The sequence below is a fragment of the Salvia hispanica genome, chromosome 1, assembly GCF_029641045.1.
Source record: "Salvia hispanica isolate PSC_SH4W2 chromosome 1, Shi_PSC_v1, whole genome shotgun sequence".
Lineage (NCBI taxonomy): Eukaryota > Viridiplantae > Streptophyta > Magnoliopsida > Lamiales > Lamiaceae > Salvia > Salvia hispanica.
The window spans coordinates 30,317,531-30,461,709 of NC_142692.1; the positions used below are offsets into that span (position 1 = coordinate 30,317,531).

At 39.5% G+C, this 144,179-nt stretch overlaps 2 protein-coding genes and 6 long non-coding RNA genes across 8 annotated transcripts; 3 read left to right on the forward strand and 5 right to left on the reverse strand.

Moving 5' to 3' along the window:
* Nucleotides 1–37,086: 37,086 nt before the first annotated feature.
* LOC148933593 (uncharacterized) lies at nt 37,087–38,711 on the reverse strand. The gene is made up of 2 exons (XR_016134357.1): nt 38,104–38,711; nt 37,087–37,315 (listed from the first exon to the last, which is right to left on the reverse strand). It is a non-coding gene; the product is annotated as an uncharacterized LOC148933593 (long non-coding RNA).
* Nucleotides 38,712–51,034: 12,323 nt separating this feature from the next.
* Nucleotides 51,035–57,863, forward strand: LOC148933594 (uncharacterized). The gene is made up of 3 exons (XR_016134722.1): nt 51,035–51,287; nt 53,975–54,035; nt 56,734–57,863. It is a non-coding gene; the product is annotated as an uncharacterized LOC148933594 (long non-coding RNA).
* On the reverse strand, nt 51,353–52,072 carry LOC125185696 (uncharacterized). Its single transcript, XR_007170212.2, has 2 exons — nt 51,718–52,072; nt 51,353–51,623 (listed from the first exon to the last, which is right to left on the reverse strand). It is a non-coding gene; the product is annotated as an uncharacterized LOC125185696 (long non-coding RNA).
* LOC125219752 (11-hydroxysugiol 20-monooxygenase-like) lies at nt 56,393–58,206 on the reverse strand. Its single transcript, XM_048121801.2, has 2 exons — nt 57,288–58,206; nt 56,393–57,197 (listed from the first exon to the last, which is right to left on the reverse strand). The coding sequence occupies exons 1-2, from the start codon at nt 58,173–58,175 to the stop codon at nt 56,592–56,594; spliced, it is 1,494 nt and encodes a 497-aa protein (XP_047977758.1). The 5' UTR covers nt 58,176–58,206; the 3' UTR covers nt 56,393–56,591.
* Nucleotides 58,207–72,690: 14,484 nt separating this feature from the next.
* LOC148933595 (uncharacterized) lies at nt 72,691–74,213 on the forward strand. The gene is made up of 2 exons (XR_016130200.1): nt 72,691–73,883; nt 73,952–74,213. It is a non-coding gene; the product is annotated as an uncharacterized LOC148933595 (long non-coding RNA).
* Nucleotides 74,214–74,494: 281 nt separating this feature from the next.
* LOC148933596 (uncharacterized) lies at nt 74,495–75,601 on the reverse strand. Its single transcript, XM_089060707.1, has one exon. It carries the CDS (start codon nt 75,599–75,601, stop codon nt 74,495–74,497), a length of 1,107 nt encoding a protein of 368 aa, XP_088916833.1.
* A 2,080-nt stretch (nt 75,602–77,681) lies between these two features.
* On the forward strand, nt 77,682–79,204 carry LOC148933597 (uncharacterized). The gene is made up of 2 exons (XR_016130214.1): nt 77,682–78,874; nt 78,943–79,204. It is a non-coding gene; the product is annotated as an uncharacterized LOC148933597 (long non-coding RNA).
* Nucleotides 79,205–130,687: 51,483 nt separating this feature from the next.
* Nucleotides 130,688–140,412, reverse strand: LOC148933598 (uncharacterized). Its single transcript, XR_016134348.1, has 5 exons — nt 139,227–140,412; nt 138,777–138,842; nt 138,267–138,305; nt 133,325–135,508; nt 130,688–133,148 (listed from the first exon to the last, which is right to left on the reverse strand). It is a non-coding gene; the product is annotated as an uncharacterized LOC148933598 (long non-coding RNA).
* Nucleotides 140,413–144,179: the final 3,767 nt, after the last annotated feature.

A 144,179-nucleotide genomic window follows, 5' to 3' on the forward strand; every position in this document is an offset into this window, starting at 1 on the left:
AGCATTCTTGAAGGAACTGGAGGAGAAGTTCGGAAGTAAAGAGGAGGCCGAGAGACTTTTCTCCCGTTTCTCAATGTTTCGTCAGCAACCACAGGCAATCCCTGAGGAATCAAAGGCGCAACCACCGATTTCAAACCTAGGGGATTCCAAAACCCTAGAACAGACGCATGCAGAAACTGGGCCGAGCTCAGACATTGTAGAACAGGGAAAAGGCGGCAGCGGACTCGAGGAGGAAAGCGTCAGCTGATTTGCAGACGATATTGACAGGATGGCGGTGGATTACTCTTTGGATGGAGTCGCGAGGGAAGGTAACGCATCTGCTTTACAATTGGTGGAGGGGGAAACCCCTGTTTCTAAGAATGTGGAGGGGGAAACCCCGAATTTGTATGAGGGAGAAATCCCTAACAAACCTGAGGAGGAGACTCCGAATAAATCTACGGGGAAAATCTCAATTATGTGTGCTAAGGGAGAAATCCCTATGAATTCTGGAGGGGACGAGGTCCCCGTTGATGTTACAGAACAGAGGCCCGAAGATGACGGGCCGTTGGAGGTAGTAGACCTGGAGGAGGTACCTGAAGACTCACCGGTTGATCTGCGTGAGTCAAGGAGGATAGCACGAAGAAGCGTGCTAGATGAAATCGATGAAGGCACCCAGTCGAGGGGATCAGGATTCCTGGCCCCAGGAGCCACGAGTATGCAGGAGGAAGAAACTCCTGAGTCTGAGGAGGAAGTGGACGCCGCAGAAGAGCGTCGAATGGCCAAGGAGCGCAAGAGTAAATGAAGGACAACCCTTACTCATCGGCCTAGGAAGTCACAGAGGCTCCTCTCAGTCAGGGAATCTCCTCGTGCGTTGCCTAAAGATCCTGGACCTGGTAAAGCTGACAGTGAGACAGAGAGAGATTCTGAAGAAGAGGAGGTCCCTAACTATTAGCGAGAGGAGATCTGGATCACGAAGAAGATCTTGGGAGCTATGTCTAAGTTCAATGACTCAAAGAGGACACAAACGTATAAGGATCGAAGTGCAGTTGGGAAACTGGCCAAATCAGGGAAGAGATACGATAGGGACTCGCTGAGGGAGATAGAGTGCGAGGAAGAATTCCCTGGCCACATCAAGGGAATAGGCTTTGAGTGGCTCCTGAACCATAGCGAACAAGAGGTGCCAGTGGAAGCGGCCCGGGAATTTTTCTCCACCTTCAGATTCAAGGCAACTACCGATCCGGATGTGAACTCTATCTCCTTCCGTCTTTTCACCATCGAGCATACAATGAGTGTAAAGGAGTGATCTCTGAAGATGGGGCTATTTACAAATGCAGAGGATGACGAGGGAATTTGGGATGATAGAGTATACGGCCCACCGAGAGACACCCCTGGATTCTCATCACAAACTGCCTGGGAATATTTGACACACGCTAGGAGTGCGATTTTCAAACCATCATATCAAAAGGGATCCACATCACCGACCATCTCCTCTGGTTCGCCCAAGAATTCATCGGGTATAATCTGATGGGCACGGCCAGCTCCAGCATCACCACCACCGAGCTCTACTTTACATGGTGCATGTCTAAACGCATCAAGGTTCATCTTGGGTATTGGTTAGCCCAGTCCTGCCATCAGATGACTGCCAACCCTTCCCGCCACATGTATACCTGCCACCTTCTAGGCGCTTACATAGAGCGCAACTTCATAATGAAGATTGGGAAGGCAGAGCCGAGTGTTGAGTGTTACAATGTGTGAGCCCCTGGAGCTATTCAGCATGGAGTACTTTTTCAACAAAGGGCTCTTACGCATGGAAGGGAAGGAGTTGTGCTTCTACAACATAGGGGCCAACGTGGACAAAATGAAGCGCGAACCGGAGCTGGTGGAAGATGTGATGACTGTTGACGTGGCCGAGCTACAGAAGGAGATAGCTGAGGTGAGAGAAGAAATTGGGGGAGTCAAGAAGGCGCTACAGGAGATTAAGGGGAGTCTGGATACCCTGGCCAGATGATCATCTGCCCAGAATGAGAGGATGACCGATGCGGTCAAGCTTATGAAGAGAATGGTAGAATGGTTGGGAGAGATGTTTCCCCAGATCAAGCAAAAGTGGCAGACCGGTCCGGGAAGCTCTTCCCAGCAGCAGCTTCCACCCCCCCTCCAAGCCTTCGGTAGCCCCGCTTGTATCTCCAGCCCTGGCGTCTGTTTCTGTGAGAAAACCCTTGTCGAAACCCCCCGTAATATCTGAAGAGGAAGTGCCGGTGTCGCCGGCGAAGAAGAAAGTGAAGGTGAACCGCCCCAACGTACCACCCAAGTCTGGCTCCCAAGAGCCAGACCCAGAATTGAATTCCCCCAGTTGACCAAGTAAATTTTATATTTCAGTCATTTCATTTTATTTTGTTTTTATATGTATATCCATGTTGTTTGTGCTGAGTATATTTAATTGTTTTCTTGTGTGTTCTCCCACTTAGCCCAATCTTTGGTCTAAGTGTGAGAAGTTTATATGTTTCTTCAGCATGTTTTTCTTGTGATTAGGTGGTTATCTCTCACTTAGCCCAATTCTTGGTCTAAGTGCGAGAAGTTTTTGTTTATATTCAGTATGCTATTTCCTGTTTTATGTCTTTATTTTCTCCCACTTAGCTTGTTGTTTGGTCTAAGTGTGAGAAGTTTTATGGTGTTTTATTTTGATTGTCTGCACCAACTCCCTCATTTCTCCCCTTCACTAGGATAGCTTGGGAACAAGCTGGAGTGAAGTGGGAGGGGGTGGGAGAGTTAGTGCAGTTTGTGCTCAGCATGTGTTAGAGTCTCTTAAGTCTAGGAATTAGTTTTTTTTTAGGATCTATGTGTCAGCATGAACTACTGATAATAATAAGGCAAGATTCCCTTAGTAAAAGTAATTGAGTATAGGATGCACGCAACTTTGAGGCCTCTTCCTTTTTAAAAGATTGAAATCGGTTTGGAGGAGGCAAGAGCGATAGAAGGTGCCTTAACTGACCTAATTGTGAAGCCCCACTACTAATGTGAGTTAAAAGCCTTAACATTGAGTACTAACATGATAGAAGGGGTTGCCACCTGATGCTTAGGGAGAAGAATTTAGAAAGGAGATATTTAAAAAAAAAAAAAAAAAAGAGAAGGAATTTTTAACCTGGAGGTATAAGCTGGACAAATTCCAGAGGAGAAAAAAAAAAGAGAGGAAAAAAATAAAAATAATCTGGAGGAATAAGCTGGACGAAGTCCAGGGGAAAAGGGAGAAAAATTAGGAAAGGAGGATAGAAGGAGAAATTCTCATAACCCAAAGCATCAGTAGTAGGAACTAACTATGAGCGATCGGTCCTAACATCCCTGGTGAGGAATGAGTGATCGAGCGAATCTAACAATTAGCAAGCTATAGGCCATCTGGACAAGCTGACAAACCGACTAGGTAGATAAAGGGAAGGGGAGGAATTGGAGTGTGTAGACTATTTGATCGACCTTAAGCTTGTGGGGACGACTGCTTAAAAAATTGAACTAGTTCATGCCTATGTGTTTTATTTTCCTTAAGTGTTATTGTCTTTTCTTTTTTTCTTTCGCATGTTAGTGTCTAGGTCTAGGAGTTCTCTTTGGTCAGGGAATAACCATGCATTGAAATTCGCCTTATTTTTCTTTTCTTGTCTTTATACTTGAGGACAAGTATGTTTTAAGTGTGAGCAGTTTGATAAGGCTAATTTCATGCATTGGTTATGGGGTAAAATTATGTGATTTCATGGGTCTAACAAGGTTTTATAAGCAAGGTGTGTAGAGAAACCGCTAGCCCCAGGACGAAAATGAAGATTTTCGGGGAGAAGAAGCTAGCGGGAAAATTAAGCAGAAAAAGGAAGAGCCAATAGACTGAGGAGCATCAAATCAGAGGGCAAAATGGAGATTGCAGGAACAGTCTAGAAGCTCTGTCCGCTATAAATAAGAGCATCGCTTGACATGAGGATCATCACTTTTTCAGCTCTTAGCTTACTCTTCACTTCTCTACACACACGGGGAATTTGGTGCGGGGGTTCACATTTCAGTTCGATAGTGTCGCAACACCTTCTCTACGGAGGCGAAGAAACAACCATGTTTTGCTTTTCTGTTTACTTCTCGTACTCGCCGAGTCCTCTCTGTTCGAGGCTCGGCTCTGTTTCGTTATCATCGTTGAATACTTCATATTTTGCAATGGATGTCGCTACTTTTGTTTCGTTTGTTTTATTGTAGTGTTGTTGATTTGATTTACCGATTATTGTTGGTTGATTGGAGTTTGGACCTAGTTTGTAAGAAATGTTTTGTTGATCGGTTGAATCTACGTAAACTTGTGAGGATCGGAGATGGAAATGATGTTTGGTTGTTGTGGATGGCTTGGATCCGGAGTGGATTAAGCGTCCCTTGGATAGATCTGCTTGTTTTCACTTGATTTTGTTGTTTAAGTTCTGTATCCTTGTTTGCCTCGTCTAGTAGTAGTAGATCTGCTTTAGTTTTACCTGTTCTTCATTTCTATCGGTTTAATTTCGTTTACTTTGCTTCGATCTTTGTTTTGCTCTGTTTTTAACTGGTTGTTTCGTGATAAATATTGGAGAAGATGATGTCGTTGTTAGTTAGTCCTTTAGTTAGTTATTTTGCAGCTTTTCAGTCGTACTATGCTGTTTTGATGAATGGTCCTCACATTTAGCTTTTCCCAAGTTTAGGTTAGTTTAGGAAATTGTCTGCTTAGTCCAGTAACTGTCTCGCTCTATTTCGGTTAATATGCATGCTTTTATGTCTCTGCCTAGATCTAGCTGTTAGAATAGAATATTTCATTTACCAAGTCTAGGAATTAAAGCTCAACCCCAAAAATTGTGTGGCAGCAGCCAAAAATAGTTTCTAAGTCTTTGAACATGTTTACTTGCGCATTCATCTCTGTGGATTCGATCCCTACTTCCCTGTACTAGTTTTCTTAGCTAAAGTGGGTCGAGGGTTTTGAAGGGGGAGTTAAGGTAGTGATTGTGTGCCCAACGACAGACAGCTCAAGGTTCTCTAAGTTCCTACACCCAGTGTCTAGCGGATTTCCTGGACCGAGGGTTTTCTTTATTAATTTTTGAACACTCTTTCACTGACCATTAAACTCTTATAGACTCTTCAGGGGATGAAGTGGTGGACCGTGAGTTTAGGTTTTTGTTTTAGGGTGTTTTCTTTTTAAAGTTTTTGCTTTTGTTTTTCAAAACCCCGTAGGAGAATTTTGTGTTCTAAGAATGTTTTCTTGAATCCATGTCGTGAACTTAACATGAAGAACTTAGAAACACGCATGCTTAAGGACACACTTTAGACCGAGTTGCCAATGATATTACATTCCATCTATGTTTAGGAATGGTTTAACGTCTTTATTTGATGGTTTGGTGAAAAGGTGCATAATTAGTGAATTGCTTGTTCGCCTTGAATCATGCTTTATACCTTGTGAGGATTTGAGCCTTTATTTCATTCTTGTGTGATTTATCTGCATTCATGTATATGTTTCTAGAACTTGCTCCTAGTCTTGCCTAAGTCTACATAGTGTTTAAGTTGATTTAAGAGGATGATTGACCATCTTTTCTTAGCGTACTCTTATCCAAAATTTTGACCTTCTCAAAATTTAAAGTTTTTTTTCCCTTTGGAGCCAATTTTGAGCCTTTAAGCCTTTTCTTTGGAAGCCAACATAATGGGGACAATTCCTTGGGTTAGCTAGTTTTTACTATCTTATTTTGCAAAGGAATTGGAGAGATAAGGTGAAAGTATGAAAGTAGTGTGCTTAATGTAAAGAAAGTACAAGTTGTGAAATTGAGAAAAATTCCAAATATGTGCTTGATTTTAGAAAAGAAAAGAAAGGATGTGTAAGAAAGAAAAAAAAAGAAAAAAGAAAAAAAAAAGTGTGAAAGGTTGTGAAAAGAAGAAAAGAAAATAATCAAAGGATTGGAAAGTGAGTTGAAGGAGAAAATAAAGTGTTAGAAGTGTCTTGGGTTATACAGAAAAGTGGAGTCATTTTTAACTCTACTTGGGATATTTTATTTTTAGTCACTTTTTAGCCAAATATTCCTCACCTACCAAAGAGCCTACAGTACAACCAAAGATGAAGACCTTTCGGACTTTTGATGCTTAATCACATCTAGTAGAGGAGGGATTAGACTTGGAGCAAGCCTATGGTAAACTTTGCATGATGCATGATTTGAGTGCTATATATATACACATTACCTTCATACACTTCAAGAGTGAGAGAACACTTCCCATCTTTGGAAGTTTGCCACATGTGAGGGCTTGAACTCAAGGTGTTCCACAAGTTAGTAATGAAAGTGCACTAATAAGCCTTGCTTGATTTGATTACGTTAATACATGCTTAATCTGTTCTTTCATCTTTTGAGGCAATTATGACGTCTAGTCCTTGTGCAATTGATACGCTCGGATTTTGCACTGTTTTAAGGCCATTATTTGGTCCGTTTTTGATGTCAAAGTCACTCTACACGTCCATTATTTGCATATTTTGTCTATTTTGGTATTTTGACGTGTTTTGTGAGAAACGTGCATAAATGAGCCGAAAAAGGGAGCCAAAACGCCAAGTTTGGGAATCTGGAGTCAGACGGCGGCGGACGTGTGCGGCGACCGCCGGCGCCCGGCGGGCAAATCAATGCAGCGGCCCGCCTCGGAAAAATGTGCTTGGAAGAGAAGTCTCAATCCGGTGACCGCCGGAAGATGTGCGGCGGTCCGCCGCCGAGAGAACAGACTCTCTGGACTCCAACGCGGCAACCGTCGGCCAAGGTGCGGCGGCCCGCCGGAGAAAGGCGGCGAATCCGAGAAGCCCTAGATTTGCGCCCAGATTTACCATATTTTGGAGATCTTTTCCTTTTACAACAAGGAGTGGCTTTCCCCTATAAATAAGACCTCAAGCTTCATCGTAAAGAGAGAACTTGTACTTGCAAAATACTTCATAGAGATCAAGACCTAGAGTACTTCATTGGTGCAAGGAGTTGAAGAAGGATTTCAAGAACATCAAGAACGACAAGGATTCAACCCACGGTTTTTATTTGCTTTAGTTTTATGTTCAAATTGTCTTCCCTTCAATCTATGTTTTTAGCTTATTCAATTATGTGTAACTAAACTCATAGGATTCTAGGGATGTGTTAGTAACGACTTTGGTTATACAAATTCCTTTTTTCTATCTAATATCCGTTTTGTTTTTACGTTGTTTCTTCCCTAAGTAGTTCCGATGCTGCATGATTGAGTGACAAAATCTTGTATGATTTAATATAACTTGCTTCATAACTGTGACAGAGTTCTAGCGAGTTAGATTCACTTAGTAGACACTACAGTTAGCTTCCCTTAAAACGACACTGTTAATTGAGAGTGAGGACTTTTCAAGGGTCTTAGGAGCTTTTTGGAGTTACGTGTTAGGATTGACAACCCTAATTTTGTAAACAACGTTTGTATCGCATGAGCATAAGCTAGGTGACTCGTCCTTTCAAAGTATAAACTGTGCTAGGGTATTGTAGTTGGAATTTTGTATAACCATAGCTGTGAACACACATCCCTGGGATTCCCTTATCTCTATCGTCTTTCTATGTGTTTTATTCTCTTTTTAGTTGGTCTATGCTTTCTATTGTTTTTAGTTTTTCAAAAGTTTTGAAAACCCAATTGCTTTTCCAGATAGTAATTGAGTCTTAGTAGAGGATAGACACTTTGTGTTCGTCTTCCCTGTGTTCGATACCCGGTACTAACCTTTAGCTATACTATATATACTCTGTATACTTGCAGGTTTATTTAGTGCTAATAAAAAGTGCATCAGCAATCCGTGCGCCTATTCCTTTGTCTTTATTGTTTTGTTCGAGGACAAACAAAAATGTAAGTTTGGGGGAGTTGACACGCTCGGTTTTTGCACTATTTTAAGGCCATTATTTGGTCCGTTTTTTATGTCAAAGTCACTTGAAGGTCTCAGGTTTTTCCCTTTGGTCAACGTATGTAATTTGGAATGTATCCAACTGATCAGGAAGAGATTCCCGACCCAGCTGAGTCGTTGGTACGACAACCGGGACCTGGTTTCAAACAAGTTTCCTCAACCCACTTCTACTGATTAGTATAGTGGAGGTAAGGGTCGAATCCCACAAGGATGGACACGTTCGGATAACTGCGGTGACTTTCCTGGGTGTTTTTGGTTAGCTACCACGCTTGGGTTGAGATTTTACCTAGGTAAGAAGTAAAGGTGGTATTCTACTGACTAGCAGGCGTGAAAATAACAGGCATGTGGTGGTGTTCGTTAAAATAGGGGACAAGGTGTCTCAGAGGCATATGAAAAGTAGACAGTTACTAAAAGAGGAAATTTAGGCAACAAGGTATATCTGGTGGCTGGGTGGCTCTCTGACAGGTCTGGACAGTACAACTGAAAAGTAGGGAACAAAAGCAAAAGTAACTTAAAAGTAAAGTGGTCCAAACTAAAGTTGATTTTGACATTTTCTTCTTCACCAAGCATTAACAAAAATCAGATGAACACAAACACCATAACTAAACTCAGATTCATAACCTCAAACTTAAGATCCGTTGATTAAAATGCTCAAACATAAAAGAAACGGTGAAACTGCAATTTTACTTCTACTGACTGACATGCAAGATGGTGATTATAATGCAGAACGAAGACTCATGCACGAAAATTAGACTAAAACATAACTACAACCTCAGATCAACAACTCCAGACAAGAAAACACTTAGAAGTTAAAAGCAACAACTAGATCTAACTTTCCTAGGCAGAATGAAGCAAACTCGAACCAAAGCAACATACGAAATAGAAACTTCATAATTTAAAACGTTGGAACTTCACAAAGTACTTCAAAAGGCAACAACGATGAGTGTTTGCAACAAAACCAACGATGAAAACAGGTAAAGATTAAACTAGAAAGCAAAATAACGATTGTTTTGCCACTTCGGGCGATGATACTGCTACGGCAACTGGCTAGAACGGTGGATTGATGACTTCTCCGGCAGACTCTTGGACGTCAAGTGACCATAGCTGTGGTGAGGAACGAGAGATTGAACAATGCTGAAGGATTGATCTTCTAGAGAGAATTCTACTAAGTGTGTTTGAGAACCGAGAACTTAGAACTCCTAACCGAACTCTAAGGAACCAACTCCTTCTCTCTCTCCAAGTGGTTTCTTTTATAGGGAAGCTTGCCCTTGCTTTTAGGGTAGTATTCCTTCACGTTTTGACCTTTCTGCCCTTTTTAATGATCATCCCAGCTATCCTTCTTCTCCATCTCGAGCCTTTTCTCTGGCATGCATCCTGGTCAGTATTGCACCCTTTTTGCTTGCATCACCTGAATCGTCTCCTACTGACTTGGATCCTTTAATCCTGCACACTTGAGCAACTGTTTTGCAGATAATACATGCATTTCACGACATACTGACCAGTAACCAAGGCTTAGAATACGACTTATCAAACTGCTCACACTTACCACATGCTAGTCCTCTAGTGTGAAGACAAACAAAAAGAAATAAGTCGAATTCGAGCCTGGTTACTCCCCCTAACCGACTCTACCTAACTAGACTCAAGACTCTGACGCAAAGGAAAAGAAAACAAATAACGACACAAACACATAACACATATAGTTAACTTAAACACATAGAACAGGCTATATTTTCAACCACCCTTCCCCTCGAGATCAGGTGCAATCCGGCCTTAGGCAGCCTTGAACTTCCGCCGCCCCTTTTTTCTCCCCAATCAGTATATCTGCTTGTCAGGATCACCCAATCCTAGGCCAAACACTGGGTTCACTTAGTCACTCATTCCTCACAGGGCATGTTAGGACTGTTTTCTCTCAATGCTAAACCACAGATGTTTCGGACTCAGATCTCACATGCAGCTCCTGAAGGTCTTTAAGGCTTGCAATGGGGCTATTGGTTTGTAATGTTTGGGGTAGTTGTCCCTAAGGCTCTAAGGTTCAAAAACTTAACTATTTATTTTGATGAGGGAGAACTGTGTGCATTCGGGCTTCTGGCTAGGTCTTCTTCTTCGGCTGGACAATTTCTGACATTGGCTTCCAACTGGTCAGTAGCTTCCTTGTGGCTTCGCCACCCTTATTCCTTCTTCCTCCTTTCTCTTTTTGTGGTCAAGTATCTGCGACCATTTTCTTCGGTTTTCTTTTCTGTGGCTTTGCCACCCTTATACCTTCTTCTATTTTTTTGGATCTGGAAATTTTTTTCTAGATCGATATTCTCCTTCTTTCTTTGCTACTCTTTCTTCAGCTGGTTCCTTTTGTATGTCCTCCTGGGTAGTTGCATCCTTGTCTTATGCCATGCACACACACAGTTCCAGTGGCTGATGGGTTATTTCAGGGTATAGATCAGGTTAGAAAATGGGGTTCTAAGGGTAGGGTTTTTTTTTTTTTTTTTGGGGGAGGGGGGGGTTCCTACTACCTTCAGGGTTTGCTACACGCGGTCACCTTGCCCTAGACATCATGTGGTAGCCACTCTTCTTTTTTCAGTGTTTAGTGGAAAGTAGTTCCACTTTGGGGCTTCTAACTCACCTTTTAAGAGGGCTTTCGTGTCTGACCTAAGGGATGGGTTTTTCTTTCATACTTGCATCATCTACACTGACTAGGGGTTACTGGAGGGGGTGGTTTCTGTTTTCCGGCATGCCTTATCTCCTTCAATTCCCCTCACCGTCAGTTCGAGGCAGTTGAGTTTTAAGCCCATTCATAAAAAAAAACATAACACATAATTCCTAGACCTAAACAAACCATAAAAAAAACATGCACTGACACAAATAACACATATATACATGTCATACTGGCCATTTGCTCCCCCCTCTCACTTCACAAGTGTCTGCCCCAGATACGGGCTGTGAAGTGAAAATTGGGAATGGCTAGTATGACAGACACACATTTATAACAAACACATATTATATCTAAAAACTTCTCACACTTAGACTATGCAATAGGCTAAGTGGGAGAGCTTCAGATATATACCTAGATTTACAAAATAAAGCAGAATATTTTACAAACATGATATATAAACATATAAACTCCTCACACTTAGACTACGCAGTAGGCTAAGTGTGAGTTAACATGCTTATGACAGAACACAAAAAACATAATAAAACACATGCACCGAAGTAGCAAACCCTTTACTTCTCACACTTAGACTATTAAATAGGCTAAGTGTTATGAATGGGGTTTGCTCACATTTAATACACATAATTCTACCTATAAAAGTAAGAAAACAAAAATAAAAGAAAACTAAAAAATAAAAAGAAAACTAACTGGTCAGTTTGGGGGGGGGGTCGATCAGACGTTCCTCCTGCTCCTCCTTGGCGCAGGGGTCTGTGCAGGTGGTTCCTTTGGTTCCTCCTCAGTGGATTCCGGTTGGTTGTCATTTGCCTCCTCTTGTTCATCATCCTCTTCGTCCTCAGGTCCGGTGGTTTCCTCTTTCTTTCCTCCATGTCCACTTGTTCCAGCTCCAGTACTTTCTTTTCTTCTTGCCAATTCCTTTAGGATGCTCTCCATCAGGCTCGTCAGCTTTGCCATCTCTGCCCGTGATTGTCTATTCTCCTCCGCTAGCTCAGTGACTGCCCTCTCCAGATTATCTTGCCTCAGCCTTTGCGGTTGGTTGATTTGCCCAGCTTGCCTCCAGGAGCGTCGACCATGTACATCGGAGATAGGTCTTCTGCCTCTGTGATGATGATGTTGTTGCGCACGAAACCTCGTATGTGGTAGAGGGACAAGTTCCTAGCTGGGTGGGTGGCTATCAGGTGGCATTGGTAGGCTGTCCAAAATCCCAAATGCAGCCTCCTACCGCGATTAGCGTACCATACCATGTACAATTCAGTCATGGACGTTCTGGCAGCTGAATTACTCTGCCCTAGTGATACGCCCGGATTTTGCACTGTTTTAAGGCCATTATTTGGTCCGTTTTTGTTATCAAAATCACTCTACATGTCCATTATTTGCATATTCTATACATCTTGGTATTTTGACGTGTTTTGTGAGAAATGTGCATATTTGAGCCGAAAAGGGGAGTAAAAACGCATAGTCTGGAAATCTGGAGTCAGACGGCGACCAGCGACCGCCGCGAAGTTGTACGGCGACCGCCGGCGCCCGGCGGTCAGATCTATGTGGCGGCCCGCCTCGGAAATTTACGCTAGGAGAAGAGTCTCGCCCGGCGACCGCCGGAGGACATGTGGCGGTCCGCCACCGAAGGGTCAGAATCTCTGGACTCCAACGCGGCGACCGCTGGCCAAGGTGCGGCGGCCCGCCGGAGAAAGACGGCGAATCCGACCAGCCCTAGATTTGCTCCAAGATTTACCAAATTTTGAAGATCTTTTCCTTCTATGATGAGGAATAATCTTCCCCTATAAATAGGATCTCAAGCTTCATCAAAAAAGGAGTTTTTTTTCCGACACACAACAAGAACACATTCATAGAGATCAAAAGCTAGAGTACTTCAATTGTGCAAGGAGTTGAAGAAGGATTTCAAGAACATCAAGAACGACAAGGATTCAACCTACGGGTTTTATTTGCTTTAGTTTTATGTTCAGATTGCTTTCCCTTCAATCTATGTTTTTAGTTTATTCAGTCATGTGTAACTAAACTCATAGGATTCTAGGGATGTGTTAGTAGCAACTTTGGTTATACAATTTCGTTTTCTATTTAATACCCGTTTTGTTTTTACTTTGTTTCTTCCCTAAGTTAATCATGATGCTTCATAATTGAGTGACACAATTATGTATGATTCAATACAACTTGCTTCATAACTGTGACAGAGTTCTAGCGAGTTAGATCCACTTAGTAGACACTACAGTTAGCTTCCTTTAATACGGCACTGTTAATTGAGAGTGAGGACTTTTTAAGGGTCTTAGGAGCTTTTTGGAGTTACGTGTTAGGATTGACAACCCTAATTTTAGTAATCAACGTTTGTATCGCATGAGCATAAGCTAGGTAACTCGTCCTTTCAAAGTATTAACTGTGCTAGGGTATTGTAGTTTGGAATTTGTATAACCATAAAGCGAAAGCACATCCCTGGAATTCCCCTTATCTCTATACTTTTCTCTCCGTGATTTGCTTGTTTTTAGTTGTTTACTGTTTTTAATATTTACTGTTTTCAAAAAGTTACAAAAAATTCTTGTTTCTCCAGATAGTAATTGAGTTCTAGTAGAAGATAGACACTTTGTGTACATCTTCCCCGTGTTCGATACCCGGTACTAACCTTTTGCTATACTATACCTACTCTCTATACTTGCAGGTATTTATAGTGCAAATAAAAAGTGCATCAAGTTTTTGGCGCCGTTGCCGGGGAAGACGATTCACTTTGGAGTGATATCTTCAAACGGATAATTTTACTACTTTGGATTTTACTGCTTTCAATTTTTATTTTATTTTTTTTTATTTTCGTTTTTATTTATTTATTTATTTTTATTTTTATTTTATTTTTTTATTTATTTTTTTTTTTTTTTTTTTTTATTTTTTTTTTTAGTTTTTGCAGGTTGTGCAGATTTACGTATCTTGTGGAGAAAATAAGATGGCGGAGCCTACAAACCACGATCTTATCATCGCCCTCCGAAAGGAGGTGGAAGAGATGCGAGCAGAGAGAGCTCGGGCAAAAGCTGAAAAAGAAAAACGAGCAGGGGAGGTAGTTCCAGTCTTGAATATGTTTAGTCATGGTAACATTGTGGACATTCTTGCAGGTCCGCGGATAGAGGCCAATAACTTCAAGTTGGGGATACCCTTAATCAATAGGGTTGAACAAAATGCCTTCGCAGGAAGAGATAATGAGGACGCGAATCGACATCTCACCAAGTTTGTGGAAATAGCTAATACAATCAAGATCAATGGTGTTGATGATGATATTGTGAGGGTAAGACTTTTTCCCTTTTCCTTAACTGATGCTGCTAAAGAATGGTATGATTGTCTGTCTACAGATAAAACCACCAATTGGAAGGATCTAGTGGTACTCTTTCTCGACAAGTACTACCCGCCTGGCACCATCCTTAAGCTTAAGTGTGAGATTTTTCAATTCATGCAAGGATCCGATGAGCTTCAGAAGCTCTCGCACGTTTCAAAACTCTCCTCAGCAAATGCCCGAACCATGGTTTTGGAATAGACCATCAGGTAGGAATCCTTTATAATGGGTTTAACGAAAAAATCTCTAGTTTATTAGATTCAGGGGCGAATGGGGGATTCTCGAGGAAAGGAGGAGTTGCTGCTATGGAGGTGATAGAGGAATTAGCTACCAACAGTCGGGGTTGGTCCAAAGAGAAGCACAAAGCTGAAAGGCTAGATGCAGTGAAGAGACCATGTGGGAATGAGACATCTCAAGAATTGGCATCCATCAGAGCAAGACTTGAAAAATTAGAAGCTACAGGCAAAGAGGGGAATGTCATCAAAGATGTTAAATATGTCCAAAATGGGGGGTTCAATGTGAGCAAAGAAAAAGGAGTGGAGCCACCTACCAATGGAGAAAAATATGAGATGGGCATCCAAAAGATCTTGGAGGTGATGCTTGAGGATAGAAGAAACAATGAGGCCAGGATTGGATTTATAGAGGAGAGAGTGAACAACCTCGAGCAAGGAATAAGTACAATTACCACTGCCGTCATGAACATTCAAACTCTAATGGACCAAGTCCACAAGAAACTTGAAGAAGACAAGGGAAAGGCAGCAGCACGAGTGGCGGACATAAACAAGAAGTGGGTCGCAAAGCAGAAGAAGGACGAAGGCAGAACCTCCGGAACGAAATTTGAGGACTGCCCGACACCCAGCGGACCGCCGCACACCCCGCGGCGGGCCGCCACTGAGCCAGTAGAATCGTCCACTAAGCAGGAGCTCGTGCGGCACAACGGGATTGTACTCCCTTTTCAGCCAAAGAGGAAGTTCAAGCTTGAAGAGCAGTTCAAGCAATTCCTTAACATGTTTTGCAAGGTCCATACTAACGTTCCACTTGTTGAATCGTTGCAGGAGATACTAAAGTATGCAAAGCTACTAAGGGAGGCGGTAATGAGGAAGAAAAAGCCGACTAAAGCCGACCTTAAGCTACCGCATCATTGCAGCGAGATCATCCAAAAGGAAAGGGCAGTGAAGCAAAGAGATCCGGGCCAGTTCATCATTAGGTGCCGAATTGGAGAAGGAAAAGTTGATAAGGCTCTCTGTGATTTGGGAGCAAGCATCAACATCATGCCGCTGAAGTACTATGAAAAGCTCAACATCGGGTCACTCAAGACCTCGGATGTGACCATAAGGTTGGCCGATAACACGGCCATCAAAACGGTGGGTATGATTGAGGATGTCTTGGTGAAGGTAGACGATTTCATCTTTCCTGCCGACTTCATTATTCTTGATATGAAAGTAGACAAGAATGTACCTCTAATCTTAGGCAGAGATTTTCTAGCCACATGCAAAGCTCTTATTGATGTAGGTAGAGGAGAAATCACAATAAGTGACCATGGAGGAAAGTCGACCTACAACATCGAAAGCGCGATGCTTAAGTATGAAGAGGCGAAACAAGCTAAGATGGAGCATGATTGCAGGGAGGTCATGGTGACCGATTTGTCGAAGCCTTATGATCCATTTGGAGGGGAAGATCCTTCTAACCCTACTATTTTCATCGTTAACACTTTACCTCAAGCTCCTAAAAAGGGCGAGCCTAATCCTACTAAGCCTATCTTGCAGGAAAAGCCCAAGAAAAAGAAGAGGAAGAAGACTCCACCTCAAAATGACCCTGAAATCTACGTGATCAAAACCTCGAATGGAAACTTCAAATGGTGGAAGAAAGTTCTCAACAAGTTGGTTCCATTCGCGGTGGCAGAGACTAAGATTGTTGGTACAAAGGCATCCCAAAGGAATCCTCACGATGGGGATAACTCATGAGCTTCAAAGAACGTCAAGCTAAAGACGAAAAATAAGCGCTTCTTGGGAGGCAACCCAACCATTTTTGAAAATTTTTGTTTAAGTTTTTAATATCTTTTTGGTTTTGGTTTATTTTGTGCTTTGCAAAAATTTTCGCAGGTTCTGACTTCTCCGTGGCGACCGCCGCAAGCTCTGCGGCGGTCCGCCACCTGAACGCTGGAAATCATCTTTGACGTGCGGCGACCGCCGAACAGCTGCGGCGGACCGCCACCTGGGCACAATTTTCCAGCGCGATTTTTCCTCTACGCGAAATTTTTCAGGGTATGTTTTTGTTTTCAGTAGTATACTCACGTCCTTACCGACTCTACAAACTTATTTTACACTTTGTTGTAAATAAGTTTGGGGGGATGAAGTGGTGGACCGTGAGTTTAGGGTTTTCTTTTTATTTTTTGTTTGTTTTTGCTTTAATTTTCCAAAAACCCGTAGGAGATTTTTGTGTTCTAAAAATGTTTTCTTGAATCCATGTCATGAACATAACATGAAGAACTTAGAAACACGCATGCTTAGGGACACATTTAGACCGAGTTGCCAATGATATTATATTCCATCTATGTTTAAGTGTGGCTTAACGTTTTGATATGATGGTTGGGTGAAAAGGTGCATAATTAGTGAATTGCTTGTTCGCCTTGAATCGTGCTTCTACCTTGTGAGATTTGAGCCTTAAATTCTTTCTTGTGTGATTTATCTGTATGCATGTATATGTTTCTAGAACTTGCTCTTAGTCTGCCTAAGTTTACATAGTGTTTAAGCTGATTTAGGAGGATGTTAGGCCGTCTTTTCTTAGCTACTTTTATATCCAAAATTTTCGACCCTCTCAATTTTTTCCTTTGGAGCCAATTTTGAGCCTTTAAGCCTTTTCTTTGGAAGCCAAAATAAATGGGGGGACAATTCCTTGGGTTAGTATAGTTTTTGTTATCTTCTTTTGTAAAGGAATTGGAGAGATAAGGAGGAAAGTATAAAAAGTAGTGTGCTTAATATTAAGAAAGTACAAGTTGTGAAATTGAGAAAAATTCCAAATATGTGCTTGATCTTAGAAAAAAGAAAAGATGTAAAAAAAAAAAAGAGAAAAAGAAGGAAAAAAAAAAGAAAGAAGAAAAAATGTGTGAAAGGTTGTGAAAAAAAAAAACGAAGGATTGAAAGTAAGTTGAAGGAGAAAAATAAAGTGTTAGAAGTGCCTTAAGTTTTAGAAAAGTGGAGTCATCCTAACTCTACTTGGGATATTTTTATATTTGAGTCACTTTTTAGCCAAATATTCCTCACCTACCAAAGAGTCTACGTTACAACCGAAAAGAAAGACCTTTCGGACTTTTGATGCTTAATCACATTGAGTAGAGGAGGGATTAGACTTTGAGCAAGCCTATGGTAAACTTTGCATGATGCATGATTTGAGCGATTTACACTTTACCTTTATACACTTTGAGAGTGAGAGAAAGAACACTTCCCATCTTTGGAAGTTTGCCACATGTGAGTGCTTGAATTCAAGGTGTTCCACGAGTTAGTAATGAAAGTGCACTATTAAGCCTTGCTTGATTTGATTGTGTTAATACATGCTTAATCTATTCTTTCATCTTTTGAGGTAATTATGACGTCTAGTCTTTGTGCATTACGTGCGTCTATTCTTGTGTCTTTAGTGTTTTGTTCGAGGACAAACAAAAATGTAAGTTTGGGGGAGTTGATACGCCCGGATTTTGCACTGTTTTAAGGCCATTATTTGGTCCGTTTTTGTTATCAAAATCACTCTACATGTCCATTATTTGCATATTCTATACATTTTGGTATTTTGACGTGTTTTGTGAGAAATGTGCATATTTGAGCCGAAAAGGGGAGTAAAAACGCATAGTCTGGAAATCTGGAGTCAGACGGCGACCAGCAACCGCCGCGAAGTTGTACGGCGACCGCCGGCGCCCGGCGGTTAGAGCTATGTGGCGGCCTGCCTCAGAAATTTACGCTAGGAGAAGAGTCTCGCCCGGCGACCGCCGGAGGACATGTGGCGGTCTGCCACCGAAGGGTCAGAATCTCTGGACTCCAACGCGGCGACCGCCGGCCAAAGTGCGGCAGCCCGCCGGAGAAAGGCGGCGAATCCGACCAACCCTAGATTTGCTCCAAGATTTACCAAATTTTGAAGATCTTTTCTTTCTATGATGAGGAATAATCTTCCCCTATAAATAGGACCTCAAGCTTCATCAAAAAAGGAGTTTTTTTTCCGACACACAACAAGAACACATTCATAGAGATCAAAAGCTAGAGTACTTCAATTGTGCAAGGAGTTGAAGAAGGATTTCAAGAACATCAAGAACGACAAGGATTCAACCTACAGGTTTTATTTGCTTTAGTTTTATGTTCAGATTGCTTTCCCTTCAATCTATGTTTTTAGTTTATTCAGTCATGTGTAACTAAACTCATAGGATTCTAGGGATGTGTTAGTAGCAACTTTGGTTATACAATTCCGTTTTCTATTTAATACCCGTTTTGTTTTTTACTTTGTTTCTTCCCTAAGTTAATCATGATGCTTCATAATTGAGTGACACAATTATGTATGATTCAATACAACTTGCTTCATAACTGTGACAGTGTTCTAGCGAGTTAGATCCACTTAGTAGACACTACAGTTAGCTTCCTTTAATACGGTACTGTTAATTGAGAGTGAGGACTTTTCAAGGGTCTTAGGAGCTTTTTGGAGTTACGTGTTAGGATTGACAACCCTAATTTTAGTAATCAACGTTTGTATCGCATGAGCATAAGCTAGGTGACTCGTCCTTTCAAAGTATTAACTGTGCTAGGGTATTGTAGTTTGGAATTTGTATAACCATAAAGCGAAAGCACATCCCTGGAATTCCCCTTATCTCTATACTTTTCTCTCCGTGATTTGCTTGTTTTTAGTTGTTTACTGTTTTTAATATTTACTGTTTTCAAAAAGTTACAAAAAATTCTTGTTTCTCCAGATAGTAATTGAGTTCTAGTAGAAGATAGACACTTTGTGTACATCTTCCCCGTGTTCGATACCCGGTACTAACCTTTTGCTATACTATATCTACTCTGTATACTTGCAGGTATTTATAGTGCAAATAAAAAGTGCATCACCTAGTAAGTTATAGCCCAAGTAGAGTTGCACCAATCTGAGCATGGAATTGTTGAATTGGGTGGATCTGGATGTAGTGGAAGCGAACTGACCAGCATCGGGGTGGGTTAGCTCCTCCCAGGCTTCCTGGGGCTCAAAGTCTATGTGTCTCCTCGGTACCCCCCTCTCACGGCTTCTCCATTCTGGTCCTATAGCCTCCTCCAGGCTACACATACCCAGTCGCACAGTCCACTCTATAAGACTCATGGACAGCTCTCCACCGAATATCCTGAAGGAAATTGACACCTCGTCAAGGTCTGTTGTGACTTGGAACCTAAACGTGGTGAAGAACTCCTTCGCCAATCTCACAGATATCTCCGGGTCCCTATTCTCTAACAGCCATTCAAAACCCAATGCTTCCATACTGGCCAGGAAGGAATCACGAACAAATAACTCATCCAAAGAGGGTATGTGGAGTACCTTTCCGCATTTGACCTGTTTGCTGCTATCTTCCTTGTCGTCAAATGCGTCTTGAAGCTTTTTGGTGTCGTAGTGCTTCATGTCCTCCATAAGCTCATCAGTGAGCTCTACCCTCCACCGTCTGTACACAATCCTCTCTACCGGAGGGTGGACTAGTTCTAGGTGGTTGTCGGGGAGCTGCTGCTCATGATACTCTTCCCCTTCTAGAGAGATATCGCTCTCTGTGTCTGACTCCTCGCTGGAAGTGTAGTCGCTGTCACTCAACCTCCTTCTTTCTTCCCTCTCTCTGATCACTATGCTGGCATTGGCTGTGCGCTGTTTCTTTACGACTTGCTTTGTCTTGACAGGGGCTTTCACTTTTCTCTTTCTTTCCTGGACGTACTTGTCTTCGGTTTCCATTGCCTCTGCTTCTTCGGCGGCTTGTGTTGAAACGTCCTCCTGGGTGGTAGGCTTGGTCACCACACGGGTACTAGTATCACTTCTTGTCACCTCCTCCCGACCTACTGACTCTGATGCGAGGTCCAGACCCTCAGCCACCTTGTCAGCCTTCTCCTTCTGGTCAGTCGGCGTTGATGATTCTGTCCTTGTTGCCATTTGGGTGTCCTTCTGGCTAGCTTTCGAAGTCTCCTCCCCAGGTTTTGTAGGAGTAGTCTTCTCGTCTTCGCTAGAGACATCCACTGCATTTGCTGTTGTGTTTGCTCCTGCCTTGTTGGACTTCCACTTTCCTAAGCATCTCTGTGACACTCTTGGGGTTTCTGCCTTTCTGCCATGGGGTAGTTCTTCAACACTAGCCTCCTCTTTACTGTCTTTGGTTTAGTTACCACTGAGGCTTCCTCTTGATGTGTTTCTGTTTCTTGCCTCTCATCCTCAAGTTGCTCAGCATTCTCCGGTTGTTCTTTTGTCGTCTCCTCCACGGATTGTTGGACTACCCTCTCCGACTCATCCGCTTCCATGGCTGTTGTCCCCCTTTCTACTGCCTGAGATGCGAGGTCCAGTACCTCAGCCACCCCTTCAGGGTTTACCACGATCCTATCTCCCTTGCTCAAAACCGCTTGGAACTCATCATCCGTCATTAACCCTTGCTTCTTGGCCATTTCGTTCAGGTCTATCTCCTCCTTCTCTGCTTCATCCTTCTCGCCCTCACTTACTCCCTCTCCGCTCTCCTTTTCCTCTGTTTCTCCCCAGTTGGGATCTTGATAGGCGGAAAGAGGGCTTACGTCGAGCGGCTCTGTTTGTTGGTGTATGGGAGAAGGGTGAGAGGGTTCTGATTGTGCAGTTGCCATTGGGGAGGTCTTTTCGGATGTCGGATTTGAGGTTTTTGGGGTGGTGGTGGGTGGGTTTACTTTGGTTGCAGTTGGGGTAGGGTTTGGTGTCGCCGGCATTCCTCCGGTCAAGCTAAATCCGGCCAGGGTTACTGTCCAATCTTTGTTCGGGTCTTGTTGCCTTAGATACACTGCCAGTGCGTCTAAAGGAATCATTGCTGGAATTTGTGTCGTCAGCGTTGGCTGTGATCGTTGTGAACTTGGCGGCTGCGATTCGACTGTCGCTCGGGCTTCTGGCGGGTCTTCGCCGGTGGTAGATGCTGGGTTATCGGTTGCTCTTCTCTTTGCCATGGCTTGTATCGGTGGTGGTTCTCTTTTTCCGGTAGTGATTCACGGTGGTTTTTGTAGTGGGGTGGTAGTTTTCAGAGTGGGGTGGTGGTTGTGGGTGAGAGAATGCAGGTAAGGGTTTGTAAAGTGAAGGGAGGGGTAGGCGGTGGGTTATTTAATAGTGGGGTGGGTAGTTGAGGGTTTTGATCGGTTGTAGGCGGTCGCCAGGTTGCGACGCTTCGGATGGGAGGCGGTTGGGCGTTCTCGCAGCTGATTGGACATCCCCTGTCACGTCTCTGCTCCACGCGCCCTCCCAGTCTCTACACTCGCCTGCAAAGCTGCAACACCCTAAAATTCAAACTTCAATCTATACCTCCCTCTAAACTAGCTAAAAATAGAAATAAAGCAAATAAATGGCTCTTTAATATAATTCAGAGTTTCACCCATGTGGTATCCTCGTGGTCAGTACGGACTCCAAATTATAGAAACAAAGCAAATAAATGGCTCTTTAATATAATTCAGAGTTTCACCCATGTGGTATCCTCGTGGTCAGTACGGACTCCAAATTAATATTTAAGATCCGAAAATCTTTTTGGTATTTTTCCTAAATATTCACAATATTTACATCATTACTAATGGTGTTTAAAGTTTTACCTGGTCAATAAGCACAAATCATATTACGTTGACCAGGTGAAACTCCAAAACCCCTTTTCTACTGGTCATTTAGACGCTATTAAAGTGTAGTGGAATTTCTTCCACTACACACATCTCTTCATTTTCCCTATATATTTTTAATCCATGCCCATTAACGACAAAAGGTTCAGAGTTAGGGATACTCCCTGAAATCTCGACCGCTCCATTAGCACGTAGTGCAGTGATAATGTAAGGTCCTGCCCATTTTGACTTGAGTTTCCTAGGCATTAGCTTCAATCTTGACTGGAAGAGTAGTACTTTCTGACCAACTTGGAGATCCTTGGTTCTCAGATTTTTGTCGTGCCACATCTTTGTTTTCTCCTTGTACCACATGGCTGAGTCGAACGACTCCAATCTGAGTTCTTCCAGCTCTTGTAGTTGTAGCTTCCTTTCCTCTTCACAAGCCTTAGTATCCACGTTAACCTGCTGAACTGCCCAGTATGCTCGGTGTTCAATTCCTACTGGCAAGTGACACATCTTCCCAAAGATGATGCGATAGGGGGACATCCCGATAGGAGTTTTGTAGGTTGTGCGATATGCCCACAGAGCATCTTTCAACCTTGTGCTCCAATCTTTTATGGAAGGGTTGACTGTCTTCTCTAAAATGCTCTTTATTTCCCTGTTTGAGATCTCTGCTTGCCCGTTGGCTTGAGGGTGGTAAGGACTAGATAGGCGGTGATGAACTCCGTACTTCTTCATCAATGCTTCGACCGTTCGGTTGTAGAAGTGAGTCCCTTGATCGGAGATGATTGCCCTTGGTATCCCAAATCGGCTGAATATATGACTCTTGAGGAACTTGGTGACTTCTTTAGATTCACAAGTGCTTGTGGCCTTGGCTTCTATCCACTTTGATACATAGTCAACTGCCACCAGGATGTAGGAGTTCCCATAAGATGAGGGAAAAGGACCCATGAAGTCCATGCCCCAGATGTCGAACACCTCACAAACAATTACTGGAACTTGCGGCATTTCATCCCTCGTGGAGATCCCACCGGTCACAGCCCTTGCAGAACTCGTATGCATCTCTATTCAGGGTTGGCCAGTAGAATCCGCTATCTAGCACCTTTCTGGCAGTCTTCCTTGGCCCGAAATGTCCTCCACATGCCAAGGAGTGGCAGTGCGTTAGTACATCCTGTTGCTCCCAGTCAGGAACACATCTCCTAATGACCTGGTCGGTTCCTGCCTTCCCTAAGTATGGGTCGTCCCAGAAATAATACTTTGCTTCGCTCTTGATCTTCATCCTCTGAGCATTTGTCACGTTTGGCACCATTGGTAGCTCTCCCGTCACTAGGTAGTTGGCCAAGTCCGCATACCAGGGTTCCTGTCCTACTTTCTCCCTGCCCTTGGTCGTTACATCCCGCCCAGTAAGTCTCATCACTTCTTCCCAATCGATCTTTCTTGCGGAGAAAATCACTTCACATAATGCTCTTCCGGGAATCGATCTCTCACATCCTCACTGTTCCCTTCTTGTATTATTCTGCTCAAGTGGTCCGCTACTTTGTTTTCAACCCCCTTTTTGTCTTCTACCTCCCAATCGAATTCTTGTAAAAGCAGCAGCATCTGATCAGTCGGGGTTTTGACTCCTTCTTCGCAATGAGATACTCCATCGTCGCATGATCAGTATAGACGATGACTCTGGATCCCAGTAGGTATTGCCTGAACTTTTCGAATGAATAGACAACCGCCAACATCTCATTCTCGGTGGTGTCATAATTCCGTTGGGCTTGAATCAAGGTCTTAGATGCATAGAATATCACGTACCTTTTCCCATCGATCTTCTGACCCAATACGGCCCCCACGGCATAGTCACTAGCATCACACATCACCTCGAAGGGGTGATCCCAGTTAGGAGCCTGAATAATCGGTGCAGAAATCAATTTTTCCTTAAGGAGGTTGAAAGCAGCCTTGCAATGCTCGTCGAAAATGAACTCCACCTTGTTCTGGAGAAGTCTGGTAAGGGTTCGGGCAATTTTGGCGAAATCCTTGATAAATCTTCGATAAAATCCAGCATGGCCCAGAAAACCTCTTATTCCTTTCTGATCAGTAGGGAAGGGTAGTTTGGATATGACATCCACCTTAGCTTGATCCACCTGGATTCCCTTTTTTGACACCACGTGTCCTAAGACAATTCCTTCTGTAACCATAAAGTGACATTTCTCAAAATTTAAAACCAGACTCTTTGCTTGGCACCTTTCTAGTACCACATCCAAATGTTGCAAGCACGAGTCGAAAGAGTCTCCATAGTCAGTGAAATCATCCATAAAGATCTCTATTCAATCTTCAATCAAATCCTAGAATATGCTCATCATGCACCGTTGGAAGGTACCGGGGGCGTTGCATAGGCCAAATGGCATACGCCTATACGCATAGGTTCCAAACGGACAGGTGAACGTGGTCTTATCCTGGTCCTCCGGGTTCACGTAGATTTGAATGTAACCACTGTACCCATCCAAAAAGCAGAAGTACTTCCTCCCAGCCAGTCGTTCTAGCATTTGATCGATGAATGGCAGGGGGAAATGGTCCTTCCTGGTTGCAGTGTTCAGCTTTCGGTAATCTATACCCATTCACCATCCAGTGACTAGTCTGGTGGGCACTAGCTCATTCCTCTCATTCTTAACCACCTAGATCCCTGATTTCTTGGGGACCATATGGATTGGGCTGACCCATTCACTATCTGGTACCGAGTATATAATGTCCAGTGAGAGTAACTTCAAGATTTCCTTCAGTATCTCTTCCCGCATGTTTGGGTTCACCTTTCTTTGAGAATCTCTATGTGCCTTGGCTCCATCCTCCAGCCTAATGTGGTGCATGCGGACGTCCGGGCTTATACCTACCAGGTCCGTAAGGCTCCATCCAATAGCCTTCTTGTTTTTTCTTAGCACAGTTAGTAGTCTTGCCTCTTGCTCTTCAGTCAGCCCGCTATTGATGATTATAGGGAACGAGTCTTCCTCCCCGAGGTAGGCATACTTAAGGTTCGCTGGCAACTTTTTCAACTCCACTTGCGGGGGTAGTGTGTCTGTAGGTAGAGGGTTCTTCTTTGAATTCTCCTCTTGCTCTTGTTCAGCATTTGATTTTTCCTCCATACTGGCCGGTAGTAAGGCCCCTACGGATCCCGCTAGTCAATCCTCGGCTACTGATCAGATCACACCATGCAGCTGCTTCCACATCAGCCTGGGCATACACATCCAAGGCTTGGAGCTTTTCCTGCAATAATTCGGTCTCAAGAAATTCTTGGACTAAGGGGTCAATTAAATCAACATAACATAGATTTTCAGAATATATTGGTTTTTTCATGGCTTCATTGATGCCAAAAACAAATTTCTCACCATTAAAGTCAATGCAGATTGTCCCCTCAGCCATATCCACAATTGTCTTAGCCGTTCTTAAAAATGGTCTTCCTAACAATATCCCGCTAGACTCCCTAGCTTCTGGCTCACTCATTTTAATGACATAAAAATCAGCGGGATAAGTAAAGTTTTGTATCCTGACCAACACATTTTTTAACACACCCTCAGGATTTATACATGACCTATCAGCCAGCTGGATCAACACCCTAGTATTTGACAACTTTACCCCCTTTAACCGATTATAAATGGATAACGGCATAACATTGATAGATTCTCCTAAATCACACATTGCATGCTCGATTTTTACATCTACAATTGTTATGGGTAAAGTAAACATACCTGGGTCGGCTCTCTTGGGTGGTAGTTTCTCCTGTACAATAGCTGACGCTATCCCTTCCACCATGATTTCCTCACAAACCGATATGGAAACGGTTTCTCTCCTTTAGCCTCTCCAGTTAGTCCTTGTGGACTTTCTCTTGGTGCCTCCTGGGTTTGAGGTTCCGATGTGGGCATTGCTCCTTCCGGTTGCTCATTTCCAGGTTGTGTTTTCCCCTCCTTTCCTTCCGCAGTAGGCTTCTCGTTTAGAAAAAACGGATCCTCCATCTGAGGCAGAGGCCTCTTGAGCTCTTCCGCTGAGATGGTGTCGCTCAACACCCTTTCTCTACTAGACTCCCCAATAGGGTTCTTGAGTTGAGGTCCATTATAGGCTGTTCCGGACCGCAGTGTAATCTTACTCACATTTGCCTTTTCAGGTACATGGACTGTAGATGGGAGTTTCCCAGAGTTCCCTTTCATTTCGCCCACCGAGTTAGCGAGCTGGGCCAACTGCCTGTTCATCATATCCATATTTGCCCTATGCTCCTTCTGGGCACTTTGCATTCCTTGCATTGTTTCATTACTGGACTGCAAGTCGCTTTTAATGCTCTGCTGCGAAGCAAGCATCTCCCCCATCATGTCCTCTATAGACCTCCTCGACCTGTTTGGGTGATGGAATTGGTTCGAGCCCTGGTGTTGGTTATACTGGGGTGGTGGGTTTGACTGGTAGCCCGAGAAATTTTGTTGGTTTTGGTTTTGTGGGTACTGGTTATACTGGGCAGGAGGGTTGTACTGGTCGTGGTTGTGCTGGTACTGATTTTGGTTTTGGTTGTGGGTGTTATGTGGAGGCCCTGGGTTAAATTGATTCTGGTTTTGGTTCTAGTTGTTTCGCTGATGGGGTGGCACATAGGCAGGGTTCGGGTTCTGGTTTTGAGGGTTTTGGTTCTGAGGATGCTGGTTTCTTCCTACCCAGTTAGACTGGTAGTCAAGGTTTGTTGGGCCACGGTTGGAATTTTGGTTCGGGTGGGGGTTGGGTTGATTTGGAGCCTGATTTTGGTTCTGATTCTGATTTCCATCTCCCCATCGGAAGTTTTGGTGGTCCCTCCACGGTGCATCCCTCTGCCTTCCCGGAATCCAATTGCCGTTGGAATTGTAGTATCCTGCGGCATTTGCTTGCTCCACATCTGGCGAGTTGTTCGGCTGATCATATGTTAGTTCTGGGGCCTCTTTGCCTCCAGTCGGAGAAGGTGGTGGAGTGTTCTGCTTGATTGCAGTCAGCAACTCCTTCTTTAATTCCTCCATCTTCAAATCCATTCGTTCCTCCTGGTCAGTAGCCGAAGCACTTGCAACCCTTTCTCTGTTGTACCCATCCCTTGCGTTGTCGTACGTCTTCTTCGCATTCAACAGCTTGCGTAACACCTTTTTGGCTTCACTGACTCTCAACTGGGTGAAATCGCCTCCGGACGATGAATTCGCCAGATCCTTGGTCTCCTTGTTCATCCCCTCATAGAAGGTGTGGTGCACCTCTATCTCCTTCATGCGATGGTTAGGGCATGACTCCAGAAGACTCATGTACTTCTCCCAGTACTCGCTCAGGGTTTCATCATATTTTTGCCTAATGCACGATATTTTCCTCTTCAATGCACTTGTCTTTGAAGACGGGAAGAACTCAGCTAGGAAAACTGACTTGAAATCGGCCCATGTATTGATGGAGTCGGCTGGCAGGCGCATGAACCAAGTGTTGGCCTCTCTCTTTAGGACAAAAGGTAGGGCCTTCAGTCTGTAATCGTCCTCGCTTGCTCCTGCTGGCCGCCTCTGCACCTTACAGATCTTGCAGAACTCATTTAAGAATTCGTAGGGTCCCTCGTAACTCTTCCCACAGTACGTTGGTAGGATTGCAATCACGTGGGGTTTCACATCACAGGCGGTCTGGCCTGGGGTGACCACTATGGCTTGTGGGGGATCTCCGTCGACGTGTGCAGTAAGTGTTGCGAGCTCGGGATCGTCCTCACCTGGGTCAGCCATTCTCACTAGTGTTCTTACTGGTTGGGGTGGAAGCTCCGGGAGTTGGTACTCTAGATCTTCTTTCTCCTCGTCGCTGCTCGTGCCTAGGTCGGACAGTGCTATCGACAGGCCAGAACGAGTGGTAACGAGTATTGTTCCTCGGGGAAGTATCCTTGGTCTCCACTGGCCAGGAGCCGAGCCACTTCTCATAAACTGAAAACAAAAAGAAAAGGAAAATTATAAACAGTATGTACACCAAAAAGATCACACACAATAACAGGTATGAACACCATCCATCCCCGACAACGGCGCCATTTTGAAGGTCTTGGGTTTTTCCCTTTGGTCAACGTATGTAATTTGGAATGTATCCAACTGATCAGGAAGAGATTCCCGACCCAGCTGAGTCGTTGGTACGACAACCGGGACCTGGTTTCAAACAAGTTTCCTCAACCCACTTCTACTGATTAGTACAGTGTAGGTAAGAGTCGAATCCCACAAGGAAGGACACGTTTGGATAACTGCGGTGACTTTCCTGGGTGTTTTTGGTTAGCTACCACGCTTGGGTTGAGATTTTACCTAGGCAAGAAGTAAAGATGGTATTCTACTAACTAGCAGGCGTGAAAATAACAGGCATGTGGTGGTTTTCGTGAAAATAGGGGACAAGGTGTCTTAGAGGCATATGAAAAGTAGACAGTTACTATAAGAGGAAATTTAGGCAACAAGGTATATCTGGTTGCTGGGTGGCTCTCTGACAGGTCTGGACAGTACAACTGAAAAGTAGGGAACAAAAGCAAAAGTAACTTAAAATTAAAGTGGTCCAAACTAAAGTTGATTTTGACGTTTTCTTCTTCACCAAGCATTAACAAAAATCAGATGAACACAAACACCATAACTAAACTCAGATTCATAACCTCAAACTAAAGATCCATTGATTAAAATGCTCAAACTTAAAAGAAACGGTGAAACTGCAATTTTACTTCTACTGACTGACATGCAAGATGGTGATTATAATGCAGAACGAAGACTCATGCACGAAAATTAGACTAAAACATAACTACAACCTCAGATCAACAACTCCAGACAAGAAAACACTTAGAAGTTAAAAGCAACAACTAGATCTAACTTTCCTAGGCAAAATGAAGCAAACTCGAACCAAAGCGACATACGAAATAGAAACTTCATAATTTAAAACGTTGGAACTTCACAAAGTACTTCAAAAGGCAACAACGATGAGTGTTTGCAACAAAACCAACGACGAAAACAGGTAAAGATTAAACTAGAAAGCAAAATAACGATTGTTTTGCCACTTCGGGCGATGATACTGCTATACTGCTACGGCAACTGGCTGGAACGGTGGATTGATGACTTCTCCGGCAGACTCTTGGACGTCAAGTGACCATAGCTGAAGGATTGATCTTCTAGAGAGAATTCTACTAAGTGTGTTTGAGAACCGAGAACTTAGAACTTCTAACCGAACTCTAAGGAACCAACTCCTTCTCTCTCTCCAAGTGGTTTCTTTTATAGGGAGGCTTGCCCTTGCTTTTAGGGTAGACTTCCTTCACGTTTTGACCTTTCTGCCCTTGATAATGATCATCCCAGCTATCCTTCTTCTCCATCTCGAGCCTTTTCTCTGGCATGCATCCTGGTCAGTATTGCACCCTTTTTGCTTGCGTCACCTGAATCGTCTCCTACTGACTTGGATCCTTTAATCCTGCACACTTGAGCAACTGTTTTGCAGATAATACATGCATTTCACGACATACTGACCAGTAACCAAGGCTTAGAATACGACTTATCATCACTCTACACGTCCATTATTTGCATATTTTGTCTATTTTGGTATTTTGACGTATTTTGTGAGAAACGTGCATAATTGAGCTGAAAAAGGGAGCCAAAACGCAAAGTCTGAAAATATGGAGTCAGACGGCGACCGGCGACTGCCGGCGCCCGGCGGGCAGATCAATGCAGCGGTCCGCCTCGGAAAAATACGCTTGGAAGAGAAGTCTCGTCCGGCGACCGCTGGAAGTCGTGCGGCGGGTCCGCCGCCGAGGGAACAGACTCTCTGGAGTCCAACGCAGCGACCGCCGGCCAAGGTGCGGCGGCCCGCCGGAGAAAGGCGGCAAATCCGAGAAGCCCTAGATTTGCGCCCAGATTTACCATATTTTGGAGATCTTTTCCTTCTACAACAAGGATTGGCTTTTCCCTATAAATAAGACCTCAAGCTTCATCAAAAAAGAGAACTTCTACTTGCAAAATACTTCATAGAGATTAAGAGCTAGAGTACTTCATTTGTGCAAGGAGTTGGAGAAGGATTTCAAGAACATCAAGAACGACAAGGATTCAACCTACGGGTTTTATTTGCTTTAGTTTTATGTTCAAATTGTCTTCCCTTCAATCTATGTTTTTAGCTTATTCAACAATGTGTAACTTACCTTGGTTATACAAATTTCTTTTTCTATTTAATATCCGTTTTGTTTTTACTTTGTTTCTTCCCTAAGTAGTTCTGATGCTACATGATTGAGTGACACAATCTTGTATGATTTAATATAACTTGCTTCATAACAGTGACAGAGTTCTAGCGAGTTGGATTCACTTAATAGACACTACAGTTAGCTTCCCTTAAAACTGCACTGTTAATTGAGAGTGAGGACTTTTCAAGGGTCTTAGGAGCTTTTTGGAGTTACGTGTTAGGATTGACAACCCTAATTTTGTAATCAACGTTTGTATCGCATGAGCATAAGCTAGGTGACTCGTCCTTTCAAAGTATAAACTATGTTAGGGTATTGTAGTTGGAATTTGTATAACCATAACTGTGAACTCACAACCTGGGATTCCCTTATCTCTATCGTCTTTCTCCGTGTTTTATTCGCTTTTTAGTTGGTCTATGCTTTCTATTGTTTTTAGCTTTTCAAAAGTTTTCAAAACCGAATTGCTTTTCCAGATAGTAATTGAGTCTTAGTAGAGGATAAACATTTTGTGTTTGTCTTCCCCGTGTTCGATATCTGGTACTGACCTTTAACTATACTATATATACTCTGTATACTTGCAGGTTTATTTAGTGCTAATAAAAAGTGCATCAGTCGGTCGTTGTAACTAAACTAAGTACAAAAATTAATGAACTAGAATATCGAAATACTCTATATTAACAATAAAAAACAACCTCCAATTCAATGTGATTAGTGTTTTCTTTTGAAAACTATTCTGATTGAATTAAATTTGGTAGGTCACACGAAGAAAAAAGGATACATGTATATATAAATAGAGAGTCGAATGAATATTTTCTTATTAGAAAATTTTAAAACTATATTTATCCATTAGAACTTAGACATCAAGTTTGTTAGAGACTTAGACATCAATAATATTTTATCTGTTTAATTTGGCCACTTATTCAACACAACAATATGGCGTTGGCAAACTTATTCAAATCTTAATTAATAACCAAGTATACTATTGAAATTGAAAAAAGATAGTACTAAATATTGTAAACTATTGAAATTGAAAAAAAAAAGTACTTCCTACGTCTCATCACAAGTGATTCACATTCCTTTTGGAATTTCTATTAGGGTCCGTTTGGTACACGGTATTGGAATTCTATGGAATTAAATTGGAAGGAATTGAATTACAAATCCTTTCTTTGGCAAAATAAAATTATTGATATGTAATTGAATTTTAAAATTTGAATATGTGCACGGTGTGTGTGAGCGTGCATTGTATGTGAGAATGTGTGCATTGTGTATATGTAAGAATGTGTGCAGTGTGTGCGCGCGCGCTATGTGTGTGTTCTCCATTAGACTACACATACATATTAGCTTTCAAGAACATTAAATGTCATAATAGTCATTTATTGTCACTATTTCATATATTAAATTATGGCCGGATTTTGGAGATTTTAGGAAGCAATACTATACTCCGATTATAATTTATTTTTACATCGAAAATAAAAGAATTTTGTTCTGACAACCTTATAATTTAGATTCATAAGAATTTATTGGTTAATATAAAGTTATACTCCCTCTATCCCACGTTATTTGAGTCATTTCTTTTTTGCACTCGTTTTGAAAAAATAATAATAAATTGTTAAAGTGGAGAGAAAAAAATGTAAGAAAGAATAATGTAGAGAAGAGTCTTAACTATATTATTCTCTTTCTTACTTTCTTTTCTCTCCCCTTAAACTATTTATTATTATTTTTTCAACACGGGTGCAAAAAAGAAGAGACTCAAGTAACGTGGGACGGAGAGGGTAGTATATTGTATTCATTCTACGCTGATTCTAATTGATAGAAAGAGATATAGAGAGGAAAATCACGTATAATAAGGAGGGCTAAGAGAGATGATATACTATAGTGGAGAGTTTATAGGCAACCCCAAAAATAAAAATAGTATTTTATTTGTAAGTAGATCAATCAATTTTATATTTTCACAACAAAAGTATTTTATCGTTGCAAAACTAAAAGATTTGGTAAACATTTACTCTATTTTAAATCGAGTCAAAATTTATTTATATTAAAAATATTTCATTTACTTATTTTATTTAAGTGTAGGGTGATTTGATGACTTTTTCATGATAGATTTTCAAGAAGGACCATTCTTTCTATGAAATTATTAATGAACTTGGATATATGTCGTTATAACTAAATTAAGCTTAATTAATAATTTCATAGAAAGAATGCTCCTTTTTGAAGATCTATAGTGCAAAAGTTATCAAATCACTTTACACTTAGATAAAATAAGTAAATGGAATAATTCTGATATAAATAAATTTTGACTCAATCTAAAAACTGAGTATATGTTTACCAAATCTTTTAGTTTTGCAACGACAAAATACTTTTGTTGTGAAAATATAAAATTGAGTGATCTACTTACAAATAAAATACCATTTTTATTTTTGGGGTTGCCTATAACTCTCCACTATCGTGTATCATCTCTCATATCCCTCCTTATTCTACGTGATTTTCATCTCTCATATCATCTCTCAACTCTCCACTATCGTGTATCATCTCTCATCTCTCATATCCCTCCTTATCATCTCTCATATCCCTATCAATTAGAATCGGCGTAGCATGAATACAGTATACTACTCCCTCCGTCCGAAAGAAGATGACACCCTTGGGAGATGGCACGGGATTTTAGGAGATGTTGTTTTGTGTGTTAAGTGCTGAGAGAAAATATAATTTTATAATGGATGTGAGAGGAAACTTTTTAACCAATAAATTCCTATGAATCTATATTATAAAGTTGTTAGAACAAAATTCTTTTTTTTTTCAATGTGGAAATAAATTGTAATCGGAGTATAGTATTGCTTCCTAAAATCTCCAGCCATAATTTAACATACTCCCACCGTCCCATTGAAGATGACCTACTTTCTTTTTAGTTTGTCCCAACTAAGATGACTCATTACTTAAAATGGAAACACATTTATCTCTACTTTATTCTCTCTCTTACTTTACTCTCTCTTCTCAACAAACAAAATAAAGTTGCATAAAATCCCGTGCCGCCCAAGAAAGGGGTCATCTTCCTTGGGACGGAGGGAGTATGAAATAGTGACAATAAATGACTATTATGACAATTAATGTTCTTGAAAGCTATTATGTATGTTTGGTCCAATGGAGCGCGCACACACACACATACTACACATACTCATTCACACACACAGTGCACATATTCAAATTTTTAAATTCAATTCCGTAACAATTATTTCATTTTTCCAAACAAAGGATATTCAATTCAATTCCCTCCAATTCCAATACCGCGTACCAAACAAACCCTTAGTTTTTTTTTAATATAAATTCCAAAAGGAATGTGAATCACTTGTGATGCGATGAAGGAAGTACTTTTTTTTTAATATCAGTAGTTTACAATATTTAGTACTATTTTTTTTTAATTTCAATAGTTTACTTGGTTATTAATTAAGTTTTGAATAAGTTTGCCAGCATCCCATTGCTGTGTTGAATAAGTGGACAAATTAAACAGATAGATATATTATTGATGTCTAAGTCTCTAACAAACTTTATTTCTAAGTTCTAATGGATAAATATAGTTTGAAATTTTTTTAATAAGAAAATATTTATTCGAACCTCTCTATTTACATATACATGTATCCTTTTTTCTTCTTGTGACCTACCAAATTTAACTCAATCAGAATCATTTTCAAAAGAAAACACTAATCACATTGAATTGGAGGTTGCACATAAATTGACAGTTTTTTTTTATTGTTAGTATAGATTACTTCGATATTTAAGTTCATTAATTTTTGTACTTAATTTAGTTATAACGAACAACATATATCCAAGTTCATTAATAATTTCGTAGAAAGAATGGTCTGTTTAAAATAACTATCGAGCAAAATTCATCAAATCACCCTACAATTAGATAAAATAAGTAAATGGAATAATTCTGATATAAATAAATTTTGAGTCAAAAACTGAGTAAATGCTTTCCAAATCTTTTAGTTTTGGCATATCAATTCCAAATCCCTTAGTTTTGGTAAGCATTTACTTTGTTTTAAAATTGAGTCAAAATTTATTTATATCAGAATTATTCCATTTACTTATTTTTCCTAAGTGTAGGGTGATATGATGACTTTTGCACGATAGATCTTAAAAAAGGACCATTCTTTTTATGAAATTATTAATGAACTTGGAGATATGTCGTTGTAACTAAATTTAGTACAAAAATTAATGAACTTGAATATTGAAGTACTCTATATTAACAATAAAAATAAACATGTCAATTTATGTGCAAACTCCAATTCAATGTGATTAGTGTTTTCTCGTAAACATATTTGAAACAAAACTCATTTTTTATCTGTCAAAGCCGAACACAATATCGATAAAGGCTAACAGTTCATAAGCACTCGTTAAGTAACCCATCTCGACCCGCTACCCGCCGGGTATTGGGTACCCGCTACTCGACGATAACGGAAAATGGGGCGGATTGGGTTGTGTGTTTTAATGTTTTGCGGGTAGCGGGTATACCCACTACCCACGCAGGTATACCCATTATTATTAGTATTAGCCATATTCCATCTTTTAATCCTCCCTCCGTATTAATAGAGGTGTTTCAAATAGTTAAAGTGGAGAAGAAAAAAGTAAATAGTTATATAATAATAGTCATATACACACTTATTTTGAAAGATTAAAAATAAATAGTTAGAACTAAGAAAAAAAAAGTAAGCAAGCTAATAATGTACAGAATAGTATTAATATTATTATATTTCCAAATTGAATGAAGAAAATGAAATGCCTCTATTAATGCGGAACAGTGAGAGTACTTTATATAATCTAAGAATTCTTTTAAAACATTTTTATATTACAACGAACATACAATTGAAAACTCACCGGAACTACATATAGAGTGTCCCCTCACTTTTATTCTCAATCTATTCAACGTTTACCATCGATATTAATAAAGTAAATTAGGGAACATTGATGATTATTATGGTTTTCAAATTTTTTATCAGGATCTCGGGTCGGGTACAGGTACACGCAATGTCGGATACGGGATACCCGACACGGGTATCGGATAATCCCGGTATGTCGCAGGGTGGGTATTCGGACAACAAATTTGGTTAAAATCGGCTACGGGTACCCGCGAGTAACCCGTTTCGCCAGCTAGGGGTCCCTAGCTGTAGATTAGGTTGTGAATTAATTATGAGAAAAAAGTATTGCAATAAAGCATTAAATTTCAATTTTAACCTAAATAGAGGACAAACTAAATTCTCTAGCACAATTCCCATTTTAATCCAAATAAAAGGTAAATTAAATATATATTAATTTAATAGCGTAACTAAAAAAAATTAATCTAAAAAATATATATGGAATATTAAGCATGTCCACATTAAATATATGAATAATTTAAATCATAAAAAATTAAAACTTATTTGAAAAGTCAAGTTCGAAAAATTTGTATTATCCGATAATCACATTTTAGTTGACTAATTATTTATTCCGTTTAATTTAAGACCGTAGCATAACTTGATATATATGGGAAGACTAAATGAGTTTTTAATATTGGAAAAAATAATTTTCGTACTTCCCACCATATACACATATAAAAAGTAAATTGTCACTTAAAATAACGATAATATTTTATGCATCTTATTTGTTTTGAATAATATGAAATTTACACTACTCATATATTTAGAAGTTATACAAACTTTATAAGTTATATTTAATTTTGAATATATATATATAATTTCATCTTATTTCGTAATTTTTACTACTTTTTAGTAGTATTGTTTAATTAATTAGGTACTATAAAATATAAAAATTAAAAACTTTAATTGATTAATTATAGGATATAAATTGTAAACACTATATATTTGTGTTATCGTTTAGCTTGTGAATTAATTAAAATAAAGTATTGCAATAAAGGATTATATTTCAATTTTAACCTAAATAAATGGAAGGAAAACTAAACTCTATAGCACAATTCCAATTTTAATCCAAATATAAGGCTAATTAACATATAGGAGTACTACTTTTATAACTTAATTCTAAAAGAAATTACTTTGAAAAATATGTATGAAGTATATACTAAATCCAATAAATTATTAATAGTCCTAATTAAATTACTTGGTTATTTATATTATGTGTTACTTAACTAGTGCTTATGAACTGTTAGCCTTTGTCGATATTGTGTTCGGCTTTTACAGATGAAAAAATGAGTTTTGTTTCAAATATGTTTACGAGAAAACACTAATCACATTGAATTGGAGTTTGCACATAAATTGACAGGTTTTTTTTATTGTTAATATAGAGTACTTCAAAATTCAAGTTCATTATTTTTTGTACTTTATTTAGTTACAACGACATATATCCAAGTTCATTAATAATTTCATAAAAAGAAGTCCTTTTTGAAGATCTATTGTGCAAAAGTCATCAAATCACCCTACACTTAAGTAAAATAAGTGAATGGAATAATTCTGATATAAATATTTTTTGACTCAATTTTAAAACAGAGTAAATGCTTACCAAAACTAAGGGATTTGGAATTGATATGCCAAAACTAAAAGATTTGGTAAGCATTTACTCAGTTTTAAAATTGAGTCAAAATTTATTTATATCAGAATTATTCCATTTACTTATTTTATCTAAGTGTAGGGTGATTTGATGACTTTTGCACGATAGATCATCAAAACGAACCATTCTTTCTTTGAAATTATTAATGAACTTGGATATATGTCGTTCGTTGTAACGAAATTAAGTACAAAAATTAATGAACTTAAATATCGAAGTAATCTATACTAACAATAAAAAATGTCAATTTATGTGCAATCTCCAATTCAAAGTGATCAGTGTCTTCTTTTGAAAATTATTCTGACTGGATTAAATGGCGTGGGTCATAGGAAGAAAAAGGATACATGTATATGCAAATAGAGAGGTTCAAATAAATATTTTCTTATTATAAAAATTTAAAACTATATTTATCTATTAGAACTTAGACATCAAGTTTGTTAGAGACTTAGACATCAATAATATATCTATCTGTTTAATTTGGCCACTTATTCAACACAACAATGGGGCGCTGGCAAACTTATTCAAAGCTTAATTAATAACCAATTAAACTATTGAAAATGAAAAAAAAATAGTACTAAATACTGTAAACTACTGAAATTGAAAAAAAAATTACTTTCTTCGTCCCATCACAAGTGATTTGTCACACCCAACCCCCTCTGACGTGACTACTTATAATAAATAAATTTAAATGGTAAAATAAGTAATCCACGTGTCAAGTAAATAAAACACACATATTATATAATTTCAAAAAAACAACATTTACCAAGTACATATTTCAAAACATTCTGAAAAGCAGTGGACCTTCTCACCACTCTATATACTATACATTTATCTAAATGCAAAAATGACGAGGAGGAGAAGTTACCAAAATGCGTCAGCCGCCGAACCTGATAACATGTGGAGTTTCTAAAACTCATATCAAACAAAACATCAGCGATATCTTTGTCTGAAAAATATTAGTGGTTTATATGAGCCACAACTCAGTGTATATAAATCTCACCTTTAATTTCACATCACAGAAATATCAAGCATATTCTTTAAATATGATTTATATATATAACTAGAAACAATAAATATCATAAACAATTTCACATCCATGTGCCTATGCCTCTATGATCCTTTTTAATATTTTGTGACTGATCAAGCCTGGTATCTGTCCGGGATTTCCATTATATACGACCCGTAGGTCCCTTATATTTATTTGACCTTTCCACGAAGGCCCCTCTTTGTATTGACCTTTCCATGAAGGCTCCTCTTTGATTTGATCTTTCCACGAAGGCCCTTCTTTGCATTTTGACCTTTCCACGAAGGCCCCTCTTTGCATTGACCTTTCCACGAAGGCCCCTCTTTGTATTGACATTTCCACGAAGGCCCCTCTTTGCTCTTTTGTTTTGACCCGTAGGTCTATTATCATTGTATATGACCCGTAGGTCTATTGCCATTGTATATAAGATCCAGAGCAATACAGTCACATATCCTCTTTAATCCCATTACTCAAATGATTCCATATCCATTGCACTAATTACATATCCATATATTCCATCAATTAACTCCAATACTATAGATAAACATATTCATTGTACAAATCACATATCCACATCATATTACACCATCAATATCAAATAACACAACCATTTCAGGCTCACATCATATAATTCAAATATTCACTCCAATTTAATACATAACAATCAATCACATAAAATATGTAAAATTAAAAGTGTGATTTATACACACCTGATTCTGATGGATAATCTAGCTAATCTCCTGATTCTGCTTTGGAAATTACATTCCTCAATCCTAGCAGAGTGGATGTATGTGCATGAGTTATGCGCCTTCTGAAAACTACTCCACTCATTTTCTACAACTCTCGATTCTACGAAAAGATAGGATGATTTTTTCTTTCCCTTTTTCTCTCTAAAATTATACCGTCCTCCCTCTTTTTTTATTACTATTCCCCTCCTTTTCTACTTGAGGAAAATGAAGTATGCATATATTTTACGACGGTTTTTTTTGCCGACAGAATAAACGATATGTATATTGTTTTACAAACCTTCTAAATTATAAACACTCCAATTCCTTGCTCCGAGAGTGGAAGTTTTATAATTAGCCACATGTATTACATAACCTTCTTTTTACTTAAAATAGTACAAATGGCACTCCCAAATATATAGTTGTACATGCAAACCTAAAAGTTTGCCACGTATATACCTTATCCTCTAACGTATAACTTCAATATGTTCTTTATTTAATTATTAGTATAACTCACATCCTTATTACTAATATATAGATACCATAATTAATTAATTTCATTTAAGGTACACATATACTAGCTACTCCCATGCACAGACGCTCACAATTTCTATAGACTTTCATGCATACAAATTAAATTTCAATATTAAACATTTATGAGTCTATATACGACCCATATATTATATCGATAATATATAGATTTAATAAATATTTCTCTATCCTATACTCACTAATAGTTTAAATTCAATTGTTAATAAAATATACAAAAATATTAAATAATGCTATTGCAGGTCATGGATGTTACATGATTCACCTTCCTTTTCGACTATTAGGGTCTGTTTGGTTCACGGTATTGAAATGGAAGGAATTGAATTTCAAATCCTTTGTTTAGAAAAATAAAATAATTAATATGGAATTGGATTTAAAAATTTGGATATGTGCACTGTGTGTGTGCAGTGTGTGTGAATGTGTGTGTGCAGTGTGTGTGAGATTGTGTGCATTGTGTTTTTGTGTGTGTGTATTCTCCATTTGACCACACATACATAATAACTTTCAAGAACATTAAATACCATAATAGTCATTTATTGTCACTATTTCATATGTTAAATTATGACAAAATTTTGGGGATTACAGGAAACAATTTATAATTTATTTCCACATCGAAAAAAAAAGAATTTTGTTCTGACAATTTTATAATTTAGATTCATAGGAATTTATTGGTTAAAAGAAAGTTATAGTATCTTGTATTCAAAGCAAATCTCAGCCCTTGGATCCTTAGATTGGATGGTTGTGATCAAAATATCCGAGCTACATTATTACACTAAAAGCGTTACATTATTAATTGGGATACATTATTAGACCGCACAATCTACATTATTAGACTAAATCGCGTTACATTATTAGCCGAGTTATATTATTAGACTACACAATCTACATTATTAGATGACACGTGACATTAATCTAACGGTTACATCACAGGATCCAATAGCTGAGATTTGCTTTGATTTTTGACAGAATTTCACTTATGGACATGATCACATCCCTATAATATATATATATATATATATATATATATATATATAGGGGTGCGTTAAAATGACAACACTCTTAAAATGACACTGTGACACCACGCTAGACTGCAATCTATAGATTGCAGTCTAGCGTATTGGATATTGCAGTCCGTGAAAATTTACCCTTGAGTAATTTTTATGATTGCCACATGGCAGCTTATTATTCGTCCACATGTACAAATGATTGGCTAGGAATGGTGGTATGGTGTTACTTTAAGAGGTGTTGTCATTTTAACACAATCCTATATATATATATATATATATATATATATATATATAAATAGGTATATATATAAATAGGGGTGCACTAGGGTGCCACCATAGATAGGATAACACCATACCACCAATATAGTCCGTTAGATCTCGTTTATGGACGCCTAGGATTAAATTTCGTGAAAAAACACGGGTTTGCAGTCTACTGTATTAGATATTGCAGTCGTGGTAAACTGCAATATTGTTGTGGTAAGACTGCAATATTCAATGAACAGCACTGCAATCTGGTAACGTAAAATTAGAAATTTCCTATTTTACCCCTCCGTGTTTTTACACGTGGCAGCATGACAAGCACACGATTTTCAGATCCAATGACCTAAAATGGTGGTATGATGTAACAATAAAGAGGGTTGTTATCTTAACACATCCCTATATAAATATATATATATATATCAAGAAATGCAGCCCAAATCATGGCCCTAGGATTAGATGATCTAATGGTCAATAATTAACCTAAAATACGGAAGGTCATAATTAAACAGTTTTTAGGTCATATTATAAAATTCGGGTTTATGTCATGTTAAGATCATTTTAGTGTTAGGTTTGGTATACTGAAAAGCATGTTTCGAGCAAGTTTCGCTCGAATAGAATCTTGCTTGTATACGTAAAACTCTATAATCCACTTTTAACCTGATTCAGTATTATTCGAGCAGTTCCGCACGAATAGAATCACTATTATTATTACATTGTGTTTGCTTGTGCATTTATAAGATGTTTTATAAACATTTAAATGCATAAGAAGTAAACAAAGTCTAAGTCTTTTGCTTAGTAGACCGGTTGTGGGCGTCGTCCACTTTAAGGTAACACGGTCAGATCTATGCAATGCTTTGCAAAAGAAAAAGAAGAATTTCACAACCTAGATAGGCTTAGACTACCTATCGTGAAAGGTTGCAATGTCAGTCCGCATATTTCTAAGCCTTACTGAAATAAGATGACATTGGTGTGGTATAGCACTGAACGGATCTAACAGCAAGACGTGTCTTTATGCTATCTACTGAAAGACTAGGTCTTGATAAAATGTTATTTCTTAATCTACATATGTTAGCATTGAGCATACGGTATTGATTATGCACTACTTTGACTTATCAAATGGTGCGGATTTTTCGCAATCCAATAATCCTGATATATTGGGTAGTGGTGATTAATATCTAGCGGTGCTAGGATTGCTATTATGTTGAATCGTGCACGAGGTGAGTCTCGTTTGATAATGTCCTCAAGAGGAGCTCGAACAAGGTTTTATTATTCGAAAAACTGGCCAGTTGGAGTTTTATTACTCTATGAATAATAAATAAATGTTTCTTGCTAAGTCCACTCTTGGAATTAATAAGATATTAATTAATTAAGTCCATAGCAGACATTGATTAATTAATGGACATTTATATCTTAAGCGCGGGAAATAAATAATAAAAGTGGAAACCCGGATTACTTATAATTTCGGATTTGGATGGGGAGAGTTCAATATTACTTCTGTAGTGGCTGCTCGTAATATTCCAATATAAGCTTGTATTAAATTGTGGGTTCAATTTAATTAGTAAAAAGCTAATTGGGCGAGCCCATATCCAAAACCTTCCATAGATCCCTGTCTGGGCCCAAAAGGAACTTAATATAAATAGGAGAATAAAGGAGACAGAATTATCACAATTTCATTATTTGTAATTTTCGAAAATTTCAGCTTCCCAGCTGTAGGAATTTTCGATTTCTACTCCTTTTCCCAAAAGGATTTCTTCTGTCTTCTTTATTCGAGTCCTAGTATTTTGATAAGATCAGCCCACCCTGATATCGAGATACAGTTCGGGAACCAGAGAGAAGATCCGTGGTCTAGTATTGAAGATCATCACGTGGAGAAGGCGCGAGCAATCGACGATTCTTTGGAGAATCAAATCGGTAACCCTAAACCGTAGAATTCATGTTTTAGGATTTACTTTCTTAGAGCATGAATTATTTGCGTTCTAGCATGCAATTATCTGTTTAACATGTGAATTGATTAATCGCATAATCAGTCAAATAGATCCGTATCTGATTTATTTGTTTTGTACAAGTCTTCCGCTGTGCAAGGGGCACCAAACCCCATCAATTGGTATCAGAGCCAATTTTTGGCTCTGATTATGTGGATTAATTTCATGTTATGTGAATTGCTTGAATGCATGTTTTTATTCGCCATGTCGCTGTGTTTTTGTGAATTAATTGAAGTATGACTAATTGCGTTTTTGTCCGCTGCGCCGGCGAGAATCAATTATAAGCTTTGACCTTCTTTATCAATTAATTCATAATACGTGATCATTTATTTGCATGTAATGATTACATGAGTTTAATTTGTGATTACCTGGAGTGCAATTTTCATGCAAATCGTGTGAAAGGATTTATTCATGGCGTGAACATGGTGATGGCTTCTTTATTTTTATTGTTGCCTTCCGTGTTATTCTCTTGAATTGGAAATATGAATTGATGAATCAATTCGAGTCGTGTGGCCGAGGACGGTGGTTTGCACATGTGCATCGCCGGCGGCTGCAGATACGACAGGAATGGAAGCGGAGACCACCGGTGATCCGGCTCGGAGGCGATGACGCAGCAGCATTGTCAACACAGAGACGACGCAGCGTCAGGTGCGTCCTCGCGAGCAGACGGACAGCAACGCAGCAGCGAGGCGGCGGCGAAGTCGACGTCGCAGCAGCGACGACGACTCAGCGCAGCAGGGCCAGAGATGCAGCTGCACGTTGATGACGGTGACCGGATGCTGGCAGCAGCGATGGCGGGCTGTTGAGACAGCAGCTGCGGTGAACATGCAGCGCCTGCGGAGCAGTGGGAGCTCCGCGCGCAGCGAGTTGCAGCACTGCGAAGGCGACGTCGCAGTAGCGAGTCGACGCAGCAGCAGCAGGCTGTCTGAGGTGACGCGGAGCAGCGTCGGAAACGAAGCAGCAGCGTCCCTCCGTGAGCAGCCGCGTGACGTCGCGATGTCTAGTCCCGTGACTTCGGTTTCCAAATTTGATTAGGATTTCAAATCCTTGGATTCAATTTTGGAAATAATTAAAGATTAATTTGAAAATAAGATTTGAATATATCTTTTGTGGATTTTATATATTATATGAGATTTAATTATGAATTAAATCATGGATTAATTAGATTTTATCCTTACTTTATGGATTTGTAGGGATTTAATTCCTAGACGAAAGTCCTAGTTAAATTTGGATAATGACAATCTAATATTATCTATATCCTATGGATTAATGTGGATTTATCCTTAGACAAATCCTAGTTGGATTTAGATAATAATAATATTATTATTTTATTCTTGTCCTATGAATTTATATGAATTTATTCATAGATAAATTCTAGATGGATTTGGATAGTGATAATATAATATTTTATTCTTATCTTATAGATTTATATGGATTTGTTCCTAGATAGATCTTGGATAGATTTGAATAATTATAATATAATATTATCTTATTCTATGGATTTATATAGATTTATTCTAAGATAAATCCTAGATGTATTAGGATAAATATTTATATTAATTTATTTTATCCTATAGATTTGAATAGATTTAATTCTATTAAGACAATCTTAGATGGATTAAAATAAGTATTAATCCAAGTTATCCTCACCTTTTGGATTTATATCCTAGATAGATTAGGATAAAGATGATATATAAGAAAATCCTTATTTAATTGGATTTAAATGAATTTATTTATCTAAGAAATCCTAAGAAATGTTTGATATATTCTAGATGTCTATTCTAAATAGAATTAAGATTTGTATAAATCTTGGTTGATAGGATTTTATTTTTATCTTATGGATGATGGTGGAATTGTTTCTATCTAGTAATATCCTAGTACGATTTAAATAATGATAATCCTAGATCAACGTTATCTTGAATTGTAGGATTTGATTTTATCGAAATAAAATCTAGAATAATCCTAAATGGATTTAGATAGTTAACTCTATCTTGATAAATCGTATCAGTAATTGGATAATTATGATCCAATATAAAACTTAATTATTTAATTAATTCTCCCTTGACTAGATTAAATAATTGTCGATAATTATCCTGTGTTTAAATGCCATGCATTAGATGGATTTATCTGTTTATTTGGTGTTTATCTATTTTAAGTGGATTATCTGCTTTATCTGCTTATGTGATAATTATGCAAAAACCATATAAAAATATCTAAGTGATGATTACAACAAGTGCGTTGTATATGGTCTCCATCGGTTGGACTGTAAAATTTTGTGAAGCTGATTTTCTAATATTATCGCCACCTACAGAGTAGGGACAATAATCCTACGAAAACAGTAAGTTCATAAGGGCAGACTTCTCACATAATAAATAGAATGAACTAGAAAGTGGTTCCCAATATTATTGCCACCTGCAGAGTGGGGACAATAATCCTAAGGAACTGCGAGTTTCAGGGTTCAATCAGAATTTATGAGATAGCTTGATTTTGTTATCAACACATGAACATTGTTATGGGAGTGTGTTGTAGAAATAAAATTCTGTAATGCTAAATCTGATGGTCGCGCTTAGGCAGCATTAGGCGTGTCAACCTCCAGAGGAGGAAGCTATTGATGCGTTGGTGTTGTGACCAGTAAAATTGTCAAAATTTTAATGCGTATTAACCTCCAGAGGAGGATACAATTTATTAATTTTGCAGTTGTAAGATACATAATTGTTTTGTGGTTATTTGTGATTATGTATTGAGCATGAGTATGTGATAATAAGTTTATTTGCCAAATCTTCATTATGTCTTTTAATATTTGTCTGCGATCCTTATAGAAAGTAAACTCGAATGCCTAAATTATGTAGACCGAAAACGAAAGTGGATAAGATTCTCATAGCTGAAAGCTTGAAGTTTATACTCAAATGATTCATGTCCTCCATTTCCTCGACATAATTCCACGAAGAATGTTCAAGAATGCATTATGCATGTACTTGACAAACTCTTTGAGGAATAAGGTCAAGCTATTTTCCTTTAAGTAGCTCGACAAGTCTTGGTTAATGACAATGAAAGATGGATATCAATAGAATCTGTCAAGATGATTCGATTGGAATATCCTAAAGTGACAGAATGTTTTGAGGATCTTTTGATCACTTAAATAGTTTCTGACACAAGTCATCGCCTAAAGTAACAAGAAATGACTATAAGAAGGTTTAACTGAAAAGTAGAAAATCTTCAGAATAATAGTCTTTGTGTTACTATTAGAGGAAAGTAACATGATAGATGACGAATTCATAAAGGCTGCATTTTTCTTAAGTCCTAGTTCATTTGAACAAAAGACTAGATATGGAAATGGGAGAGCCTGGATTGTCATCAATGTTTGTTTAAAGCGAGAAAAGATGCTTTGTGAGTTGGATTGACCTATTTTATAGAAGGACAATGACTTACATGACAATGCAACTTCTAAATAAGAGATCTTGATCCAGTTAGGTTTTTGTTGCAGTGGGAGCTATTAATGCTCAACTATTGTTTTATGGTTGATGCTTAAGGCATCATAGTATTAAAATAATATAATTGCGACAAGGTTGAGTATTCAACAACACATCAACTTCTTAATCATTGAATGATAAAGTATTTATTGCTCTTAGTCTTAAGGCCAAGAAAATACTTAGAAATTGTTCGAACTGATCTAGACTATCAAGATTTTAACATTTCGTTAAATAGCTTGACAGTTGAGAAAGTCTGTTTAATGCACTTTGAGTTAGAATCATTTGATTTTTCAAGAGATTCAGAATACTTATAGAAGTGCAACATAGAAAGACTAGCAAGTCTTAATGGTTTACACCATAAGGAGACGAGCAAAGGGTTATGATCAGTAGTGGGAGTCTAATCTCCATTAACGAATCCAAGCATTCATCTAATGAATGGGATAGTTATGTAAGAAGGAATCAAAGTCTTTCTAAGACAAGTTTGATTAAGTGATGAGTTGTACTCATTAAAATCTTATCATTGATGGGATAAACATTAAAGAAACTACCAACATCAGTACCTTCTACAAAACACGAGTTGTGGACTAGAGCGTCTCTAGTCTAGCACATCTCAAGGTGGAATGTTGTTCCAACACGTGTTGGAAAAGTGTCCAAGAAATTGGAGTTGAGTACTGAGGCATGTTTTAAGGTTTGTCCCAAATGATGTAAGGTTATAAGTTCTGTAATCTTCAAAGATATAATTCTTGTATGAAGATCAAGAGATGAACTACAAGCCTAACAGCGTGATAACTCTCAAAATAAAGAGAGAGATATCGGATTTTCCACATTACCAAGAAGTCATACCATTAGAAACTTTTGCACTAATAAAATCAACTTCAGTACCTAAGATTGTAAGAACCATATCGTAGTGGGAGCGTTCCACTGGAACACAACAAGTTCATGGGTCTAAGAGTGTCGTAAGACTCAGTCTTAGATCAACTTGAACATAATCCCTTTAACTACAATGTAGTATTGGTTCATTTGGATATTCATCTTTGAAAAGGTGATAGATTTCAAACTACAATCTAAGATAGACAACATGTTTTACAAGACTTGCAAAACTACCTATAGGCTGTGTCAGTCAGTGGGAGCTAGTATATTTGCAAGTGTAAATATGGATCTTAAATGGCTAGACAATGACAATGGGTTATGCCCAAAGAGAATTATCTTCTCGCTATCGTTGTGCCAGGATTTATTCGATCCTATTGTCTATTAGAACTTACATAAATTAGAATATATGTATTATGATTGTCTAGACAGCCTTCTATAAATAGAAGTCTTGAGGAAATCATCTACTAGAACATTCTAATAGATATGTAATTAAGGGCAAGAAACGCATGATTGGAAGCTCATATAGACCTTCGTGGTCTTAGGCAAGCATCTAAATCATAGTATATGCATTTTATCAAAATTGTCAAATATTTGGAATTTGACTTGTGTCCTTAACAGTGCTGTAAGCACAAGGAAGTTGAAAGTGCATTACATATGGAATTATTGGTACTCTACAATGATGAATCTACAAAAGTTGCAAACAACTAAGATTGGCATCTAGCGTAGGAAACTGGTTGTCTACCCAGTTAAAGATAAATGATTTAAGAGAAACTAATTACATTCTTAGCATCTAAGTCCTTTTAAGATTGCTAGAAAGAATGTTGAGATTCTCTTAGGAATCCTATATCTACACATTGCTTGGAACATTTAAGCATTAGAAATTCCATGAAAAGGTTTATACCTTTCAAGGTGGAATTGTCTTGTCTCTAGTCAAGTGTCATTTGACGCTTAGTGAGATCAAGAATTATGAGACTAGTTTCGGAGATAGTTGTCTCATGTATGCTATAGTGTGTACTAAGTTTGATATTAGTTGTGCTTTTGCATAGCAAGTATATATCATAATAACCATGGCAAAGGATTTTGATTGAGGTAATGAATATACCCTAGTGCTTGAGAAAGACTAGTAACTATATTCTAGTTTACCAGTCATTCATGTAATGTCCTTGAGGTTACACTGTCTTAGTTTTATTACTAATCAGTGATCGAGTAAGTTATCCTTTGATTATGTGTTTACCTTAGGAATATCTTCCTAATAGCTTTAATCGTAAGTTTGAGTATGCCTATGAGTATTATATTTAATTACTCTAGTGAAGGCTAACTCAAAGGACACACGAGTTTATTAAGCTAAGCAATCACATATGGGGATGATATTAATTAAAGATCAAGTACGCAGCAAAGACATTATGGTGACAAAGATATAATCAGAGAACTACCAAGCAGATTTTTCTTTCACTTAGTGAAATGAATGGTAGTTCGATATATCTAGTATCAATACCTGCTTTGTGTATAAGTGGGAGAGTTTTTGGCAGTGGGTATACTCGAAAGCATGTTTTGAGTATAAGTGGGAGATTGTTAGGTTTGGTATACTGAAAAGCATGTTTCGAGCAAGTTTCGCTCGAATAGAATCTTGCTTGTATACGTAAAACTCTATAATCCACTTTTAACCTGATTCAGTATTATTCGAGCAGTTCCGCACGAATAGAATCACTATTATTATTACATTGTGTTTGCTTGTGCATTTATAAGATGTTTTATAAACATTTAAATGCATAAGAAGTAAACAAAGTCTAAGTCTTTTGCTTAGTAGACCGGTTGTGGGCGTCGTCCACTTTAAGGTAACACGGTCAGATCTATGCAATGCTTTGCAAAAGAAAAAGAAGAATTTCACAACCTAGATAGGCTTAGACTACCTATCGTGAAAGGTTGCAATGTCAGTCCGCATATTTCTAAGCCTTACTGAAATAAGATGACATTGGTGTGGTATAGCACTGAACGGATCTAACAGCAAGACGTGTCTTTATGCTATCTACTGAAAGACTAGGTCTTGATAAAATGTTATTTCTTAATCTACATATGTTAGCATTGAGCATACGGTATTGATTATGCACTACTTTGACTTATCAAATGGTGCGGATTTTTCGCAATCCAATAATCCTGATATATTGGGTAGTGGTGATTAATATCTAGCGGTGCTAGGATTGCTATTATGTTGAATCGTGCACGAGGTGAGTCTCGTTTGATAATGTCCTCAAGAGGAGCTCGAACAAGGTTTTATTATTCGAAAAACTGGCCAGTTGGAGTTTTATTACTCTATGAATAATAAATAAATGTTTCTTGCTAAGTCCACTCTTGGAATTAATAAGATATTAATTAATTAAGTCCATAGCAGACATTGATTAATTAATGGACATTTATATCTTAAGCGCGGGAAATAAATAATAAAAGTGGAAACCCGGATTACTTATAATTTCGGATTTGGATGGGGAGAGTTCAATATTACTTCTGTAGTGGCTGCTCGTAATATTCCAATATAAGCTTGTATTAAATTGTGGGTTCAATTTAATTAGTAAAAAGCTAATTGGGCGAGCCCATATCCAAAACCTTCCATAGATCCCTGTCTGGGCCCAAAAGGAACTTAATATAAATAGGAGAATAAAGGAGACAGAATTATCACAATTTCATTATTTGTAATTTTCGAAAATTTCAGCTTCCCAGCTGTAGGAATTTTCGATTTCTACTCCTTTTCCCAAAAGGATTTCTTCTGTCTTCTTTATTCGAGTCCTAGTATTTTGATAAGATCAGCCCACCCTGATATCGAGATACAGTTCGGGAACCAGAGAGAAGATCCGTGGTCTAGTATTGAAGATCATCACGTGGAGAAGGCGCGAGCAATCGACGATTCTTTGGAGAATCAAATCGGTAACCCTAAACCGTAGAATTCATGTTTTAGGATTTACTTTCTTAGAGCATGAATTATTTGCGTTCTAGCATGCAATTATCTGTTTAACATGTGAATTGATTAATCGCATAATCAGTCAAATAGATCCGTATCTGATTTATTTGTTTTGTACAAGTCTTCCGCTGTGCAAGGGGCACCAAACCCCATCATTTAGGTCATGCTTTGTTAGCATGACCTAAAAATAAACTAACTATGACCTAAAAATACCCTACGTATGACTGTGTTCTGCGTTTCTGTATTTAAATCTAGTTTTCATAGATCAAAACCCTATATATATATATATATATAGAGAGAGAGAGAGAGAGAGGAAAATCACTTTGAATAAGGAGGGATAACAGAGATGATAGACGTCTATAATAAATCAACACAGTAGGGCGTCGAAAAACTTATTCAAAGCTTAATTAATAACCAAGTAAACTATTGAAATTGAAAAAAATAGTACTCCCTCCATCCCCGATTAAGAGTCACACTTTTCCATTTCGGTCCGTCCCCAATTAAGAGTCACACTTCATTTTTACCATAAATAGTAAGTAGGTCCCACATTCCACTAACTTTTTCAACCAATTTTTCTTTACATTTCTTAAAACCCGTGCCCGGTCTAAGTGTGACTCCTAATCGGGGACGGAGGGAGTACTAAATATTGTAAATTATTGAAATTGAAAAAAAATAGTATTCCTTCGTCTCATCATAAGTGATTCACATTCTTTTTGGAATTTCTACTAGGGTCCTTTTGGTACACGGAATTGGAATTGGAAGGAATTAAATTAGAATTCAATTCCAAATCATTTGTTTGGAAAAATGAAATAATTGTTATGGAATTGAATTTTAAAATTTGAATATATGCATTGTGTGTGTGAATGTGTGTTTGCAGTGTGTGTGAATGTGTGTGTGAATGTGTATGTGCAGTGTGTGTGAGAATGTGTGCAGTGTGTATGTGTAAGAATGTGTGTGTTATGTGTGTGTGCTCTGTGTGTGTAAGATGCAACTCTACGACAACTCTCCATACTCGTATTCCTTTACTCTAAGGCTGTATTTGGACACGGAATTGGAGGTGTGGAATTGGAATTGAAGCCTTCAATTCCAAATTCAGTGTTTGGTATTATAAAAATTCATGGATTTCGAATTAAATTCCAATTCCACAATTTGAATTCCATATCAAAAGTAGTGGAATTCCAAATATTCACATACACACACTACACACGTTTCACATACTACACATATTTCACACACTACACACATTTCACACGCTACAACTCACAATACACACATTTCACATACTTCACAAGTTCACACACTACATTTCACATATTTCATACACTACACACATTTCACACACTACACACCACACATTTCACACACTACACACACTACACACTACACACAATTTCACACACTACATACACTTTACACACTACACACACTTCACATGTTTCACACACTTCACAAATTTTACACACTACACACACCACACATTTGAATTGTGTGAAGTGTATGTAATGTGTGAAATGTGTGTAGTGTGTGAAGTGTGTGAACTATGTGTAGTGTATGAAAAATATGTAGTATGTGTAGTGTGTGAAGTGTTTATAGTGTATGAAATGTGTGAAGTGTGTGTAGTGCGTGAAATGTCTGTAGTGTGTGAAATATGTGAAATGCATGTAGTGTGTGAAATGTGTGAAATATGATAAATGTGTGTAGTGTGTGCACTATGTTTATAATTATCAAACATGTCAATTCAATTTCATATCAATTCTTACCAAACATAGGATTTAGAATTGAATTATAATTCAATTCAATTCCTTCCAATTCAATTCCACAGAATTCCAATTCCAATTCAATTCCAATTCTGTGTACCAAACAAAACCTAAGATTTTGTTTAGAGTTTACGACAACTTGCCATCTTTAACATGTTTATATATACCTCAAACCTATTCAAAATCAGCCACCCACCACAATCAAAACACCCCAAAATTCTCTTCACACACCAACATAGAATAAAGGAGTACGAGGAGGGAGAGTTGCAGATGTAGGATCTAGTCGCCAATCCAACAACACTTTTTCCCATATTGAAAAGGTAAATTCCAAACCTTTCTTTTCGTTTTCATGTAAGTACGAACTACGAACTACGAAGCATGCATATATTAGTTGCAAATAAGAATCTGCCCAATGTTACCAACACAGTGAGATTAACATGTTACATCATAAGTCTTCCAAGTAGCAACACATTATTCAAGAATCAAGAGTTACCAAATCCATATAATAGTCAATCCAAGTCCTATAACCATAATAAACACAAGTCAAGAAACTTATCTCCCGAATAGGAATCTGCCGGAACTCCGGCGACTGAGTTTTGGCACACCGTTGCCGACGGTGGCAGCCCCACACCCCAATTCGTCACTAATTTCACAACCTTCACAAATTAAATTCCAAAACCTCAGATCTAAGAATTTAAATTCTTAGAAAAATGAAATAAAAAATAAGAATAATAGATAGTATATCCTTACCTTTGGGGAGTCGGCGAAACGGCGGCAGTGGTGGCGACGGGGCGAGGTGGCAGCGCCGAGAGAGAGAGTGCAGTGGCAGAGAGCTTGCCTGCTGTCCGGAGGCATGCACAGTGGCGGCGGCGGATCCAAAAGAGAGATAGGGCGGTGGCGGGCTGGTGGCGGAGCTCCGGCGAGATCGAGGGAGATGATAGAGGAAGGGGAAGGAAAGAGATAGGAGAGAAAAAGAGATGATAAGGAGAGACGGAGGGGGGAGAAAGAGATCCGCCGGAGGCGCCGGCGCCGGCGCCGGAAGGTGGCGGCAGCGCAGCAGGTAGAGAGGGGGAGGAGTAGAGAAATAAATTGAGCCCAACTTCTATTTAATAAATGATGCTGCAATGCATAAACTGAATAGGTCCAATTTCGAGATTTAATAACTTGGGCTGAAAATTAAAGGAAGTCTTGGCCCAGTTTCAAAATTAGAATTTATTTTTGAGGAAATTTAATATTAAAATCTTAGCCTAAGTTTTAATTAAGATTCAATTAATATGTTTTTATAAGATTTCTTCTAATGGTGTAACTAAGCTAAAATAATTGATCTTTTAAATTATTTTAGAGTTTTGCCTAAAATAAAATTTTGAAGTTAAGTATAAAGTTCAATACAATCGAATCCGAGAATAGTGAAAGAAAAAGAGTGAAGCTACTGGGTTTGGTTTGTGTGCACAGTAAGGAATGTCAAGCTTCCTAGATCCGGCGAATCCACTAGATCATAGGGTCTAGGAACTCACGGATCGTCAAAAGATCTCGGTCGTCGGACACACAGAATACCTCTTCAAAACCCTCAACCACGTACACTAAAATTAGCACAGGGAAGTAGGGATCGATCCCACAGAGATGAATGCGCAATAAACAGGTTCAAGGACTCGGGAACTATTTTTGGGTTGGCTATTGCCACGCAATTTTTGGGTTGAGGAAATTAAACTAGACTTGGTAATTGAAGCATGTTACTCTAACATCTAGATTTAGGCAGAACAGAAATCATGCATATAAACTGGGACAAGTGGGACAATTACTGGATCTAAGAAAACTATTCCCTAAATTACCTAGACCTTGAAAAGCAACTGACGGTGGGGACCATTTACTGAAAAGGTAAAATACGGATGAAAAGCTGGAAAACAACTAACTAAACTACTAACTAACAGCGACATCATCTTCTCCAACCATTGACATAAAACATCCAGTAAAACAGAGATAGAACGTAAATCGAAACAAAGCAGACTGAATTTAAAGCAACAAAATCGAAGAACAATTTAAACTAAGGCAGATCTATGGCTACTAGACGAAGCAAAACAGAAAGAAAGCAGAAAATTCAAAATCCATGCACAACTCGGTTTCCCCCGTTCAGATCCATACTTCGGATGCTAAATCCACTCCGGATCCAAGCATCCGAAACCAACTCCGTTCAAAATTATATCCATGACTACAGATTCGCCGATTCACCACAGATCAACTACAACAGCACAGATCCACAACCATTTCCCAGATCAAGCACATAAACATCCAAAACAGAGAATAACATTCAACTCCTAAAAAACACAGAATCAACGTAAACCAACACAAAATAGACACCATCATAATGTAAACTAAATGCATAGATAACGATAAGTAGCAAACAACCAAATCGACTTCCAAAATGTGAAGTTCGACGGAATAACAGTGCAAAAATTGAATATAAATTGATTGTATCTTCGCCCTTCGTAAGGACGGTGTTACCACTGACTTTCTCCGAAGAAAAAACCCCTAACTACCCCAGAATTCCCCTTTTCCCAAGTGTGTGTGAGTGTGTGAGCCGAGAGCTAAAAATCATCTATCTATCGTGTGCTGCATGCTCTTCTATATATAGGCGTGGAGGTGGATCCAGCAGGGTGCGAATAGTCTTCGTTACCCTCAGCTTTTGACTCCCTTCGTCCAACCATTTTTCTTCTTCAAATCCGCTCACTTTCCTTCGCTTTTCTTTGCTAGTCCATCGCCTTCAGCTTTCCCTGGATCTAGCGATTCCTTTACACACCTAGCTTAAAATTGCGTTAGACCCAGTAAAATAAAGTGATTTTTACCACATAATCGATGCATGAAATTAGCCTTATCAAAGAGCATGCGAGTTTTAGAAATTTCTTAAAGAATAGAGAAAAATAAAATGGTTAATTACGAGGCATGTATTCTAATTTAAGTATATTTGTCCTTGAGTCTAATTAGTAAATTATGTTGTGATGTTTCCGAAAAGGTTATCTCCGCAAGTTAAGGTCGGAGCGAGAAATTCAAGTTAAGGAAATTAAACGAATGAGGTGGGCTTTCTGTTTACTATACAGTTCAAGTATGCTTTTAGTTATTTAAATTTACAAAATGTTTTGTCTTGTCATGTTTTTGTTTTAGCATCACCTATCTGTTTGTCTAGAAAGGGAAGCGTCCCTATTAGATTAGACCAAATATACTGTGAATCGAATTCGGGTCTGAGTGTCGGAGAGATTCCCTACTTAGGCTAGTCTACACCAGGGACCATGAGCCTTCTTTCGAGTTGGCCGGACATTGTGATCGTGGAATATGGCCACATTCCCGACACCAGAAATAAGTTCAGATATGGTAAATGTTCCAAGAAAATGGATCGACCAATCAAAGTTTTAAAGAGAAAATGTTTTTAGTGTTCTCGGGCACTTTCGACAAAACCCGGGTTCACTCAGTTATGGCTTGACAAAAACCCGTTTTTATGAAAAATTTATTTCGGCATGTGTCCACTGAGTACATAAATGTACTCAGCCCTGCATTTGTTTTAAAAATGTGCAGGTTAAGCGGGGATGATGAAGGGCGGTGTTGAGTAGATGTGACGAATGTGTTCCAGTAGTATAATGCTCAGATGTATCGTGTGTCATTCTCTCTTGACTCTTCCGCTGCAATGTAAAAGTTGAACTTATGTTCTTTTGTATAGTATACTTTGATATAATTTCCCAGTCATTCCAAATTTGATTTCGTTCATTTCAGTCGTGCCAAGGTTTCCCCTTTCTTTCCCGCTTCTTTAATCCTCCCCTAGTCGCGATAAACCGCATTTGTTATCCCTAAAAAAGTGCGGCCGTGACAGGGTGGTATCAGAGCAATTTTTTTTTCCGCTCTGGACTCAAGAGTGTTCCTCCAGTCTTAGTCTAGATTCGTATCCCTAGACTAAAAGGTTAAGCGCCAAAGGCTCAACACCCCGACTCGTCCCGCTCAACCAAGAAAAGAGGTAACTTTTACTTTTTTTAAAAGAAAGAGAAGTTGATAGGTTCTATCAAGTTAAGGAAGAGGAAACGTATTTCCTTTTTAAGGGACAATATTCGGAGAAAAAGGAAAATGATTTTTGAGAAAAAAAAGTGAGGTTTCAAATTTAAAAGTTATTGTTATTTTTTTTCACATCAAAGTGTTTTGATATTTGAACTAAGAAAAATAGTTCATTCTCAATGTGAAAGTTTTTACGATGTTGTTTGCTTTTTGTGAAAAGTTTAAATTGTTTGAAAGAAAAGATTATCTTTTATGAGTCGAACTTTTAGAGCACAAGTCCTATAAAGTAGATAACTTAGGTGTTTCTCATAGAATATTAGAATACTTTAGGATGCATGCCTCCCTTCTAGAAGAATATTGTTTATTTTACTCTATTTGTTTAACTTTTAAACATCAATTTCTTAAACTTTGTGTAAAAGAAATGTACTCTATTCAGGGACGGAACCAGAACTTGCAATAAGCCGATGCTAAAATTATAAAAATAATACATATAAGTATAAAACTATAAAAATAAATATTATTCTTACCTACATTATATATTTAAAAATTTATAAAATGATGAAAACACAATTAGATATTGAATTTCAATGAAATTATATTTTTATATGAAATAATATTCATTCAAATTTAAAAATTTAGTAAAATTTTTGTCCGTTTCATTATGTTTAAAATTAAAATATTAAATCATAAACTTTCAATTTTTCACAATTATCACCTCCAATTACTCCATCCGTCCGCCATTAAATGTCTCATATCACTTTTACCTATTTGGTAAGTGAACCATAAATTCCACTAACTCATTCCGCTCATTTTTTATTATAAAATTAATATATAAAAGTAGACCCACATTCCACCAACTTTTCTACTCACTTACTTCATAAAGTCAAACAATTTCTTAAAATCCGTATCGGTCAAATATGAGACATTTAGTGGAGGACGGAGGGAGTATAAAATATTGTCTTTTAAAAATGTTTAAAAGTTAAAATGATTGTCTTTTATTAAAATGAGAAAAAAAGAGAAAATATAGTCTAATAAAAATTAAAAAATCATAATTTTATTTTCAAATAAATTAACTAGATTAATTTTGACTAACAAATATATTAGGTTATTAACATAGATACACATAAATTGTAATATTATTGAGATATCAGATAAGTAAAATAATTTGTTACGTATAAATACTATAAATGCAAGAAAATTAGCATATTATTCGAAAAATAAATGATAAAAATACAAACTAGGATTTTAATTATAGTAGTAGGAGGACCCCACACAGCTGTAAATTCAATTGTCATAATTACTTCTAATTCTCTCTCTTTTCTCTTTCGTCTCCCCCTTTCTCCTTTCTTCTCTGTAAAAAAATATAAAAGGTGTGCAGGCACTCAAGTCCATCTTGAACATAAAGGAAAGAATTCATGTTGGAAGAGAAGCAGTATTAAACACCACTTAACATGCACATTTGAACAAAATTTATTCACTATATACTATCTAGTAATAAGAGACACGAAATGTTTCATCTGATCATGACTATCCAAAAACTGGATGTCTTCCATATTTATTTTAATATCAATCATGCAAGCCCGCCATATGATTTAAACCTTGATGGGAATTGCTCTAAGATGGGTTTTCTTCTGCACTGCTACTCCAAACACATCTTCTCTTTGAAGTTTTTTGGATTCTGACCCTTTTTCAAGCTTCCAATTGAAGTTGTGACACATGGTTGCCACCATGCAGGGCAGCATGCGACTAGCTAACGGCATGCCAGGGCAAATTCTCCGTCCTGAACCAAATGGAATTAGCTCCAGATGCTGCCCTCCAAAATTTATGTCGTTATTTAAAAACCGTTCGGGCTCAAAGCTCTCCGAATCGTTCCAGATGCTTGGATCTCTCATGATTGCCCAAACATTGACAAATATTCTAGCATTTTTGGGGATTGTATAGTCATTGACTCGCGCTTCGTCTTCCGCGACATGAGGAACTAAGAGAGGCACGGGAGGGTGATGGCGCAACACTTCATTGATGGTAGCTTGCAAGTATGGGAGTCTTGAGATGTCTGATTCTTCCACGATGATTTTCTCTCCAACAACGCTCTTCAGCTCTGCTTTCAGCTTTCCCATTTTGTCGGGGTGGAGTAGTAGTTCCACCATTGCCCATTCTGTCGTGGCTGCACTTGTTTCTGATCCTGCAATAATTAAATCCTGACATATACAGTACTCGCGTTTTAGAATAACGATTTGTAAACATAGAAAATTTAATTAAAGGAAAGAATAAACATATATTATTCTCACCACAAACAAATGCTTGATTTCTTTAATGCTCAAATCATACTCATTCCCTTGGGAGAGGTCTAGGAGGGTTTCAAGGAAATCACTCTTCTTGTGGTAAGACGACGTCGTTCTTTCCTGCAGTCGCTGGTCGATGAGGCTCTGGACTAACTCAAGCAAGCTCCCGAAGTGATGAGTGAGCTTCCGCCTCAGCCCCTGTGGATCCAAAGGAGCAAAGATGGGGAAGAAATCTGCAACATTGGGAACTGCCATATACCTTGTGATGGCCTTAACATGCTCTTGGAATTCCTTATTTATAACACCGTATTGGATGATTTCAATGGAGAAAAAGGTAGCAAACATGAGGTTGAACATGGTGGTGAAGGTGGCTTCTCCAACGTTCATAGGGCGGCCCTCTCCGCTGCATGTGTTGATATAGTCGTTGAGCTTCCGCAGCCTCTCTCGCCGGATATCTTGAGTGGCGTGAAGAGCTGGACTGGAGAAGAGTTTCTCTCTGGCTATTCGGCGAATCTTTTTCCATATGTCTGAGGCGGCGGGGAGCATGGCCATCGAGACGTCGCCGTGGCCGTGCACGCACACTGCGTTGGGAGTGAAGGGCGTCGTGAAGACGTGGCCGTGTTTTTGAAGGACTTCTTTAGCCGTCTCGGGAGATGAGGCAACGATGACGGATTGGCTGCCGAGCTTGAGAAACATCAAGGGGCCGTATGTTTTGGAGAGGTTAGCGAGTGACTTGTGCGGGTTTGGGCCGAGTTGTAGCATGTTGCCGATGATCGGATGACAAGGCGGCCCTGGTGGGAGCTTGTTTCGCTGCCGCCGCCTCGAGTCGGACCACCTTGTGTAGATGAGCCATGCGGCTACCAAGGCAAGGGAAACAAGAACCGAAGCTTGCATTTTTTTTGTGTGTGTGTTTTGTTTTGGTTTGTTTGCATGTCTATCTTTGCAAGGAGAATGGATTTTTATAGACATTGGTTAACCAATGCCGGTCAAATTTGAAATTTAAAATTTAAAATTTTAATTAGCTTGAGAAAAATACACATTATTATATTCAACTATTGACTAAGTATATAAAGGAAATTATTATTTGAATGACTGTTTTTGGTTGATTTATAGTTCAAATTCTCAAAATAAATCACAAGTAGTACCTTTTTTTTTTACAATTAAAGTACTAAAAAGTGAACATTAGATCAGCGACGAAATATTCCATCGCCAGAAGTGCAAATCAGTCCGCTACAAATCAGGGTTAAAAACGAAGTAATGATGGTTATGTTTGAATCGAAATGGCTTGGATCATTAACAAAATCCACTTACTGAAATTTACATTCCCCCAATTTTTAAAACATGCTAAGCCGAAAAACAGTCATTCTCTAAATAGGTATAACGGTCTGCCGTACCGAATTTCGATATATCGTAAAAGTATGGTATACCGAAATGCGGTACGGTATACCGAAAATACGGTATGGTAACGGTATCAAAAACTACCATACCGAATTTCTGATATACCGATATACCGGAAATGTATCGGTATGGTGTTTTGTCATACCGTAACTTTCGGTACGGTACACGATATGACACTCAAAGTACGGTATACCATAGCGAACTACCCCTACAATTAAGTACAAAAATTAATGAACTTGAATATCGAAGTACTTTGTATTAACAATAAAAAAAACTATCAATTTATGTGTAACCACCAATTCAATGTGGTAGTGTTTTCTTTTGAAAATTATTCCAATTGAATTAAATTCGGTAGGTCACAAGAAAAGAAAAAAAGATACATATATATGTAAATAGAGAGGTTCAAATAAATATTTTCTTATTATAAAAATTTAAAACTATATTTATCCATTAGAACTTAGACATCAAGTTTGTTAGAGACTTAGACATCAATAATATATCCATCTGTTTAATTTGGCCACTTATTCAACATAGCAATAGGGCACCGATAAACTTATTCAAAGCTTAATTAATAACCAAGTAAACTATTGAAATTGAAAAAAAATAGTACTAAATATTGTAAAATATTGAAATTGAAAAAAGTAGTACTTCCTCCGTCTCATGATAAGTGATTCACATTCCTTTTGGAATTTCTATTAGGGTCCGTTTGGTACACAGAATTGGAATTCTATGGAATTGAATTGGAAGGATTCCAAATCCTTTTTGTTTGGCAAAATGAAATAATTGATATGAAATTGAATTTAAAAATTTGAATATGTGCACTGTGTGTGTGAATGTGTGTGTGTGAATGTGTGTTTGAGAATGTGTGCACTGTACTGTGTATGTGTAAGAATGTGTGCAGTGTCCGTGTGTTCTCCATTGGACCATACATACATGCTTTCAAGAACATTTAATCCAATAATAGTAATTTATTGTCACTATTTAATGATGCAGTATTCGAAGCTTTTAATATTTTTCCATCTACTAATTCTATTAACTAGGAAATAAATAAAACCAAAAATATAACTTGATTATTCTTCAAGTCTTATCTTCAAATACTGCATCATTTCATATGTTAAATTATGGTTGGATTTTGGGGATTTTAGCATGCAATACAATATTCCGATTATAATTTATTTCCACATCGAAAAAAAAAGAATTTTATTCTGACAATTTTATAATTTAGATTCATAGGAATTTATTGGTTAAAAGATAGTTATAGTATATTGTATTCATGCTACGTCGATTCTAATTGATAGAGAGAGAGAGAGAGGAAAATCACGTAGAATAAGGAGGGATAAGAGAGATGATAGACGATAGTGGAGAGTTTTAGTCAACCCTAAAAATAAAGTTAGTGTTTTATATGTACGCAGATCACTCAATTTTATATTTTCACAACAAAAGTATTTTATTATTGCAAAACTAAAAGATTTGGTAAGCATTTACTCTGTTTTAAAATCGAGTCAAAATTTATTTAAATCAGAATTATTCCATTTACTTATTTTATATAAGTGTAGGGTGATTTGATGACTTTTGCATGATAGATCTTAAAAAAGGACCATTCTTTCTGTTAAATTATTAATGAGCTTTGATATATGTCGTTGTAACTAAATTAAGTAGGGGTGGGGAATTATACCGAAATACCGAAATATCAGACTTATTGTACCGGAAAAATACCGAAATTACTTATTTTTCGGCATACCGTAGTTTTCGGTACGGTATGATACCGATTTTTTAGTATACTGTAGTTTTCGGCACGATAACGGTTTTAGATTTCCTATACCGTGGTATACCGAATCTTCGATATGACGTGGTATACCGGTATACCATTGATTACATAAATATATATATACTTATATATATATTATATTTATGTTATATTTATAAGATTATTATTATGTACATAAAACCCTTATATTTATAGCAGGTTGGATCCTCCATTTTCAGTCTCATCTTCAAGCAATATCTTTTGTCAAATTCACCAACAAGGTTCCAAGAAATGAAGATAATGTTGCTCACGATTTTATAATTTGTGTTTGATTTGGTTGTCGAAGTTTTATAATTTGAATATTAGAATGACTGTATGAAGTTTAATTGTTTGTACTTTTTGAAGTAGTTGAATAACATAATTGTGTTTTTAAAAAAATATTTTGGGTATAATATATTATTTTTTCAGTATAACAGGTATGTCGTACAGAAGTTCAGTATACCGCAAAAGTATGGTATACCGGAATGCGGTATGGTATACCAAAAATACAGTATGATAAGAGTATAAAAAACTATCATACCGAATATCTGATATATCAATATACCGAAAATTTGGTATGGTATCGGTATGGTGTTTTGTCATACCATAACTTTCGGTACGGTACACAATATGACACTCAAAGTACGGTATACCATAGCGAACTACCCCTAAAATTAAGTACAAAAATTAATGAACTTGAATATTGAAGTACTTTGTATTAACAATAAAAAAAACTATCAATTTATGTGTAACCACCAATTCAATGTGATTAGTGTTTTCTTTTAAAAATTATTCCAATTGAATTAAATTCAGTAGGTCACAAGAAAAGAAAAAAGGATACATATATATGTAAATAGAGAGGTTCAAATGAATATTTTCTTATTATAAAAATTTAAAACTATATTTATCCATTAGAACTTAGACATCAAGTTTGTTAGAGACTTAGACATCAATAATATATCCATCTGTTTAATTTGGCCACTTATTCAACACAGCAATAGGGCACCGATAAACTTATTCAAAGCTTAATTAATAACCAAGTAAACTATTGAAATTGAAAAAAAATAGTACTAACTATTATAAACTATTGAAATTGAAAAAAATAGTACTTCCTCCGTCTCATGATAAGTGATTCACATTCCTTTTAGAATTTTCTATTAGGGTCCGTTTGGTACATAGAATTGGAATTCTATGGAATTGAATTGGAAGGAATTGAATTAGAATTCAATTCCAAGTCCTTTGTTTGGAAAAATGAAATAATTGATATGAAATTGAATTTAAAAATTTGAATATGTGCACTGTGCGTGTGAATGTGTGTGTGCAGTGTGTGTGGATGTGTAAGTGCAGTGTGTGTGTGAGAATGTGTGCAGTGTGTGAGAATGTGTGCGCGCGTTGTGTGTGTGTGTTTTCTCCATTGGACCAAACATACATGCTTTCAAGAACATTAAATGCAATAATAGTCATATATTGTCACTATTTAATCATACAGTATTCGAAGCTTTTAATATTTTTCCATCTACTAATTATATTAACTAGGAAATAAATAAAACCAAAAATATAACTTGATTATTGTCCAATTCTTATCTTCCAATACTGCTTCATTTCATATGTTAAATTATGGATGGATTTTGGGGATTTTAGGATGCAATACCATACTCCGATTATAATTTATTTCCACATCGAAAAAAAAAGAATTTTATAATTTAGATTCATAGGAATTTATTGGTTAAAAGAAAGTTATAGTAAATTGTATTCATGCTACACCGATTCTAATTGATAGAGAGAGAAAGGAATATCATGTAGAATAAGGAGAGATAACAGAAATGATAGACGATAGTGGAGTGTTTTAGTCAACCCCAAAAATAAATGTAGTATTATATATGCACGTAGATCACTCAATTTTATATTTTCACAACAAAATTATTTTATTGTTGCAAAACTAAAAGATTTGGTAAGCATTTACTCTGTTTTAAAATTGAGTCAAAATTTATTTAAATCAGAATTATTCCATTTACTTAATTTATCTAAGTGCTGGGTGATTTGATGACTTTTGCACGATAAATCTTCAAAAAGGACCATTCTTTCTGTTAAATTATTAATGAACCTTGATATATGTCGTTGTAACTAAATTAAGCAGGGGTGGTGAATTATACCGAAATACCGGAATATCGGACTTAAGGTATCGAAAAAATATCAAAATTACCGATTTTTCGGTATACCGTAGTTATCGGTACGGTTTGATACCGATTTTTCGTTATACCGTAGTTTTTGGTACGGTAACGGTGTTAGATTTCCTATACCACGGTATACCGAATCTTCGGTACGCCGTGGTATATATATATATATATAAGGTCCTGTTACGTTGAGATTTTTGGGCCTAATTGAGAATTGAGATGCAATCTCAGCCACACATTCACAATTTTCGTGCGATGTCAACAGTTTGTAGATTATGTCAACAAGAGGGTATTATCGTTAATAGCCTGCACATCAAATGTCAATAGCCTGCATCAAATGTCAACAACTTTTAGTTGACATTATATGTGTATAGTTGACATAAATTGTATATGCAGTTGACATTATATGTGTGTAGTTGAAATGAATTATATATGTCTGCACATCAAATGTCAACAACTTATAGTTGACATTATATGTGTATAGTTGACATGAATTGTAAATGTAGTTTAAAATATATGTGTGTAGTTGACATGAACACAGACATTATATGTTTGTAGTTGACACGGACACAAACTTTATATGTGTGTAGTTAACATGAAGTATATATGTAGTTGACATTACATGTGTGTAGTTGACATGTTAATTAAGCCATCTGTACACCCAAAATTAATAATCCAAACACACTAATCAAGATTCAAGACTCACTAATGATGATAATCAAAAATTGCAAAAATATACTACTCCTATTTTAATTACTAAATTAAAAAGTTAATAATTAAGAAAATTGATTTATAATTGACACGATGCATCAGCATCACTGGATCATGAAATTTTTAATATACACAACCAAAGTGAAATTTTATCCGCCACGTCACGGTGACTCAAATCGCCGGCGACGATCGCGTCAATCCGCTCCTGCAAACCGATCGCTTTACAAACCACAGCCTTTCGGCATGACCTCACGCCGAGATCCACGCCGCGGTTAAAATCCAGCTTCAGCAGCAGAGACATCAGGCTCTCGCTCATCAGCAGCCGCTCCTCCGCGTCCGTCTTCAGCAATTCCACGGTTTCGCGCCTCTTCAGCCTCTGCTCACGGATTTCTCCAACGGCAGATAGACAATCGGCGGAACTCAAAATGATATTGTTAAGCCTCTCTCACACGGATTTCTCCGACGAGATCTGTCACGACCGCACTTTGCTATGGATAGCAAAGCCGGGAAACCGTGACTAGGGGTGGGAAGTAAGAAGAGGGGAATAGAAAGGGGGTAACCAATGACTGAATATTCACTTAGAAATAAAGGGGAGACAGTTTCAAATTAATTTTTTTCACGAGAACTTGAATGAAAATCTTAGTATTCAATAATTATTTATCAGAGTATAGAAGAACAATAAGCAGCGGAATGAATACGGTAACATGTATGGAGACATGCACCACTGAGAGCCTCTACTTAAAATAAAAAAAAGAAATCATCAACTTTGCTCAGCATTCTCCACTGTCACTGCTCAACCTGCACATTTAGAAATATATGCAGGGCTGAGTATAAAAATACTCAGTGAACACATTGCCGAAATATACATATATAAAATGAAAATATTGTCATGCCATCACAGTAACACTCGAGGGTTTTCACTTAAAAGGCCCGAGCTTACTAAATTCTTTGTGAGCTAAAGTTCGACTGATCAGTCTAAGTTCTTTTTATACGTTTGCCATATCTGAACACCAAGTGCCGTGGAGATGGTGCTCTCTCACCGTCACCTACCTTTTTCTCCAGCCGGGGAGGTGGCCACCTCCCACGGCCTCCATAACTTTATTTGTGACCCGTGGAAGGTGGCCACCTTTCACGGCCACTTGTGTACACTAATCCGAGTAGGGACACCACCCTCACTTGGACCCGAATTCGATTCTTACATTCCAACCAAACAGATAGGCGTAAAACAAATCATTTATGGCAAGATAACATCATTTACATAAACAACAAACATAGATTCACATTTTCATATTTTCATCCACATTAGTATGTAGGATAGAAAAGTTCACCTTGTGCGTTTAAACTTGAATTTCCTTAATCCGACCATAACTTGTTCGCGAAGATAGCTTTCTTTTTGAAAATAAAAACATGTGCTTAATCAGACTCAAGGAAAAATATATACTTAGAATGCATGCATCCTACATGTATTATCGTTTTGTTCTTTGTTCTTTCTTAGGTCCATTCTAAAATTCTTTTACAACAATTAAATCATAGCTGCATTAAGTACTTACTTTCTCTCTCGGTTTATGCAGGCGCGAGACGTCGCACGTCCCCAAAATCCTACACCCTCGGCCCCATTACACTCATGGCAATTACTTACATCATGTAATTTAATTAAGTACGCTATCCATTTCAAAACAATATTTTGGAGAAGAATCAACTCGCGAATTATATAATCGTGAAGGAGAAAAAAATTTATCCGAGCTCACGTTGAAGTCAAAACTAGCCCACTTAATTAATTATTAAGATCATTTTAACAATTAAAACCAGCCCAACTACCTCATTCTCTTTGCCCATACTTAAATCAAGGATTTATTTGGCCTTGGTGATTTTTAATTATTCCAGTCCACCCAAAACAAAATGAGACGATCAAACTCAAAAACAGAATCAGAGCCATATGCTGCCCCTGTTCCCACGTCTCTCTATCTCTCTTCTCTAAATTTCTTTCGCCCCAAACAAGGCAATTCAGCACCGCTTCACTTGGCGGCGCCGACACCACCAGCCACCACCCTTGAAACTCTCGCCGGAGGTGAGCTCGCCGAAGTCAGCTCCTTCCCCTCCGCCTACTCTCTCTCGGTCTCTCCCTTTCACCCCAAAATTTGCTCCCAAGTTCAGACACCCAAATTGAGGACCTCCGCCGTCGATTCGCGCTATTTCTCCGCCACCGTGCAGTATCGTCGCCGTTCGTTGCCGTCGCTAGGCGCCGCAGCCGCCGCTGCATCGCTGCTCGGCAGCAATCGGCCATCTCGGCTTCAAAGCTAAGTCTAAACTCTCGTTTCTATCCTTAAATTGCAGTTACTGAAATCGAGTCATTTGAATTATTAGTTATCGGTTTAGTTTCGGGCCATTGTTGGATTTCTTGCTTGAATTACAGATTATGCAACTTATACAAAATTTCTATGTTAACATGTTGAAGGAGAAGAGATTTTGAAGCTGGATGGACTGTACCTTTCTTGAGGCCACGGAGGAGTTTTATTGAAGACTTGATATCCACTCCAACGTTGTTGACAAAAACTAAACTCTCACCTCTACTCCTCAGTTTTATTTGCGAATTTGTTGAAATAAATTAAGTTGCAACGTGTAACAAGAAGAGAAATGGGGACGCGTGGGTTGGGGGAAGAAAAGCCACGCCTGGGCTGAGTAGGAATTAATCTCATTGGTTACTTTGGTAAAATTGGATTGGCTTCACAATTGGAATCCAAAAAAAAATACAAGGAGTATAAAATCTCTTTTATTTAGTTTAGCCCACAATGGTGTTTTAGAAACCATTCTTTTATTTCCATTAGACTACTTTATATCTTGAATTTAAATTCCTTTCACAAAATTTGACAATCAAGACTTTAGTGTTATGCCGAAACTAAACATATATTATGATTCCTCTTGATCGATCTTAAGCGTTCAATACTTGTTTAATTGGAGAAAAGAAATGAAGATTAAATAAAAATTTTCGGCTACCCATTCGACGTCCTTTCAAGTTCAACTGAAAAGTAGGAAAAACTCGGGATGTTACAAGATCAGATAGAAAACCTCACAATCAGCTCGCGAATCCGAATCTCGTCTGATTCTGTGAAGAATTCGACGAATCTCGGAGCTGGAATGCGCGACGAATTTCAGATTCCCCTCCGAAGCCTTCATAAAATCGACGAGCTTCTGCAAGGAAGCGACGTCAACCTCACCTTTGATGATCACCGCAACTTCCTGCCTGGAGACGGAACACGGCGGCGGCGCCTGGGCAGGGTCTGTGTGGGAGAGCCAGTGGTGGATAAGGCGGCGGAGAATGAGGTCTCACAGAAATCGCCCAATGTGAAGAACCCGAATTAAAACATGAAATTATCATTATGCCCTTTTATAATTAATTAATCTAAAAATATTTTTTGTGTGGCAAAAATCTGGACCACTCATTTTTTAAAGCTAAGTGACTGATATTGCATCTCATTTCTCAATTACCCAAAAAAATCTCAATTGATCAAGGACCTATATACATATATACCTAAGTGGTCCAGATATATATACCTATATATGTTAGAGTTTGTATACTAGAAATCACCTTTCGAGTGATTGAATACTGTTAAAACTCTTATTTTATTTTCCAAATGAATAAACAGATTATTTTTGTCATAATGTTGTTATGTTTTACATTCAATGGATGTTTATTGCATATTTAAATGTATAAGTAACTTAACAAAGTCTAAGTCTTTGTTTTAGTAGACCGGTTGTGGGCGTCGTCCACTTTAAGGTAACACGGTCAGTTCTAAACAAAGAAAAAGAATAATTTCACAACCTAGATAGGCTTAGACTACCTATCGTGAAAGGTTGTAATGTCAGTCCGATTATTTCTAAGCCTTACTGAAATAAGATGACGTTGGTGTGGTATAGCACTGAATGGATCTAACAGCGAGACAGTCTTTATGCTATCTACTGAAAGACGAGATATCGTAAATTATTTCTCAATCAATGTACGTTAGCATTGAGCATACGGTATTGATTATGCACTACTTTGACTTACCAAATGGTGCGGGTTTTTCGCAACCCAATAAGCCTGGTATATTGGGTAGTGGTGATTAATATCTAGCAATGCTAGGATTGCTATTATGTTGAATCGTGCGCGAGGTGAGTCTCGTTTGATAACATCCTCAAGAGAAGCTTGAAATAAGGTTTTATTATTCGGAACCTAGCTAGTTGGAGTTTAATTACTCTATGAATAATAAATAAGATTTTCTTGCTGAGTTTAAATCTTACGAATCTCAATAAATAGTAGACAAAATATCAACAAAAGGGTAATATCGTCATTATGTTATATATGATAATTTTCGTGAATGTTTTTTATATCAACAAAGTGTATTACAAATATCAACAATATGACATAAGAATATCAACAGTAGTATAAGAAAATATCAATACATATTTATTGAGATTTTTATATGGTTTTATTGAGATTTTTTGTTCTTTTGTTGATAAGAATCTGGTTTTCAACATTTACGAAAACTAAAATAAAAAATATCAAATTTCATCATCCGAACGTCGTCGGAACATATGCAATTGAGATCTCGTTGGAATCCTTATAAAATTATCTTTAATTTGATATATTTTTTGCAAAAAAATAATTTAAAACGAGAGAGTTACGTAAATTTAAAGTTTTAATATGATTTTAATGAGAGGGAATTGACATTAATACCCTCTTTTTTATTTATTAATTTTCTTAATTAAATACATAATCCATGTAACATTATTTCAACCACTAGATCTTCTAATCTAATGGCTAAGATTTAGTCTTAGTTTGGGATTGCTAATTAGTTAGCAATTGATCACTCCCCTATATATATATATATATATATATATATATATATATATATATATATAGGGTTTTGATCTATGAAGACCAGATTTAAATACAGAAACGCAGAACGTGGTCATACGTAGGGCATTTTTAGGTCATAGTTAGTTTATTTTTAGGTCATGCTAACAAAGCATGACCTAAAATGATCTTAACATGACATAAACCCAAATCTTATAATATGACCTAAAACTGCTTAATTATGACCTTCCGTATTTTTGGTTAATTATTGACCATTAGATCATCTAATCCTAGGGCCAAGATTTGGGCTGCATTTTTGGATTTAAACACATACTTATTTTGATCATCTCCCTATATATATATATATATATATATATATATATAGGGTTGCGCTAGCGTGCTAACTAATTTACAGTAATAACTAATAACTTTCAATACTGTGTATTAAAATTATCAATACAAAGACATAATTATATCAATACAACAAGTAAATTTAAATATCAACACAAAGACATAAGTTTATCAGCACAAGAATATTGATAAATCTATGTCTTTGTGTTGATATTTTTAACATACAAAATTGATATTAGTTATTAGTTATTACTGTAACTTAGTTAGTATTTGATCACACACCTATATATATACCTAGAGTCCCATTATCCACAAATCCACTCTTAAAGACCGAACCACCGAACCCTACCAAATTAGGGCTTTTAGATCTAGTTTTTTATGGATAAGATACATAAATTTATAAATTTTTTTCGCCTTCATCACGAGTCTATTTTAATTCATCCGAAGGTAAATAAGTCATACTAACATGCTACGAAGATTTAGCTTCGTTCCAGAATATATTACTTCATTCTAGTAAGTTTTTACTTCATTCCAGTAGGTTTTTACTTCATTCCAGTACGTAAATGTGGTTTCGCCGTCACGTGCCGTTCTTTCTCTCTACAATATCTATCACCACCGCCATAGCGCTAATATGGTTTAATAATCACATGGAATAATGTAATAAATTATTGGAATGAAGTATGTGTAGAAGCATTTGAAGTCCTACTGGAATGAAGTAAAAATCTTATCCAATGAAGTAATAATGTTTCTGAATGAAGTAATAAACTCACTTGAATAAATTGCATTTTTAAATGTTAATCAAGAAAAAATCCACGTCAATGAATTTGAATGAAGCATATGTTGAATCATTTCAAAACCTACTGGAAGCAAGTAAAAACATGTTGTAGTTTCAAGGTATTACGTACAAAATGAAGTAATAAACCTATACAATGAAGTAAAATGGGCTTGTAATGAAGCCGAAAAAATTTTCACAGCAGCACATCTCATAAAAAAAACTAGATCTAATGGCCCAGATTTAGTCTCTAATTCGGTCTTTAAAATTGGGTCGACATTGATCACAACTCTATATACCTATATATATATATAGGGTTTTGATCTATGCAAACCCATTTTTAATACAAAAATACAGAACCAAGCATATGAAGATCATTTTTAGGTCATCGTAAGCTTATTTTTACGTCATTATAATAAGGATGACATAAAAGGATCTTAACTTGTCCTCAACCCCAAAGTTTATAATATGACCTAAAACTGCTTTATAATGACCCTCCATGTTTTTCTTTAATTATTGACCATTAGATTGTCAAATTTCATGGTCAGGATTTTGTATTGAGATCAATTTTTGTATTGATCATTTTCCTATATATATATATATATATACATATATATATATATAGGTCCATGATCAATTGAGATTTTTTAAGCTAATTGAGAAATGCGATACAATATCAACCACTCATTTTTATTAAATGAGTGGTCCAGATTTTGCCACATGAATTTTTTTTTAGATTAATTTATTATGAAAGGGTATAATGGTAATTTTATGGTAATTAAAATTCAGCAACTCCCATCTCTTGCTCTCTGCTTCTCGATCTCTTTCTCTCTCTCATCTCTAAGGTGTTCATTCCATACACCGAGGAATCTCCTTACACAAAATTACACCTCAAATTCAAGCTTCGTTCATCTCATGATTGTATTCCTCCATCAGAGAGAGAATTGGAGATCAGAAAATACAGAAAATTGAGAAGAAGATGAAAATTGAGACCCTAGGTAGAATCTGAACGCCGTATAGACTGTGCAGCAACTTCCTATCGAGATCGGTGAAACCGAATTTCCGATGAGTCTGGTGGCGGAGTACAAATTCGAAGGTGTGGAGAGAGGATCAGAGTCTAATAAGCTTGATTCAGGCGGAATCGGAGGCGTGAGTGAATATTCGGCGCCGGAGATTGTCAGCGGTGCCGACGATTCGATGTGTAATAAGGAGAACGAGTGCATTGCGGTGGCGAAATCGATGTTGAGTGCTGCTGAGATTAGTGTTGGGACGAATTTCGTGAAGCCGCCGGCTTCTGCGAGGTTTAGTCACCGGAGAAATTTTAAAGTGGTTGAGCTTCACATTTCATCCAGCTATGGCCAGCGGAAGCCCGAAGACGAGATGATCCAACTCATCCACCACGCCCTCAACTCCGGCGTCATATTTCTAGACACCTCTGACGCATACGGTCCCCACACCAACGAAATTCTTATTGGAAAGGTATTATTTATTTCTCTCTGCTTAAGTTCTAAATTCAATTGATTAAATTAGTGTATTCGAGTATTCACTCATGGAGCCTGGAGGTTTACTCTGTTTGTAATTTGTGTTGATTAGTTGATTGATCTTGTTTACTGATTTTCCGCCGAGTATTAATGTTAGAACACTTTTGAGAAGAGCTAATTCAAGTGAAGATGTAATTGTTCAGTTATGCACTGTGATTGTGACAATCTTCATGATTATTTGAGCTTAATTTTGTTGAGGTTTGAGGAGATTCTCATGGAGACTGAGATTTGAATAAAGTGTACCATGATTTTCCTGAACTAGTGTGTTGAAACTGTTGCAGGCTTTGAAAGGGGGATGAGGGAGAAAGTGCAAATTATAAGTGTTATTTTTTAGTTAGTTGACATTTTAATACAAGTTGTTGACATTCGATATTCTCGGTATTGATATGTGAATTATAAGTGTTATTATTTAGTTGTTGACATTTTGATTCGAGTTGTTGACATTCGATATTCTCGGTATTAATATGTGAATTATAAGTGCTATTATTTAGTTGTTGACATTTTAATACGAGTTGTTGACATTCAATATTCTTGGTATTGATATGTGAATTATAAGTGCTACTCCCTCTGTCACGACCGCACTTCCTAAGGATAGAAAGCTCGGTTGATCGCGACTAGGGGAGGATGAAAGAAGCGGGGAAGAAAGGGGGAAAACGGTGGCACAACTGAACTTGAACTGAAATAACTTGGAATAATATATATCAGAATGCATAATACAAGGAGTGTAAACTCGACTTTTACATTGCAGCGGAAGAGTCAAGAGCAGATGGCATCGTGTATGGAGACACGACGCATCCAAGTACTATTCTATCGAAGGATCTTCATTTGTCTGTGCTCAACACCGCCCGCCGTCATCACTGCTCAACCTGCACATTTTTAAAACATATGCAGGGCTGAGTACTTGGTGTACTCAGTGGACACGTGCCGAAATATATTTTACTGAAAAGAAAACTGGTTTTGTCAAGCCACTACTGAGTGAGCTCGGGGTTTTATCTTAAAAGGCCCGAGGACACTAAAAGCATTTCTATATAAAAACTGTGACTGTAGTCTATTTTTCCTGGAACAAATACCATATCTGAAACTGAGTGAACCGGGTATGTATGGGCTGACCCCACTTACAAACCCGCATTCACTAATTCCTGGTGAACCGAAATTCACGAACTCTTGGTCTAGTAGGGACGTCGCCCTTGCTAGACAAACAGATAGGCAAAGTTCAAAACAAAACTTGGCAAGACAAAACATACTGATAACTAAAACAACTGAAAGCATTCGTACTGAAAATGTAAATAACTGAAAGCACATTCGTATAAGGCTCACGTAATATCATTTCACAATAGCACTTTTCATAAAAACCGTACTTTAAATATAAAGGCATCGTCGTATCTTAAATAGAAAGCCTACAATCATAGTGTAGGTTAGAAAAGCCCACGTAAAAAAACACTTTAGTTCGAAAGCCCACCTTGTTCTTTACTTTAATTTCTCGCTCTGATCTTAACTCGCGGAGATAGTCCTTTGTGAAAAACATAACATAACGACATACTAATTAGACTCGAGACAAAATCTCATACTTATAGGAATGCATGCCCTAATTAATTTCTTTTATTCTTTGTTCACTAAACTTGCATATTAATTAAATCGGGAAATTTAATTAATAGCATTTCTTTCATAAACATGATTATTTTCATGACTTGAGAACGTCATTTCCCTTTTCTGGCGTCTCTAAATTTTCTACCGATTAAAAGTCAGCCCATTTCTTAAACAACCTTGGCTCAATATTTAAGTCCTCCTTGGCCCCTTTAAATTAATTAGCCCTCTGGCCCAGGTCACTAACTAATTAAATGATGGCCCAAACTCCTTAATTTGTCACTTCCGGCCCAAACCAATTAATTAAAATTGGAGTCAACCCAAACATATACTCCCTTCCAACGTGACTTCTCTCTTCTCAATTTTAGTCAAAATCCCTAAATTTCAGAACAGCAGCAGTGCCTCTCTTCTCCGGCGAAAATCGCCGCTACCTCGACGGGATCTCGGAGTCCCGTCAGCGGATACTCCCTCCTCCATCGGGTTCTCTCCCTCCGTCGAGTTCGGAGGAGTCCTCGGCTGCTCGACGAGCAGGGCTGCCGCCTGCTGCGTCGCTCGGCGACGGCTCCAGTGGACCAGCCATCGCCGCCTTTCCTCTCCGGCGATCGCCGCCGACGGTTCGCGTTGCTGCTCCGGCAGAGTCATCAATTGAGGGGAAAGGCATCGCCTTTCTCCCTCCGTCTCTTTCTCCGTCGTGCGTGGAACTCGGGGGTCGTCATCGCCCTTTTCTCTATCTTCACTCGGAGCGCCGGCAACAGCTGCGGCTGCTGCCCCTGTCGGCTCTCCGGAGCTCCGTCGTCACTCGACCCTCGCCGGATAGCCCCATATGCTAAGCTAAGCCTTCTATCCAGTTTGCTACTTAACATAATTATGTTCGATGTTTGGGCTGTAGCTATGTGATGTTATTACTTGGTGGTTTGGCTAGTTCACAGTGGTGCACTATTTGGTTTTCTGTTTCATTTGAAAGCTATGGTATTGAACTCTAAAATTTATGTGTTCTTGAGCATCTATGGTTCTAAGTTTTAAAGATGTGGGATTTCTAACGTGATGCAAAGGGTGGTGTTGGGAGATTACCTTGGCTTGGTGATTCCTCTTGGTTTACCGGGCTGCCCTCTCGCACAGCCACTGCCTTCCTCCCTCGTTACTCCTCCGTCACTTGTGGATTTTTGGGGGTCGAAAATGGTGGGGAGAGGATGGAACTGGCTATGTATACATGTATATATATAGGCTGAAAATCTGCTTGGTTGTTGGGATTTTGGCAGAGGGATGTGTGCAGAGAGAAATCTGCTCTCTTGGCTTCTTCTTGCTTAGACCTTAATGGAGTTTGTCTTCTTGTTGCAGCTCCTGCGACCTTTTGGGATTTGGTCAATATTTTGATTAGGGACAACCCAGATTTTGATTAGGGACAACCCAGCTCTTCCTTTGCTCTTTGTTAACTACTTTTGACATTTTGTGTAGGTGTACTCATCTTCAATAACTCCTCACTTGCTTTTCCTTAACTGAATTTGGATTTATCATGCAGGCATAGGAGTGTTGTTAGCTAAACAGGTGACAATCGGTTGAGGCCCTATGTGGCTGATCTTCAAGCTATTGGGCCGAGTTTTGAGTGGGCCGAAGAAAAGACATTTGGCTGGATAAGAAGAGGCCCGAAATCTATATACATTTTTTTTGTATAATCTGAAACATGTTCTTGATCCATTATTTATTTTGGGCTTAAGTTCTCTTGTACTAAACGAAATTTGAAAATACTCTTGATCAATCCTAAATGTCCAATTCTCCTTTAATCGTCTAGTTTGATCGAAGTTTTCTTCACTTTGATCGCGTAAATGGAAATAAACGTGAAAATACTTGAGCCCTTGATTCATAAATCAAAATCACAAAATAGTACTTAGTTCTTGGATAACAACCCCATAAGTTTTCAAAATATAACATGGACAGCGTTCGATTTAAAGTTTAACGCTCTTTCGAGAATAACAAAAGATATCAAAAGTTGGGGTGTTACATTCTACCCACCTTAATAAAAATTTCGTCCCGAAATTTGCTTATGGCATCAAAATTCTCCTGATTAATTCCCTTCCGCCTTGCCTTCAAATTCCCAAACAGTTTCCTCATAGTCAAGGTGTTGTTGCTGTTGGTGTGGGGGCGGAGCTGGGTCTCCTCTGGGCTCGGCCTGAAGTGCTCGCAGTTGCGGGCGTTGCCCCTGGTAGTTCTGCCATGCTCCCATTCTTGCTCCAACATTCTTGTTTGGGCACTCCTTTGAGAAGTGTCCACTCCTGCCACAGCGGTAGCATCCATCAGTCCCAGCCTTGCACTTCCCGAAGTGGTTCCTGGAACACATAGCGCAAAGAGGGGCCTTAGTTCGATTTTCGCCCCTCTGATCGGGAGCGGCTTCTCCTCCACCATTTTGTGGGTGATTCTTGGCAGTCTGTCGCTTCTTATCCTCGTGTGGGGTCTGGTCCTCATCCCTCTTCCTCTTCTCCCGGGAGTTCTGCTGTTGCTGCGGTGGTGGTGCCGCGACAACAAGTGCAGTTGACTTCTCCCTAGGCATAGCCGCCTCAATATCCAACGCTCGGCTCAGCGATTCAGAATATGACAGTCCTCCGTGACTGGCCAAGGCCATCCTTATTTCGTGCCTCAGACCGGCACAAAACTTCTCTGCTATCTTGTCATCAGTATAGACCTGGCCAGGTGCATAGCGAGACATGTCGCAAAACATTCTGTCATACTCAGTCACTGACATTTGACCTTGCTTCAGATTGTAGAATTCCACTTCCTTTGCCTTTCTGTAACTTTTCGGAATGTACTTGTCATATAGTCCAGTCTTGAACTCTTCCCAAGTCATACGAGCCAGCTGCTCGGGGGTCATGGTCTTCCTTCGTGCCTCCCACCAGAAGTCGGCAGATTTCACCAACTGGAAGGTCACGCAGGTAAGACGCTCTCTGTCATTGCATTGAAGAAAGTTGAAGATGCGCTCCATGGCGCGTACCCAGGTCTCGGCCATAGCAGGGTCGCCAAAACCATTAAACGTAGGAGGATTCTGCTTCAAAAACAGCTCCTCAACGCGCCGCTCTTGTGGAGGTGGAGGCATTCCTCCTTCTACTCCATTTCCTCGTGTTACATTTCCAGGTATTCCCTCATTTCGCCTAGCTCGTCCTACTCTTCTGGGCGGCATTCTAATTTATTGGAAAAGTTAGTTCAGTATTTCATTCCTCATTCGCTACTACATTATTAATGTATAATATTCGAATTTCTTTCGTGCATAGGTGAGTGAAATACTATTTGTCATTATATGGCGTCCCAAAAAGGGTTCTCGCTCAAACTAGTCAAATTTTCTTTAAGTTCAAGGTTGAACTATGTTTTAGCCGGAAGGCATGCATCGTAAAGCACTCTATGTTCTGCGAGAAACGTCTAGGTTCTCTACTCTATAGGTCTCGCTGTTTTGAGAACTCGACTCATAAAAGATATCGTGTTCTTTTTAAACTCTCTGACGCAAAGTAAACATCACTGTACAAAAACTTTCTAACTTTCACTTTGAAAACCAAATCTATTTTTATCACTTTAAATTTCAAAAAATTTAACCGGAGAAACTAATCATAATTTCTCAAAATTCAAACTCACTATTTTCCATTTACTTTCACTTTGAAAACCAAATCTATTTTTATCACTTTAAATTTCAAAAATTTTAACCGGAGAAACTGATCATAATTTCTCAAAATTCAAACTCACTATTTTCCATTTTAAACTGAAAACTGAAAACTGTTCCACAATGGGAATTTACTTCCTATACTGCATAAAACTTTTTCATATCTCTCTTTTCTTTTTGAAAATGTAAAGTTACCTCCTTTCCTGGTTGAGAGTGACGAGTCGGGGTGTTGAGCCTTCGACGTTTAACATATTAGTCTAGAGGTACGATTCTAGACTAAGACTGAAATAAGACTCTTGGGTCCAGAGCAGGAAGAAATTGCTCTGATACCACTCTGTCACGACCGCACTTCCTAAGGATAGAAAGCTCGGTTGATCGCGACTAGGGGAGGATGAAAGAAGCGGGGAAGAAAGGGGGAAAACGGTGGCACAACTGAACTTGAACTGAAATAACTTGGAATAATATATATCAGAATGCATAATACAAGGAGTGTAAACTCGACTTTTACATTGCAGCGGAAGAGTCAAGAGCAGATGGCATCGTGTATGGAGACACGACGCATCCAAGTACTATTCTATCGAAGGATCTTCATTTGTCTGTGCTCAACACCGCCCGCCGTCATCACTGCTCAACCTGCACATTTTTAAAACATATGCAGGGCTGAGTACTTGGTGTACTCAGTGGACACGTGCCGAAATATATTTTACTGAAAAGAAAACTGGTTTTGTCAAGCCACTACTGAGTGAGCTCGGGGTTTTATCTTAAAAGGCCCGAGGACACTAAAAGCATTTCTATATAAAAACTGTGACTGTAGTCTATTTTTCCTGGAACAAATACCATATCTGAAACTGAGTGAACCGGGTATGTATGGGCTGACCCCACTTACAAACCCGCATTCACTAATTCCTGGTGAACCGAAATTCACGAACTCTTGGTCTAGTAGGGACGTCGCCCTTGCTAGACAAACAGATAGGCAAAGTTCAAAACAAAACTTGGCAAGACAAAACATACTGATAACTAAAACAACTGAAAGCATTCGTACTGAAAATGTAAATAACTGAAAGCACATTCGTATAAGGCTCACGTAATATCATTTCACAATAGCACTTTTCATAAAAACCGTACTTTAAATATAAAGGCATCGTCGTATCTTAAATAGAAAGCCTACAATCATAGTGTAGGTTAGAAAAGCCCACGTAAAAAAACACTTTAGTTCGAAAGCCCACCTTGTTCTTTACTTTAATTTCTCGCTCTGATCTTAACTCGCGGAGATAGTCCTTTGTGAAAAACATAACATAACGACATACTAATTAGACTCGAGACAAAATCTCATACTTATAGGAATGCATGCCCTAATTAATTTCTTTTATTCTTTGTTCACTAAACTTGCATATTAATTAAATCGGGAAATTTAATTAATAGCATTTCTTTCATAAACATGATTATTTTCATGACTTGAGAACGTCATTTCCCTTTTCTGGCGTCTCTAAATTTTCTACCGATTAAAAGTCAGCCCATTTCTTAAACAACCTTGGCTCAATATTTAAGTCCTCCTTGGCCCCTTTAAATTAATTAGCCCTCTGGCCCAGGTCACTAACTAATTAAATGATGGCCCAAACTCCTTAATTTGTCACTTCCGGCCCAAACCAATTAATTAAAATTGGAGTCAACCCAAACATATACTCCCTTCCAACGTGACTTCTCTCTTCTCAATTTTAGTCAAAATCCCTAAATTTCAGAACAGCAGCAGTGCCTCTCTTCTCCGGCGAAAATCGCCGCTACCTCGACGGGATCTCGGAGTCCCGTCAGCGGATACTCCCTCCTCCATCGGGTTCTCTCCCTCCGTCGAGTTCGGAGGAGTCCTCGGCTGCTCGACGAGCAGGGCTGCCGCCTGCTGCGTCGCTCGGCGACGGCTCCAGTGGACCAGCCATCGCCGCCTTTCCTCTCCGGCGATCGCCGCCGACGGTTCGCGTTGCTGCTCCGGCAGAGTCATCAATTGAGGGGAAAGGCATCGCCTTTCTCCCTCCGTCTCTTTCTCCGTCGTGCGTGGAACTCGGGGGTCGTCATCGCCCTTTTCTCTATCTTCACTCGGAGCGCCGGCAACAGCTGCGGCTGCTGCCCCTGTCGGCTCTCCGGAGCTCCGTCGTCACTCGACCCTCGCCGGATAGCCCCATATGCTAAGCTAAGCCTTCTATCCAGTTTGCTACTTAACATAATTATGTTCGATGTTTGGGCTGTAGCTATGTGATGTTATTACTTGGTGGTTTGGCTAGTTCACAGTGGTGCACTATTTGGTTTTCTGTTTCATTTGAAAGCTATGGTATTGAACTCTAAAATTTATGTGTTCTTGAGCATCTATGGTTCTAAGTTTTAAAGATGTGGGATTTCTAACGTGATGCAAAGGGTGGTGTTGGGAGATTACCTTGGCTTGGTGATTCCTCTTGGTTTACCGGGCTGCCCTCTCGCACAGCCACTGCCTTCCTCCCTCGTTACTCCTCCGTCACTTGTGGATTTTTGGGGGTCGAAAATGGTGGGGAGAGGATGGAACTGGCTATGTATACATGTATATATATAGGCTGAAAATCTGCTTGGTTGTTGGGATTTTGGCAGAGGGATGTGTGCAGAGAGAAATCTGCTCTCTTGGCTTCTTCTTGCTTAGACCTTAATGGAGTTTGTCTTCTTGTTGCAGCTCCTGCGACCTTTTGGGATTTGGTCAATATTTTGATTAGGGACAACCCAGATTTTGATTAGGGACAACCCAGCTCTTCCTTTGCTCTTTGTTAACTACTTTTGACATTTTGTGTAGGTGTACTCATCTTCAATAACTCCTCACTTGCTTTTCCTTAACTGAATTTGGATTTATCATGCAGGCATAGGAGTGTTGTTAGCTAAACAGGTGACAATCGGTTGAGGCCCTATGTGGCTGATCTTCAAGCTATTGGGCCGAGTTTTGAGTGGGCCGAAGAAAAGACATTTGGCTGGATAAGAAGAGGCCCGAAATCTATATACATTTTTTTTGTATAATCTGAAACATGTTCTTGATCCATTATTTATTTTGGGCTTAAGTTCTCTTGTACTAAACGAAATTTGAAAATACTCTTGATCAATCCTAAATGTCCAATTCTCCTTTAATCGTCTAGTTTGATCGAAGTTTTCTTCACTTTGATCGCGTAAATGGAAATAAACGTGAAAATACTTGAGCCCTTGATTCATAAATCAAAATCACAAAATAGTACTTAGTTCTTGGATAACAACCCCATAAGTTTTCAAAATATAACATGGACAGCGTTCGATTTAAAGTTTAACGCTCTTTCGAGAATAACAAAAGATATCAAAAGTTGGGGTGTTACACCCTCCGTCCCGCTTTAGCAGTCCCATTGACTTTTCTGCACTCGTTTTGTAAAAATGATAATAAATAGTTAAAGTGGAGAAATAATAAAGTAAAAAAGAGAATAATGTAGAGAAGAGTCTTATCTACATTATTCTCTTTTTTACTTTATTATTTCTCCACTTTAACTATTTATAATCATTTTTACAAAACGAGTGCAGAAAAGTCAATGGGACTGCTAAAGCGGGACGGGGGGAGTATTATTTAGCTGTTGACATTTTAATAAGAGTTGTTGACATTCGATATTCTCGGTATTGATATGTGAATTATTAGTGTTATTTTTTAGTTGTTGACATTTTAATACGAGTTGTTGACATTCGATATTCTCGGTATTGATATGTGAATTATAAGTGGTATTTTTTAGTTGTTGATATTTTAATACGAGTTGTTGTCATTCGATATTCTCGGTATTGATATGTGAATTATAAGTGCTATTATTTAGTTGTTGACATTTTAATACGAGTTGTTGACATTCGATATTCTCGGTACTGATATGGGAATTATAAGTGTTATTTTTTAGTTGTTGACATTTTAATACGAGTTGTTGACATTCGATATTCTCGGTATTGATATGTGAATTATAAGTGCTATTATTTAGTTGTTGACATTTTAATACGAGTTGTTGACATTCAATATTCTCGGTATTGATATGTGAATTCTAAGTGCTATTATTTAGTTGTTGACATTTTAATACGAGTTGTTGACATTTTAATACGATTCGTTGACATTCGATATTCTTGGTATTGATATGTGAATTATAAGTGTGTTTTTTTAGTTGTTGACATTTTAATACGAGTTGTTGTCATTCGATATTCTCGGTATTGATATGTGAATTAAAAGTGATATTTGTTAGTTGTTAACATTTTAATACGAGTTGTTGACATTTGATATTCTGGCTATTGAATGTGAATTGAATAGGCTGTTTTTATCAATAAAGATTTTTGCTGATTTCTTGACTTTTATTGCTCCTTCCATTCTATATAATCATCAAATTCTTTGTCTCTCATCTAAACTTGTAAAGGTTGCGTTCTTGTGCAACATTTCATCCGATACATACAAATTCAAAATTCTGGAGTATGGGAGAGATGGCTTCTCTTTGAAGTTACGCAGAGGTATGTAATCTCTTTATTTTTATCTCACAAAAAAAGTAAATGTATGATGATTCATTCATTTTAATTAATTAATCAATTGTTCAGTGTAAATTAATGATGCTTGAATTAATGGCAACATTGAGAAATGGATGGATTGGGGCAGAAGTTGTTGTACACGAGCCTGGAACTGGAGAAGCTGAAATTAGAAGCTGTTGTACAAGAGCCTGAAACTGGAGAAGCTGAAATTAGAAGCGATGAAAGAAATGCAGAAAAACAAAGAATCCGTGAACCAACTGATCCAGCTCCAGAAATGCGCCATCGAAGAGCGAGATGACACAAAATCAATTATTTATTTGTTTATGGAATTGGAAGTTTTAGGGTTTGGATTATCAATTGTGTTGGATGTGAGTTGGATTGGGGAATCAAGCTTTTTTGATGACAAATAATATGACAAACCATTTGCAGAAACCACCATTGAAGATGTTGAAATCAGCTATATAATTCATGTCAACTATACGCATATAATGTCAACTAGTGTAAAATCAATGTCAATTATATATATAATCCATGTCAACTACATACATATAATGTCAACTACAATCCATGTCAATTATATATATAATCCATGTCAACTACATACATATAATGTCAATTACATATATCTACATACATAGAGAAAGCAATTAAAAAAGCAAATAAACCTCATAGGCATTGTGGAAAATTTCATAAAGTGAATGATCATAATGCCAGAAGTTGTGGCAAAGAGAAGACATAATTGTTCTTTTTTAATAATCAGTTTTTGACATATACTACAAGTTATTGACATTTTCTTATTAGTTGTTGATATTTGATTTTGCTCTCTATTGATGTGTATTGTATGCTCATCCTACCAGAACTTGTGGTAAAAAAGAAAAAAATACTTGTTCTTTTTTAATTATAAGATTTGTTTTTTGAGTTGTACACACTATAAAAGTTGTTGACAAGCTGTTGACATTTTGCTATAAGCTGTTGACATTTGATATGCAGGCTATTGACATGTATTGTATGACCATGATGTCAGAAATTGTGTCAAATAAAAAATTAAGAGAATATAGTTGTTATTTTTTAATTACAAGAATTATTTTTGAGTTGTTGACACTTTATACAAACTGTTGACAAGTTGTTGACATTTTGCTATAAGTTGTTGACATTTGATATGCAAGCTATTGATACGCTCGGATTTTGCACTATTTTAAGGCTGCCATTTGGTCTGTTTTTGATGTCAAAGTTGTTGGAGTTTGTATACTAGAAATCACCTTTCGAGTGATTGAATACTGTTAAAACTCTTATTTTATTTTCCAAATGAATAAACAGATTATTTTTGTCATAATGTTGTTATGTTTTACATTTAATGGATGTTTGTTGCATATTTAAATGTATAAGTAACTTAACAAAGTCTAAGTCTTTGTTTTAGTAGACCGGTTGTGGGCGTCGTTCACTTTAAGGTAACACGGTCAGTTCTAAACAAAGAAAAAGAATAATTTCACAACCTAGATAGGCTTAGACTACCTATCGTGAAAGGTTGCAATGTCAGTCCGATTATTTCTAAGCCTTACTGAAATAAGATGACATTGGTGTGGTATAGCACTGAATGGATCTAACAGCGAGACAGTCTTTATGCTATCTACTGAAAGACGAGGTCTCGTAAATTATTTCTCAATCAATGTACGTTAGCATTGAGCATACGGTATTGATTATGCACTACTTTGACTTACCAAATGGTGCGGGTTTTTCGCAACCCAATAAGCCTGGTGTATTGGGTAGTGGTGATTAATACCTAGCGGTGCTAGGATTGCTATTATATTGAATCGTGCGCGAGGTGAGTCTCGTTTGATAACATCCTCAAGAGAAGCTTGAAATAAGGTTTTATTATTCGGAACCTAGCTAGTTGGAGTTTAATTACTCTATGAATAATAAATAAGATTTTGAGTCCTCTCTTGGAATAAATAAGATATTTATTAATTAAGTCCATATCAGACAATGATTAATTAATGGATGTTTCTATCTTAAGCGCGAGAAATAAATATAAAGTATTGGAAACCCGAAGTACTTGTAATTTCGGATTTGGATGGGGAATGTAGTATTACTTCTGTAGTGGCTGCTCGTAATATTCCAATTTTTAGCTTATATTAAATTGGGTTTAATTTAATTAGTAAATAGCTAATTGGAGGAACCCATATCCAAAGCCTTCCATAGATCCCTGTCTGGGCCCAATATGTGACTTATTATAAATAGGAGAATAAAGGAGACAGAAAATACACTTGTTTTTTACTCTCAAATTTTCGGCCCCCCTTACTCCTTGTAGAGGTCGAATTTTTCTCCTCCGTGGGAAAGGATTTCTGTCTTCTCTATTTAAGTCCTAATGCACTGGTGAGATCAGCCCACCCTGATATCTGTTCACAGTCCGGGAACCAGTCAGAAGATCCGTGGTTTTGTACTAAAGATCTTCACGTGGAGAAGAAGCTAGCCATCTTCGATTCTTTGGAGAATCATCAAGGTATAATGGCTGAACCTTAGAAAAACATGTTTTAGGTTTCAATTAATTTAAAGCATGTTATTATTTGAGTTATGAGCGTGATACATGTGATAATTACACGAATAGAATTTGTCTAAATAATCCGCTAAATAGATCAGAATTATCTGTAATTGATTTATGTGTGCGCTTCCGCTGCTAGTTCCTTCAATTGGTATCAGAGCCAGTCTTTGGCTCTGATTATTTGGATTTAAATTTCGCAAAATTCATGTATGCATGCGTTTTTGTTTTCGAAGCATGTTCTTGTTTTTAGTTGTTATATTTTACGCATGATGAACTCAAGAACAATCGAAACAAAGAACTCAAATATTTTGAATGCACGAGATGTACGATTCGTCGGCGCTTGCGCCGAGACGAATCGTGCTACATGCGATCGATGAAGGGTAGTCGAGCGACGGGGCGATCGACCGGCGACGCACAGACGAGGGTGGACTCGTGCGCGCCGCCGGTGTGACCGCCGGAACCGCCGATCTCCGAGCAATCGCAGTCAACCAGTGGGAGCAACGGTGCGATCGGTTGGCGACGCGAACACGAGCGTGGGCTCGTCCATGCCGCCGGCGAGACCGCGTCGCAGGTCTTCCTGCAACTGACGGCGATCGACGGCCATGGTAGGCGAATCTGATCGCTGCTCGTCCGAGAGCAGCGGCGGTTCATCCATGGCGGAACCCTGACCCTAACCCTAATCCTGACCCTAGTCGAACCCAGCCCTAGCGACGCCGGACCGAGAACCAGCGACGCCGTTCGCGGCTGCTGCTGTTCTGTGCGAGATCGTCTGGGCGGAGGGATGCGCCGGAGCTGCATGGCGGTGACCGCGTGGCTGGGCGACATCGACGAAGGAGGAACTCGTCTCTTACGCGACGGGTAGAGGGAGAAAGGAAGCAGCCGCGCGTAGCGCGGGCTGCCAGAGCGGCTGGACGGCGTACTCACCGTTCCGGCGGATCGACTCCGGTGATTTTCGTCGTTCGTCATACGTGCCAACCTCGTACGATGAGATAACGATGAAATATTAATTTTAATGATTATTTAATTCCTAAATTAATAGATATTATTAAAATATTATTATTTAAATGAGATAAAATCTTTTGGGAAGATTTCCCTAGATTTTAGGAATATATTGATTATTTTCTATATCTATGAATATTTTATATCCTAGATGATATAGATAAGAATAATTAAATGGTTTCCTAATAATAATATATATCTAGAATCCTAATAAGGATAGATATGTAGGATTTCATTAAATAATAAAATTATTCTCTTCCCAATCTTAATAAGGAATTAATTTATGTTTATTTATTCATGTCCGTCAATAATATAAATAAATAATTATATTATTTTAGATAAATCTTATAGAAGACATGAATATGGTTTAAAGTTTAGTAATTAATATATTATTCTTTAGTAAGGTGTTTAAAAGATTATAAAAGATTTAATTATCCAGTCAATTAAATACCAACAGAATTTAATTAAGCCTTTAATCTGCCCTAAGGCTAAGGATAATTAATGAAAAACCATAACTTAAATATCTAAGCGATAATTACGAACTAAGTTTGTATATGGTCTCCATCGATTGGTCCACAACTTATGAAGCTAATTTCTGAATATTATCGCCACCCATGCTGTGGGAACAATAATCCTAAGAAATAGCGAGTTCATATAGGTGGACTTCTCATTTGTAAATAGTATGGACTAGAAAGTAGTTTCCAATATTATCGCCACCCATGCTGTGGGGACAATAATCCTAAGAAATTACAAGTTTCAGAAGTCTAAACAGAATTTACGAGATAGCTTGGTGACGGTGCAGGTTTCTTTCCCTTTGGTTTTCGTATGTAATTGGAGTGTATCCAACTGATCAGGAAGAGATTCCCGACCCAGCTGAGTCGTTGGTACGATAACCGGGACCTGGCTTCAAACAAATTTCCTCAACCCATTTCTACTGATTAGTATAATGGAGGTAAGGGTCGAATCCCACGAGGATGGACACGTTTTGATAACTGCGGTGACTTTCCTGGGTGTTTTGGTTAGCTACCACGCTTGGGTTGAGATTTTACCTAGACAGGAAATAAAGGTAGTACTCTACTGACTAGTAGGTGGGAAAATAACAGACATGTGGGAGTGTTCGTGAAAATAGGGGACAAGGTGTATCAGAGACATATGGAAAGTAGTCAGTTACTAAAAGAGGAAAATTAGACAACAAGGTATATCTGATGGCTGGGGGCTTTCTGACAGGTCTGGGCAGTACATCTGAAAAGTAGGGAACAAAAGCAAAAGTAACTTAAAAGTAAAGTGGTTCAAACTAAAGTTGATTTTGACGTTTTCTTCTTCACCAAGTATTAACAGAATTCAGATAAACACAAACACCATGACTGAACTTCAGATTCACAAATTCAAACTTAAGATCCATCGATTTAAATGCTCAAACTTAGATTAAACAGTGAAACTGCAACTTAACTTCTACTGACTGACATGCAAGGTGGTAATCACAACGCAGAAAAGAACTCATGCACGAAAACTTGACTAAACATAGCTACACTTTGAATCAACAACTCTCGATAAGAAAACACTTAGAAATTGAAAGCAATGACTAAATCTAACTTTCCTAGGCAGAATGAAGCAAACTCGAACCAAAGTGACATGCGAAATAGAAACTTCATAACGTAAATGTTGGAAAATAACAAAGTACTTCAAAAGAGCAACATCGATGAGTGTTTGCAAATAACTAACGATGAAAACAAGTAAACTTTAAACTAAAAAAGCGATTAAGATTGTTTTTGCCACTCCGGGCGATGATACTACTACACTGCTACGATAACTGGCTGGAACGGCGGACTGATGACTTCTCCGGCAGACTCTTGGACGTCAAGTGACCATGGCTGTGGCGAGGAACGAGAGGTAGGATAATGCTGAAGGATCGATATTCTAGAGAGAATTCTACTAAGTGTGATTGTCGAACTGCGAACCATTTTCTCTCTCCAAGTGGCTTCTTTTATAAGGAGGCTTGCCCTTGCTTTTAGGTTAGACTTCTCCCGCAATTTGACCTTTTTGCCCTTGTCAATGATCATCCCAGCTATCCTCCTTCTCCATCTCGAGCCATTTCTCTGGCATGCATCCTGCTCAGTATCGCACCCTTCTGGCGCCCTTTTTACTTGCGTCACCTGAATCGTCTCCTACTGACTTGGATCCTTCAATCCTGCACACTTAAGCAACTGTTTTGCAGATAATACATGAATTTCACGACATACTGACCAGTAACCAAGGCTTAGAATACGACTTATCAAACTGCTCACATTTACCACATGCTTGTCCTCAAGCGTGAAGACAAACAAAAAGAAATAAGTCGAATTCGAGCCTGGTTACTCCCCTGACCGACTCTACCTAGCTAGACTCAAGACTCTGACGCAAAAGAAAAGAAAAAAAAATAACGACACAAACACATAACACATATAGTTAACTTAAACACATAGAACAGGCTATATTTTCAACCACCCTTCCCCTCGAGATCAGGTGCAATCCGGCCTTAGGCAGCCTCAAACTTCCGCCGCCCCCCTTTTCTTCCCCAGTCAGTATATCTGCTTGTCAGGATCACCCAATCTTAGGCCAAACACTGGGTTCACTCAGTCACTCATTCCTCACAGGGGATGTTAAGACTGTCTTCTCTCAATGCTAAACCACAGATGTTTCGGACTCAGATCTCACATGCAGCTCCTGAAGGTCATTAAGGCTTGTAATGGGGCTAGTGGTTTGTAATGTTTGGGGTAGTTGTCCCTAAGGCTCTAAGGTTCAAACAATAACTACTTATTTGATGAGGGAGAACTGTGTGCATTCGGGCTTCTGGCTAGGGCTTCTTCTTCGGCTGGACAATTTCTGACATTGGCTTCCAACTGGTCAGTAGCTTCTTTGTGGCTTCGCCACCCTTATTCCTTCTTCTCCTTTCTCTTTTTGTGGTCAAGTATCCGCGACCATTTTCTTCAATTTCCTTTTTTGTGGTTTTGCCACCCTTATTCTTTCTTCTATTTTTTTTTGGATCTGGAAATCTCAGATCGATTTTCTCCTTCTTTCTTTGCTTTTCTTTTCTTCAGTTGGTCCCTTTTGTATGTCCTCCTGGGCAGTTGCTTCCTTGCCTTATGCCTTGCACGCACACAGTTCCAGTGGCTGATGGGTTATTTCGGGGTATAAGTTAGGCTAGAAAATGGGGTTCTAAGGTTAGGTTTTTCTTTTTTTTTTCAAGAGGGTTTCCTACTGCCTTCAGGGTTTGCTACACGCGGTCACCTTGCCCTAGACATCATGTGGTAGCCTCTCTTCTTTTTTTTCCAGTATTTAGTGGAAAGTAGTTCCACTTTGGGGTTTCTAACTCACCTTTTAAGAAGGCTTTCGTGTCTGACCTAAGGGATGGGTTTTTCCTTCATACTTGCATCATCTATACTGACTAGGGGTTACTGGAGGGGGTGGTTTCTGTTTTTCGGCATGCCTTATCTCCCTCAATTCCCCTCACCGTCAGTTCGAAGCAGTTGAGTTTTAAGCCCATTCATAAAACATAACACATAATTCCTAGACCTAAACAAACCTAAAAAAAAACTAACATGCACTGACTCAAATGACACATATATACATGTCATACTGGCCATTTGCTCCCCCCTCTCACTTCACAAGTGTCTGCCCCAGATACGGGCTGTCAAGTGAAAATTGGGAATGGCTAGTATGACAGACACACGTTTATAACAAACACATATTATATCTAAAAACTATTCACACTTAGACTATGCAATAGGCTAAGTGGGAGAGTTTCAGATATATTATAAACAAAACAGAGCAAAATATTGACAAACATGAAATATAAACATATAAACTCCTCACACTTAGACTACGCAGTAGGCTAAGTGTGAGGTAACATGCCCACGAAAAAACACAAAGAAAAACATAATAAACATATGCACAAAAGTAGCAAACCCTTTACTTCTCACACTTAGACTATTAAATAGGCTAAGTGTTATGAATGGGGTTTGCATATAATTAAAACACATAAATCTACCTATTTAATAAAAGTACAAAAACATAAACAAAAGAAAAACTTAAAAATTAAAAAGAAAACTAACTGGTCAGTTGGGGGTGGTTCGGTCAGATGTTCCTCCTGCTCCTTCTTGGGGCAGGGTTCTGTGCAGGTGAGTCCGTTGGTTCTTCTTCAGTAGGTCCGGGTTGGTTGTCATCATCCTCCTGTTGTCCGTCGCCGTCTTCTTTCTCAGGTCCGGTGGGTTCTTCTTCCTGTCCTCCATGTCCGCTTGTTCCAGCTCCGTTGCTTGCCTTCCCTCTTGCCAACTCCCTTAGGACGCTCTCCATTAGGGCTGTCAGTTTCGCCATCTCTGCCCGCGATTGTCTATTCTCCTCAGCCAGCTCAGTCACTGCCCACTCCAGATTTTCTTGCCTCAGCCTCTGTGCTTGGTCGATCTGGCCAGCTTGCACCTCCTGGCCGTGTTGTGCCCTTCATCCAGGGGCTTCTCCCATTGGGTAGAACCGGGGTACACCTTCTCTGTAGTATACCAAATTGGTGCAGACGAAGAAGGGTATATCAAATAGGCCAGGAGCGTTGACCATGTACATTGGAGACAGGTCCTCTGCCTCTGTTATGATGATGTTGTTGCGCACGAAGGCTCCTAGTATGTGGCAGAGCGACAAGTTTCTGGCTGGGTAGGTGGCTATCATGTGGCATTGGTAGGCTGAGAAATTTTGTTGGTTTTGGTTCGGTGGGTACTAGTTATACTGGGCAGGAGGGTTATACTGATCGTGGTTGTGCTGGTACTGACTTTGGTTTTGGTGGTGGGTGTTATGTTGAGGCCCTGGGTTAAATTGGTTCTGGTTCTGGTTTTGGTTTTGAGAGTTTCGCTGATGGGGTGGCACATAAGTAGGGTTCGGGTTCTGGTTTTGAGAGTTTTGGTTCTGAGGATGCTGGTTCCTTCCTACCCAGTTAGACTGGTAGTCAGGGTTTGTTGGTCCGCGGTTGGGATATTGGTTCGGTTGGGGGTTGGGTTGATTTGGAGCCTGATTTTGGTTCTGATTATGATTTCCATCTCCCCATCGGAAATTTTGGTGGTCCCTCCACGGTGCATCTCTTTGTTTTCCCGGAATCCAATTGCCGTTGTAATTGTAGTATCCTGCGGCATTTGCTTGCTCCACATCCAGCGAGTTGTCCGGCTGATCATATGGTAGTGCTGGGGCTTCTTGGCCTCCAGTTGGAGAAGGTGGTGGAGTGTTCTGTTTGATTGCAGTCAGCAATTCCTTCTTTAATTCCTCCATCTTCAAGTCCATCCGTTCCTCCTGGTTAGTAGCCGAAGCACTCGCTACCCTTTCTCTGCTTACCTATCTCTCGCGTTGTCGTACGTCTTCTTCGCATTCAACAGCTTGCGTAACACCTTCTTGGCTTCACTTACTCTCAACTGGGTGAAATCGCCTCCAGATGATGAATTCGCCAGATCCTTGGTTTCCTTATTCATCCCCTCATAGAAGGTGTGGTGCACCTCTATCTCCTTCATCCGATGGTTGGGGCATGATTCCAAAACGCTCATGTATTTCTCCCAATACTCGCTCAGGGTTTCATCATATTCTTGCCTTATGCACGATATTTTCCTCTTCAATGCACTTGTCTTCGAAGATGGGAAAAACTCGGCTAGGAAAACTGACTTGAAGTCGGCCCATGTATTGATAGAGTCGGCTGGCAGGCGCATGAACCAAGTGTTGGTGCACGCAGCGGAAGAGCATGTAAATAAATCACATAATAATCAGATCTATTTAGCAGATTATTTAGACAAAATCTATTCGCGTAATTATCACATGTATCATGCTCATAACTTGAATTAATCATGCTTTAAGAATAATGAAAACCTAAAACATGCTTTTCTACGGAGTAGAATAATACCTAATTAATTCTCCAAAGAATTGAAGATGGCTAGCGACTTCTCCACGTGTAGCTTTAAGTACTAGACCACAAATCTTCTCTCTGGTTCCCGAACTGTACTCTAATATCAGTGTGGGCTGATCTTACTAGAATACTAGGACTTAAATAAAGAAGACAGAAGAAATCCTTTTTGGAATAGGACTCAAATTCGAAATCTCCTACAGCTGGGAGAGATCGAAATTTTCGAAAATTGCAATATGAGATATTGTGTATTTTCTGTCTCCTTTATTCTCCTATTTATATTAAGTTCCTTTTGGGCCCAGACAGGGATCTATGGAAGGCTTTGGATATGGGCTCATCCAATTTACTTTTTACTAATTAAATTGAACCCACAATTTAATATAAGTTATAATTGGAATATTACGAGCAGCCACTACAGAAGTAATATTGAACTCTCCCCATCCAAATCCGAAATTATAAGTAATCCGGGTTTCCGTTTATCTTTCATTTCCCGTGCTTAAGATTAATATGTCCATTAATTAATTAATGTCTGCTATTGACTTAATTAATTAACTTCTTATTAATTCCAAGAGTGGACTTAGCATGAAACACTCATTTATTATTCATAGAGTAATCATACTCCAACTAGCTAGGTTCCGAATAATAAAACTTAGTTTCGCGCTCCTCTTGAGGACATTATCAAACGAGACTCACCTCGTGCACGATTCAATATAATAGCAATCCTAGCACCGCTAGATATCGATCACCACTGCCCAATATATCAGGATAATTGGGCTACGAAAAACCCGCACCATTTGATAAGTCAAAGCAATGCATAATCAATACCGTATGCTCAATGCTAACCTACATTGATTAAGAAATAAATATTTATCAAGACCTCGCCTTTCAGTAGATAGCCCAAGGCAAGTCTTGCTGTTAGATCCGTTCAGTGCTATACCACACCAATGTCATCTTATTTCAGTAAGGCTTAGAAATATACGGACTGACATTGCAACCTTTCTCGATGGGTAGTCTAATTCCATCTAGGTTGTGAAATTCATATTTTTCTTTGTTTAGAACTGACCGTATTACCTTAAAGTGGACGACGCCCACAACCGGTCTACTAAAACAAAGACTTAGACTTTGTTAAGTTAACTTATACATTTAAACATGCATTAACATCCATTAAATGTAAAACATAACAACATTATGACAAAAATAATCTGTTTTATTCATTGGAAAATAAAATAAGAGTTTTACAGTATTCAATCACTCGAAACGTGATTTCTAGTATACAAACTCTAACAATCTCCCACTTATACTCAAAACACTTTCGAGTATACAAAATGTGCTAACGTCTAAATCTCCCACTTATACTGAAAGCGGATTGAGGTCTTGAATTAGTCGAACTCCCATTCCTTCAACATGGCTTTCATACGGCTTTACCGCTAACGCCTTCGTGAAAGGATCTGCCAGGTTGTTTTCTGACTCAATCTTGACCACTTGTATGTCTCCTCTCTGCACTATATCTCGAATGATATGATACTTCCTCTCTATGTGCTTGCTCGCCTTATGAGCCCGTGGTTCCCTCGAATTTGCCACAGCACCAGAGTTATCACAATAAACGGTGATGCGCTTGGGCATATTCGTAACCACACCTAAGTCCAGAAGGAAGTTCTTAAGCCATACAGCCTCCTTTGCAGCCTCCGAAGCGGCTACATACTCGGCTTCCATGGTAGAGTCTGCAATGCATTTCTGCTTTACACTCTTCCAAACTATAGCTCCACCTCCTAAGGTAAACACATATCCGGAAGTTGATTTTCTCGAATCCAGATCAGCCTGAAAGTCTGAATCTGTATATCCTAAAGGACAGAGCTCGGCTGCATTGTAAACTAGAACATAGTCCTTAGTCCGATTAAGGTACTTGAGTATGTTCTTTACGGCAGTCCAATGTCCTTGGCCGGGATTTGATTGATATCTTGCTACCATGCCAACAGCAAAGCAGATATCGGGTCTAGTACAAAGCATAGCATACATGAGACTACCAACTGCCGAGGCATATGGTATTCTTCTCATCTCTGCTATCTCAGATGCTGTCTTAGGACACATCTCTTGAGACAACTGGATGCCATGTCTAAAAGGTAGGAAACCTTTCTTGGCATCTTGCATGCTAAAGCGTCTAAGTACCGTTTCGATGTAAGATTCTTGGGATAAGCACAACATTTTCTTACCTCGGTTCCTAAGAACCTTGATACCGAGAATGTGTCCCGCATCACCCATATCTTTCATCTCGAACTGGCTGGACAACCAAGTTCGCACTGATGACAACATCTTTTTATTGTTTCCAATTAGAAGAATGTCATCTACATACAAAACTAAGAACACAACATTTCCTTTTTCAACCTTCTTATACACGCAGCTTTCATTAGGGCATTTTTCGAATCCAAACTTTTGAACAGTTTGATCGAAACACTGGTTCCATGATCTAGATGCTTGCTTGAGACCATAAATGGCCTTCTTAAGCTTCCAAACCATGTGTTCCTTGCCCTTCACTACATAGCCTTCGGGTTGTTCCATGTAGATGGTCTCCTCAAGACTCCCGTTTAGAAACGCAGTCTTAACGTCCATCTGCCATACTTCCCAATCCATGTAAGCTGCTATAGACAAAAGTATACGGATCGATTTGAGCATGGCCACTGGGGAGAAGGTCTCATCGTAATCGATACCTTCCTTTTGGGTATACCCCTTAGCCACTAGTCTTGCCTTGAAGACTTTAACTCGTCCATCGGGTCCACGTTTACGTTTGTATATCCACTTGCTCCCAATGGCAGTACAGCCTTCGGGTAGGACAGACAAATCGTAGACGTCTTTGTCTAACATAGATTGTAGTTCCGAATCCATTGCTTTCACCCATTCGCAATGATCGACATCAGCCTGCGCCTCTGCAAAATTCCAGGGATCCAGTACATTGCTGTCCGAGGAGTGATCCATACACTCACCCAAACCAATGTATCTATCGGGCTCATGAGAGACCCTCCCACTGCGGCGCGGCACTACAATATCTGGAGTATTAGTTGAAGTTTCTGGAATTGTTGTTACACTTGGTAATTGTTCTTGGTTAATGGAAGTTGAAACTTGAGTTAGCTCTTCTAGAGCAATCTCACTGCTGGACTTATGATTCATTACATAGTCTTCCTCTAAGAATGTGGCATGAGTGCTCACAATCACTTTCTGATCTCTGAGACTATAGAATTCATAAGCTTTCGTTCCTCTAGGGTATCCTATAAACACGCAAACCTCAGTCCTAGATTCCAGCTTAGTTGGATCCTTTTCCAATACATGAGCCGGACACCCCCATACTCTGAGATGTTCTAGATTGGGCTTACGCCCATTCCACAACTCATATGGGGTAGTAGGAACAGATTTAGAAGGTAAGACGTCTAAGAGATAGTTTGCAGAAAGCAAAGCATGACCCCAAAACGAAACAGGTAACCGTGCATAACTCATCATCGATCTGACCATATTTAATAAGGTCCTATTCCTTCTTTCAGCCACGCCATTCTGCTGGGGTGTGCCCGGCGCAGTCGTTTGGGATTCAATCCCAGCTACCGATAAATAGTCCAAAAACTCGGCACTTAGGTATTCGCCTCCGCGATCAGATCGCAGGCATTTGATACTCTTACCATGTTGCGTCTCTACTTTAGCCTTAAACTCCTTGAACTTGTCAAAAGTTTCAGACTTGTAGCGCATCAAATAGATGTATCCGATTTTCGAGTAGTCATCTGTAAAGGTGACGAAATATCGAAAACCGCCCCTTGCCTCGGTTGACATTGGTCCACACACATCAGTATGAATGAGCTCAAGTACTTCTTTGGCCCTATTCCCCTTTGATCTAAAAGATCTCTTAGTCATCTTGCCTTCGAGACAGGACTCACACTTCGAAAACGGTTCCTTCTCAAGACCTTTAATAAGATCTTGATCAACCATCGCATGAATCCTTCTTTCGTTGGCATGACCAAGTCTAAGGTGCCATAAGTACGTTTCATTCATTGAAGTTGAAGGTTCTTTTCTTTTCTTAGAAATTTTCGATGTAGCATTGAGTTCTGATTTACGTTGATTAAATTGTGTAGAAGTGATCGTGTACAGATTGTTTTCCATGATACCGCGACAGATATAAGAACCATCTTTCTTAATAACGCAATTGTCATTAAAAGAAATCGAATATCCATCATAAGACAATTTAGAAACTGAAATTAAATTTCTTCTAAAAGAGGGTATCAACAAAACATTCTTCAAAATCAAAAATCTATCACTAGAAAAACGTAAATAAACGTCTCCCACTGCAACGGCCGCCACTTTCGTAGCGTCGCCCAGCTGGACCTCTATCTCACGATCATGTAGCCGTCTTGTCACCTGCATCAAGTCAGGATCAAAACATATATGATCAGTTGCTCCAGTATCAATAACCCAAGTATGAGTAGATGTCAAAGCCAAACATGACTCGACTACTAGAGCATGGTGCATACCTGTAGCCTTGCCCTTTTTAGGACAATCTGGCTTCCAATGACCTTTCTCTCCACACTTGAAGCATTTTCCAGTTTGCTTCTTGTCACCCCGCTGTTTCTTCTTTCCCTTAGCATTGTTGACTGCTACTTGGTTCGGTGCCTTTTTCTTTCCTCTTCTAGCCTTAGAGCCAGAGGAATTAGGCGCGATACTCATCATAGCTACTTTAGCTTGAACCATAAGTTCCTCCGCCGACTGAAGTTCAGTCAGCAACTCTGCTAAAGTATAATTCCGTTTGTTCATCTCAAAGTTGAGCTTGAACTGCTGGAAGCTAGGGGGAAGACTCTGAAGGATTATAGTAACCTGGGACTCGGGATCGATCGTCCCTCCCAATACCTCAATCTGGTTGAGGTGACTCATCATCTCGAGGACGTGTTGCCTCACAGACGAGCCTTCCTACATAGACTTCGTCATGATACTCCGAAAGGCTTGAGACTTAGCCGTTCGATTCTGAGTACCAAAAAGATTTGCGAGATTTGTCATGATCTCGGCGGCAGTTTCCATGGCAGAATGCTGATGCTTGAGTACTGATGACATAGAAGCCAACATGTAGCACTTAGCCATCTCATTCGCCTTATGCCACCGTCTATGCGCATCTCGCAATGCTTGGCTGGCACTAGCAGCCGGGACAGCTGGGCGTGGAGTAGTGAGTACGAACTTGTACTCTTCTGCTGTGAGAACGATATCCAAGTTTTGTTTCCATTCGATGTAATTTTGGCCTTCGAGTTTGTTTTCTTTGAGAATGGCAGAAAGAGGATTAAAAGACATCTTGACGAATTTTATTGCACTGCAAACAGAAGATTTTACTATTTGTCATAAACTTATGTAAGGAAATTGAGTAGATTAACCATAAAACTTTTCAAAATCTTACAACAGCAAAATTAATAAATTGTATCCTCCTCAGGAGGTTAATACGCATTAAAATTTCGACAATTTACTGGTCACAACACCGACATATCAATAGCTTCCTCCTCTGGAGGTTGACATGTCAAATGCTTCCTAAGCACGACCACCTGGTTTAGCATTACAGTATTTTATTTCTACAACACACTCCCATAACAATGTTCATGTGTTGATAACAAAATCAAGCTATCTCATAAATTCCGATTGAACCCTGAAACTCGCAATTCCTTAGGATTATTGTCCCTACTCTGTAGGTGGCGATAATATTAGGAATCACTTTCTAGTTCACTCTATTCATTATTTGAGAAGTCCGCCCTTATGAACTTACTGTTTTCGTAGGATTATTGTCCCTACTCTGTAGGTGGCGATAATATTAGAAAATCAGCTTCACAAAATTTGGCAGTCCAACCGATGGAGACCATATATAAACCATTAGTTCATAATTATCGCTTAGATATTTGGGTTATGGTTTTAATTAATTATCCTTTAGCCTTAAGGCAGATTAAGACTAATTAAATTCTGTTGGTATTTAATTTACTGGATAATTAAATCTTTTATAATCTTTAATATCTTAATATAGAAACTATTAATCTAGAATTTAATTCTCATTCATGTCTTACTATAAGATATATCTAAAATAAAATACATTATTTATAATCTTAATTAGACATGAAAAATCAAATTCATATAATTTCCAAGTTCAAGATTAGGAAGAATATCAATTATATTATTTAATGTATTCTTATATATATCATATCTTATAATAGATTCTAGATATATATTATAATTAGGAAACTATTAAATTATTCTTATCTATATCATCTAGGATATAAAATATTCATAGATATAGAAAATAATCCAAATATTCCTAAAATCTAGGGAAATCTTCCCAAAATGTTTTATTTCATTAAATAATATTATTTTTAATGATATCTATTAATTAAACAATTAAATAATCATTAAAATAATCTTTCGTCAATTTCTAGAGATTCGAGGTTGGCACGAATCTACACAACGAAGATACGAAGATATCCCCGGAGATTCTCGCCGGGACGGCGTGTTCGCCCCCCGACGACCGCCGGAAAACCCGCGCCTTACGGCGCGCTCTTCCTTCTCCCTTCTTCCTCCCGGCGGACAACCGCCGAGATTTCACCCTCCGTCGTCGTCGAGCCAGAAGGCGCAGCCAGAGCCACGACCTCCCGGCGATCTCCCACTGCCCGACGAGCTCGCGCGCACCAGCAGCCGGCGGCTGCTCTCGGTTGCGCCTCGCTAGGGCTGGGTCGGCTAGGGTTTCGGTATTAGGGTTAGGGTTAGGGTTTTGCGAAGAAGACCGGCGCCTCGGTGGTTCTCGGACGAGCCACCGTGCCAGGCTTCCTCCGTCCGACGCGTCTGGTGCCGCCTGGGCTCGCGGTCTCGATCGGCGGCGCGCGCGAGCCCCTGCTCGCATGCGCGTCGCCGCGTGATCGCACGTCCTCGGCTCCTGTCGCGTCGCATCGCGTTTGATCGGGGCCGGCTAGGGTTTGGCGGGCTTGGCCGGTGGCGCGCGCGAGCCCTTGCTCGCCGGCGCGTCGCCCCATGCCCGTCGCCCTCGGCTCCCACTCGATTGGCAACCCTCTTCGATCGATCATAGCGCAATTCGTCCCGGCGCAAGCGCCGACGAATCGCACATCTAGTTCGTTCGAATAATTCAAGTTCTATGATTCGAATGTTCTTGAGTTCAACATGCATAAACATAAAAAATAAAAACACAAGAACATGCTTCGTAATCAATCAAGACATGCATACATGAATTTCGCGAAATTTAAATCCAAATAATCAGAGCCAAAGACTGGCTCTGATACCAATTGTTGGTGCACGCAGCGGAAGAGCATGTAAATAAATCACATAATAATCAGATCTATTTAGCAGATTATTTAGACAAAATCTATTCGCGTAATTATCACATGTATCATGCTCATAACTTGAATTAATCATGCTTTAAGAATAATGAAAACCTAAAACATGCTTTTCTACGGAGTAGAATAATACCTAATTAATTCTCCAAAGAATTGAAGATGGCTAGCGACTTCTCCACGTGTAGCTTTAAGTACTAGACCACAAATCTTCTCTCTGGTTCCCGAACTGTACTCTAATATCAGTGTGGGCTGATCTTACTAGAATACTAGGACTTAAATAAAGAAGACAGAAGAAATCCTTTTTGGAATAGGACTCAAATTCGAAATCTCCTACAGCTGGGAGAGATCGAAATTTTCGAAAATTGCAATATGAGATATTGTGTATTTTCTGTCTCCTTTATTCTCCTATTTATATTAAGTTCCTTTTGGGCCCAGACAGGGATCTATGGAAGGCTTTGGATATGGGCTCATCCAATTTACTTTTTACTAATTAAATTGAACCCACAATTTAATATAAGTTATAATTGGAATATTACGAGCAGCCACTACAGAAGTAATATTGAACTCTCCCCATCCAAATCCGAAATTATAAGTAATCCGGGTTTCCGTTTATCTTTCATTTCCCGTGCTTAAGATTAATATGTCCATTAATTAATTAATGTCTGCTATTGACTTAATTAATTAACTTCTTATTAATTCCAAGAGTGGACTTAGCATGAAACACTCATTTATTATTCATAGAGTAATCATACTCCAACTAGCTAGGTTCCGAATAATAAAACTTAGTTTCGCGCTCCTCTTGAGGACATTATCAAACGAGACTCACCTCGTGCACGATTCAATATAATAGCAATCCTAGCACCGCTAGATATCGATCACCACTGCCCAATATATCAGGATAATTGGGCTACGAAAAACCCGCACCATTTGATAAGTCAAAGCAATGCATAATCAATACCGTATGCTCAATGCTAACCTACATTGATTAAGAAATAAATATTTATCAAGACCTCGCCTTTCAGTAGATAGCCCAAGGCAAGTCTTGCTGTTAGATCCGTTCAGTGCTATACCACACCAATGTCATCTTATTTCAGTAAGGCTTAGAAATATACGGACTGACATTGCAACCTTTCTCGATAGGTAGTCTAATTCCATCTAGGTTGTGAAATTCATATTTTTCTTTGTTTAGAACTGACCGTATTACCTTAAAGTGGACGACGCCCACAACCGGTCTACTAAAACAAAGACTTAGACTTTGTTAAGTTAACTTATACATTTAAACATGCATTAACATCCATTAAATGTAAAACATAACAACATTATGACAAAAATAATCTGTTTTATTCATTGGAAAATAAAATAAGAGTTTTACAGTATTCAATCACTCGAAACGTGATTTCTAGTATACAAACTCTAACACCAAGTGTTGGCCTCTCCTTTTAGGACAAAAGGTAGGGCCTTCAGTCTGTAGTCGTCTTCGCTCGCTCCTGCTGGCCGCCTCTGCGCCTTACAGATCTTGCAGAACTCATTTAAGAACTCGTAGGGTCCTTCATAACTCTTCCCACAGTACGTCGGTAGGATTGCAATCACGTGGGGTTTCACATCACAGGCGGTCTGGCCTGGGGTGGCCACTATGGCTTGTGGGGGATCTCCGTCGGCGTGTGCGGTAAGTGTTGCGAGCTCGGGATCGTCCTCACCTTGGTCAGCCATCCTTACTAGTGTTCTTACTGATTGGGGTGGAAGCTCCGGGAGTTGGTACTCTAACTCCTCCTTTTCTTCGTCGCTACTCGTGCCTAGGTCGGACAGTGCCGTTGACAGGCCAGAACGAGTGGTAACGAGTATTGTTCCTCGGGGAAGTATCCTTGGTCTCCACTGGCCAGGAGCCAAGCCACTTCTCATAAACTGAAAACAAAAAGAAAAGAAAAATTATAAACAGTATGTACACCAAAAAGATCACACACAATAACAGGTATGAACGCCATCCATCCCCGGCAACGGCGCCATTTTGACGGTGCAGGTTTCTTTCCCTTTGGTTTTCGTATGTAATTGGAGTGTATCCAACTGATCAGGAAGAGATTCCCGAACCAGCTGAGTCGTTGGTACGATAACCGGGACCTGCCTTCAAACAAATTTCCTCAACCCATTTCTACTGATTAGTATAATGGAGGTAAGGGTCGAATCCCACGTGGATGGACACGTTTTGATAACTGCGGTGACTTTCCTGGGTGTTTTGGTTAGCTACCACGCTTGGGTTGAGATTTTACCTAGACAGGAAATAAAGGTAGTACTCTACTGACTAGTAGGTGGGAAAATAACAGACATGTGGGAGTGTTCGTGAAAATAGGGGACAAGGTGTATCAGAGACATATGGAAAGTAGTCAGTTACTAAAAGAGGAAAATTAGACAACAAGGTATATCTGATGGCTGGGGGCTTTCTGACAGGTCTGGGCAGTACATCTGAAAAGTAGGGAACAAAAGCAAAAGTAACTTAAAAGTAAAGTGGTTCAAACTAAAGTTGATTTTGACGTTTTCTTCTTCACCAAGTATTAACAGAATTCAGATAAACACAAACACCATGACTGAACTTCAGATTCACAAATTCAAACTTAAGATCCATCGATTTAAATGCTCAAACTTAGATTAAACAGTGAAACTGCAACTTAACTTCTACTGACTGACATGCAAGGTGGTAATCACAAAGCAGAAAAGAACTCATGCATGAAAACTTGACTAAACATAGCTACACTTTGAATCAACAACTCTCGATAAGAAAACACTTAGAAATTTAAAGCAATGACTAAATCTAACTTTCCTAGGCAGAATGAAGCAAACTCGAACCAAAGTGACATGCGAAATAGAAACTTCATAACGTAAATGTTGGAAAATAACAAAGTACTTCAAAAGAGCAACAGCGATAAGTGTTTGCAAATAACTAACGATGAAAACAAGTAAACTTTAAACTAAGAAAGCGATTAAGATTGTTTTTGCCACTCCGGGCGATGATACTACTACACTGCTACGATAACTGGCTGGAACGGCGGATTGATGACTTCTCCGGCAGACTCTTGGACGTTAAGTGACCATGGCTGTGGCGAGGAACGAGAGGTAGGATAATGCTGAAGGATCGATCTTCTAGAGAGAATTCTACTAAGTGTGATTGTCGAACTGCGAACCCTTTTCTTTCTCCAAGTGGCTTCTTTTATAAGGAGGCCTGCCCTTGCTTTTAGGGTAGACTTCTCCCGCAATTTGACCTTTTGCCCTTGTCAATGATCATCCCAGCTATCCTCCTTCTCCATCTCGAGCCATTTCTCTGGCATGCATCCTGGTCAGTATCGCACCCTTCTGGCGCCCTTTTCACTTGCGTCACCTGAATCGTCTCCTACTGACTTGGATCCTTCAATCCTGCACACTTAAGCAACTGTTTTGCAGATAATACATGAATTTCACGACATACTGAACAGTAACCAAGGCTTAGAATACGACTTATCACTTGGTCTTGTTATCAACGCATGAGCATTGTTATGGGAGTGTGCTGTAGAATCGAGATTCTGTAATGCTAAATCTGATGGTCGTGCTTAGGCAACATTTGGCGGCCATGCCGTGCTGCGGTCTCTGGACTATTCGTCGGTGCTGTGACCAGTAAAAATGTTAAAATTTTAATGCGTATTGACCTCTGCTTGAGGGTACAAAATTTTAATTTTACAGTTGTGAGAATTTGAAAAGTTTTATGGTTAATCTACTCATTTTCATCACATAAGTTTATGACAAATAGTAAATATTATGTTTTGCAGTGCAACATAAATCGTCAACATGTCACTCAATCCTCTTTCTGCAATTCTTAAAGAAAACAAACTCGAGGGCCAAAATTACATAGAATGGAAACAAAATTTAGACATCGTTCTCACGGCTGATGAGTACAAGTTTGTGCTGACTACTCCACGGCCTCCAGTGCCGGCGGCTAGCGCCGCGCAGGCAGTGCGAGGCCGAATGAGATGGCTAAGTGTTATATGTTGGCCTCCATGTCAACAGTGCTTAGACATCAGCATGCCGCCATGGCAACTGCCACCGAGATTATGGAAAATCTCACAAATCTTTTTGGTACTCAGAATCGAACAGCTAAGTCTCAAGCTTTTCGGAGTATCATGTGCAAGTCTATGAAGGAGGGCTCGTCTGTGAGGGACCATGTCCTCGAGATGATGAGCCACCTCAATCAAATTGAGGTTTTGGGAGGCGGCATTGATGCCGAGTCCCAAGTTACTATTATCCTTCAGAGTTTGCCTTCTAGCTTCCAGCAGTTCAAGCTCAACTTTGAGATGAACAAAAGGAATTACACCTTGGCTGAGTTGTTGACCGAACTTCAGTCAGCAGAGGATCTCATGAACCAAGCTAAGGCTGCGATGGTTAGTTCGTCACATCGTTCCTCTGGCCCTAGGCCTGGCGCAGGAAAGAAGAAAGTGACGAACCAGGTCGCACCTAAGGAAGCTAAGGGAAAGAAAACGAGGAGGTCGGGAAAGAAGCAAACCGGAAAGTGTTTCAAGTGTGGAGAAAAGGGGCATTGGAAGCCAGATTGTCCTAAAAAGGGCAAGGCTACAGGTATGCACCAAGCTTTAGTTGTTGAGTCATGTTTGGCTTCAACTTCATCTCATACTTGGGTTATAGACACTGGAGCTACTGATCATATTTGTTTTGATCCTAACTTAATGCAGGTGACAAGACGGCTATATGATGGAGAGATCGAAGTCCAGCTGGTCGACGCTACTAAAGTGGCGGCCATAGCAGTGGGAGACGTTTATTTGCGTTTTAGTAGTGATAGATTTTTGGTTATGAAGAATGTTTTATTGATACCTTCTTTTAGAAGAAATTTAATTTCAGTTTCTAAATTGGTTTTTGATGGATATTCGATTTCTTTTAATGACAGTTGTGTTATTAAGAAAGATGATTCTTATATCTGTCGTGGTATCATGGAAAACAATCTGTACACAATCATATTTACACAATTTAATGATCGCAAATTAAAACTCAATAATGCATCGAAAATTTCGAAGAAAAGAAAAGAACCTTCAAGTTCAATGAACGAAACGTACTTATGGCACCTTAGACTTGGTCATGCCAACCAAAAGAGGATTCAGACTCTCGTGGATCAAGACCTTCTTAAAGGGCTAGATACTGAATCATTTTCCACGTGTGAATCCTGTTTAGAAGGCAAGATGACTAAGAGACCTTTTAGGGTGAAAGGTAATAGGGCCAAGGAAGCACTAGAACTCGTTCATACTGATGTGTGTGGACCAATGTCAACCGAGGCAAGAGGCGGCTTTCGCTATTTCATCACTTTTATTGATGATTACTCAAAAGTCGGATATGTTTATTTGATGCGCTTTAAGTCTGAAGCTTTTGACAAGTTCAAGGAGTTTAAGGCTTATGCGGAGACGCATCATGGAAAACGTATCAAGAGCCTGCGATCTGATCGCGGAGGCGAGTACCTCAGTGCCGAGTTTTTGGACTACTTATTAGTAGAGGGAATTGAATCCCAAATGACTGCGCCGGGCACACCCCAGCAGAATGGCGTAGCTAAAAGAAGGAATAGGACCTTGTTGAACATGGTCCGATCGATGATGAGTTATGCACGACTGCCTATTTCGTTTTGGGGACATGCCTTGCTTTCCGCGAGTCATATCTTAGACAATTTACCATCAAAATCTGTTCCTACTACTCCATATGAGTTGTGGACTGGGCGTGAGCCCAATCTAGAATCTATGGATCACTCCTCGGACAGCAATGTACTAGATCCCTGGAATTTTGCAGAGGCGCGGGCGGATGTCGATCATTGCGAATGGGTGAAAGCAAATTCGGAACTACAATCTATGATAGACAAAGACGTCTACGATTTGTCCGTCCTACCCGAAGGCTGTACTGCCATTGGGAGCAAGTGGATATACAAACGTAAACATGGACCCGATGGACGAGTTAAAGTCTTTAAGGCAAGACCAGTGGCTAAGGGGTATACCCAAAAGGAAGGTGTCGACTACGACGAGACCTTCTCCCCAGTGGCCATGCTCAAATCGATCCGGATTCTATTGTCTATAGCAGCTTACATGGATTGGGATGTATGGCAGATGGACGTTAAGACTGCGTTCTTGAACGGTAGTCTTGAGGAGACCATCTACATGAAACAACCCGAGGGTTATGCCGTGAAGGGCAAAGAGCACATGGTTTGGAAGCTTAAGAAAGCCATTTATGGCCTCAAGCAAGCATCTAGATCATGGAATCAGTGCTTCGATCAAACTGTTAATAAGTTTGGATTCGAAAAATGCCGTAACGAGAGCTGTGTGTACAAGAAGGTAGAAAAAGGGAATGTGGTGTTCTTAGTTTTGTATGTAGATGACATTCTTCTAATTGGAAACAATAAAAAGATGTTGTCATCAGTTCGAACTTGGTTGTCAAACCAATTCGAGATGAAGGATATGGGAGATGCGGGACACATCCTAGGTATCAAGGTCCTTAGGGATCGTGAGAAAAGGGTGTTGTGCTTATCCCAAGAACCCTACATCGACATTGTACTTGGTAGTTTTAGCATGCAAGATGCCAAGAAAGGTTTCTTACCTTTTAGACATGGCATTCATTTATCTCAAGAGATGTGTCCTAAGACTGCGTCTGAGATAGCAGAGATGAGAAGGATACCATACGCTTCGGCAGTTGGTAGTCTCATGTATGCTATGCTTTGTACAGGGCCTGATATTTGCTTTGCTGTTGGCATGGTAACAAGATATCAGTCAAATCCGGGCCTAGGACATTGGACTGCAGTAAAGAACATACTCAAGTACCTTAAACGGACTAAGGACTATGTTCTAGTTTACAAAGCAGACGAGTTTTTTCCTTTGGGATATACTGATTCAGACTTTCAAGCTGATCAGGACTCGAGGAAATCTACTTCTGGTTATGTGTTTACCTTAGGAGGTGGAGCCGTAATTTGGATGAGTGTAAAGCAGAAATGCATTGCAGACTCTACCATGGAAGCCGAATATGTGGCCGCTTCGGAGGCTGCAAAGGAGGTTGTATGGCTCAAGAACTTTCTTATGGACTTAGGTGTGGTTACGAATCTGCCCAAGAGCATCACCATTTATTGTGACAATTTTGGTGCTGTGGCAAATTCGAAGGAACCAAGAGCTCACAAAGCGAGCAAACACATTGAGAGGAAGTATCATATCATTAGAGATATAGTGTAGAGAGGAGACATACAAGTGGTCAAGATTGCGTCAGAGAACAACCTGGCAGATCCTTTTACTAAGGCATTGGCGGTCAAACCGTTCGAGCGCCATGTAGAAGGAATGGGAGTTCGACTCGCTCGAGACCTCAACTCGCTTTTGGTATAAGTGGGAGAATTAGACGTAGTGCACATTTTTTTGTATACTCGAAAGCTGTTTTGAGTATAAGTGGGAGATTGTTAGAGTTTGTATACTAGAAATCACCTTTCGAGTGATTGAATACTGTTAAAACTCTTATTTCATTTTCCAAATGAATAAACAGATTATTTTTGTCATAATGTTGTTATGTTTTACATTTAATGGATATTTTTTTGCATATTTAAATTTATAAGTAACTTAACAAAGTCTAAGTCTTTGTTTTAGTAGACCGGTTGTGGGCGTCGTTCACTTTAAGGTAACACGGTCAGTTCTAAACAAAGAAAAAGAATAATTTCACAACCTAGATAGACTTAGACTACCTATCGTGAAAGGTTGCAATGTCAGTCCGATTATTTCTAAGCCTTACTGAAATAAGATGACATTGGTGTGATATAGCACTGAATGGATCTAACAGCGAGACAATCTTTATGCTATCTACTGAAAGACGAGGTCTCGTAAATTATTTCTCAATCAATGTACGTTAGCATTGAGCATACGGTATTGATTATGCACTACTTTGACTTACCAAATGGTGCGGGTTTTTCGCAACCCAATAAGCCTGGTGTATTGGGTAGTGGTGATTAATACCTAGCGGTGCTAGGATTGCTATTATATTGAATCGTGCGCAAGGTGAGTCTCGTTTGATAACATCCTCAAGAGAAGCTTGAAATAAGGTTTTATTATTCGGAACCTAGCTAGTTGGAGTTTAATTACTCTATGAATAATAAATAAGATTTTGAGTCCTCTCTTGGAATAAATAAGATATTTATTAATTAAGTCCATATCAGACAATGATTAATTAATGGATGTTTCTATCTTAAGCGCGGGAAATAAATATAAAGTATTGGAAACCCGAAGTACTTGTAATTTCGGATTTGGATGGGGAGTGCAGTATTACTTCTGTAGTGGCTGCTCGTAATATTCCAATTTTTAGCTTATATTAAATTGGGTTTAATTTAATTAGTAAAAAGCGAATTGGAGGAACCCATATCCAAAGCCTTCCATAGATCCCTGTCTGGGCCTAATATGTGACTTATTATAAATAAGAGAATAAAGGAGACGGAAAATACACTTGTTTTTTACTCTCAAATTTTCGGCCCCCCCTACTCCTAGTAGAGGTTGAATTTTTCTCCTCCGTGGGAAATGATTTATGTCTTCTCTATTTAAGTCCTAGTGCACTGGTGAGATCAGCCCACCCTGATATCAGTTCACAGTCCGGGAACCAGTCAGAAGATCCGTGGTTTTGTACTAAAGATCTTCACGTGGAGAAGAAGCTAGCCATCTTCGATTCTTTGGAGAATCATCAAGGTATAATGGCTGACCCTTAGAAAAGCATGTTTTAGGTTTCAATTAATTTAAAGCATGTTATTATTTGAGTTATGAGCATGATACATGTGATAATTACGCTAATAGAATTTGTCTAAATAATCCGCTAAATAGATCTGAATTATCTGTAATTGATTTATGTGTGCGCTTCCGCTGCTAGTTCCTTCAAAAGTCCATTATTTGCATATTTTGTCTATTTTGGTATTTTGACGTGTTTTGTGAGAAACGTGCATAATTGAGCCGAAAATGGGAGCCAAAACGAAAAGTCTGGAAATCTGGAGTCAGACGGCGACTGGCAACCGCCAGGGATGTGTGCAGCGACCGCCGGCGCCCGGCGGGCATATAAATGCAGCGGTCTGCCTTGGAATAAATACGCTTGGAAGAGAAGTCTCGTCCGGCGATCGCCGGAAGTCGTGCAGCGGTCCGCCACCGAGGGAACAGACTCTCTGGAGTCCAACGCGGCAACCGCCGGCCAAGGTACGGCAGCCCGCCGGAGAAAGGCGGCGAATCTGAGATGCCCTAGATTTGCTCCAAGATTTACCATATTTTGGAGATCTTTTCCTTCTAAAACAAGTATTGACTTTCCCCTATAAATAAGAGCTCAAGCGTCATCAAATTAGAGAGCTTCTACTTGCAAAATAATTCATAGAGATCAAGAGCTAGAGTACTTCGTTTGTGCAAGGAGTTGGGGAAGGATTTCAAGAACATCAAGAACGACAAGGATTCAACCTTCGAGTTTTATTTGCTTTAATTTTATGTTCAAATTGTCTTCCCTTCAATCTATGTGTTTAGCTTATTTCATCATGTGTAACTAAACTCATAGCATTCTAGGGATGTGTTAGTAACGACTTCGGTTATACAAATTCCTTTTTCTGTTTAACATCCGTTTTGTTTTTACTTTGTTTCATCCCTAAGTAGTTATGATGCTGCATGATTGAGTGACTCAATCGTGTATGATTTAATATAGCTTGCTTCATAACTGTAACAGAGTTCTAGCGAGTTAGATTCACTTAGTAAACGCTACAGTTAGCTTCCCTTAACACGGCACTGTCAATTGAGAGTGATGACTTTTCAAGGGTCTTAGGAGCTTTTTGGTGTTACGTGTTAGGATTGACAACCCTAATTTTGTAATCAATGTTTGTATCGCATGAGCATAAGCTAGGTGACTCGTCCTTTCAAAGTATAAACTGTGCTAGGGTATTGTAGTTGGAATTTGTATAACCATAACTGTGAACGCACATCCCTGGGATTCCCTTATCTCTATCGCTTATCTCCGTGTTTTATTTGCATTTAGTTGTTATATGCTTTTTATTGTTTCTAGTTTTCTAAAGTTTTTCAAAACCTACTTGCTTTTCCAGACAGTAATTGAGTCTTAGTAGAGGATAGACACTTTGTGTTTGCCTTCCTCGTGTTCGATATCCGGTATTGACCTTTAGCTATATTGTATATACCATGTATACTTGCAGGTATTTTTAGTGCTAATAAAAAGTGCATCAGCTATTGACATGTGTTGTATGATCATGGTGTCAAAACTTGGGTCAAATAAAAAATATTAAGATAAAATAGTTGTTATTTTTTAATTACAAGAATTATTTTTGAGTTATTGAGACTATATACAAGTTGTTGACATTTGATATACAAGTTGTTGACATTTGATATGAAAGCTGTTGACATGTATTGTATAATCATGATACCAGCACTTGTTTCAAATAAAAAAATTAAGAGAAAATAGTTGTTCTTTTTTAATTATAAGAATTGTATTTGCATTATTGACATTTCAATACAAGTTGTTGAACTGATTGACATTTGATATTGATAAGGCTAGTTTCATGCATCGGTTATGTAGTGAAAATCACTTTATTTTACTGGGTCTAACGCAATTTTTAAGCCAGGTGTGTGAAGGAAATCGCTAGGTCCAGGAAGAGCTGAAGGCAATGGACTAGCGAAGGAAAGTGAGCGGAATTGAAGAGAAAAATGACTGGACGAAGGGAGTCAAAAGCTGAGGGTAACGAAGACTATTCACACCCTGTTGGACCCACTTCCATGGCTATATATAGAGGAGCATGCAACACACGAGAGGAGGATTTTAGCTCTCAGCTCACACACTCACACACACTTGGAAAGTTAGTGGTAACACCGTCCTCACGAAGGGCGAAGATACAATCAGTTTACATTCAGTTTTTGCACTGTTATTCCGTCGAACTTCAACGTTTCTGAAGTCGTTTGGTTGTTTGCTACTTATCATTATCTATGCAATTAGTTTACGTCATGATGGTGTTTATTTTTTGTTGATTTACGTTGATTCTGTGTTTTTGGAGGTTTTATTTTAGAAGTTGAATGTTATTCTCTGTTTTGGATGTTTCTGTGCTTGATCTGGGAAATAGGTTGTGGATCTGTGTTATTGTTGTTGATCTGTGGTGAATCGGCGAATCTGTAGTCATGGATATAATTTTGGAGGGAGTTGGTTTCGGATGCTTGGTTCCGGAGTGGATTTAGCATCCGAAGTGTGGATCTGAACAGGGGAAACCAAGTTGTGCATGGATTTTGAATTTCTGCTCTCTTTTATTTTGCTTCGTCTAGTAGCCGTAGATCTGTTTAAATTGTTCTTTGATTTTGTTGCTTTAATTTCAGTCTGCTTCGTTTCGATTTACGTCTTATCTCTGTTTTTACTGAATGTTTTATGCCAATTGTTGGAGAAGATGATGTCGTTGTTAGTTAGTACTTTAGTTCGTTGTTTTTCAGCTTTTCATCCGTATTTTACCTTTTCAGCAAATGGTCCCCATCGTCAGTTGTTTTCCCAGGTCTAGGTGATTTAGGGAATAGTTCTTAGATCTAGTAATTGTCCCGTTATATGCATTTTTCCTGTTTGTCTAGATCTAGTTGTTAGCATAGCAGATTTCAACACCAAGTCTAGTTTAATTTCCTCAACCCAAATTGCGTGGCAGCAGCCAATCCAAAAATAGTCCCGAATCCTTGAACATGTTTAATTGCGCATTCATCTCTATGGGATCAATCCCTACTTCCCTGTGCTAATTTTAGTATACGTGGTTGAGGGTTTTGAAGAGGTATTCTGTGTTTCCGACGACCGAGATCTTCCAACGATCCGTGAGTTCCTAGACCTTGTGATCTAGTGGTTTCGCTGGACCTAGGAAGCTTGTTATTCCTTACTATGCACACAGTCTAAATCCTAGTAGCTTCAGATATATATTACATACTACTAAGTTCAAAAGTCAGAAACCACAATAGTAGTCCATGGTTTGTGTGGGAAGTGCATATGGGAAGAAGCCTTCAGCAACCCAAAGTTTGATGAGTTTAGAGGCACGTATCTCATAATCTTCCGAGAATGCACCCAGGTAAAGGAAACAACCTTGAAGTCTACCGGGCAAGTAAATGTAGCTGAGAGCCAAAATCTCCATGTAGGAACCCTCCCCCATTGCAGCAGCATCAGCAGTATTTTCTTCAATTCTTTTCCAGAAATCAATCTTTTCTGTCTCCTAATGGAAGAACTTTCCATTTCTCGGCGATCGATCTTCCAACTTCCTTCAAATGAGGAGGGCAGAGCAATGTAACATCATCATTATTATTTTTCAGCATATCACCGAAGGTAAGATAACAGAGCAACTGCCAGTTGTGCTCCAGCCCGAGTGGCTGCATCTCATGAAGTAAACTACATTTTTCAAAAATTTTATCAGCGACCTCCCGAGGCCTAGTGGTGAGGAGAATCCAGCTGCCGATCTCCTTATCCGGCAAGGTGTGTGCGATTCGATCCCAAGCATTAGTGTCCCAGACATCATCCACAACGATTAGAAACTTGAGATTGCAAAGCTCCTAAGGCGGGCACTGGAGCAACGTCTGCTCGTCGCCCTAGGTGGCATAGTGGCCTGATTGGTAGTTTTTGCTCTCCATGATTACTAGCAGTTCATGACCTCAACTATAATTTATTTACTACTGTCGAATATCAAATGAACTTTGTAAATTTGTTAAATTTAGTCATGCATCAAAAACATTATTCCGATATTTCATACTGAGAAACATGTTTTTACAGCGGGACGAAATTAATTGATATTGAAATCATAAAAATAAAAAAATAAAAACACTTCGACGAACTTTCAGTAGCCAACTTCATTGAGAACTTTCATCAAACAGTTGGCAGAAAGATGCAACACTTACATATGTCAACAATATACAATCATGTCAATGACAAGCATATGTTGTTTATAGAATACACAAGTATATTGCAGATGTCAACACTGGAAGCAGATGCTTGTTCTCTTCCTTTTTTACCATTGCTAATCAACACAAAAAATCAGCAGAAATCGAATTCATAAAAAAAAATCTAGACATGTTTCAATACACTAAAATAGAAGCAATATACTTAAAATTTGAATTCAACCACCGTCGATTTGGAATGCCGATTCTCTTCGATCGTTGCTTCAACCGATTAAGCTACAATCGGCGCTTCAGCCGATTGTCTTCGATTTTGCTTTTCTATCGTCATTACACAAAACTGTTCGATTTTGAAGGTCTACGAATTGAAATTTGAAGATCGGCAGATTTTTCAGCGAGATTTGCAGGTCTTCGATTTTATGAAGATTTGTATGAAGATTTGCAGGTTTCAGCGAGAGTTTTAGAGAAGATTTTAGAAAATGATTTGAAATACAATTTTATGTTTTACGCCATTTTATTAATGAAATTACAACTATACCCCCGTGTTGACATAATGTGGTATCTGTTGACATTACATGAATCTTATTGCATCTCATTTCTCAATTAAGGTAAATAATCTCAACCTAACAAGACCTTATATATATATGTATATAATATTTATGTTATATTTATAGGATTATTATTATGTATATAAAACTCTTATATTTATAGCAGGTTGGATCGTCCATTTTCAGTTTCATCTACAAGCAATATCTTTTGTCAAATTCACCAACAAGGTTCCAAGAAATGAAGATAATGTTGCTCATGATTTTATAATTTGTTTTTGATTTGGTTGTCTAATACGCTCGGATTTTGCAATATTTTAATGCCGTTATTTGGTCTGTTTTTGATGTCAAAGTCACTCTACACGTCCATTATTTGCATATTTTGTCTATTTTGGTATTTTGGCGTGTTTTGTGAGAAATGTGCATAATTGAGCCGAAAAAGGAAGCCAAAATGCAAATTCTGGAAATCTTGGAGTCAGACGGCGACCAGTGACCGCCGCAAATTCTGGAAATCTGAAGTCGTGCGGCGGTCCGCCGCCGAAGAGACAGACTCTCTGGACTCCAACGCGGCGACCGCCGGCCAAGATGCGGCGGCCCGCCGAAGAAAGGCGGCGAATCCGAGATGCCCTAGATTTGCTCTAAGATTTACCATATTTTGAAGATCTTTTCCTTCTACAACAAGGATTGGCTTTCCCCTATAAATAAGACCTCAAGCTTCATCAAAAAGAGAGAGCTTCTACTTGAAAAATAATTCATAGAGATCAAGAGCTAGAGTACTTCACTTGTGCAAGGAGTTGGAGAAGGATTTCAAGAACATCAATAACGACAAGGATTCAACCTATGGGTTTTATTTGCTTTAGTTTTATGTTCAAATTGTCTTCCCTTCAATCTAGGTGTTTAACTTATTTCATTATGTGTAACTAAACTCATAGGATTCTAGGGATGTGTTAATAACGACTTTGGTTATGCAATTCCAATTTTCTATTTAATATCCGTTTCGTTTTTAAATAACAAAGTAAAAACAAAACGGATATTAAATAGAAAAAGGAATTTGTATAACCAAAGTCGTTACTAACACATCCCTAGAATCCTATGAGTTTAGTTACACATAATTAAATAAGCTAAAAACATAGATTGAAGGGAAGACAATTTGAACATAAAACTAAAGCAAATAAAACCCGTAGGTTGAATCCTTGTCGTTCTTGATGTTATTGAAATCCTTATCCAACTCCTTGTACAATGAAAGCTTGAGGTCTTATTTACAGAGAAAAACCAATCCTTGTTGTAGAAGGAAAAGATCTCCAAAATATCGTAAATCTAGGGCTTCTCGGATTCACCGCCTTTCTCAGGCGGGCCGCCGCACCTTGGCCGGCGTTCGCCGCGTTGGAGTCCAGAGAGTCTGTTCCCTCGGCGGCGGACTGCCGCACGATTTCCGTCGGTCGCTGAACAAGACTTCTCTTCCAAGCGCATTTTTCCGTGGCGGACCACTGCTGTGATCTGCCCGCCGGGTGCCGGCGGTTGCCGTACACAACCGCGACGGTCGCCGGTCGCCGGTCGCCGTCTGACTCCAGATTTCAAGACTTTGCGTTTTGGCTCCCTTTTTTCGGCTCATTTATGCACATTTCTTACAAAACACGTCAAAATACCAAAATAGAAAAAATATGCAAAGAATGGACCAAATAATGGTCTTAAAACAGTGCAAAATCCTAGCGTATCACTTGACTCTGTTGTTCACCGGTTATTTCGTGATAAAAGTTAGAGAAGATGATGTCGCTGTTAGTTAGTCCTATAGTTGGTTAATCTGCAGATTTTCCGTCGTAATATGCCGTTTAAGGAAATGGTCCCCACGTTTCATGATAAAATAATGAACAATAGGAAGTCGTTTACCCAGTCCAGTGGTTGTTTCAAATACTTTTAGTCATTATGCATGTCGTCGCCTAGATCTAGCTGTTAGAGTAGAGTATTTCATTTCCCGAGTTTAGGAATTAAATCTCAACCCAGAAAATTGTGTGGCAGCAGCTAAAAAAAAAGCTTCCAGGTCTTTGAGCATGTTTACTTACGCATCTGTCTCTGTGCATTCGATCCCTGCTTCCCTGTACTAACCTTTTTAGCAATAGCGGGTTGAGGGTTTTGAAAGGCGAAGGAACTGATTGTGTGCCCAACGACAGGTAACCCAAGGATTCTCTGAGTTCCTAGACCCGGTGTCTAGTGGATTATCTGGATCTGGAGATTTTAATTCAAATACACCTCACTGACCCATCGTATCTTCAAATGGCGCCGTTGCCGGGGATGGATGGCGTAGTTTGTTTACGTGTTTAAAGATTTGGTGTATATAGTTTTAATTTATGTTATTTGTTTTTCCTGACAGTTTATGAGCAAGGGCTCACAATTTGGGAACTGGAGTAACCTGTTTGGGTCGAGGGGACGCTCAAGTCAGGTGGCAGGTCTAGGAATTAACATCCACAGTCACCACCAGATCAGGATTTACGATAGTAGATTCATTTCCGTTCGAATCAGAAAGTGAAAAGAGTGGAATTCATCAGGAGGAGAGGACCCGAAGTCGTCTACGATAACAGAGCACTCCAAAACAGAGGAGGAGACAGACGTAGATATGACACACATGGAGGATCCTGATCCGGAGATCGGTTCACTCACCGTGCATCTGGATGGTGAACCCGCCCATGCCATAGTCTCGAATCAGCGACATAGATATATTGATATTAAGACAAACGTGCTGGGTGTTTTACCTACGTTTTCTGGACGGGGGAATGAATGTCCTTACGAGTTCCTAAACGAGTTTAGTAAGCTGTGCTATATTCAAAAGCGGCCCAACGATGCCACTGAGGAGGACTACCGCCTGCGTGCAGTCTCATTTTCCCTTAATGGAGAGGCCAATACTTGGCTACTGAGGCTTCCACCCGACTCGATCAACACATGGAAAGATTTCAAACTGGAATTCCTGGACTATTTCTTCCCGTCCAACAAAACAAATGCCTTAAAGTAGGAGATTCAGGAATGTAAGCAGGACTACGATGAGTCCTTGAGCCAATACTGTTCTTGGTTTAAGGGGCTGCTCGACGTTTGTCCTAATCACATGATGATGGAGGCTGAGACTTTTTAGTTGTTCTATGAAGGAGCTAATCCTGAGTCTAAGGACTTAATGAATGCCTCGAGCGGGGGAAATTTTACCAAGAACAAGGCAAGTGAAGCACGTGAGATCTTGGGAAGGCTGATTGATGCAAAGAAGGCGTACAACAACCCACATATCATGAGGAGAGGTTCGGCTGATGCAATTAAGGAACAAGAAGGAGAAGGAGTCGGGGACAGGATAGATCAGTTGGAGAAGGCACTTCTGAGTGCAATTGAGAAGAAGAATTCCCCTACCTCGCAGGAGAAAGAGAAACCGTGGGGTTCAGAGAAAAATCAAATCCAACTCTATTATGGTCCACCGCCAGATGGAGAATTCCAAGCCCAGGTGAATGCAGTGGGGAATTGGAATAAAAATAATCAGAATACAAGCTAGAATCAGTGGAAGATTAAGGAGGAACAATGGAGAGACAACCCCTATTTCAGGTGGTCAGATGGGAACCAACAGATCCAGTTAGGTACTAGGTCCAGTAGTAGAATTGGCCTAACCGCAGTCAAGACGGACCACAACATAATTCGAACTGGTCGGGGAAGAATCAGGAAGGGCCAAACAACTGGGGTTATCGCAATCAAGGGGACCGACCCAATTAGAACAATAGGAACCAGAGTAATCAAGGGAGTTCTTATGTGCCGCCACACCAGGGAAATCAAGAATCAGGGGGCCAGTTCAGCAACAATCAAGGAGGTCAAGGGAACTATCGCCCAAATCAGGGGAGTGGACCGGGCCACAATCAAGGGTCGAGTTCAATTCAATCGAACTATAAGCCTCCGAGGAATCTGGATAATATGGTACACGACCTAGTCAGCTCTCAACAGCATATGCAGAACAATATGCAGGCAAACAATGATGTGGTACTGATACGCTCGGATTTTGCACTGTTTTAAGGCCATTATTTGGTCCGTTTTTAATGTCAAAGTCACACTACACGTCCATTATTTGCATATTTTGTCTATATTGGTGTTTTGACGTGTTTTGTGAGAAATGTGCATAATTGAGCCGAAAAAGGGAGCCAAAACGCCAAGTTTGGAAATCTGGAGTCAGACGGTGACCGGCGACTGCCGGCGCCCGGCGGGCAGATCAATGTAGAGGTCCGCCTCGGAAAAATGTGCTTGGAAGAGAAGTCTCGTTCGGCGACCGCCGGAAGATGTGCGGCGGTCCGCCGCAGACTCTCTGAACTCTCTGGAACAAACTCTCTGGACTCCAACGCGGCGACCGCCGGCCAAGGTGCAGCGGCCTCCCAGAGAAAGGTGGCGAATTCGAGAAGCCCTAGATTTGCGCCCAGATTTACCATATTTTGGAGATCTTTTCCTTCAACAACAAGGAATGACTTTCCCCTATAAATAAGACCTCAAGCTTCATTAAAAAGAGAGAACTTCTACTTGCAAAATACTTCATAGAGATCAAGACCTAGAGTACTTCATTGGTGCAAGGAGTTGGAGAAGGATTTCAAGAATATCAAGAACGACGAGGATTCAACCTACGGGTTTTATTTGCTTTAGTGTTATGTTCAAATTGTCTTCCCTTCAATCTATGTTTTTAGCTTATTCAATTATGTGTAACTAAACTCATAGGATTCTAGGGATGTGTTAGTAACGACTTTGGTTATACAAATTCCTTTTTCTATTTAATATTCGTTTTGTTTTTACTTTGTTTCTTCCCTAAGTATTCTTGATACTGCATGATTGAGTGACACAATCTTGTATGATTTAATATAACTTGCTTCATAACTGTGACAGAGTTCTAGCAAGTTAGATTCACTTAGTAGACACTACAGTTAGCTTCCCTTAAACCGGCACTATTAAATGAGAGTGAAGACTTTTCAAGGGTCTTAGGCGCTTTTTGGAGTTACGTGTTAGGATTGACAACCCTAACTTTGTAATCAACATTTGTATCGCATGAGCATAAGCTAGGTGACTCGTCCTTTCAAAGTAAAAACTGTGATAGGGTATTGTAGTTGAAATTTGTATAACCATAATTGTGAACGCATATCCATGGAATTCTCTTAATTGATTCATTGTTTGATTGATTTTAATTGTTTTACTTTCAAAAACCCAAAACTTCTCTTGTTTCTTTGGATAGTATTTGACGCTTAGTACATAATAGCCAGTTGCAATTATATTCCCCGTGTTCGATATCCCGGTACTGACCTTTAGCTATACTAGATCTATCCTGTATACTTGCAGGTATTTTTAGTGCTAATAAAAAGTGCATCAAGTTTTTGGCGTTGTTGCCGGGGAAGACAATTCACTTTGGAGTGATATCTTCAAACGGACAATTTTGCTACTTTGGATTTTAATTGCTTTCTGTTTTTAATATTAGTTTCTAATTCGTTTTTGTTTTTGGTTCTTGCAAGTTTTGTATGCGAACGCGCTCTGGGAAGGACAGCCTAAAACCGCTCGATTTGGAACTTGAAAGAACTCGTAGAAATTAAGAAGTGAAAAAGGATCAAGATCAGGAACAATGGGTGACCGAACAGACATCGAGAAATTGCAGGCAATGGTGAAGCTAGTGATGGATGAGAGAGATGCGGAAAGAGCAGCCCGCGAGGCTTTAGAGAAGAAGAATCAGGAAATACAACCCGTGATGAACATGTTCAATCATGGGAATATGATAACCTTTCCCGAAGGACCTCGTATAGACGCTAAAAATTTCGAGTTACGCATGCCCCTTATTCAAGTACTATCCGCCGGGCACAATTTTGAAGCTCAAAAGCGAGATCTTCCAATTCATACAAGGCCATGACGAACCCCTCTATGAGGCATTTGCTCGTTTCAAAGCCCTTCTCCGAAAGTGCCCTACCTATGGTTTCACCGTGGACCATCAGGTAGGAATTCTCTATAATGGGTTTAACGAGAAAATTTGTGCTATGCTTGATTCAGGTGCAAATGGAGGGTTCTTAAGGAAGTCAGGTGAGGAAGCCATGGCGGTGATAGAGGAATTCGCCACCAACAGCAGGGGGTGGTCGAAAGAAAGGCATAACCTAAAAAGGATAGCTGCAGTTGAAGAAGCCGAGGAAAGCTCTTTTGCAAAAGAATTAGTCGAGCTTCGAGTTAGGGTGGACCAAATGGATTCATCAAGGAAGGAGGACCCGATGCCACCAACCTCCATTATAGAAATCTCTAAACCCGAAACTCCTACCCCGGCAGTGGAGGAAATCAACTACATGCAAGGAGGCGGTCCCAATAGAAATTACAACAATAATTATCGCCATAACCAGGGGGGCGGTAATTTCAATAATTATAATGGAAACCGACCTCATCCTAATCTCTCTTATTCTAACAATAATTACTTGCAACCCCCAGCAGGATTTAATGTTAGCAAGGGAGGAGTAGATGAGACAGTCAAGAAGGAGGAAAAGTATGAACAAGGGATCACAAGGATCTTGGAGGTAATTGCGCAAGACATGAAGGTTAATGACACCAAGATCGGAGTGGTCGAAGCTAGAATAAACAACCTCGGGTAGACACGATCTCAACTGCCATAGCCAACATCAACACGCAAATGGAGCAAATCCAAAAGAAGTTAGATGAGGATAGGGCAAAGGCAGGCACACGAGTGGACGACGTCAACAAAAAGTGGGTGGCAAAGCAGAAAACTAGGGACTGCCCAGTCGCCAGCGGACCGCCACTGAAGCACAGAATGGAGTCTGTGCGGCAGTCATAGAGAAGGCAGAAGCACCTGCTCAGCAGGGACTCGTGCGACACAATGGGATTGTGCTACCTTTCCAGCCAAAGAGGAAGTTGAAGCTCGAAGAGCAGTTCAAACATTTTTTGAACATGTTTTGTAAAGTTCATACTAACATTCCTTTAGTTGAATCGTTGCAGGAAATACCTAGGTACGCAAAGCTACTAAGGGAGGAGGTGATGAGGAAGAGAAAGCCAACTAAAGCCGACCTTAAGCTACCACATCATTGCAGCGAGATCATCCAAAAGGAAAAGGCAGTGAAGCAGAGAGATCCGGCCAATTTATTATCCGATGCCGGATTGGAGAGGGAAAGGTTGAATAGGCCCTATGAGATCTAGGATCTTCCATCAATCTCATGCCGCTGAAGTACTACGAAAAGCTCAACATTGGGCGACTCAAAACATCAGACGTAACACTCAGGTTGGCCGATAACTCGACCATAAAAACTTTTGGTATGATTGAGGATGTCTTAGTGAAAATAGATGATTTCATTTTCCCAGCCGATTTTATTGTGCTAGACATGAAAGTAGACAAGAACGTCCCTCTAATCTTAGGGAGAGATTTTCTTGCCACTTGCAAAGCTTTGATTGATGTAGGTCGTGGCGAGATCTCAATTAGCGACAACCATAGGCAATCCACCTATAAGATCGAAAGCGAGATGTTCAAGTTTGAGAAAGGAAAGCGGGCAAAGATGGAACAGCAGTGTAGGGCAGTCATGGTCACATATTTGACCAAACCCCAAGACCCCTTAGAAATAGGGGAGTATACTACATCTGCCATCTACACTATGAAAGAGGTAAGACGTTCTCCCAAAAAGGACGATACTAATCCCTCCACTTCTGTCCCGCAGAAAAAGAGGCAAAAGAGGAAGAAGGCAACCAAGAAGGACCCTGAGATTTATGTTATCAATACAAATAAGGGTAAATACATGTGGTGGAAGAAGCTAGGGACAAAGTTGCTCCCTATGCCTATTTTCAAGACTCGGGTCGCTGATCCGCCCAATTAGTGGGCCACTTTAAGTCGAGCTAACGACTAAAAATAAAAGCCCTTGTTGGGAGGCAACCCAATTTTATTATTTTGTTCATATTCGTTCTTTGTTTTTTTTTTTTAAATAAAAATAAAAAATTTAACGCGTCGTGGTCGCCGCACTAAACACGGTGGTCGCCACACGTGTTTTCACATGTGCAGGATAGGTCGGGCTTAGGGCGGGCCGGATAAACCGCTGAACGGGCCGCGGCGGCCCGCCATGAACCGCTGTTTTAAACACCCGTGCGGCGGCCCGCCGCACAGCATGCGGCGGCCGCCGCGCGCAGTCCAGAGATGGGAATGCAGTTATAAAAGGTATGATTTCCATTCCTTCTCCCATTCCTTCTAAAATTCCTTCCTTGCACACAACCTCCACCTTTATAAATCACCAATTTCACACACCCACACCATAATTCTCTCAATTTTCTTCAAGTTTAAAGTTCTTCATCTCCAATTCTCAATCAACATAAGGAATATGGGATCAAAAGGAAAGCCCGAGAATGCGAAGAACTACGGTGTTAGCCTTTCCTCGGACGAGCATAAGTCTATGTTGAAGAAGTTGTCGGCGCGAGAGACGGCGCCCTCGAGGTACTCCCACGATTTCCCTCTCCAAACTTTGGGGATCGCAGAGGATTTTTGGGCGTTGTGCGACGTTGGAGACGGGAACGGCCTTCGTTACATGTTCGAGAGGAAATGGCCGTCGTTTAGGAAATATACTCTCGAGTGCCTCAGCTCTTTGAAGATCATGAAGGATCGCCGGCATAACTTTCCGCTTAGTATCGATTTCCGCCTAGGCAACCAATGGCACTCGCTCACAATGGAGGATCTTTGCGAAATCTTCCATTGCTTCGACCCCAACCCCGAGACCGACAATGATTACGACTTTGATGAGGTTTGGGGTGTGATGACGAATGAGCATGAGCACGCCGCGGGCTATGCCAAGTCTTCCTCAATTCGCAACCCAGTTTTGCGATATCTCCACCGAGCTATGACCCAGCTTATGTTCGCTAGGGTCGACAGGGGAAGTGTCTCCCAAACGGAGTTAAATGTGATTTGGTGCCTCCTCAACAAGAAGGGATTTGACTATGGAACCCTTTTTACTATCTATGTGGATCGGATCACGAAGAAGGATGGACGGCTCAAGGCGATTGGCGCACGACGGAACAACAATTTTGGGAGCAACAAAGGCTAGAAGACGTGCATCGCCGTCAACAAATTGAAGAGCTCCAAAGGATGGCCGCCGAGGCTCGACAAGAGCGCCGAACCATGAGTGGCGATATCGCCTATCTTATTGGCGCATTCGACGACCTTAATGCCCATTTCCCTCCTCCTCCTCAAGATTGAAGTAGCCAAGCTCAATGACTATAAATGAGCATTTGTATCATTTTTTGATGTTTTTAAGACAATTTGTTTTCTTGTTTTTGACAATTTTTGCTTTAGGCTAAGTATTTTTGGTTTTAGTTTAATTTTGTGCATTGAATTTTTTTTCGCAGGCTCTGACCTCTACGCGGCGACCGCTGCATGTGCTGCAACGGTCCGCCACCTACTCGCTGGAACATTCTGTTGTCGCGCGGTGACCGCCGGATATGCTGTGGCGGGCCGCCGCCTGGGCGTATTGTTCCAGCGCGATTTTTCCAAAGTTTCTCAACTTTCGCCCGGTCAAGCCTCGACGCAAGAATTTTCAAGGTACGTTTTTTTTCCAGTAGTTCACTCACGTCCCTACCGACTCTGCAAACTTATTTTACACTTTGTTGTAAATAAGTTTGGGTGGATGAAGTGGTGGACCATGGGTTTAGGATTTTTCTTTTTGTTTTATGTTTTTGTTTTTCAAAACCCCGTAGGTGAACTTAGAAACACGCATGCTTAGGGACACACTTTAGATCGAGTTGCCAATGATATTACATTCCATCTATGTTTAAGTGTGGCTTAACGTTTTGATTTGATGGTTTGGTGAAAAGGTGCATAATTAGTGAATTGCTTGTTCGCCTTGAATCATGGTTTATACCTTGAGGATTTGAGCCTATATTTCATTCTTGTGTGATTTATCTGCATTCATGTTTATGTTTCTAGAACTTGCTCCTCGTCTTGGCTAAGTTTACATAGTGTTTAAGTTGATTTAGGAGGATGATTGCCCATCTTTTCTTAGCATACTTTTGTCCAAAATATTGACCTTCTCAAAATTTCAACATTTTTCCATTTGGAGCCAATTTTGAGCCTTTAAGCCTTTTCTTTGGAAGCCACAATAATAGGGACAATTCTTTGGGTTAGTTAGTTTTTGCTATCTTATTTTGTAAAGGAATTGGAGAGATAAGGAGGATAGTGTAAAAGTAGTATGCTTAATGTAAAGAAAGTACAAGTTGTGAAATTAAGAAAAAATTCCAAATATGTGCTTGATCTTAGAAAAAAAAGAAAGGATGTGTAAGAAAGAAAAATAAAAAGAAGAAAAAAAAAGAGAAAAAGATATGTGAAAGGTTGTGAAAAGAAAATCAAAGGATTGGAAAGTGAGTTGAAGGAGAAATAAATAAAGTGTTAAAAGTGTCCTGGGTTTAGAAAAGTGGAGTTATCTTTACTGTACTTGGAATATTTTTATTTTTAAGTCATTTTTTAGCCAAATATTCCTCACCTACCAAAGAGCCTATATTACAACCAAAGATAAAGACCTTTCGGACTTTTGAAGATTAATCACATTTAGTAGAGGAGGGATTAGACTTTGACCAAGCCTATGGTAAACTTTGCATGATGCATGATTTGAGTGCTTATATACACATTATCCTTATACACTTTTAGAGTGAGAGAACACTTCCCATCTTTGGAAGTTTGTCACATGCGAGGGCTTGAATTCAAGGTATTCCACAAGTTAGTAACGAAAGTGCACTAATAAGCCTTGCTTGATTTGATTGCGTTAATACATGTTTAAACTGTTCTTCCTTGTGCATTCCGTGCGTCTATTCTTGTGTCTTTATTGTTTTGTTCGAGGACAAACAAAAATGTAAGTTTGGGGGAGTTGATACGCTCGGATTTTGCACTGTTTTAAGGCTATTATTTGGTCTGTTTTTAATGTCAAAGTTGCATTACATGTTTATTATATGCATATTTCATCTATTTTGGTATTTTGACATGTTTTGTGAGAAATGTGCATATTTGAGCCTAAAAAGGGAGTAAAAACGCGAAGTAGGAATTCTGGAGCTTCTCCGGCGACCGCCGGCACTTAGTGGTGATAAAGACACGCCCGACGACCGCCGGGAAGTGCGTGGCGACCGCCACGAGGAGATCTTTTCCTTCTACAACAAGGAATGGCTTTCCCCTATAAATAAGACCTCAAGCTTTATCAAAAAGTGAGAACTTCTACTTGCAAAATAGTACTTCATAGAGATCAAGACCTAGAGTACTTCATTTGTGCAAGGAGTTGGAGAAGGATTTCAAGAACATCAAGAACGACGAGGATTCATCCCACGGGTTTTATTTGCTTTAGTTTTATGTTCAAATTGACTTCTCTTCAATCTATGTTTTTAGCTTATTCAATTATGTGTAACTAAACTCATAGGATTCTAGGGCTGTGTTAGTAACGACTTTGGTTATACAAATTCCTTTTTCTATTTAATATCCGTTTTGTTTTTTACTTTGTTTCTTTCCTAAGTAATTTTGATGCTGCATGATTGAGTGACACAATTGTGTATGATTTAATATAGCTTGCTTCATAACTGTGATAGAGTTCTAGCGAGTTTGATCCACTTAGTAGACGCTACAATTAGCTCCCTTTAAAACGGCACTGTTAATTGAGAGTGAGAACTTGTCAAGGGTCTTAGGAGCTTTTTGGAGTTACGTGTTATGATTGAAAACCCTAATGTTGTAATCAACGTTTGTATCGCGTGGGCATAAGCTAGGTTACTCGTCCTTTCAAAGTATAAACTGTGATAGGGTATTGTAGTTGAAATTTGTATAACCATAACTGTGAACGCACATCCATGGAATTCTCTTAATTGATTCATTGTTTGATTGATTTTAATTGTTTTACTTTCAAAAACCCAAAACTTCTCTTGATTCATTATTTGCTTTAGTTTTATGTTCAAATTGTCTTCCCTTCATAGGATTCTAGGGATGTGTTAGTAACGACTCTGGTTATACAAATTCCTTTTTCTATTCAATATCCGTTTTGTTTTTACTTTGTTTCTTCCATAAGTAATTTTGATGCTGCATGATTGAGTGACACAATTGTGTATGATTTAATATAGCTTGCTTCATAACTGTGACAGAGTTCTAGCGAGTTTGATCCACTTAGTAGACGCTACAATTAGCTCCCCTTAAAACGACACTGTTAATTGAGAGTGAGGACTTTTCAAGGGTCTTAGGAGCTTTTTGGAGTTACGTGTTAGGATTGACAACCCTAATGTTGTAATCAACGTTTGTATCACATGAGCATAAGCTAGGTGACTCGTCCTTTCAAAGTATAAATAGTGCTAGGGTATTGTAGTTGTAATTTGTATAACCATAACTGTGAACGCACATCCATGGAATTCTCTTATCTCTCATATTTTATCTTTGTGATTTGATTGCATTTAGTTGGTTGATTGCTTTTAAATGTTTTACTTTCAAAAACCCAAAACTTCTCTTGTTTCTCTGGATAGTATTTGACGCTTAGTACATAATAGCCAGTTGCAATTATATTCCCCGTGTTCGATATCCTGGTACTGGCCTTTAGCTATACTAGATCTATCATGTATACTTGCAGGTATTTTTTGTGCTGATAAAAAGTGCCTCAGTTACAAAAAATTCCAGATGCAAAACAAGAGCAGAAGTCTGCCATGGATATGTTGGCCAAGCAAATGTCGCAATTAGCCACTTCGTTGAATGAGATGAGGGGACACGAGAGAAGGATACCGGCTTCAGTAAAACCACCTGACCGGGCAAATATCAGTCAGATTACTCCGAGGTTAGGACGGGGCTATGAGGGTCCAGTAATGAAAGGCGATGAGAGTATACCTCCAATGACAAGCCATGGAGACGGGAAAACACCACTGATCAAGGGGACACTGAGATAAGGAATACCAGTGTAGATGATGGCCTTCAAATGGGTAATTTGGAGAAACCACTACCTCGTATGGCTGATCCATTTTTCTTAGACCCAGAACCTGGAGTGGAAATTAAGGAAGGTGGAAAAGATATCGGGGAACCTAACGAAATAAAAGTTCGTAGTTTTAAAAACAAATCTCATAGTTCATGGGAAAAACCGGAATTTGGGGAAAGGTTTTGGTTTAAAAAGCCAAATACCAAAATATAAATCCTAAACATAATTTCTACGGTTTAGGGTTACCGATTTTGATTCTCCAAAGAATCGTCGATTGCTCGCCCCTTCTCCACGTGATGATCTTCAATACTAGACCACAGATCTTCTGACTGGTTCCTGAATTGTATCTAGATATCAGGGTGGGCTGATCTTATCAAAATACTAGGACTCGAATAAGGAAGACAGAAAAATCTCACAGAGGAGAGCTGAGAGAATTTTCGAGCTCCTCTAAAAATAGAGGGGGACGAAAAATTTCTACTACTAAATAATAAATTATGTCTTTCCTTTATTCTCCTATTTATATTAAGTTCATATTGGGCCCAGTCAGGGATCTATGGAAGGTTTTGGATATGAGCTCCCCCAATTAGCTTTTTACTAATTAAATTGAACCCACAATTTAATACAAGCTTATATTAGAATATTACGAGCAGCCACTACAGAAGTAATATTGCACTCCCCATCCAAATCCGAAATTACAATTAATTCGGGTTTCCGTTATTTATATTATTTATTTCTCGCGCTTAAGATATAAATGTCCATTAATTAATTAAAGTATGCTATGGACTTAATTAATTAACATCTTATTAATTCCAAGAGTGGACTCAGCAAGAAACACTTATTTATTATTCATAGAGTGATAAAACTCCAACTGACCAGTTTTCTGAATAATAAAACCTTGTTCGAGCTCCGCTTGAGGACATTATCGAACGAGACTCACATCGCGCACGATTCAACATAATAGCAATCCTAGCACCGCTAGATATTAATCACCACTACCCAATATATCAGGAATATTGGGTTGCGAAAAACCCGCACCATTTGATAAGTCAAAGTAGTGCATAATCAATACCATATGCTCAATGCCAACGTTTTTAGATTAAGAAATAGTTATTTATCAAGACCTAGTCTTTCAGTAGATAGCATAAAGACACGTCTTTCTGTTAGATCCATTCAGTGCTATACCACACTAACGTCATCTTATTTCAGTAAGGCTTAGAAATAATCGGACTGACATTGCAACCTTTCACGATAGGTAGTCTAAGCCTATCTGGGTTATGAAATTCTTCTTTTTCTTTTGCAAAGCATTGCATAGAACCGCCTGTGTTACCTTAAAGTGGACGACGCCCACAACCAGTCTACTAAGCAAAAGACTTAGACTTTGTTTGCTTCTTATACATTTAAATGTTTATAAAACATCTTATAAATACACAAGCAAATACAATGTAATAATATACTAATTCTATTCATGCAAAACTGCTCGAATAATACTGAATCGGGTTAAAAATGGATTATAGAGTTTTACGTATACAAACAAGATTCTATTAGAGCGAAACTTGCTCGAAACATGCTTTTCAGTATACCAAACCTAACACAGTCGGGAGTCCAGCGGCAACGTTGAAGCGCATGAAGCCATTTCCTCACCGACGGGAAACTAAGAAGAAGAGGGATGACAGTGAGGACTTCATGGAGATCTTCCGCAAACTGGAAATCAACCTACCCTTCCTACCAGCTTTGAAGCTGCCTACATTCAGTAAATTCATTAAGTAGTTCATAGCTAGAAAAACCAAGCCCGACGGGAAGACAGTAATCGGAGAAAATGTATCGGCTGTGATACAGAAAAGGAGAATGCCATCAAAATGCACAGACCCAGGTATGTTCACTTTCCCATTTCTCTGGGTGACATAAAAATTGAGCATGCAATGTGTGGTTTAGGAGCCTCGATAAATGTGTTACCACTTTCGATATATAAGAAGTTGATAGGGTAAGTCTGGTTGATACGAAAGTAGTAATTTAGTTAGCCGATAGAACATGCATTTCACCCGAAGGTGTGCTGGAGAATGAGATAGTAAAAGTGCATGATGTCCTGTACCCAGCTGATTTCCATGTAATAAAAATGAGTGATAACAAATCTGTTTGACGGTACTATATGCCTAGACTACCATGGGGAGAAATACACCTTTAGCATTGATGAAGCCATGAAAAAACCATTGGATGTGGAAAATTTGCATGTTGTTGATGTTATTAACCCCCTGGTCCAGGAGTACCTTGAGACCGACTTAATGCAGGAACAATTCAACAATTCGGAGTTAAGTCAGTCTGGTGTGAAATCCTATTAACTCGGAACCTGATAGACGAACAGATCAATGAAGCGATCATGAAATTCTGCCACCAACCATTGTCGTTCGAGTCTACAGGGTCTGTTCAAGTGAGGAGCCCAGACGAGGGAACTAACTTGGGTGAAATGGCAACCGGAAGCCTGGAGAAAAATCCCCTGTCCCAGGAAGCCATCACACCAAAGAAGGAGTTGAAACTTGCCGAGACCCTAAAGTATGCCTACCTTGGGGAAGATGAAACATTACCCTAGCACGGTTTTTACAATTTGTATAATCCTATGAAGGGAAGACAATTTGAACATAAAACTAAAGCAAATAAAACCCGTAGGTTGAATCCTTGTCGTTCTTGATGTTGTTGAAATCCTTCTCCAACTCCTTGCACAATGAAGTACTCTAGGTCTTGATCTCTATGAAGTATTTTGCAAGTAGAAGTTCTCTCTTTTTGATGAAGCTTGAGGTCTGATAAGGATCCATGTATTTTATGATCCATTTCCCAAGAAATTACCCATTTATGATGCTTGATCTAACTATTTTTGTGAGATTGATTTTCAATTTATCAATAAAACAAAGGATAAGGTAGACCCAACCACAAAAGTTGAATCCAAACAAGAATTGATGGAAGATTAGGAATGGAAAGCATTTGTATAATGATGAGATGAAAGAGTTATGACCTTAGGACCTTGACCAAAATGATGGAAACAACCCTAGGCAACTTTCAATAGCTCTATCACCCCTTGGCTCCACTACTCAATGGATACACCCCATTGATGCATACCTCTACTTGAATCAATCTATGAAATTGAGACAAGCAACCTTCAAGGAAGGAATTGGATACATTCCTCAAAGAGGAAAAACTCACTAGGGAGATAACTTCAATCACAATCTTATCTAAATCTAGAATGAAAAATGACACCAAAAAGATATTTATACTAAGAGCCCAAAATGTGAAAAAGGCCCACAAAAACTAAGTCTCGGGTGATTCACCCGGTCGGGTGAATTGTGCGGTCCAAAACACCCGCCCGGGTGTTTCTTCTGGAATCTGGAAATGCTTCACAACACTTTCACCCGGTCGGGTGATTTTCATGGTGAAAACACCCGCCCAGATGTTCCTTATGGAGCTCCCTGCCTGTTCTGCGCGGCTTTAGTAAATCGTCCATAACTCTCTCCTCCGAACTCCGATTGGGACGTGTAAGATACCCACGCGAAGCTCTCTCAAAGACGAAGATAATTATGGAAGTTTCAAAATTTGGAAGTCATCTTGACGGGTAGAATACTGATTGAAGACAGCTGCAAGTACAAGCTTTGGTGCACGGCTTCCATGGTCGTATCATCCTCCTCTTCTTGGAAAGGATTTGTCCTCAAATCTGAGCCTTCCCTCTTCCTCGCTTCCCTGGTCATCCCTCGAGCTGTATTGGGTATGTGGCATGACCTCCCTCTTATCCTTGGACCCCAATCGATCCATGGCTCACGCCGAGAGGGACACTCTTGACGTCTAGCAACCGTGGTCATATCATCCTCCCCTCCTTAGAAAGGATTTGCCCTCAAATCCGGGTCACGCACAACTACAAAATAGAACGAGGGCAAGTCAAATATCAAAGTACGACGATAAAGATTGAGACCACTAACGGCTTTAAAAGACAATACTACACCAAAGACGTTGTATGGACTTCCAAATTCATGTTCCCTCAAGCTCAAGGCCAAGTCATAATAAATATGAGAACACAAATTAATGAATCCTTTCATGTCCAAATCCCACCCATAAGAAATCAAGACAAACTCATCAAGATACCCTTCATACCAAAACTCAAATAACTTCACAATATTGGTACAAGATGTGGGTTCAAATAAACATAGATGTTTGGCGGTCGCCGCACAACAACATATCATTCCAGTGAGCAGATGGCGGACCGCCGCAACACATGCGGCGGTCAGAGCCTGCGGAAAAAAAAAATTCAACGCACAAAATTAAAGAAAAAAACCAAAAATACTTAACTTAAAGAAAAAATTGTCAAAAACAAGAAAATAAATTGTCTTAAAAACATCCAAAAACATGATACAAATGCTCATTTAAAGTCATTGAGCTTGACTTCTTCAATCTTGAGGAGGAGGAGGGAAACGGGCATCGCGACTCATTGTTTGGCGCTCTGGTCGAGCCTCGGTGGCCATCTGGTGGAGCTCTTCAATCTCACGACGACGATGCACATCTTCTAGCCTTTGTTGCTCCCAAAATTGTTGCTTCGCCGTGCGCCAATCGCCTTGAGCCGTCCACCCTTGGCGGTTGTAAGCGTTCTCACTTTGTTGCTCCGCCCAACGGGTGTCCCAAGTGTTGGACGCGTTTTTCATGTAGGAGTATATATCTCCTAATTGGGCGGAGGTGTTTGCTTGAAACTCCTCTTCGGGGTTCGGCCTTCCGCGGCGGCGGTTTACTCTAGTCCGGCGGCGATGTCCCTCGACTTCCTCTTCTTCTTCTTCTTCTTGGCGGCGTTGGGGCGGCGGTGGCGGCGACATTTGACTCTCTTGGGTGTGCGAGTGCTCCCCTTCTTCGGTGTAGTGATCGATAGCATCGAAGGCGGAGTCTTCATCGGCCTCAAAGATGGGGATGCGAGCCGGGATGTTCCTCTTCCTAAACTCCCCGTTTATGGGGTTAGCCTCAATGGCCCTTCGGTGCGCCGGGGTGTTGAGCTTCCAATTAACTTGGTTTGCCCAAACGTCGACCTTGGTCAACTGCGGGATGTGAACGGGGAAGTGATCCCCCGCCACTTGTAGGAAAAATCCTTGCCTTAGGTCTTGAAGTTCATAGTAGTAATCCATCACACTCATGGATCCTTGCCTTAGGTCTTGAAGTTCCCCACGAAGCTTGTGATAATAGGATCTAGGCACAAAGGACTCCTTCATGATTCGGCACAACTCATTCCATGAACGCACATCTCCCATCCTAGCTATCCTCCTTTTCCTCAACACATCATTCCACCAAGTACTAGCATTACCCCTAAATTCGGCCAATGCAATCTTTACCTTGTCACCCTCGGAATAGTTGTGGAGGGAGAAGATTTTCTCCACTTGAGATTCCCACTCCAAGTAGGCCTCGGGGTCAAACTTGCCATGGAATTCGGGTAGGTTGTGTTTCAAGGTCTTGGACGGATCATCAAACCTCGGTCGGGGCTCCTCCTCATAGTACCTATCCCTCCTAAATCTATCCCCATAAGGCTCCATCCCTCCATGTTGGTTTCCTACCCCAAAACGACCATATCCCCCATTTCCTCCTCCAAACCGCCTATTGACTCCATTACCCCCCCAAACCTTCCATTCTCCAAATTGTTAACCCTATCCCGTACATTCCCTCCTTGCCACCCCTCATACTCCTCCTCTTCCACATTTTCCTCCGGACCCTCATTGGGCACGACGTTGCCCATAGGAGTGGGAGGCCTCGTCCCCCGTTCTTCCTTCCAAGTGTTGAACTCTTCAAATAGAGTGTTTTGGGCGGCAAGCATGCGAGCTTCAGATTCTTTTGCCCGAACATCCATTTGGGTCACCAACTCTTGCTTGAGTTCCTTCATCATTTGTGCCATCATGCTCACAAGATCACCTTCGGGTTTGGAACTACTTGAGCCCGCCCCCTTCCTTACTTCCTCCTCATGGACGTCCCCCATCTTGTTAGATCGAGTAATAGGAGGCATCCAAGTTACCTACAAACACAAAAAAAACAAAGACTAGAAACTAGCCTTAGATATTAGCAAAATAAGAAAAGAGATTTAAGAAGCTAACTCACCCCAATGTAGTATCCCAACACCCCTCAAGTCACTCACCAATGTCACTCGGTAGGTTTAGAATATAGTGAGGCTAGTATCACACACTCTCGATCCAATTCCCACTCGTTGGCGCCCAGACAACTCAATCAAGGTATACACCTCAAGAACATATGGACACTAAGTAGTAAATACCAAAGTAATAATGATTAAACATATGAAAGCAAAGAAAACTAGGCCTAGAGCAAACACACACACTAAAGAACACAAGACATGGGATGAAGCTTTATGCTGAAATCTGGCTGATCTTTATGAATTTTTTTGGTATTGATCCCCGTGCCCAATTTGGATGAATTTTGGTGGATAGATTCTCAAACAAGTCTATATCAAGGGAAAAATGGTCATATATAGTCAGATTTGATGATTGGATATGTTTTGTATGGTTTTCCCCAACTATGCCAAAACAGGGCAATGATGTTAATCTCCACGGTTGACTAGGCAAACGAAGGAATTTTTTGATGAAATTTTGCGGGTACGTAGGTCACGTAACATAGATCATACACACCAAATTTCAGCTTAATCTAAGCACAATTGATCAATCCGATCATCCCAACAAAACAGAGCAAAAACAAAAGACCAAAAGGAAAAATAACCCAACCCAAAGCAACAAAAGATCAAACACCTAGTGGGTACTAGGCTCTAGATACCAAATGATATGGATCCATGTATTTTGTGATCCATTTCCCAAGGATTACCCATTTAATGATGCTTGATCTAACTATTTTTGTGAGATTGATTTTCAATTTATCAACACTAGACACAAGATAATAAAGATCCAACCAACAAAAATTGAATCTAAACAAGAATGGATGGAAGATTAGGAATGGAAAGCATGTGTATAAAGATGAGATAAGAGAACTACAACCATAGGACCTTAACCAAAAAGATGGAGACAACCCTAGGCAACTTTCATTAGCTCTATCACCCCTTGGCTCCACTACTCAATGGATACACTCCATTGATGCATACCTCTACTTGAATCAATCAAAGATGGAAACAAGCAACCTTCAAAGAAGGAATTGGATACAATCCTCAAAGAGGAAACTCTCTAGGGTAGAAACTTTAATTCAGCCAAAAATCTAAGGAAATGGAATAACATCAAGAGGTTTTTATACTAAGGGTCCACAAACAGAAAGTTGGCCCACAAAATCTAAAAACGGCAGAATCGCCCGGTCGGGCGTTTTTCACAGGCCAAAATGCCCGGCCCGGGCGTTTTCCCTGTCCCCGGGCGAATTTCCACACTGAGCCGGGCACGCGAAACGCCCGGCCGGGCGTCCTCCTCGCGTCCTCAGGCAATTCGCCCGGTCGGGCGATTTTCACATGTGAAAACGCCCGACCCGGGCGTTTCTTCTGAAATCTCCGGCCGGCCCTCGTTCTTCAGCACGATCCTCAACTTTGGCCCATCTGTCCTCTTAGGCTCCTCCCGCTTGGACTTTTGAATGAAAGTTGCGAGTCCATCCCGAAGCCGCCTCGTCATGGCTCTCGTCATAGGTCCACCAAGGGAGGTCGTATCAGGTTGCCTAGGCGGAAATCGATGCTAAGTGGGATGTTTTTCCGGCGATCCTTTGTGACCTTCAACGAGCTTAGGAACTCAAGAGTATACTTCCTAAACGATGGCCACTTCCTCTCAAACATGTACCGGAGGCCGTTCCCATCACCAACATCACATAATGCCCAAAAGTCCTCCGCGATCCCCAACATTTGAAGAGGGAAATCGTGGGGGTACCGCGAAGGCGCCGTCTCTCGCGCCGACAACTTCTTCCACATAGCCTTTTGCTCATCCTAGGCAAGGCTAACGCCATAGTTCTTCGCGTTCTCGGGCTTTCCCTTTGATCCCATATTCCTACAAACGAGAAGTACAACAATTAGAAAGTATACCAATAATGGGAAAATCAAAGGTTCCCCCAATCTTGCACTCTTATAATCAATACCAACGGAGCAACATGTAAGACATGTGAGTGCAAGCTTAGGTGTACAAAACTTCCTAGATGGTAGCGTGGAAACATATAGAACATAAACATCCAAACTAGGAAACACAAATCCTTCCCCCAACGTGAATTCATCCCCCATGCAGAGACGTATCAACAATAAGTCAATATATATCAACAATCTCTATGACTACTCAAGTATTGCAATTCATGGAAATAATAATAGCCTCACAATGCTATGAACATGATTGCAACATAGCAACAAGTATAAACAAGAAGGAATCACTATTCACAAAGCTTCAAAACTATCAACAAAACACAATATCACCATGGAAATCCATAAACAAGCATACACAATCATCCCCCATCATAAAATAAGAACTTCCACCGAAATTTTTTTCCAACATACGCCTAAATCCATGAAAAGAGTAGAACAATGCTCGGAAATTGAGTTAAGATTCATACCTTGTGTTGATTGAGAATTGGAGAGGAAGAACTTTAAACTTTGAAGAGAATTGAAAGAATGATGGTGTGGGTGTGTGAAGTTGGTGATTTATAAAGGTGGGGGTTGTATGCAAGGAAGGAATTTGAGAAGGAATGGGAAAAAGAATGGAAAACTTACCTTTTAAACTGGCATTCCCGTCTCTGGATTGCGCACGGCGGTCCGCCGCACGGGCGTTTAAAACAGCGACTCCTGGCGGGCCGCCGCGGCCCATTCAGCGGTTCATCCGGCCTGCCCTAAGACTAACCTATCCTGCACATGTGAAAACACGTGTGGCGACCGCCGTGTTAAGTGCGGCGACCGCCACACGTAATTTTTTTTTTTTTTAAATAAAAAAAAATGAAAACAAAGAAAATAACTAAATCAACGAAAAAAAATTGGGTTGCCTCCCAACAAGCGCTTTTGTTTTTAGTCGTTAGCTCGACTTGAAGTGGCCCACTAATTGGGCGGATCAACGACCCGAGTGTTGAAAATGGGCATAGGGAGCAACTTGGTCCCTAGCTTCTTCCACCACTTGTATTTCCCCTTATTTGTTTTGATAACATAAATCTCGGGGTCCTCCTTGGTCGCCTTCTTCCTCTTTTGCTTCTTTATCTGCGGGATAGAGGTGGAGGGATTAGTATCATCCTTTTTGGGAGAACGTCTTACCTCTTTTACAACGTAGATGGTGGAGCTAGTATGCTCCTCTGCTTCAAAGGGGTCTCAGGGTTTGGTCAAATCCGTGACCATGACTGCCCTACACTGCTGTTCCATCTTTGTCCGCTTTGCTTCCTCAAACTTGAGCATCTCTCTTTCGATCTTATAGGTGGATTTGCTATGGTTATCGCTAATTGTTATCTCTCCACGACCTACATCAATCAAAGCTTTGCAAGTAGTAAGAAAATCTCTCTCTAAGATTAGACGGACGTTCTTGTCTACTTTCGTGTCAAGCACAATAAAATCGGCGGGAAAAATGAAGTCATCGAATTTCACTAGGACATCCTCAATCATACCAACAGTTTTTATGGACGAGTTATCGACCAACCTAAGTGTTACGTCTGAAGTTTTTAGTGGCCCAATGTTGAGCTTTTCGTAGTACTTCAGTGGCATGAGATTGATGGAAGATCCTAAATCGTATAGGGCCTTGTCAACCTTTCCCTCTCCAATCCGGCATCGGATAATGAATCGGCCCGGATCTCTCTGCTTCACTGCCTTCTCCTTTTGAATGATCTCGCTGCAATGATGTGGTAGCTTAAGGTCGGCTTTTGTCGGCTTTCTCTTCCTCATCACTGCCTCCCTTAATAGCTTCGCATATTTAGGTATTTCCTGCAACGATTCAACTAGAGGAATGTTAGTATGAACTTTACAAAACATGTTCAAAAAATGCTTGAACTCCTCTTCGAGCTTAAACTTCCTCTTTGGTTGAAAAGGTAGCACAATCCCATTATGCCGCACGAGTCCTTGCTGAGAAGGTAGCACAATCACATCACGGCGGGCCGGCGGCGGCTTGGCAGACTCCATTCGACGCTACAGCAGCGGCCCGCTGCAATGGTTGCGGCGGTCCGCCGTCGACCGGGCAGTCCCCAGTTTTCTGCTTTGCCACCCACTTCTTATTGTTGTTATCCACTCGTGCGGCTGCCTTTGCCCTGTCCTCATCCAACTTCTTTTGGATTTACTCCATTTGAGTGTTGATGTTGGCTATGGCAGTTGAGATCGTGTTAATTTCCTGCTCGAGGTTGTTTATTCTAGCTTCGACCACTCCGATCTTGGTGTCATTAACCTTCCTGTCTTGCGTGATTACTTCCAAGATCCTTGTGATCCCTTGGTCATACTTTTCCTCCTTCTTGGCTGTTTCAACTACTCCTCCCTTGCTAACATTAAATCCTGCGGGGGGTTGCAAGTAATTATTGTTAGAATAAGAGAGATTAGGATGAGGTCGGTTTCCATTATAATTATTGAAATTACTGCCCCCCTGGTTAGGGCGATAATTATTGTTGTAATTTCTATTGGGACAGCCTCCTTGCATGTAGTTGATTTCTTCCACTATCGGGGCAGGAGTTTCGGGTTTAGAGACCGCTATGATGGAGGTCGGTGGAATTGGGTCCTCCTTCCTTGATGAATCCAATTGGTCCACCCTAACTCGAAGCTCGGCCAATTCCTTCGCAAAAGAGCTTTCCTCGGCTTCTTCAATTGCAGCTATCCTTTTTAGGCTATGCCTTTCTTTCGACCACCCCCTGCTGTTGGTGGCGAATTCCTCTATTACCACCATGGCTTCCTCACCTGATTTCCTTATGAACCCTCCATTTGCACCTGAATCAAGCATAGCACAAATTTTCTCGTTAAACCCATTATAGAGAATTCCTACGTGATGGTCCACGGTGAAACCATGGTTAGGGCACTTTCGGAGAAGGGCTTTGAAACGAGCAAACGCCTCGTAGAGGGGCTCGTCATGGCCTTGGATGAACTGGAAGATCTCGCTTTAGAGCTTCAAAATTGTGCCCGGTGGATAGTACTTGTCGAGGAAGGCAGCTACAATGTCCTTCCATGTGGAGACCTTTTCTCTGGGCATACATTCAAACCACTCTTTAGCAGAATCAGTTAATGAAAAGGGGAAGAGTCTTACCCTTATGGAATCGTCATCGACACCGTTCAATTTGAGAGTGTTTGAGATCCCCACAAATTTGGAGAGATGGCGATTGGCATCCTCTGTAGCCCTACCTGCAAAAGGAGTTTGCTCGACCCTTTGAATAAGGGGCATGCGTAACTCGGAATTGTTAGTGTCAATACGAGGTCCTTCAGGAAAGGTAATCATATTCCCATGATTGAACATGTTCATCACGGGCTATATTTCCTGATTCTTCTTCTCCAAAGCCTCTCGGGCTGCCCTTTCCGCATCTCTCTCATCCATCAGTAGCTTCACCATTTCCTGCAATTTCTCGATGTTTGTTCGACCACCCATTGTTCCTGATCCTTTTTCACTTCTTATTTGTCTACAAATTCTTTCAAGTTCCAAATCGAGCGGTTCTAGGCTGTACTTTCTAGAGCGCGTTCGCATACAAAACCAACAAGAACCAAAAACAAAAATGAATTAAAAACTAAAATTAAAAACTGAAAGCAATTAAAATCCATAGCAAAAATTATCCGTTTGAAGATATCACTCCAAAGTGAATTGTCTTCCCCGGCAACGGCGCCAAAAACTTGATGCACTTTTTATTAGCAATAAAAATACCTGCAAGTATACAAGGTATATATAGTATAGCTAAAGGTTAGTACCGAATATCGAACACGGGGAAGGCAAACACAAAGTGTCTATCCTATACTAAGACTCAATTACTATCTGGAAAAACAAGTAGGTTTTGAAAACTTTTGGAAAACTAAAAACAATAAAAAGCATAGACCATCTAAAAGCAAATAAAACAAGGAGAAAGACGATAGAGATAAGGGAATCCCAGGGATGTGTGTTCACAGTTATGGTTATACAAAATTCCAACTACAATACCCTAGCACAATTTTTACTTTGAAAGGACGAGTCACCTAGCTTATGCTCATGCGATACAAACGTTGATTACAAAGTTAGGGTTGTCAATCCTAACACGTAACTCCAAAAAGCGCCTAAGACCCTTGAAAAGTCATCACTCTCAATTAACAGTGCCGGTTTAAGGAAAACTAACTGTAGTGTCTACTAAGTGAATCTAACTCGCTAAAACTCTGTCACAGTTATGAAGCAAGTTATATTAAATCATAAAAGATTGTGTCACTCAATCATGCAGCATCAAGAATACTTAGGGAAGAAACAAAGTAAAAACAAAACGGATATTAAATAGAAAAAGGAATTTGTATAACCAAAGTCGTTACTAACACATCCCTAGAATCCTATGAGTTTAGTTACACATAATTGAATAAGCTAAAAACACAGATTGATGGGAAGACAATTTGAACATAAAACTAAAGCAAATAAAACCCGTAGGTTGAATCCTTGTCATTCTTGAAATACTCCTTTTTGATTTCTATAAAGTATTTTGCAAGTAGAAGTTCTCTCTTTTTGATGAAGCTTGAGGTCTTATTTATAGGGAAAAACCAATCCTTGTTGTAGAAGGAAAAAATATGGTAAATCTGGGCGCAAATCTAGGGCTTCTCGGATTCGCCGCCTTTCTCCAGCGGGCCGCCGCACCATGGCCGGCGGTCGCCGCGTTGGAGTCCAAAGAATCTGTTCCCTCGGCGGCGGACCGCCGGATGAGACTTCTTTTTCAAGTGCATTTTTCTGAGGCAGACCGCTGCAGTGATCTGCCCGCCGGGCGCCGGCAGTCGCCGCACACAACCGCGGCGGTCGCCGGTCGCCGTCTGACTCCAGATTTCCAGACTTTGCGTTTTGGCTTCCTTTTTCGGCTCAATTATGCACATTTCCCACAAAACGAACCAAATAATGGTCTTCAAACAGTGCAAAATCCGAGCGTATCAGTTGGAAAGATTGACTGGGAAGCAATATTTTTGCTTTCTAGACGGATACAGTGGATACTTCCAGATATATGTGGATCCTGAAGACCAAGAAAAGACAACCTTTACATGTCCGTTCGGTACTTATGCGTATAGAAGAATGTCGTTTGGTTTATGCAATGCACCAGGCACATTCCAGCGTTGTATGATGAGCATATTCTCAGATTTGTTGGAAGTGTGTATTGAAATATTTATGGATGATTTCACGGTGTATGGAAATTCCTTTGATTTGTGCTTGTCCAATTTAGATCTGGAATTGAGAAGGTGTCAGGAGAAGAATCTAGTCCTAAATTTTGAGAAATGTCATTTCATGGTTCCAGAAGGAATAGTCCTAGGTCATGTGGTTTCTGAGAGAATGATTCAAGTGGATAAGGCTACGGTGGATGTGATCTCTAAGATACCCTACCCCACGAATCAAAAGGAGGTTAGAAGATTCCTGGGTCATGCAGGGTTTTATAGAAGATTCATCAAGATGTGGAGTTTGATTTTGATGAAAGCTGCAAGAAGGCTTTCCAATTGTTAAAGGATAGACTCTTCTCTGCCCCAATAATTAGAGCACCAGATTGGAAGTACCCTTTTGAGGTGATGTGCGATGCAAGTGATTTTGCGGTAGGAGCGGTCCTAGGCCAGAAGATTGACGGGAAAAGCTATGTCATTTTCTATGCCTCGAAGACCCTCTACCAGGCTCAGAAGAACTATGATACCATAGAAAAGGAGATGTTGGAAGTGGTATACTCATTCGAGAAGTTTCGACCATACTTGCTAGGGTCGAAGGTGATAGTTTACACTGATCACGCAACCATTAAGTATCTCCTGGCCAAGAGAGAGTCTAAAACAAGGTTGATTAGGTGGGTGCTACTACTATAAGAATTTGATTGGGAAGTAAAGGATAAAAAGGGGACAGAGAACAGAGTTGCAGATCATTTAAGTCGAATATTCCAAGGGGACACAAACGAAGCTATATCCGATGCCTTCCCCGAAGAACATCTTTATTATCTCTGGAAATCTGCTAGACCTATCAACTGGGAAGCAGTGTTGGCGGTAACAGGTCCAGGAACATCAGACAAAGGGAAGCATCCGTTGAATGCAGAGCCATGGTTCGCTGACTTGGCTAATTACTTAGTCACAGGACAAATGTTAGGTTCCCTAGAAATTTCCTGGGCCCAGAAGATGAAGCTAAGAAGTGAGGCCAGATACTATTTTCTGGGCCGCATTTTCTATGGATAGAAAACACGGTTGATCGCGACTAGGGGAGGATTAATGAAGCGGGAAAGAAAGGGGAAAACAACAAAACTCAGCCCAAGCTCGATATAATAGAAATAGCTCGAATAAAATCGGAGTATCATTTCAACAATCAACAACTCCAAATGAAACTATCTCGACAATACACGAACTCAAAAGAAACAACATTTAGCAGAAGCATTTCGAGAGTAGAATAATGCTATATATGAAGACACAACATATTCCGACCATTTGATAAACATCTTCTTTACCTTTTTACTCAACACCCACCGCGCTCGTCACCGCTCAACCTGCACATTTTTTAAAACAAATGCAGAGCTGAGTATTTGATGCACTCAGTGGACTCATGCCGAAAATATTTTTATAAAAATTATGTATCATGCCATTAACGAGTGACCTCGGGGTTTTAACTTTGAAAGGGCCCGAGTCACTAAAACATTTCACCAACATCATCATCACCATCAACCTCAACATCATCAACACCACCATACCATATCTGAACTACATGACAAGGAATGTGGCCACATTCCAAGTCACTAGACCGGCCAACTCAAAGAGATAGCACACGATCTACTGGGTGTACACCAGCCTGAGTAGGGACTCACTCCCTAGTCAGACCCGAATTCGATTAACCATACATGGCAAAAGCCACTTTAGATAGGTCCCACATCAACACAAAAATATGGCATGACCAACATATTTTGCACCATTTAAAAATAAACATACTTAGGACATAGTCCTTATTTAAAAAGAAAGCCCACCTTGTTTGCTTATCTCCTCAAATCAACTTCATGTTCCGACCTCAAAAGACGTGCACAAAATTCACCCTTTTCAAAAGAACATGGTATGCTAAAATTAGACTTGCAAAAATAACACATATTTAAAACAATGCATGCGTCCTATATGGGGTTCATTTTATCATCGCTCATCCTTAGCATAAATTTGTAAAATTCTTGTATCTTAATTAAAACGGAGATTTAATTAATTTCGTTAAGCTGTCTAGCGATCAAACAACATACCCAACTCACTTCAAGAGCTAAGCTCGCTGCCCCGAAAGCTATGCTAGATCATCAATATATATTCCAACACTTAAATATAAATTATGTCTAAGACTAATTCCCTTTCCCTTCATTTCAAATCCATACTGCTTGAGACTCTAACAAATTAAATACTTTTATCAAACGAGCTCAAAAATCTAAAAGAGAACTCACCCACTCCATTTCCATGTGCTTTTAACAATGATTTAGATGCTCCACCAATCCATTAAATTAGTCTCATTCCTAGAGGAAAGGAATTCCTAGAGGAAAGGAATGCTCGATCAACACATCTCCATTCTCTCTCAATTCTCAATTTCTATTTCACACCACTGCTGCTATCTCTCTTCTAGCTCCAAATTGAAACCCCTAAACCGTCGATTCTCTGTCTTGCTCACGCCATCTCCAAAGCAGACTTCCATTTTTCTCTCTCTAAACTCATCAGTCGACAATATGATGAGAAATTTGCCATTGTCCTTGATTCTCGCCTGTCATAGCAGCCATCGCTGACGCCGTCTGTTTTCATTTCTTTCCCGATTGCTGCTGTTTCCCATTGTCTGCTGTCACTGTACACTGATAGCTCAGGATTCACCAGCAGCCCCTATCTTTCTCTCTTCTCTGTCACAGCGCCGCTGCATTCTTCTTCTCTCTCAACAAATGTCTACCGCTGTCCAATACCATCAACCAAAGTGAACCATCCCGGTCAGAGCCGGCGCCACCGTGCGCTTGTTTCCCTCTGGCTCACACTCCTTCTCCCGGTATAAATCAGCTCCGTCGCCTCTCTTCCTCGGCGCCTCGCTGCCGCTGTTCGTAAGCAGGATTTACTGCTTCTCTTGACTCCGAGGTTCGTTGTGCCACTTCTCCGGTGCTGCATCAAGATCAGCACCCTCACTGCTGCTGCTATCCTACCACCGTGGCTGTGCGCGACCCAGCCCAGAGCCGACGTCGCATCACCGCTGCTGCTTGAGCGTGATGCAAGACCGAAGCCGCCCCATCGTCGCGGTCAGCCCCTGCTCCCCGTCGCTGCTCGCCCTTCCTCCGTCGCAACTCCACATTGGTTTGTGGTCAGTTCCGCCGCTGCCTCTCCGATTTCTCTCCTATTGTCTCTCCTATTTGATCCCAGTTAAACCGTAGGATATGGATTGGTTTAGTGGCTGATTTTATTATGGACATGGATTCCGCTACTTCCTCTCAAACTCTCACTTCTCTGTTCTCTCGGTTGGGAGCTTGAATTTGGTGAAATTAAAAGAGTTATTGGAAGTGATGAACGTGGAATTGGTATACATAAAGACTGAAACGTTTCTGTTGGGATTTGGTTGATATTGTGATATTATTTCCTCTTTTCTCGGTAACGGATATTTGTGGAGGAAGAACGTGATGCTGCGAGATTGATCTCATTTGGCTTGCAGACACACAATTGGGTTCAATAATAAAGAATAAAAATAATACTTTGGGCTCGTAACAAATGGGTCTCCAATTTGGCCCAAAAGAAAATTTGTTTTGGTCCATATCATAAAATTCTTCTCTCTGACAAAAATAACAAAGACGAAAATTTTCCGGGTGCACAAACGACATCCTTTCAAGAACAAATAAAAAGGTAGAAAAATTCGGGGTGTTACAATCTACCCATCTTAACAAAATTTCGTCCCGAAATTTGCTTATGTCCTTCGAAAAAAAATTTATGTTATCCCTCTCATCTTGTTCGTTTAATTTTCTAAATTTGAAATCCTTACTCCGACTGAAATTTTGTCCGCTGATTAATCTCTTCCATGAGTTTGGAAGATCTTTAAACAAGCATATTAGCACGTCCTTCACTTCCTCTTTAACTAGCTTGGCTCAAGTCAGAACAAGTCCCTAGCCCATCTAACATTTCCAACGTTAATCCATCATCAAAACGCGTACAACTCATTTTACTAAAGTAAATTGAAAAACAAAAAAAAAGGAGTCTGCTCTCTTTCTTCTTCACTGTGCATATCTCAAAAATATACGTTCAATCTCTCTCAATCATCTCCATCGTGCATCACCACAAAATAGAACTCAGTCTCTTTCTTTTTCCGTTCCGATACTCCTCCTCTCCGGCAAAACTTGGCACCGCCGCTGCCACCGTTCTTCACAAATTCACCGACGCGAGCAGCTGTCTGTCACCATTCACCACCGTAGTCGCCCGGAAACCATCGCCTCTTTGCCGCCGCTGCCTCTACTTCTTCGTCGCCGCCGAGTTTGGTCCGAACAGCTGCAGTCAGTCACTATCAGCTCATCTTCTCTCTGCCTCATCACCTCTCGGTCATCTCCCTCTCCATCAACTCTATCTATTCCTTAGCATCTCGCTACAAGCGGTCTCATAGATGCAGAATATTTAACGTTCCGTTTATTAGTTATGTTGATGCTCCTGGTTGGTGTGAAATTTCGGCGTGTCTGTTTAAAGAAACTTATTCCTCGTGTGTATCCGAAAAGCTCAACTTCACCCTTTCACTAGAGTCTAGTACCAAGGAACTCAAAAATTGATCAAACAGTCTTACTTGGATAGAAACTGATTTCAACTTGAAGAATCACTACTAAAAATGTCTTTAATCCGAAACACTCCAAATTTAATCAAGGAAAACAAGAACAACATTTCTAGCTCTACTCTTCTTAATCTCATCACCAACTTGCGAAAATTGGTTTGTAAACAAAGCGATGAGTAAATCCATTGAACTTGACACATCCATTCTGAGAATTAAATGGTTTAAAAGCTATCAAACAATATCCATGGAACTTGAGAATTTACTTCTGATGAGAGCTCGAAAGGTCATGAGATAGATAATGAAAACAGGATGAATCTGAATTAAGTCTCAAATTCTATAATAGGCCGCCAAATAAGATAGTTCAACTGTCAAATCAAATTTGCAAAATTCCGGCATGAATGAATGATGGCTCGAACATGTCATGACATGAGATGGTCAATCGTGGGAAGGTTTAGAAGCATAGACAAATGTCATGAAGTAGCACTGATCATGGTTCGACGACATCATGCTATTGAATAATGAAATCACATCAATGGATTCACAGGTTTGCAACCGACATGAAGTGAACTTTTTAGGAAAATCAGCTAGATCAAAGACGTTAAGGAAAAAGAGAACATGATAGTCTTAACTTGGTGTTGCAGAAAAAAAAAATCATTGAGCGTTAAACAATTTACGTAGTGGAACTGGGCTAAACAGAATTTCACTTCTGCAAGAAAGGACTTGCCACATGCATAGTTACGAAATAAAAAGGTGTACAAAAGTTCCAAGAAGAATATGTCCATCATTTGAAGAAATATATGGGAGATCTGATCATATTGAAGGTCAGAACTGCCAACAACTTTAGGAATGAAGTTCAATAACAGAAGCTCAGTCAAAATATTATTCAAAGAAGGATACGACCAATCAAAGTGATCAAACTTATAAGGGAAAACTCCAATTTCCTAGAACTGAAAATGAGTCATGACTTTGACATAGGAAAAAGAAATAATGGGCATTACTTACAAAGTATGAGTCAAACTTGGTCTTAAATGGACAAGGACTCACCGTTAATCGAAAAGCTTCAAAGAGAATTTCTTAGAATCCAAGTAAAGACTGTTGATTAAAATCACAAATTCATTCATTCTAGCTATGAAGGTCACACTCCCTCGTTCATCTCTCTGATGCCGAACATTGTAACATCGTTCTAAGAAACCGTGATTCCAATTTGTTATTCACCACGTCATTACAACAAAATAATTGTAGTCAGTCGAAAGCCATATCTTCATAATATTCTTGGCATGTTGTAAACGTCTTCCTCGTAAAATATTTTAATCATCCTCGTGCTTCTTTGCATGCTATAAAGGTCGTCTCCATCGTGTCGCCACTTTTAGCAAAGTTACGCGAGATTAGACTATAGTAATTTAAATCGCGAGCACGATCTCTCGTCGTTGCATGGATACATCACTTAGCATCATCTCTTGTTGTCTCACACCCTCTCTCGCGTTTTGAAACTTCACTTTTTCGTCTTTAATATCTTTCTCTTCTGGAGATCTTCCTCGTATTCTTTTGTTCTTATCATTCAAGGAAAACGATAAGAAGTAGTAAAATGGTTCACATTAAACTTGCTCCAACGGTTCGCGTCATTCCAAGAAATAGAAAAAGTTTCATGGTCCACTGACCTCCATGCTCACTCTCGATCTCCTTGCCTCATGCCTTCTCAAATTAGGGGTTCGCCACAAACTTTCAGATTCTCATTCGTTTTTCTTCACTCGGAAAAGTGATAGATTATTACAACTTAGAACTACGGTTCACACGTATTCAATCTAGCCTACAACATAAGCACTCTACGTTCTCAACATACTTCATCTTCTCGCATCTCAAAATTCATCGTATTTCACACCATCATGCTTCAAGATAAATAAGTATAACACAATATTTTCACATCCCAAAGCGAAACTCTTTTACATTTCACAATTAGGTTCAAAACATTTCAAACAATAATTTTCTTCAAACTCTCAAACTTTCCTCAAACTTTCCACATCTCACTCTCAACTTTAAAGTAAAAGTTTTTACTCAAACTCAAAATATACTTTAACATCAACTTTCATGTAACACACTCCATAGTATAACACTATCACACTTTGCAACTCATAACATAAATATCGTCACATTTCCGTAAGCTCAATTTTCCCAAAGAAGGAGTTTAAACTATTTTCTTGAAACTCCAAAATTTTCAAACAATTCATAAGCACGTCATTTTCCATTGATCAAATCTTTTCACAAAAGACAAGTCATCCCATTGCATAACGTGCATCTTTTATAATCATAGTTTTTCATCTTCTCGCGTAACACATTTTTCATAGCCATAGCTCATCTATCCCATTGTAAAACATACTTAGACATCAACTTTCCTCTTTCATGTAAAACAAACAATCCATCGTTCCTTTTCAAAACTTCTACATCTTTCTTACTCGAAAATTTTCTCATCTCATTTCTTTAAAACTTTCTCATAAAAATATAAATTACCTCTTTCTCGGTTGAGCGTGGCGAAGCGGGATGTTGAGCCTTCAATTCACGACTTCTAAGTCTAGCGAAACAACTCTAGACTATGATTGAAAAAGACTCTCGGGTCCAGAGCGGAAAGAAA

What these genes read in the sequence shown, in the direction of transcription:
- LOC148933596 (XM_089060707.1), bottom strand. Translation starts at nt 75,601, where the DNA reads ATGCCGCCCAGAAGAGTAGGACGAGCTAGGCGAAATGAGGGAATACCT.
- LOC125219752 (XM_048121801.2), bottom strand. Translation starts at nt 58,175, where the DNA reads ATGCAAGCTTCGGTTCTTGTTTCCCTTGCCTTGGTAGCCGCATGGCTC. An exon ending in AAATCAAGCATTTGTTTGTG is followed by an intron (nt 57,198 to 57,287) that starts GTGAGAATAATA and finishes TGTATATGTCAG; the next exon opens with GATTTAATTATTGCAGGATC.